Source organism: Nyctereutes procyonoides, unplaced genomic scaffold, assembly GCF_905146905.1.
Source record: "Nyctereutes procyonoides isolate TBG_1078 unplaced genomic scaffold, NYPRO_anot_genome, whole genome shotgun sequence".
NCBI lineage: Eukaryota > Metazoa > Chordata > Mammalia > Carnivora > Canidae > Nyctereutes > Nyctereutes procyonoides.
The window spans coordinates 33,459,678-33,581,573 of NW_026575140.1; the positions used below are offsets into that span (position 1 = coordinate 33,459,678).

At 40.7% G+C, this 121,896-nt stretch overlaps 2 protein-coding genes and 1 non-coding gene across 5 annotated transcripts; 1 reads left to right on the plus strand and 2 right to left on the minus strand.

Annotated features, from left to right (window-relative positions):
• The first annotated feature begins 22,430 nt into the window (after positions 1-22,430).
• ZYG11A (zyg-11 family member A, cell cycle regulator) lies at positions 22,431-100,613 on the plus strand. Its single transcript, XM_055306144.1, has 14 exons — positions 22,431-22,634; positions 33,071-33,236; positions 51,060-51,808; positions 68,335-68,475; positions 70,320-70,496; positions 73,076-73,140; positions 85,322-85,421; positions 85,518-85,571; positions 89,897-90,058; positions 90,134-90,178; positions 93,480-93,674; positions 96,005-96,066; positions 96,469-96,566; positions 98,999-100,613. The coding sequence occupies exons 1-14, from the start codon at positions 22,545-22,547 to the stop codon at positions 99,160-99,162; spliced, it is 2,268 nt and encodes a 755-aa protein (XP_055162119.1). The 5' UTR covers positions 22,431-22,544; the 3' UTR covers positions 99,163-100,613.
• On the minus strand, positions 52,871-52,977 carry LOC129498034 (U6 spliceosomal RNA). The gene has a single exon (XR_008662066.1). It is a non-coding gene; the product is annotated as a U6 spliceosomal RNA (small nuclear RNA).
• A 1,001-nt stretch (positions 100,614-101,614) lies between the features above and the next one.
• ECHDC2 (enoyl-CoA hydratase domain containing 2) lies at positions 101,615-121,616 on the minus strand. 3 transcript variants are annotated; one of them, XM_055306453.1, is made up of 10 exons: positions 121,095-121,616; positions 114,022-114,089; positions 113,852-113,939; positions 110,942-111,028; positions 110,080-110,172; positions 108,571-108,630; positions 108,177-108,364; positions 104,738-104,788; positions 103,105-103,152; positions 101,615-102,231 (listed from the first exon to the last, which is right to left on the minus strand). In XM_055306453.1, exons 1-10 carry the CDS (start codon positions 121,225-121,227, stop codon positions 102,154-102,156), a joined length of 894 nt encoding a protein of 297 aa, XP_055162428.1. In that variant the 5' UTR covers positions 121,228-121,616; the 3' UTR covers positions 101,615-102,153. The 3 variants fall into 3 exon arrangements, with proteins under 3 accessions (XP_055162428.1, XP_055162429.1, XP_055162430.1); XM_055306454.1 differs by having other exon boundaries at positions 108,571-108,627; positions 121,095-121,613; XM_055306455.1 differs by lacking the exon at positions 121,095-121,616 and adding an exon at positions 120,900-121,009.
• Positions 121,617-121,896: the final 280 nt, after the last annotated feature.

Consider the following 121,896-nt stretch of genomic DNA (forward strand, 5'->3'; position numbering starts at 1 on the left):
ACTGTTGGCAGCGCTCCTGGCCACAGCAGGACCCCTAGCCGCTGCCCCTGGGAGGCACCCTAGGGTGGGGCCCTTCTGGGTCTGACTTACACTCATTGCCCAGAACGCCTCCTGGAGCTGCCCCTGGAATGTCTTCAGGAGTTTCTGCAGGACTCGCTGGCCCAGCGCTGGGCCCTGGAGGATGAGGTGGTGCTCAGACACCTTTGGGCCTCCATGGCCCAGCTCTGAAGGATGAAGTGTGATCTGTACCCCCCACACACACACCGCTAGGTGGGTTCAGGCCCCAGTCCCCTCCTGATTCAACCTCCTGGGGTAGCCCATTGTAGACAGAGCCCCTGGGGCCTTCCTTCTCTTCTCTGTCCCTCTCCTCTTTTGCTCCAACCTTGGGGAAACTAGGCCAGGGCTGGGCTTGTGAGCACTCACTGAAGGGTCTGGGATCAGCAGTGTGGAGAGCTGTGGTCACGGTCAGGCCAGGGTGGCCACACAGGGAGCCTGGAGGACCCCTGGGGCCCTACCAGCTGGGGACATACAGCCTGCTGGAGATGCTAACCTAGTCTGCCTCTTTCCAGTGGGACCCGAAGAGTTCCCCATGATGCCCCTGGGCCTGGAGTAAGTGTCCCTGGTGCCCAGTCCTCTCCTCCTTTCTCCTAGCATTGAGACGCTGCCCAGAGTGGACAAGCTGCCTCCCCAGGCCCAGCCACCTAACCTGAGCAGCCTGGACCCCCTCCAGGCCAGGCCAGCCTCAAGACTGAGATGCTGCTGCAGGAGGGAAGCTCCCCTGAGCCCACGGCTGTGCACCTGTGTTCAGGAACCCCAGGGGCTCCAGTTCTGAACCTCCTACCACCAGCTCAGGACCCCTCACTGGCCCGACTGTACCCACAGCATTGGAATTCCCACCCCATCCTCCCGGTGAACCAGGAGGGTGCAGGCAGATGGCCCCCGGACATGGACTTGAAACCAGAACACTGGGTCCCATTCTGTTAGCACCTGCCTGCCACCCCAGAGGCCACAAAATAGCCCAGGCCCTGGAGTCCCCCTGGGACTCCTATCATGGGGTCTATCCAGCTCACTAAAGATGACGCTGTAGGGCCCAGGACACCATTCCCTGGGCTCCATTCACTGCAGCTCATGCCCCTCGCTGGGCAGTGACTGGCACAGCCAGGACAGAGCCAGGGCAGCACGGAGTCAGCTGCCCCAAGGCCCTGCACATGCCTGGGATCCTCTGACCTCTGTGTCCACAGGGAAGCTGAATGCTCACAGGCCTCTGGAGCAGAGTGTGCTGGTGAGTGTAGGAGCCCTGAGGCTCTGGCCAGCAGGCACCATGCCCTGCCCCCTCACCCTGTCCTTCTTGGAGGCGCACCCCACGCACCCCCCACACAGGACACAAGTCCCTGACCCAGAGGAACCTGGGCTGGCCTGGCCCTGGGCTCTGTGGGAGCAGAGATGACTTGAGCCCCACAAGGGCCAGAATGAAGACTGATGGGATTGAGCTCCCCATGGCCCTGACCAGTCCTGGATTCTACGCCAAGGTTGGGTGAGCCCTCTCAGAGCAATGTGTGGCCACGTGGGACCTGGGCATACCCTACAGATCCAGGTCTCTGACCTAGGGCAGCGCTGGGAATAACAGGACATCCCCAGCTAAGGGGTAGCAGGGGCAGGCTGGTGGGCCCCACCCTCACTTACACTAGGCAACAGGCTCCTCCACATGCTGGATCTCGAGCAGTCACCTGGCACCAATGGGCCAGAGGCTGGGGTCCAGCAGACATGCTGGGACCCACTCTGGGAACCCAAAAGCTGCAGGTCCAGGTCAGGTGTGCTGTCCTCAAAATTGCATCTCATGGCCCAACCTCAGAAAATGTGCCCCCACCCGGAGTCAGCACAGGCTCCAAGGTGGGGGACTCTAGCACCCGCACCCCCATGTGATTTTGACTTTCCCCTAAAGGATAGGAAGGTCTCCCTCCCCAGGGGAAGTCACGCAGCCTCGGCTCTGAGCCCCTTTTTGCTGTTGAAAGTCCAATAAACTGCTGTTGTGTTAAAATGCATGGCCAGCCTGTTTCTGCAGCTCCCAGAGCTCTGTGCAAGCAGTGCCAGACAGACCCCAGAAAGGAAGATGGTGGCACAGTCCTGGCCCCCTAACCAGCCTCTGCAGGGGGGCCACCAGGCAGACAAAGCTGACGTTCCCACGTGCCTTCCAATGTCGGCCAGACATCAGGGTCAGGACTGTCAAAGAATTTACTGTGACTCAGCCTGTGTCCCACGGGCCAGCATGAGTGTGGGAGGAGAGTGATAGCCAGGTGGCCGGTGGCATCAGTTCACAACAGTCTGTGCAAAGCATCCTGGGAGGTCTGTGGTCCCTCTGTCCAGGGAGGCTGGGCTGGCAGGGCTCCTGGCGCTTCCTTCCTTCCTCACTCCATGTTTGTGCTCCTCGGCACAGAGGGTCAGTGGGGCTGTCAGAGTGGCCCTGGAAGGGACGTCAGGACAGCAGGCACCTGCAGCTCATGCAAGCCTGGGCCACCCTCTTCGGGCAGGCTCAGCTTTCACACCTTGTGCTACCAGATCTCTCACACCAGTGTGTGGAAGGCATCCTCCACGCCCTGGAAAGTAGGGGCTGTGTGAGAGTGGGGCTCAGCCTGGGGGCCTGGCCATGGAGGGGATCAAGGGACCCCAGCCCCTTCCGCACTCCCTCCCTTCCCCGACTCCCACACTCAGGTGGCCCCAGGGCTACCCCCATCAGGCAGCTTGCTCCTCAGGAGCTCCCCCACGTGGCGGCCCGAGGTCTGGATCCCAGCTTGAGAGGCACTGAGGAAAAGAGAAGCAGCTGATGCTCAGCTGGGACCAACTGCCAGACACTTGAATGTGGCCAAGCTGGACCTTCAAACTCAGCTGACTGTCCAGTGGAAAGTCACTGCTTGAGCGAGCCCAGGCTCGACCAGTAGAACCCAACTAGCTACCCAATGCCAGCCCCAGAAATGATAAATGTTGGTTTCAAGCCATTTCAGGGCTGTCATCAATAGGATGAGGATCAGATAGCTGCACGGCAATAGATACACACACCCCAAAACGAACAAACGTTGGAATCTCCCTGCATGTTGTCAAACAGCAGCAGAATGGTTAAACACACAATGCTCTAGTCACACAATAGAATAGATTGACGATACTATAAACCATGACTGCAGAGAGGTGTTGGAGGAGGCATGGAAATGTGCTTGCTGGGTTCCGACAATTAGTGAGGAGCAGTAGGAAACATTTTACAGAGGGTGGGCTCTCTCTTAGGAAAGGACACTAGATCCTTTCAAAGGCTGCAGATGGTGAAATCTGTCCTTCTCTCTTTCAACTTCTGTTTTTCCCCTACTTTGTTCTTCATAATTCTATTTCAGCCCCCTCCCTTCATCCAAGCCAATGACCATACAGGCTTTTTTATGACTTTGGGTCTTAAAAGGAGGCAGAGCTTTGGCTACGGGTTTCAGGAATGATTATTGCCTAGATTTATGCTGATCTACCTAACTCATGCCTTCACAACTCTTCTCTCCTTGCAGAACAAGGTGGAACACAGGTCTTACAATGAAAGAAGCCCACTCCCAAGCGGACAGGACCAATCACTTGTAGACAACGTCATCTGGGCAAAGTAGTGAAAGCAGGCTGGATAAAGAATAGGTTGTAGGTTAGACATATTCCAGTTTGATTTTTTTTTCTGAAGCAAACACTTATCTTTGATGCCATGTTTTGTTTCTTTATCCATTTATTATTTTTTAAATATTTTATTTTTATGTAATCTCTATACCCAGTGTGGGGCTCAAACTTACAACTCTGAGATCAAAAGTTGCATGCTTCGCTGGCCGAGCCAGCCACGTGCCCCAATGCCATGTTTTATATATCTTTGCTTGCTTGCCTATCTCTGCATCCAACTGGAATATTAAATCCATGAGAGGAGAGCTTTAGCTACCTCCAAATCATAGAACATTCTTGCTATATCCCAATCCTAGAACAATGTTTGCCATTGAATAGCACTTTAAATAAATCATCAGTTAAATGAATACCAGTAAAGGAAATTGTCAGCTTTTAACATGTGGGGGCTCTGCTCTCTGGGCTCCTAGGGAAGCGATGCTTTCTTTAATAGTTATTAAGGTCCAAACAACTCTACAAAACCTCAAAGTGTGGGCTCAATTTCTGCCCTAAACACATGCTGCATGTTTGGTTTAATTAATGTAAATGTATCAAAGGGAGCCTGGCCAGCTCAGTGTGGTTGGTAAGAACATGCAACTCTTGATCTTGGGGTAGTGATTACAGAATAATAAAGTCTTCAAAAAAAGAGCAATCTTTTTTGTCTCCCTGTGGGAGACATAGCCCCGAATCCCACAGGGGCCAGGGAGCCAGTTTATGGGTCTACACACAGTATCATAAGCAACAGAGCACAAAATTGGAACTTTTAGAAGTCTGCTAGAGTGGGGGACATCCTGGGCTTAACGGTGCTCAGGTGGCAAAGTGGGGGGCAGCCCCAAGAGTGACAGGGTGGACTCAGGTGGGCTCATCACAAGGATGGTGGTGCCAACCGTTCCTAGGCATGGGAGCAGGGAAACTGGCTGAGAGCTGCGGGTCTAGGGACCAGCTTTCTGTTCTCATGACTGCAAACCCCAGCACAGTCATGAGACTGCTTTCCTGGGATGGGCCAGCAAAGGGCAAAAGTGGGAGGAGACCCTCCCTAGGAAGAAGAGCACAGATCTCCACCATGGGAGTCTCTAAAATTTGGAGTTTTGAAACTCAGTCACTTGCCTGAGATAAAAAAGCTCGGACACAGGCAGGGTGAACGCAGGGCAGAAACTGCGGAGAAAGGAGTGCTTGATGGCTCTTCTGTGAAGGCTCACTGCAGACTGGGGAGCGGAATATTCAGCTCCAGGGCCAGGGAACCCAGTGGGCCCATATTCATCCTGCCCATCAGTGCTGAAAATCTTCAGGGAGAGAAGGAGTGCTGCCTGACAATCAGCGCAACAGGCCCCTCACCCAGAAGACTGGCACAAACAACTCCCTCCCACCAAGTTTACAAATCACAGAGGGCTGCAAAGATTCAGCTCTAGGGAGAAAGTTGAATCAGGCTTCCTTTGTACATTGTTCTTTATTATTTTTTCATTTATTTTCTTCAGTTCATTTTTCTTAATTTTTAAATTTTAATTTATATATATACTTTATATATTTTTATTTTTGTTTACTTTCATTGTACTTTACTTTTTTCTTTCTTATTTCAGGATCTAGATTCTTTTATTTTCTATTTTGGGATCTAGATTATTTTATTTTCTATTTATTTGTTATTTATTTGTTTATTTATTTATTTATAGATTTTATTTATTTATTCATGAGAGACACACACACACACAGAGGCACAGACACAAGCAGAGGGAGAAGGAGGCTCCATGCAGGGAGTCCCATGTGGGACTGGATCCCGGGATTCCAGGATCACGCCCTGGGCTGAAGGCAGGTGCTAAACTGCTGAGCCACCCAAGCATCCCTGGGATCTAGATTCTTTTAAAAAGCAGGCCAAAACACACCCAGGATCTAGTTTGTTTGTTTGTTTGTTTGTTTTTGGGGGCTTGTTATTGTTATTGTAGTTTTTCTTATTTTTTCTTTTTCTTTCTTCTTTCTTTTCTCGACAAAATAATGAGATGGAGAAATTCATCCCCCCAAAAGAACATGAGACAATACTCACAGCTAGGGAGTTAATCAATACAGATATAAGTAAGATGTCTGAACTAGAATTTAAAACAATGATTATAAGGATAGTAGCTGGGCTGGAAAAAAGCACAGAAGACACTAGAGAATCCCTTACTGTAGAGATAAAAGAACTAAAATTTAGTCAGGCCAACATTAAAAGTGTTATAACTGAGATGTAGTCCCAAGTGGAAGCCATAAAAACAAGAAAGGTAATGGACCAGAGAGGCAGACTTAGGGAAATTGGTGACTTATTAAAGCAATAACACTCTTATCAAAGGAGTCCTAGAAGATGAAGAATGAGAAAAAGGGACAGAAGATTTATTTGAACAAATTTTGAAACTTCTCTAACCTGAGGAAGGACAGAGACACTGAAACCAAGAGCACAGAGAACTCCCACTAAATTCAACAAAAGCCAACCATCGCCAAGACACATCACAGTCAAATTCACAAATACAAAGAGTCCTGAAAATGGGGGTGGGGGGCAGGGGGGAAGTCCTTAACTATAAAGGAAGATGGATCCCGCTCACAGCAGATCTGTCCACAGAAGCTTGCAGGCCACAAAGGAGTGGAAAAAAATATTCAATATGCTGAATGGGAAAAATATGCAGCCAAGAATTCTTTATCCAGTAAGATAGTCATTCAGAATAGAAGGAGAGATAAAGAGTTTCCAGACAGAAAGAAATTAAAAAGTTCATGACCACTAAACCAATCTGGCAAGAAATGTTAAGGGCATTCTTAGTGGAGAAAAAAAGAGACCAAATGCAACAAAGACTAGAAAGGACCAGAGAATATCACCAGAAACACCTACTAGTAACACAAAGGCACTAAATTCATATCTTTCAATAATCACTATGAATGTAGATGGACTAAGTGCTCCAATCAAAAGATATAGAGTATGGGATCCCTGGGTGGCGCAGCGGTTTGGTGCCTGCATTTGGCCTAGGGCGCGATCCTGGAGACCCGGAATTGAATCCCACATCGGGCTCCCGGTGCATGGAGCCTGCTTCTCCCTCTGCCTGTTTCTCTGCCTCTCTCTCTCTCTCTGTGACTATCATAAGTAAATAAAAAAAAAATAAAATAAAAAAAAGATATAGAGTATCAAAATTGATTAAAAAACAAGATCCATCTATATGCTGCCTACTTAGACTCATTTTAGACCTACAGACACCTGCAGATTTAAAGTCAGGGGATGGAAAATCATATATCATGCCAACAGACATCAAAAGAAAGCTGGAGGAGTCATGTTTATATCAGACAAACTAGATTTGAAACCGAAGACTATAACAAGAGATGAATAAGGGCATTATTTCATAATTAAGAAGACTATCCATCAAGAAGATCAAACAATTGTAAATATTTATACCCCCAACATGAGAGTATCTAAATATATGAACCAATTAACAACAAACATATAGAAATTCATTGATAATAATGCAATGATAGGGGATTTTAACATCCACTTACAGCAATGGACAGATCATCTAAGCAGAAATTCAACAGGGGAACAATGGCTTTGACATACTGGACCAGAGGGACTCAACAGATATATTCAGAACATTTCATCCTAAAGCAACAGAATACATATTCCTTTCAAGTGCACATGGGATATTCTTCAGAAAAGATCACATAATGGGCCACAAATCAGCCCTCAACAGGTACAAGAAGATTGAATTCATATCATGTGCATTTTCAGACCATGACACTATGAAACTTAAAGTCAACCACAAGAAAAAAAATTTGGAAAGACCACAAATACATGAAGATTAAAGAACATCCTACTAGAGAATGAATTGGACAAACAGGAAATTAAAGAAGAAATTTTAAAAATATATGGAAACAAATGAAAATGAAAGCATATTTATCCAAACTTCTGGGATGCAGCAAAGGCAGTCCTAAGAGGGAAGTACATAGTGATACAAGCATACTTCAAGAAACAAGGAAAGTCTCAAATACACAACCTAATATTACATTTAAAGGAGCTAGAAAAGGAACAGCAAATAAAGCCTAAAGTCTGCAGAAGACAGGAAAATAAAGACTAGAGCAGAGATAGACAATACAGAAACACAACAAAACAGTAGAATGGAATAATGAAACTAAGAGCTGGTTCTTCAAAATAATTAATAAAATTGATCACCCCGCAGCCAGGCTTATCAAAAAGAAAAGAAAAAGGACCTAAATAAATAAAATCACAAATGAAAGAGGAGAAATCACGATCAATATCACAAAAATAAAACAATTATAAGAGAATACTATGCAAAATTGTATGCCAACAAATCAGGAGACATGAAAGAAATAGATGAATCCCTAGAAATGTACAAACTACCAAAACTGAAACGGGAAGAAATAGAAAATATGAACAGATCCATAACTAGCAAAGGAATTGAATCAGCAGGGGCAGCCCAGGTGGCTCAGTGGTTTAGCACCACCTTTGGCCCAGGGTGTGATCCTGAAGGCCCCGGGATCGAGTCCCATATTGGGCTCCCTGCTTGGAGCCTGCTTCTCTCTCTGCCTGTGTCTCTGCCTCTCTCTCTCTGTGTGTCTCTCATGAATAAATAAATAAAATCGTTTTTAAAAATTGAATCAGCAATCAAAACTCTCCCAACAGGGATGCCTGGGTGGCTCAGTAGTTGAACATCTATCTGCCTTTGGCTCAGGTCAAGATCCTAGAGTCCTGGGATCAAGTCCCACATCAGGCTCCCTACAGGGAGCCTACCTCTACCTCTCCTTATATATCTGCCTCTCTCTGTGTGTCTCTCATGAATAAACAAATAAAAAATCTCTAAAACAGGGATCCCTGGGTGGCGCAGCGGTTTGGCGCCTGCCTTTGGCCCAGGGCGCGATCCTGGGGACCTGGGATCGAATCCCACATCGGGCTCCCGGTGCATGGAGCCTGCTTCTCCCTCTGCCTGTGTCTCTGCGCCTCTCTCTCTCTCTCTGTGACTATCATAAAAAAAAAATCTCTAAAACAAAACAAAGCACAAACTCTCCCAACAAATAAAAGTCCAGGGCCAGAAGGCTTCCCAGGGAAATTCTACCAAACATTTAAAGAAGAGTTAGTAGCTACTCTTCTCAAATCTTTCCAAAAAAACTTCCAGACTAGTACTATAAGGCCAGCGTTACCTTGATCCCAAAACTGGACAGAGACCCTAGTAAGAAGGCGAATTACAGACCAATACTCCTGGTGAAAATAGATGCAAAAATTCTCAGTGAAATACTACCAAGTCAAATTCAGAAGTACGTTGAAAGAATTATTGACTACATCAAGTGGGATTTATTCCTGGGCTGCAAGGATGGTTCAACATTCACAAATCAATCAAAGTGATATACCACGTTAATAAAAGAAAGGATAAGAACCATATGATATCAATAGATGCAGAAAAGGTATTTGACAAAATACAGCATCCTTTCTTGATTAAAAAAAAAAAAACCAAAACCTCTCATCAAGGCAGGGATAGAAGGAACATACCTTAGCATCATAAAGTCCATATACCAAAGACCTACAGCTAATATGCTCAGTGGGGGAAAACTGAGAGTCTTTCCCATATAGTTAGGAACAAGACAAGGATGTCTACTCTCACCATTCCTATTTAACATAGTACTGGAAGTCTCGGCCTCAGTAATCAGACAACACAAAGAAATAAAAGGGATCCTAATCATCAAAGGAAGAAGTCAAACTTTCACTATTTGCAGACAACATGATACTCTCTATATAAAACCCAAAAGACTCCACCAAAAATTGCTAGAAGTCAAAGATGAATTTGGAAAAGGCAGGATATAAAATCATTGTGCAGAAATCTATTGCATTTCTATATACCAATAACAAAGCAGCAGAAAAAGAAATAAAGGAATCAATCCCATTTGCAATCACACCAAAAACTGGAAGGTACCTAGAAATAATCCTAACTATAGAGATAAAATATTTGTACTCTGAAAACTACATAACACTTACAAAAAAAAATGTGCAAAGAACACAAAGAAGTGGAAAAGCATTCCACGCTCATTGATTGGAAGAACAAACATTGTTAAAATATCTATACTATCCAAAAAAATCTATACATTTAATAAAATCCCTACCAAAATACCACTGGCATTTTTCACACAGCTGGAACAAATGACCCTAAAGTTTATACAGAACAACAGCAACAGCAACAGCAACAGCAACAAAAACCCTAAAGAGCCAAAGGAATGTTGAAAAAGAAAACCAAAGCTGGAGGCATAACAATTCTGGACTTCTGGTTATATTACAAAGCTGTAGTCATCAAGACAGTAAGGTACTGGCACAAAAAATTGACACATAGATCAATGGTAAAGAATAGAGAACCCAGAAGCTCAACTCTATGATTAACTAATCTTCAACATAGCAGAAAGAATATGCAATGGAAAAAATAGAGTCTCTGCAGCAAATGATGTTGGGAAAATCAGGCAGGCACATGCAGAAGAATGAAACTTGACCCCTCTTTTATACCACACACACAAATAAATTTAAAATGTATGAAAGATCTAAATGTGATACAAGAACACATCAAAATCATAGAGGAGAACACAGGCTAATACCCCTTGACTTTGGTCATAGCAACTTCTTATTAGACACACTGCTGGAGCCAAGGGAAACAAAATAAAAAATGAACTACTGGAACTTCATCAAGTTAAAAATCTTCTGCATACTGATGGAAACAATCACCAAAACTAAAAGGCAGCCTATGAAATCTGAGAAGATATTTGCAAATGAGTATCTGATAAAGGGTTAGTATCCAAAGTCTATAAAGGCCTTATCAAACTCAACACCCCCAAAAATATGGGGTGTTCAAGAAGCAAGAAAAATCTCAAATAAACACCCTAACCTTACACCTAAAGGATCTAGAAAAATAACAAATGAAGTCTAAAGCCAGCAGAAGGAAGGAAATATTAAAGACTAGAGCAGAAACAAATCATGTAGAAATTAAAAAAAAAAACAGTAGAACAGATCAGTGAAACAAGGAGCAGGTTCTTTAAAAATTTTAACAAAATTCATAAACCAATAGAAGAGTTTTCAGAAAGAAAAGAGAAAGGACCCAAATAAAATCACAAATGAGGGCAGTCCCAGTGGCTCAGAGGTTTGGCGTCGCCGACAGCCAGGGGTGTGATCCTGGAGACCCGGGATCGAGTTCCACATTGGGCTCCCTGAATGGAGCCTGCTTCTCCTTCTGCCTGTGCCTTCTGCCTCTCTCTCTCTCTCTCTCTCTCTCTGTATCTCTCATGAATGAATAAATAAAATCTTAAAAAGGAAAAAGAAAAAAATCACAAATGAGAGAAGAGAAATAACAACCAACGCCACAGAAATACAATTATCAGAGAACATTATGAAAAATTATATGCCAACAGCTTGGAAAAGCTGGAAGAAATGGATACATTCCTAGAAATATATAACATAGCGAAAATTAAAAAGGAAGAAATAGAAAACTTGAACAGACAGATAACCAGCAGAGAAACTGAATCAGCAATCAAAAATCTCCCAACAAAGTCCAGGACCAGATGACTTCCCAGGCAATTCTGCCAGACATTTAAAGAAGGGTTAATATCTGTTCTCAAACTATTCCAAAAAATAGAAAAGGAAATAAAACTTCCCAATTCATTCTATGAGGCCAGAATTACCCTAATACCAAAACCAGATAAAGACCCCATTACAAAAGAGAGAGAGAGAACTAAAGGCCAATATCCTTGATTAACAGAGATTAAAAAACTCTCAATAAAAACTAACAAAGTGAATCCAACAATACAATTAAGTAAATCATTCACCATGATCAAGTGGGAGTTATTCCTGGGTTGCCAAGATGGTTCAATATTAATAAATCAATCAGCATGACGCACCACATTATTAAAAGAAAGGATAAAAACCACATGATCATTTCAATAGATGCAGAAAAAGCTTTGACAAAATACAACCATTCATGATGAAAACCCTCAACAAAGTAAGTTTAGAGGGAATGTACCTCAACATAATAAAAACCATAGATGAAAAACCCAGAATATCATCCTCAATAGGGAAAAACCAAGAACTTTTCCTTTACAGTGAGGAGAAAGACAGGGATGCCCACTCTCATCACTCTTATTCAACACAGTACCGAAAATCATAGCCACAGCAATAAGACAAGAAAAAGAAATAAAAGGCATCCAAATCAGCTAGGAAGATGTCAAACCTTCACTGTTTGATGATGACATGATTTTCTGCATAGAAAACCCCAAAATCTCTGTCAAAAAATTGCTAAAACTGATAAATTCAGTAAAATCGACAGGATATAAAATCAACTTGCAGAAATCTGTTGCATTTCTATGCCACAATAATGAGGCAGCAGAAAGAGAAATTAAGAAATCAATCTCATTTATAGTGTCACCAAAAACAAGATACATAGGCTTAAGCCTAACCAAAGAGTTGAATGACTTGTACTGAAATACTATAAAGCATTGATGAGAGAAATTAAAGATGCCACAAACAAAATGGAAAAACATTTCGTGCTTATGTATTGGGAAAACAAATATTGTTAAAAAGGCTATACTACTCAAAGCAATCTATACATCTAATGCAATCCCCATCAACATAGCAATAGCATTTTTCACAGAGCTGGAACAAATAATCCTAAAATTTGTATGGAACCACAAAAGACTGAAAATAGCCAAAGCAATGTTGAAAAAGAAAACCAAAGCTGGGTGCATCACAATTTCAGACTTCGAGTTATATTACAGAGCTCTAGTGATCAAAAGAGTATGGTGTAGGCAAAGAAGTAGGCACATGGATCAATAGAACAGAATAGAAAACCAAGATGAGATATGAACTGATAACTCTATGCTCAATTATTCTTCAATAAAGTAGGAAAGAATATCCAATGGGCAAAAGATGGTCTCTTCAACAAATGATGTTGGGAAAACTGGACAGCCATATGCAGAAGTATGAAACAGGACCATTTTTTTACACCATATATAAAAAATTTTTCAAAATAGATTAAAGACCTAAATGTGAGACCTGAAACCATAAAAAGAAGAAAAGATAGGCAGTAATGTCTTTGACATCAGCCATAGGATCTTCTTTCTAGATATGCCTCTGAGGCAAGGGAAACAAAAGCAAAAATAAACTATTGGGACTTCATCAGGATAAAAACGTTCTGCACAGTAAAGGAAACAACCAAAACTAAAAGGCAACATACAAAATGAGAGAAGATATCTGTAAACGACATGTCCAACAAAGAGTTAGTATCCAAAATATGTAAAGCAAATATAAATCTCAATATCCCAAGCATGAATTATCCAATTGAAAATGGGCATGAATGGATATTGTCTCTAAGAAGACATCCAGATGGCCAACAGACATGTGGAACGATACTCAATATCATTCATCATCAAGGAAATGCAAATTGAAACCACAATGAGATGTCACCTCATACCTGTCATAATGGCTAAAATTAACAACATATTGGTGAGGATGTGAAAAAAGGGGAGCCCTTTTGCACTGTTAGTAGGAATGTAAAGAGGTGTAGTCACTGTGGGAAACAGTAAGGAGATTCCTCAAAAAGGTAAAAATAGAACTACCGTATAATCCAGAAATTGCACAACTAGGTATTTACCCAAAGGATACAAAAATAGAGATTTGAGGGGGTACATGCATCCCAATGTTTATAGCAGTGCTATCAACAATAACCAAACTCTGAAAATAGCTCAGATGTTCATTGGCAGATAAAGATGTTGTGGAAAATATACACACTGGAATATTACTCAGTCATCAGAAAGGATGAAATGATGCCATTTACAAAGACATGGAAGTTAAAAGGAATTCTACTAACTGAAATAAGTCAGCCAGAGAAAGACAAATACCATACAATTTCATTCATATGTGGATTTTACGAAACAAAACAAACTGGCAGGGATGCCTGGGTGGCTCAGTGGTTGGGCATCTGCCTTCCACTCAGGGCGTGATCCAGGGATCCAGAATCAAGTCCCACACTGGGCTCCCTGCATGGAGCCTGCTTCTCCCTCTGCCTGTGTCTCTGCCTCTCTCTCTCTCTCTCTCTCTCACTGTGTCTGTCATGAATAAATAAATAAATCTTAAAAAAAAACTGGCAAAGTGTGGTGGGGAGGGAATGAGAGAAGCAAACCAGGAAAAACACTCTTAACTATAGAGAATAAACTAATAAATGCTTAGAGGACGGTGAGGGGAGGATGGAGAAACAGGGGATGGGGATGAAGGAGGGCACCCAGTGATGAGTACCAGGAGTTATATCCAAGTGTTGAATCACTATATTATACACCTGAAACTAGTATTATACTGTGTTAACAAACAGGAATTTAAATAAAAGTTTTAAAATAACAATTGTTAGTATTCACAGGTGCACACACAGAGACAGAAAGGAAATTGAATACCCATATAAAGAGTGTTTAAAGCCACAAATCCCCTTCTTATCTCAGCTCAAGAAATGGCTGCCATGACTATTCTCACCCCAGCAGAAGCCTGGAGCTTGTTTCTCTGGAAAGAACTCTGAAGTGATGGATGCCAGGCACATAACCTAATCCAAAACATAACTATAATGCTTAAAACTAACCTGGTGAAGATACTGGGAGACCAGGGGCCAGACCCAACCTCCAACTATACACAGAAATAACCCTAACCTTAATCTTAATCCAAACCTTAACCTAAGCCTAAAACTAGACCTATTACTAACCAAAAACCTAACACTAACCCCTAGTCCCCAATCCTTAAAACCTAACCCTAACTCCAATCCTAACCCTGACCCCAACCCTAACCTTAACCCCAACCCCAAGCCCAACCCCATCCCTAACACTAACCCACCATTTGCTTTGATGTGGATATAACAGAAGGTATTATGCTGAGTGAAATAAGTCAATCAGAGAAGGATAATCATTGTGTGGTTTCACTTATACGTGGAATATAAGAAATAGTGAAAGGGATTATAAGGTAAAGGAAGGGAACTGAGTGGGGAAAAATTAGAGAGGGAGATAAACCATGAGGGACTCCTAACTCTGAGAAACAAAGGGTTGCGGAAGGGGAGGTAGGTGGGGGGATGGGGTAACTGGGTGACAGGCACTGAGGAGGGCACTTGATGGGATGAATGCTGGGTGTTATACTATATGTTGGCCTGTTGAATTTAAATTTAAAAAAATGGGGATGAGCACTGGGTGTTATTCTGTATGTTGGTAAATTGAACACCAATAAAAAATTAATTTATTAAAAAATAAATTTAAAAAAATGTAAAAAAGTAATTAATTAATTAAAAAAACAAAGTGGCATTTGTTTAGTGTCCCATTTAAAAAATAAAAAATAAAAAATAAAATAAAATAAAATAAATAAAATAAAATAAAATGCATTACCACCTTAGAACAATGTGCAGTAGCAGTACCAAGTGTTGAAGAGGTCATGAGTAATAGGGAAAACAGTTTTATGTTGAAACCCACCCCTCTCCTGCCCTCTACTGGTATGTTTAGACTATTAAGTCATTGTTCAACTTTTATTTTCAAATAAGCAGTATTATTAAACTGAAGTTGTAAGTTTTTTTTTTAAGGATTTTATTTATTGATTCATGAAAGACGCAGAGAGAGGGGGTGGGGGGCAGAGACATAGGCAGAGGGAGAAGCAGGCTCCATGCGCGGGAGTCCGATGTAGGACTCGATTCCGGAACTCCAGGATCATGCCCTGGGCCAAAGGCGGTGCTAAACTGCTGAACCACCCAGGCATCCCTGAAGTTGTAAGTTAAAGGCAGTATCATAATATCTGCTGATGTGGACAGTTTTATCTGTGTGTTACTTATTTGGGAACTTTATATGGGTAAGGCTTCAGAGTAGTGTTCCAAGACAGCTTACAGAGAAATTTGCAAACTTATGGTTGCCCTCTCAAATCCATTGTAGCAGTTGCAAGTGGTTGTGTGGATACTGGATGTTTAATCTTTACCATTTGCTTTGTATTGACAATATTTTTCATTTTTAGTGTTAACTCATGCACTATTTTAGGAATAATGCAAATCAAGCCTTCATTCAGTGATGAGAATAGCAGTATAATAGGAATTTGCTGAATGTGCTTTAAAGGATTAATTGCTTTTTTCTTTTTTAGCATCTCATAGACTTTGCATGACACGGTACACTCCTAATTATGCATTCTTTAGTTTCCAAATCCTAACCTAAGACATTCTATATTAATTGATTGGTAGCCTGAGAAAGAGCTTTCTCTGCCTGTTTCTCCCCTCACTCCATTTTTTTTGGGCAAATTATGGGAAAATCAATGCAATTTCTCACTTCTCTGGATGAAGCAAAGTTTGTTTGGAGGGTACAACCAACCTTCAGGGCTATATAGAACGGCTATTAAGAATATTTAGAAAATCCAAATTGATGAAAATTACTCCATGACAAATCATAAATCTCGTTCATTAATAATATGTGCTTAATTTTGAACTTACTTTTGGGAAAACAGTTCAAATAGGTTCTCTTAAGATTATTTTAATCAGCTCAGAAGCAAGAACCTACTTAGCTAATGAAAGTTGAGACACTTTCATAAAAGCAAGAAATTCTTGAGAGCATTTTTTTCTTTAAAAATGGGACAATGTTAATGTCAAGATGTTTATGCAAGAATAAAATTTTTAAATCTTTGACTTTTGTAGAATTCCCACTGTCGAATTCCCATGGACTTGTGACAGAAAAGCTATCCTTTGCTTGAATTTTGATGGCAGAGCTTAACTTTTCAAAGGATATGAAAAATTCATTGGGAAGTGTAATGTGTTCATTTTAAAGGCTCTCAGTTATCTGAACTGAAGGTACTGTTCTCACTCTGGCCAGATGACTGAGAGTGTTCTGTACACGAATCATGCAATATTTTCAATCAGGACATCACTTAGTTACAAGTGTTGTATGTATAGAGTTTTGTTTTGGGAAATTTTTTTTTGCCTAAATAAATGTTATAAATTTAATGGAAAGTGTGTCTTGTTTACTTTATTTCTAGGCATTTGCTTTAAATTTAATGCAAGATTTAGATTCCTTGGTTATTCACTTGTAACAACTGCTTACCAGTGGTTTTACTGCAGAAGTTTCCAATCCTGGAACTCCATTGATTTCATTAAATGCCTGTGGTAGGTACTATTAAAGTGTTGGAATTTATATAATTTATAAGTCCCTCAAGGGGGAGTTTTGTGGAGTTTTATGAAGAAGAAGAAATATTAAGCATATAAATATTAGTTAACATTGTATCACAGGCCAGTCCAAAGTGCTTGTTACAGAGCCACAGAGATCAACTTAATCCAAAGTAGGCACCCATTACACAGCCCAACAAGACTTCCTAGAGAACATAATATCTGGGTTGACATCCATTCACACAACTATTGAGGTAATTAACTGATATTATGTATATTAAGTGCATGTAATGAAGCAGATTACCAAACAACAGAGCATAAGAACCCCATAGCCAGGAAGAATCCTTAGTTATTTTAGTTTTAGAAACTCATTTTTTAGTTGAAGAAACTTATTCTTAGATAAAATGAGCTTGTTTGTCACACAGTAAGTCAGTGACGGACTCTGTGCTATAGTTCTTATTTTCAGACTTCCAATCCAGTGGGCCTCTCTTCCCCACCATATTGTTACATAATACCATGAGATTTCTTAGATCTTAGGCATTATGTAGTTAAGCATCAAATGAATGATTCAGAAAAGATTGTACACCAAATGGTCAGAAAAGTGGAGATTGTCCTGAGAAAGTGTTCTAAGGCAGCATTAGTGTTTAAATTCTATAGAATTCGGGATCCCTGGGTGGCGCAGCGGTTTGGCACCTGCCTTTGGCCCAGGGCGCGATCCTGGAGACCCAGGATCCAATCACATGTCGGGCTCCCGGTGCATGGAGACTGCTTCTCCCTCTGCCTGTGTCTCTGCCTCTCTCTCTCTCTCTCTCTCTCTCTCTGTGACTATCATAAATAAATTTTAAAAAATTAAAAAAAAATATATTCTATAGAATTGTTAATGAATGACCACTACAAATAGTATTGCTTCACTAATACACAGATGTGAGGTTAGCTGTGTTAGGGTGACAGGGTTTGTTTTTAAGTTTTACTATAATTTTCATAATAATTACTAGTTTCATTAACTTGTTATCTGTCCAATAATTCACTCAATAGTGACATGGTATTACTATGAGCCATACATACTGAGGAACATAAATACTTTTGGCTAATACCTAACCAAATAAGTTGATAAGCTGTGTAGTCTATAGCCAACACCAAAAATGTAAAAGCCCTCCTCCATTCTTCCCCCTCCCTCCTTTGTCACAGTTTTTATTATGTAAATTGACCCAATCTCTCTTGACAAAATTTTTCCTTTCTTCCTCATTACCCATCCATCTCCTCTTCTCCATTCTTAATCTGCATTTTAGGAGTCCAGTGAATTGATCTGACTAACTGCATAACTCCTCGAATTGAGAAGAGGGGATAAAGGTAGAAACTGTGAGCACTCACATCAATCATTTTTTCCTCACAATTTTAGATTCCAATGCACTCTCAAAATTCAGCCTCTACACAGGCTCCTGCCTATGAAAGAGCAAGTCATAGAGTAGGAGTACCCACAGCAAGCTCTTAGTTTTCAGAAGTAAGTCTTTTGAACATATTTGGGGAAATGGCACTTGTAGTCAGATGCTGCAAATGAAAGGTTTATTCCCATACATTCAGTAGGACAGCTGTTTAAAATCATCTGTGGGGCGCCTGAGTGGCTCAGCTGGTTGAGTGTCTGACTCTTGGTTTTGGCTCAGGTCATGATCTCACGAGTCATGGGATCCAACTCCACATTGGACTCTGAACTTGGCAAGCCATCTGCTATGGATTTTCTCTCCAGCTCTCTCAAATAAATAAAAAATCTTAAAAAAAAAAATCATGGTGGCACCTGGGTGGCTCAGTGGTTGAGCATTTGCATTTGGCCCAAGTCACACATCAGGCTCCTCACAGGAGCCTGTGTCTCTGCCTCTCTCTGTCACTCATAAATAAATAAATAAACTCTTTAAAAAAATAATAAAGTTCTTGAAGAAATTTGACTATGCTTTAAAGAGATCTTGACTACAGTTTTCTAATTTCATTTCAGAAGTTTAATTTCTTTCAACTTCTTAGTTTTTCTGCATCTGCACTATCTTTCTTCTACCTTTTCTTCAGAGTTGGCAGGAGGAGGGTGGGGTCTGTTAGTGAAAGCTTTCTAGAGGAAGTGACATCTAAGTAAGGATCAATAGGAATTTAGTAGGGAGCAATAGAGTGGACAACAATGAGTGTGCAAAAGTCAAAAGTACATTTCTGGAAGTGAAGCAACTTCAGTAAAAAATGGCCAAATGAAAGGTTATAGTGAGAGTACTCACGATTTAAACTAGAGAGGTAATCAGGAGCCAGCTCATGAAGGGCCATTGAAAGCCATCCTAAGAAGTTTGGGTTCCATTCTGAGGACAATGGTGACATGGAAATGTTTTAAACTGGGAAGAAAGGTGGTCAGATTTGTGTTTTAGGGAGAGCACTCACTGAAGAATTAGAAGGGATGAGTCTAGTAACAGGTCAGTTAGGACCATGGACTGAATCTTCAAAAACTGTCAAACTGAAGTGCAAAACTGAAATAGGTGGGGGATAGCATAGAAGAAATTAAGAGAGAAAGGGATAGTGGAACCAATTATCAAAAACTTCTCCTTCCCTAAATAGATACAACCTTGTCTCTGATTTCAGAGAAACTTTCCTCTAGAGGTACAATTCATTTTTTCCAGGTAGCCACGTATTTTTTCAACAAATATTATTGATCCCTTTGAAAAGTTAGTCATTGTTTTAGGCCTGGGGATACAACAAAATAAAGTCTTTGTCCTCATATAGCTTACTTCTTTTTTTCCTTAGAGAGAAGCAGCCAGAAAATTAAAAGAAAGAAATAAAATAAATAGCATAACAAATAATGGAAGCAGAGGAAGAGAGACAAGCAGTATGAGGTGGCATGGTATGATTATGTGGATTGCTATTTAATGTATCACAGCCAGGGAAGTCCTTATTGATAAGGCAGTATTTGAGCAAAAACCTGAAGGAGGTAAGAGAGCCATCCATGAGAATAACAAGGAGTCCAACAGTGCTGGAGTGGAATAAGCAAAGGGGAGAATGGCAGAAGTTGAAGGGAGAGAAAGGCATGAAGAGAACAGACTATGTAGAATCTTACAGAACACCATCCTTAAGAATTTTGAAATTCTTTTTCTATTTTTAAGATTTTATTTATTTATTCATGAGAGACAGAGGGAGAGAGAGAGAGGCAGAGAGAGAAGCAGGCTCCATGCAGGGAGCCCGATTTGGGTCTCCAGGATCATGCCCTTGGCTGAAGGCGGCACTAAACCGCTGAGCCACCCTGGCTGCCCAGAATTTTTAAATTCTTAGTGAGAGAGAAAGTTATCAGAGAGTTTTGTACAGAAGGGTGACATGGCCATCAGCTTGTTTATTTATTATTTAAATTCAATTTAAAAAATATATATACATTTATTTATATATTTGAGAGAGGGAGCATGAGTGAAGGGAGGGGCAGAGGAAGAGGGAGAAGCAGATTCCCGGCTGAGAAGGGAGCCCAATCCCCAGCTGGGTCCCAGGACCTTGGGATCAGGACGTGAGCCCAAGCCAAACACTTTAACCAACTGAACCACTCATGTGCCCCAATTTTTAAGTTTTTTTTTAAAGCCATCTCTGCATCCAACATAGGGCTGGAACTTAAAACCAAAATCAAGGGTCATACGCTGCACTGACTGAGCCAGCCAGGCCACCCCTCAGCTTGTTTATATGCTGGTGGCAATGATTCAAGAAAGAGGGGGAAAATGCGGGAGAAAGAAAGGATGGTGCTGGATAATACCTTTGAGTAAACAAGAGGGTATGGGATCTGGTGGACAAGCGCAAGTCAAGGAGCTGGCCTTAGGTAAAAGCAAAATTGTTGGTGGTATAGGTAGTAAGGCAAAAACAGCCCATACAGATTGGTGGGTAGATGTGATGGTGAGAGCTTGGGTTTTTTTTTTTTTTATTATTGCTTTTTTTTTTTCTTTTTTTCTTTTTTAGTAAAACAGGCAGCAGAGAATATGGTTGGAGGAGGAGGTGTTGGAAGTTTGAGGATAGAGAAGAAGTTATAGAATAGTCCACTGGGAAAAAACCGAAAACATTGACTGGACTCGGAGTTAGAAAACTGGGTTTTGACTCCCAGGTTTTCCACTCACCAGGTGTATACAATTTAACTTATCTATTCAACCTCTCAGGTGTTCAGTTTCTCTGTGGGTAAAATGGAGATACCTACTGATAAGGATTATTTTATTATTATTATTTGGTATGAGGATTAAAGAATAAATATGTAAGGAAAGCATTTTGCAAAGTATTTGTACTTGAAAAACAACTTTATTTTTAAATCTACTTATCAAGGACTTGTTATGTATCAAGCATTATTGTTTTTTATGTACATTATCTTGCTTAATCTTTACATCAATCTTGTGTGCTTATAATACATTCTTATCCCACTTTACCGATGGGGATGTGGAGTTTCAGAGAAATTAAGAATGTTGCCCAAGTTTGCAATTTAGTAGACAAAGTTGAGCGGATATTCCAATCCAAGATTCGAATCCAAGGTTCATACTCTTTTTTTTTTTTTTTTTTTTTTTAAGATTTATCTATTTATTCAGAGAGAGAGAGGCAGAGACACAGGCAGAGGGAGAAGCAGGCTCCATGCCAGGAGCCCGATGTGGGACTCGATCTGGGGACTCCAGGATCACGCCCTGAACCAAAGGCAGATGCTTAACCGCCGAGCCACCCAGGGATCCCATAAAGGCTCATGCTCTTTAGAATTATGCTATTCAAGGTATATTTTTTCTTAAATTAGCTGAAGTGTACTAATTTCCTGCTCTTTGAGGGCTTTTTCTTGGAGCAAGTTATAAAGATCTTCTTGGTATCTTGTAGGTAGAAGAAAGTAAAGTAGTTGGTTTTGTGGATTAAGGTCAGACGTGGTTTTGGCATTTGATTCCTCCAATGTCAGTAAGATTCGAAACAGAGAAGGCTACTGTAATAGACGTGCCTGCTGCCGGAGTTTTAGGAGAGAGGTCTTTAAGCATATATATCTGAAAGTATTTAAAAAAATATATATATATTCTACAGGTGCCTGGCTGGCTCAGTAGGTACAGCCTGCGACTCTTGATCTTGGGTTGTGAGTTCGAGCCCCACGATAGGTGTAGAGGTTAAGGAAATAAAAACAAGAATATATTCTGTTTCCCAACTTCATTGAGCGTGTTTGTGGGCAGGCTTTAGAGAGGCCACAGGAAAGCAGTATAAGTCACTGAGTTGTGGGTTTGGGAGAAGTGGGTCTCAGGGAGGTGAGAAGAAGGTGGGTGTGCGGGTAGAGCAGGCCTAAGGCGGTTCCTGGAGGAGGACGGTTGGACCCTGATAGGGTGGGGTAGTGGTTGGGGCGGTAGGGGGGAGGGGGGAGGGGGGAGGGGGACGCAAGGGGGAGGGGGAGGGGAGGCGGGAGGGCCCTGATAGCGTGAGGTAGTGGTCGGCGGGGGGGGGGGGGGGGGGGAGGTAGCGGGGGCGGGGCCGGGGGAGGGGGGAGGGCCCATCCCGGGGGCGGGGCGTGCGCCGGTCCGGCCTCCGCGGGAGGGGGCGAGGCTGCGGCGGGCACGTGCGCGCCGTCACGCCGGGCGTTTCAAACTCCTGCGGCGGGGACGGAGCGGCGTGAGCGCTGCGTGCGCTGCCTGGGAGCCGGCGCTGCTCAGCTGCCTCCGGGCGGGAATCGGCTCTTCCTCTCGCGGGATCCGGGTCCCGCCTCGACGCCCGCTCTGTCCTGACGCCCCGCCGACGGGGGTCGCCATGGTTCACTTCTTGCACCCGGGCCTCTCGCCGCGGAACATCGTCCCTCCGGACGCCCAGAAGGATGCGCTGGGTTGGTGCGTGGTGCAGGTGAGCGAGGCGGCGGGGACGCGGGCTTCGGCGGACGCCGCGCTCGTCCGGGAGTCGTCGGGGACGGCGGGGAGGCACCTGTCGGTCGGTTCGTTTGGCCGACGGGGGTAGAGTCCGAGGAGGCCAAGCGGCGGCTGGGCTCCCGTCGTCGCCGGGGACGTGCGCGCTGGAAGGAAGTGTCCTGCCCGGGGCGTCCCAACCTCAGGGCGGAGCGCGCGGACCGGGCGCCACAGCGTGGAGGCGCGGCGAGGGCGAGTCCGGCCCCCGGGTGACCTTGGGGCGGGGGTGGCGGTCGCCTCAGGGCTGGGACTCTTGACCCAGGTCCGCCCGAGGCAGCCGGCGTTTTGCCTGGTGGTGTAAGTTCGCAGGTGCGCTCTGGTCCTGCGGCAGGCGTCACCGGCACTCCGCGGCGGCGCTTATGACTGTCAAAATGAAGCCGGATGCCCCAGACCTCGACCGTAGTGCCGCGTGCGGGGCGGACGTGGCACCCCACAGAGGCCGTGACCCGGCAGCCCCTAGCGCCCGAGGCTTTGGGTCCGGGAGCTCGTCCTGGGAGGTCCTCCTGAGCCCGGAGGGAGGGGTCCGGAGCCCTAAGGCCGAAATTCCTTCAGTTCACGTGTTCTCCCCCCACGGGATTCCTATCAGACGAAACTTCTCAAAATGCAAAGCGGAGGAGCCTATTTGCTGCTTACTGTCTGTTATTTCGTTTCTACAGTAATTCGGTTATCTCCCTTTCTTTAGGCATTGAGAGTCTCCATTTTAGCGGTGCGTAGTAGAGAGGTTGAGAACTCTGAAATCAGTTAGTTGATTTGCTCAAGAACCTGAACTTGACATCAGGTGTTCTGAGGTCAGACTCCACATTCTACAGCGCCCCAAGGACCGCCCTCTTAGAACTCAAAAATCTAGTAAAGGCTCAACGTAAAATACCGAGGGAAGGAAAGATGCATTGAGGTTGTACTTTACATACAACGCCTTGTTGGAAGGCTTGTGCCCTGCAAAGATCTGGCTTGTGCTAGGGTGCTCTTGGACTCTTTATTTTATTTTTTATTTTTTTTAATTTATTTAATTTATTATTTTATTTTTGGACTCACTTTTAAACACCACTATATAATTTGTAAATTTGTAGCTAATGGAAAAGCTGGGTTTTTAAGCATGTACTAGCACTGTCTCCAGCACATTTTTGTTGCCGCTGACTGGAATTATAATGAACTTCCTTAGAAAAGTGATCAACTCTTTTTCTGTCTGGTTCCATAGTGTACTGTATACAGTCGCTTTCTTTATAAGATTTTATTTTTAATTAAATTAATACAGTTCATGAGTACATTTTCATTTATGACACGTTTCTCCATTTGTTTATGTTGTCTAATTTTATTTAGTAATGTGTTGTAGGTTTTTTTTTTTTTAAGATTTTATTTATTCATGACAGAGGGAGAGAGAGAGGCAGAGACACAGGCAGAGGGAGAAGCAGGCTCCGTGTAGGGAGCCGGATGTGGGACTCGATCCTTGGACTCCAGGATCATGCCCTGGGCTGAAGGCAGACGCTCAACTGCTGAGCCACCGGCGCGCGTCCCATAACTTGTAGTTTTTATATAAAGGTCTTTCGCATATTTGTTAAATTGATTTCTATCTTCGATACTGTAAATATTTTTAAAAACAATACAAGCTTTTTTTTATTGGTATATTGACCTTGTGTTCTACAACCTTGCTAGATTCCCTTTTCTCCAGTTTTTTTTTTAGATTTTTAATTTTAAAAAGATTTTCTTCACAATCATGTCATCTGCAAATAAAGACAAACTTTATTCCCTTTTAATTCGGCTTTTTTTTTTTCTTTTAAGTCTATGCTTCTTATTTACCTCTTTCTAAATTGCATTTTCTAGGACTTTTGTAGAATGTTGAAGTGGTAAGAGTGGACCTCTTGGTATTCTAGATCTTTCACCTTTAAGTGTGATACTGGCTATAGGTTTTTCCATTGATGCCCTTTATCAAATTAAGAAAGTTTTTCTTTTATTCCTAGTTTGCCAGCATTTTTTGTTTCTGTTTTTGTTTTTTATTTGCCAACATGTAGTATAACACCCAGTGGTCATCACATCATGTGCCCTCCTTAATGCCTGCCACCCACTTATTCTGTTAATGGTGGTGGATTTTGATTGTGAATTTAACTTTACATTCTAGGAATAATCCCCAGCTGGTCATGATGTATTGTTATTTTTTATATATCACAGGATTCTATTTGCTGATATTTTGTTAAGTATTTTTGTGTCCATGTTTATGAAGGAAATTGCTCTTCAGAAATATTTTATCTAGTTTTAGTATTAGGATAATGCTGACCTCAAAAAATGAATTGGGAAATATTCCCTATTAAGGTTTTTTTTTTTCATATTCCGGGCACCTGGGTGGCTCAGCGGTTAAGCGTCTGTCTTCGGCCCAGGTCATGTTCCCAGCACAACTGGGCCAACGCATGCTTTCATTTTATGTCTATAAAAGGATCGTAACATTCCTTTTTTTTATTTTATTTTTTATTTTTTTTATTTTTTGGATCATAACATTCCTAAATGTATGCGCACTTACCAACAGATTGTTAGTTTTTGTAGTTTTTCTAGTAATTCGCCTATTTCATCTGAGTTATCAAATTTATTGGCAAAATTGTCCATACAGTTCCTTTATTGTCCTTTTAATGCTTATAGAATCTATAACTGTCTTCAGTCTTGTTCCTGGTATTGTTTTCTCTTTTTTCTTTCTCTTAGTCTTTGTACTTAGGGAGTTAGTAATATTATTAGTCTTTTTGAAGAACTAACTTTTGGCTTTGATTTATATCCATTGCACATCTGTTTCCTTTTTTTGTGTTTTTTTAAATTTTATTTATTCATGAGAGACACAAGAGAGAGGCAGAGATGTAGGCAAAGGGAGAAGCAGGCTCCTCACAGGGAGCCTGATGTGGGACTTAATCCCTGAGCTGGGATCATGCCCTGAGCCAAAGGCAGACAGACGCCCAACCGCTGAGCCACCCAGGAGTCCCCCCCCCCCCGCCTTTTTTTTTTTTTTTTTAATTTTATGTATGTAAGTAATCTCCATAACCAAAGTGGGACTCGATCTAGAACCCCAAGATCAAGAGTCACACGCTCTTCCCACTGAGCCAGCCAGGTGCCCCACATGTCTGTTTTCTCTTATTTCTGTTCATATCTTTATAATTTCTTATGTTTACTTTGGGTTTAACTTTCTCTCTTTTTTTAATCTTTTCATTTATTTTTAAATATTTTATTTATTCATGAGGGACACACAGAGAGAGGCAGAGAAATAGGCAGAGAGAGAAGCAGGCTCCCTTCGGGGAAGCTGATGTGGGACTCGATTCCAGGACCCCAGAATCATGACCTGAACCAGAGGCAGATGCTCAACCACTAAGCAACCCAGGCGCCCCTTTTTTCTTGTTAAAGTGGAAACTTAGGTCATTAATCTTATATCCTTCTTGTTTATAATATTAACATTTAGAGCTATATATTTTCTCTAACACAGCTTTGGTTAATACCCATAAATTTTGATATATTCAAAATGTTTTCTGATTTCCATTATGAGATTTTATTTGAGCCATGGGATATTTAGAAATGTATTGCTTCCAATACCAAATAGTTGGGGATATTTCACATTTTTTATTTTTTTATTTTAAAAATATTTTATTTATTTATTCATGAGAGAGAGAGAAAGAGAGGGAGAGACACAGGCAGAGGGAGAAGCAGGCTCCATGCAGGGAGCCCGATGCGGGACTCAATCCCAGGTACCCAGGATCACATCCTGGGCCTAATGCAGGCGCTAAACCGCTGAGCCACCCAGGGATCCCCCTATTTCACATTTTTAAAAAATTGACCTCTAATGTAATTGTTGTCAGATCATATTCTATGATTTTAATTCATTTATATTTATTGATATTTGTTTATAGCTCAGATACGTTCGATCTTGGCGCAGGCTCTTATGCACTTGAGTATATATTGTACATTTGGGTGTGATAGTCTATGAATGTCAGATCAATTTGGTTGATAATGTTAATTTTCTATATTCTTACTCATTTTCCAACTAGTTTTTTTAATCGCTGAAGATGAGTGTTCATTTCCAACTGTAATTGTGGATTTGTCTTTTTATTTCAGTTTTTGCTTCATGAATTTTAAAACTGTTAGTAAGGGCATATATGTTTAGGAATTATGTCTTCTTGATGAATTAACCCTTTTATCTTTATGATTTCTGGTAATATTCTTGCCCTGAAGCCTTCATTTTCTGACACTAGTATAGTTAACTCCATTTTCCTTATAATCAGTGTTTACCAATCCTGTATTGTTTATGTTTAAAGCATATCTCTTGTAAACAAAGATCTTTTTTATCCAGTCTGACAATGTGCACCTTTTGAATGAGAGCAAATGAGAGTAATTCTCAAAATAGTTGGATTTAAGTCTACTATGTTCCTATTTGTGTTCTATTTGTCTTGTTTTGTTTCTTCCTTCTCTGACTTCAGAATTGAACTTTTTTAAAGTTCCATTTTGTCTCTTCTATTGATTTAATCTTTCTGTTTCTCCTTTTCTTTCTCTCAATCTTTTTTTCTCCTTCCCTCAGTCTTTAATGGTCACTCAAAGGTAACAGTTCTTTGTGTGTTTTTTTATTTTTAATTTTATTTATTATTATTATTTTTAAAGGTTTTATTTACTCATGAGAGAGAGAGGCAGAAACACAGGCAGAGGGAGAAGCAGGCCCCAGGCAGGCATCCCAACGTGGAACTCGATCCGGGGTCTCCAGGATCATGCCCTGGGCTGAAGGCGGCAATAAACCGCTGAGCCACCAGGGCTGCCCTGTTTTTTTTTTTTTTTTTTTTAAAGGTAGCAGTTTTTAAAGTGTGGACTCAGGACCTCTGTGGTCTCTAAGACGCCATTTTCTTTTTTTACTTCCTTTTTTTTTCTTATTTATTTATTTGAGCACAAGTGGCAAGAAGGAGGGGGGCAGAGGGAGATGGGAAAGTAGACTCACCACTGAGCAGGGAGCCCCATGGGAGGCTTAATCTCAGGACCCTGGGATCATGACCTGAGCCGAAGGTGGAGTCTTCTCTGACTGAGCCACCCCATGTGCCCCTAAGACTCCTATTTTCTTAAGCTACACACTAATGAAATTTGCAAAATGTAAAACAGTGCTGCTGTTGTCGCTGACCTTTAAAAAAAATTTCTTTTGAAAATTTTTAAAAAAATTATTCTTGGGGATCCCTGGGTGGCTCAGGGGTTTAGCAACTGCCTTTGGCCCAGGGTGTGATCCTTGAGTCCCAGGATCAAGTCCCGCATCTGGCTCCCTTCATGGAGCCTGTTTCTCCCTCTGCCTGTGTCTCTGCTTCTCTTTCTGTGTCTCACATGAATAAATAAATAAAATCTTTAAAAAACCGTTCTTAACAAAAAAGACAGGGGGCACCTGGGTGAATCAATCGGTTAAGTATCTGACTCAAAATATGTCCAACTAGATACAAAACATAAGCCCACTGGGATGCCTGGGTGGCTCAGTGGTTGAGCATCTGCCTTTGGCACCGGTCGTTATCTCAGGGTCATGGGATTGAGCCCCTCATCAGGCTCTGCTCTGCAAGGAGTCTGCTTGAGATTCTCTTTCTTCCTCTGCCCCTCCCCTCCTTTGAGTGCATGCATGTGCTCTCTTCTCTCTTTCTTCAAGATAAATAAATAAAAATTTAAAAAGATTTCATTAATCGATTTACAAAAGACACAGAGAGGCAGAGATATAGATAGAGAGAGAAGAAGCAGGCTCCATGCTGGGAGTCTGATGAGGAACTTGATCCTGGGACTCCGGGATCTTGCCCTGAGCTGAAGGCAGACGCTCAACCACTGAGCCACCCAGGCATCCCTTATTTATCTATTTGAGAGAGAGAGAGAGACATGAGAGAGAGCTCCAGCATGAGCGGTTTGTGTGAGGGGTGTGTGTGTGGCGGGGGGGGGGGGGGGGGCAGAGAAGAAGGGGAGAAGCAGGCTCACCCTGCCAAGCGGGGAGCTCTACGTGTATTTTGATCCCAGGATCCTGAGATCATGACCTGAGTAGAAGGCAGACATTCAACCAACTGAGCCACCCAGGTGTCCCTAAATAAATAAATCTTTAAAAAAATGATATTTCATTGGGGCACCTGGGTGGCTTAGTTAAGTATTTAACATGTGATCTCAGCTCAGGTTTCTGTCAGGGTTATGGGTTCAAGCCCCATGTTGGGCTCTATTGTGGGGGTGGTGCCTACCTCATAAAGGTATTTCATTGGCTTCTGGCTAGTCTTGCATCTGATGAAAATTCAGTTGTCATATTTTTATTTTTTATTTTTTTATATTTATTTTTTAAAAAAAAATTATTTTTATTTATTTTTATTTATTTATGATAGTCACAGAGAGAGAGAGGCAGAGACACAGGCAGAGGGAGAAGCAGGCTCCATGCACCGGGAGCCCGATGTGGGATTTGATCCCGGGTCTCCAGGATCGCGCCCTGGGCCAAAGGCAGGCGCCAAACCGCTGCGCCACCCAGGGATCCCCTAGTTGTCATATTTTTAGAAAAATAACTGCCACAGTCCCCCCCCAACCTTCCATGTTAGGATTTTTTTTTTAATCATTGGTTTTTAGACATTTGTCACATTGTGGTGTCTTTTGTTTATTTCATTTTGGGTCCATTTCGCTCCTGGGATCAGTGGTTTTATGTTTTGTGTTTTTTTGCTTTTTAAATATTTTTTTATTCATGAGAAACACAGAGAGGCAGAGGGAGAAGCAGGCTTCCCAGGGGGAGCCCAATGTGGGACTCATCCCAGGACCCCAGGATCATGACCTGAATCAAAGGCAGATGCTCAACCACTGAGCCACCCAGGCATCCCAGCAGGCTTATGTTTTGTATCTAATTAGACCTATTTTCACTTTTTAAAGAAAGCCATCAAATTTGTTTAAATTTTTCTTTGTACCCAGTGAATTAACTGTATGCTTCAATAAATATTTAATAAAAACAATTTCAGGGGAAGCCTGGGTGGCTCAGCAGTTGAGTGTCTGCCTTGGCTCCAGGGTGTAACCCCAGAGTCCTGGAATCAAGTCCCACATCGGGCTCCCTGTGTGGAGCCTGCTTCTCTCTCTGCCTGTGTCGTGCCTCTCTCTGTATGTGTCTCTCATAAATAAATAAAATCTTAAAAAAATAAAAAATAAAAATAAAAACAATTTCATAGGGGTCACCTGGGTGGCTCAGTGGTTGAGCATCTGCCTTTGGCTCAGGACGTGATCCGCAATGGGTTTTGATAGGTTGATACTGCCTGTTCTCCCTAATTCTGTCCATATGTTCTACTCTTTATCAAATTATGTTATTAATCCTAGAAATGCTCTTTCAGTGCTATTCCATTCCCCAATGTGTTTATATGAAGGAGTGATTAAGAATAATTATTTGAAGCTACAGGTACTTCATTTTTTAGTTACTTGTATTTATCCTCTTCATACTTCCAAAACGAATTTAAGATATCTTCATATTCTGCTTTTAGAAAGAAGGAAACAGCAACAAATCCAGTATCATCAGAGTTACAAAATAGATAAATTAGGAAATTATTCACATTCTAATAAAAAGCCACCAAACTTTTCTTTATAGGATGCAGTAATGCAGAGTCATCCAGATAGCAAGGTATAGTGGAAATGAAATAATTTATAAAGATCCATATTTGTAATTTTTTTGCAGTTTGATCTATTGCCAAAAGTAAAGTGTCTGAATATTTCTTACTTTTTGGTTCACATTGTAAACTTTTGAACCTTGACATTATCTTTATTCTTTTAACATATGCTTGTTGAGCCTTTGCTTTGTTTCCCAGGTTGTACTGATGTGGGGAACTGTCACAAAGACACAGCTGCTTTTTATTCTAATTTCAGGATTGGGAAAATTTAATATCTAAGTGAAAGGTTGTTGACGGCCTATTGGCAGGTCAGAATTTGTTCTCGTGTTCTGATTTTCAAAAGATGGTACTTGAGCACAGCACCTAGTTCTGGTACATGTTTTAAGACCACTGATAAATAGAGTTAACCACAATAGACAATTTTTTTTTAAGATTTAATTTATTTATTCATGAGAGACACAGATTGAGAGAGAGAGAGAGGCAGAGACAGAAGCAGAGGGAGAAGCAGGCTCCATGCAGGGAGTCTGACGTGGACTCGATCCCAGGTCTCCAGGATCAGGCCCTGGGCCGAAGGCGGCGCTAAACTGCTGAGCCATCCAGGCTGCCCACAATAGACAATTTTTATCTTAAATTGGTATATCTTACAGAAAACTGTTAGAATTTTTCTACTATCTGTATTTCAGGGAATTAAAGTGTTTTTGAGTGCAAATTTTTTTATTAGTTTATATCCATCTAAGACAGTAGAAGGAATACAATTAGTCATTATGTTAGCTTATTTGAAAACATACCATTTTTAGCACACTAATTTCTAGAAAAAGGGGAAATCTAATTAAAGCTAGATTGATCGAGATGGCAATGTGAACTTATTTGATTTTCTTAACTTGGAAGATTTAGAATTGATGGTAAGAAAGTTTGGCAAATGATGCTTTTTAAAAGAAATGGTCTTGTTTCCTGTGTACTTTCAACGCATTGTGGAGATCAAAACTCTAATGTCATACATAATTGAAATGCCAAGGTAGAGCTGCAGCATGATGGCCTGACAACTTGGTTATTATTTGATTCAGCATTTTAATGGATTTTCTTTCTTTTTTTTAATGTATTTTCTATATTACCAGCCATGGCAACAGTGTAAAAGATTCTCTTGTTTTAAGTAAGCTCCATGCCTAGTGTGGAGCCCAACTCAAGGCTTGACTCAGAACCTTAAAATCAAGACCTGAGTTGAGACCGAGAATCAGACGCTTGACTGAGCAAGCCACCCAGCTGCTCCTAAGAGGTTCTTTATATGAAATTACAGAGGATGTTGACAAGTAAATATCTGCTGCTGTTGATCAAAAATTAAAGCCTAAGCAAGGGATAAAAGTATCAGTAAAAATTAAGCAACTAAATAGATGTGATGCCATTTTACTGAGCAGTAAAAGACTGGGGAAGTTCAGTTTTCTTCATGGTGGATTTGGAGTATTTGTGACAGTTAAGTAGACATGTCAGGGAGGCAGCTGGGTATCCAGGACTAGCTTAATGAGATATGCCCTGGAAATTATCTGGAGTTCATTGGGTTTATAGATTAGTATCTGTTTAAGTAATGCTTACCCCAACATGAAGCTCTAATTCCGAGGTCAAGAGTCCCATGTTCCACTGACTGAGCCAACAAGGTGCCCCTGTAGATTAGTATTTAGAGTCATGCTATTAGTAGTCAAATAATACAAAGAGGCATTAGTCATTAGTGGTCTTGGTGAGGGATGGAAACCTGATAGAGTGATTTGAAGAATGAATGGCATAGGATATTTCTCTAAGACATCTACTGACTTCTAAAACAAAAACCAGTAGCAGAATACTATTGTATGATTCTATTTACATAAAGTTCATACAAAGAGAACTAAACAGTATTCAAGATCATGATTACCACTGGATGAGGGGATGGGAAATAGCATCAGGGAGGGACACAGTAAGGGACTCTAAATATTGGTATATTCAGTTTAAGGTACGGGGTAAATACAAGCGTATTTATTTCTTTTAAGATTTCATTTGTTTGAGAGAGAGAGGGAGAGCGTGTGCATACACACCAGGGTGGGGTAGGAGGGTGGGGGCAGAGGGAAAGGAACAAGCAGACTCCCCGCTGAACAGGGAGCCTGGTGCAGTGCAATCCCAGGATCCTGGGATCAGGATCTGAGCCAAAGGCAATTGCTTAACCAACTGAGCCACCCAGGCACCCCAGTACAAGACTATTTAAAAAGATGGGATGCCTGGGTAGCTCAGTAGTTGTTTTTATTTATTTATTCATGAGAGACACAGAGAGAGAGAGGCAGAGACATAGGCAGAGGGAGAAGCAGGCTCCATGCAGGGAGCCCGATGTGGGACTCGATCTCAGGACTTCAGGATCATGCCCTGGACCAAAGGCAGGCGTGCTCAACCACTGAGCCACCCAGGGATCCCTGTCCCTTGTGTTGTATTGAAATTGTCAGATTTCTTGGTTGTATTCTCCACTGATCTGTTAGCTCCAAAAGGATTAGAACTATATTTTGCTCTTCTGTGTATTTTTAGTGGCTGGTAAGAGAACAGGTGATGAATGAAGTATTGAGAGAACTTAATTTTTTTTTTCCAAGGTAGAATAGAAAATAAAATCTTCCATTCAGTTACCAGTTGGAATAAGGTGGTTTCATTACCTATAAATCATAGAAATCACTATTAGGGTAAAGAGAATGTATCTTCAGATATCCTCATCAAGTAGTTTGAGTTTTTTGCATGACTACTTTCATGTTGAATTTTTGTAGATGTATTTTAACAAAGTTTTATTTTCTAGGAGGAGGCATCTCCCTACTCTTTGGTTAACATCTGCCTGAACATCCTCATTGCTAACCTAGAGAAATTGTGTTCTGAAAGATCTGATGGAACCTTGTGCCTTCCAGAGCATTGGAGCTTCCCTCAAGAAGTAGCTGATCGATTCCTTGGGGTAATGACATGGCAAGGTAAAGATAAAGCTCCTTTAATTTTTATTTTATTTAATTTTTAAAAATAAAGATCCTTTATATTGTATCCTAATAGCACGTTACTATTTGAAAAGCATTTTCATAAACAATTTCTGTTTTGCTCCTTACAACAAGTGGATGGGAAATATGGAAATGATTCCCATTTTATTTATGTAGACATTTGAATCTCTGAGTCTTTTTGGGAACCCTTGACGGAAATTGATCCTGGTTCTTGCTATTGGCTTAGCAGAGTGAAGACAGTGGAGAACTAAACCAAGTTCCCACTCCTCCATCTCTCTGCTCTCTAGCTTCTTAATTGCTGTTGCTGTAGTCTTGTCTCCTACTCTTTTTTTTTCCTAAGTTTTACTTATTTAAGTAATCTTCATAGCACTCAACATGGGGCTCAAACTAATTACCCCAAGATCAAGAGTCCTGTACTTTTCTGACTGAGCCAACCAGGTACCCCTCCTACTCTTTTCACTGTGAATATGAGACTTAAAACATTTTTTCCAGGGCATGTGGGTGGCCCAGTTGGTTAAGCAACTGACTCTTGATTTAGGCTCAGGTCATGATCTCAGGGTCCTGGGATCAAGTCCTGCATCTGGCTCTGAGCTTGACGAGGAGTCTGCTTGAGATTCTCTTCCTCTGCCCCTCCCACTCGTGCTTGCACACATGTTCTCTTTCTCAAATCTAAAACAAAAAAACCTTTAAAAATGTTTTTCCTTTACCTACCATTGTAGTGGGGCTTTCAAAGGGCTATGTTTAATTTACCATATTACAGTTTTTTTCTTTTTTCTTTTCTCTTTTGTGTTTTTAAAGATTTTGTTTATTCATGAGAGAGAGAGAGGGAGAGACATAGGCAGAGGGAGAAGCAGGCTCCCTGCAGAGGAGGGAACTTGACTTTGGACTCGATCCCAGGACTCTGGGATTGTAAGCCAAGCCAAAGGCAGATGCTTAACCACTTGAGCCACCCAGGTGCCCCCCCCCACTTTTTTTTTTTTTTTTTTTTTAGATTTTATTTATTTGTTAGAGAGAGTGAGCAAGCATGAGCCAGGGAATGGTCTGAGTGGGGAGCCCAATACAGGGCTTTAATCTTAACATGGACCGTGAGATCATAAGCCAAAGGCAGATGCTTAATCAACTGAGCCATTCAGGAGCCCTACAGTTTTTTTTTTTTTTTTTTAATAATGAAAAGGTTTTTTTGGGGGATGCCTGGGTGGCTCAGTGATTGAGCATCTGCCTTTGGCTCGGGTCAGGATCCCAGGGTCCTGGGATTAAGTGCCACATCGGCTCCCCAGAGGAGCCTGCTTCTGCCTCTGCCTGTGTCTCTGCCTCTCTCTCTCTGTCTTTCATGAATAAATAAATAAAATCTTAAAAAAAATGGGGGGGTTTGGTAATCAATTATTGAGATATATTTTCACATACCATATAATTCGCCCATTTAAAGTATACAGTTCAGTGGGTTTGTGTGTGTGTGTGTGTGTGTGTGTGTGTGTGTTTAAATCACAGATTTGGGCCAGCCATCTTCACAGTCAACTTCAGAACATTTTCATCATCTCAAAAAGAAACTCCTAACCCGTCCACCAACCCTAAACAACTACTCTTCTACTTTCTATGAGTTTATCTTTCCTAAACAACTGATATAAATCAAATCATGCAGTATGTGCCCATTTATATCTGACTTCATTTACTCAGCATAATAGTTATGATTAATCCATATAGCATTAGTCACAACTTCATTTTTGCAGCTGTATAATATTCAGTTGTGTGGATTATGGCTATTCATTCAATGAATAATGCTACTTACAAACATTCGTGTACACATTTCTGTGTGGACATACATTTTCATTTCTCTTGGGTGTATACCTGGGAGTAGAATTGCTTGGTCAAATAGCAACTCTATATTTAACTTTTTGAAGAATTTCCAAATTATTTCCCAAAGTGATATCATTTTATTTTCCTATCAGCAGCATGCAAGAGATCTAATTTCTTCATAACCTCACCAAGAGTCCTTACTTGACTTTTTGATTATAGCTGTTCTGGTGGATGTGAAATAATTATTGTGGTTTTGATTTGCATTTCCCTAATGAGTAATGATGTTGAGCATATTTTTATGTGCTTTTTGGCCATTTGTATATCTTCTTTATTATTATTATTATTATTTTATAATTTTTATTTATTTATGATAGTCACAGAGAGAGAGAGAGAGGCAGAGACATAGGCAGAGGGAGAAGCAGGCTCCATGCACCGGGACCCCAATGTGGGATTCGATCCCGGGTCTCCAGGATTGCGCCCTGGGCCAAAGGCAGGCGCTAAACCGCTGTGCCACCCAGGGATCCCTCTTCTTTATTATTTTTTTAAAAGATTATATTTATTTGAGAGAGAAAGAGAGAGAGCAAGAGAGCACAAGCAGGGGGAGTGGCAGAGGGAGAGGAAGAAGCAGGCTCTCCACTGAGCAGGGAGCCTGATGTGGGGCTTGATCCCAGGACCCTGGGATCATGACCTGAGCCAAAGGCAGACACTTAACTGACTGAGCCACCCAGGTGCCCCTGTATATTTTCTTTTCTTTTCTTTTCTTTTCTTTTCTTTTCTTTTCTTTTCTTTTCTTTCTTTTCTTTTCTTTTCTTTTCTTTCTTTCTTTCTTTCTTTCTTTCTTTCTTTCTTTCTTTCTTTCTTTCTTTCTTTCTTTCTTTCTTCTTTCTCTTTCTTTCTTTCTTTTCTCTTTCTTCCTCTCCTCTCCTCTCCTCTCCTCTCCTCTCCTCTCCTCTCCTCTCCTCTCCTCTCCTCTCCTCTTCCTTTTTCTTTTCTTCATGAGAGACACAGGCAGAGGGAGAAGCAGGCTCTATGTAGGGAGCCCAACCGATGTGGGACTCGATCCCGGGACTCTAGGATCACCCCCTAGGCCAAAGGCAGGTGCTAAACTGCTGAGCCACCCAAGTGTCCCAACCCCTGTATATTTTCTTTAGAGAAATGTCTATCAGATCCTTTGCCCATTTCTTAATTAGATTGTCTTTTTTTTAAAGATTTTATTTTATTTGTTTAGAGTGTGAGCAGGGGAAGGGGCACAAGAAGAGAGAAGCTTAAACAGATTCCATGCTGAGTGTGGAACCCGTTGCTGGGATCCATCCCATGACTCCGAGATCATGACCTGAGCCGAAATCGAGTCAGTTACTTAACTGAGCCACTCAAGTGCCCTAAAAGTTGTTTCTGTTTTTTTTTTAAATTGAGGTATAATTGACATCATTAGGTGTACAAGACAGTGATTCAATGCATATGTTACAAAATGATGATCATGGTAAACCTAGTTACCATCTGTCAGCATACAAAGTTGTTACAGTATTACAATATTCCCTAAGCTATACGTTCTATGTCTGTATTCTTTAAATATTCTAGATACAAGTCCTTAATCAATTACATGGCTTGCAGTATTTTCTTGCATTCTAGGAATTCTTTTTTCACTTTGCTGATAGCATCCTTTGATTCAGAAGTTGATTTTGATGAAACCCAATTATCTGTTTCTTTTATGACTTATGTTTTTGCTATCCTATCTAAACATCCATTGCCAAATCCGAAGTCATAGTATTTGCATCTGTATTTTATTCTAAGAGTGTTGGTTTCTTTACTCTTACACTTTTAGGTTTTTAGTCCATTTTGAATAAATAAAATCTTTCAAATTTCTCTTTTAGTTTATGCACATAAATTTTATACTTCCTTTGTTAAATTTATTTTTTATTTTTTAATTTTTTAATTTTTTTAAAATTTATTTATGATAGTCACACAGAAAGAGAGAGAGAGAGAGAGAGAGAGGCAGAGACACAGGCAGAGGGAGAAGCAGGCTCCATGCACCGGGAGCCCGACGTGGGATTCGATCCCGGGTCTCCAGGATCGCGCCCTGGGCCAAAGGCAGGCGATAAACCGCTGCGCCACCCAGGGATCCCTGTTAAATTTATTTTTAAATATTTTGTTTGTTTTTAGAGAGAGACTGCGCACATGCATGTGACTGAGGGGTTGGGGAGTGGTGAGCAGGAGAGAGAATCCCAAGCAGAGATATAATGCAGGGCTTGATCTCTTGACCTTGAGATCATGACCTAAGCTGAAATCAAGAGTTGGATGCTTAACTGACTGTGCCACCCAGGCACCCCAGTATTTTATTCTTTTGATGCTATTTTACATGGAATTGCTTTCTTAATTTCATTTTTTTAATAATAAATTTATTTTTTATTGGTGTTCAATTTGCCAACATACAGAATAACACCCAGTGCTCATCCCGTCATGTGCCCCCCTCAGTGCCCGTCACCCATTCACCCCCAACCCCCGCCCTCCTCCCCTTAATTTCATTTTTGGATTGGTCATTTTTAGTGTACAGAAATGGTTTTTTAAAATTTTAATTTCAGTTTTTTTTGAGATTTTATGTATTCATGAGAGAGAGAGAGGCAGAGACATAGGCAGAGGGAGAAGCAGGCTCCCTGTGGGGAGACTGATATGTGGGACTTGATCCTAGGACCCCGGGATCATGATCTGAGCCAAAGGCAGATGCTTAACTGACTGAGCTACCCAGGTGTCCCTATTTTTTTAATTTTTAAAGATTTTATTTTAGTTTAGTTTAAAGATTTATTTACTAGGGGCAGAGGGAGAGAAGCAGACTCCCCGCTGAGTGAGTTGATAGAGGGCTTGATTCTCATGACTCAGATTACGACCTGAGCCAAAAACAATTTTGGATGCTTAACCAGCTGAGCCACCCAGGCACCCCAAGATTTTATTTTTAAGTAATTGCTACATCCAGTGGGGGATGAACTTAGAACCCTGAGGTCAGGAGTCATGTGCTCTTCTTACTGAGCCAGCCAGGCACTCCCATATTCTATTTCTTCTTGAGTAGTTTTACTAGTTTGTGTTATTCTTTGAACTTATCCATTTTGTTTAAATTATCTAATTAGTTGGCATACAGTTCTTAGTATTCTTTCATAATATTTTATTTCTGTAGTGTAAGTGGTTCTGTCCCTTTTCATTTCTCATTTTAGTAATTTGAGTTCTTTTTCTTTGTTAGTCAAGCTACAGGTTTATCAATTTTGTTGATCTCAGGGAACTAGCTTTTGATTTTTTTTTTCTTCTGTATCTTTTCCATCCTCTATTTCATTAATTTCCACTCCAATCTTTATTATTTCCTTCCTCTTGCTTACATTGCTTAGTTTGCTTTTTATTTCCCATGTGTATTAAGACTTTTAAAAAATTTATTTATTCATGAGAGACAGAGGAGGGACATAGGCAGAGGGAATAGCAGACTCCTGATGCAGGACTCGATCCCAGAACCCCAGGATCATGCCCTGAGCTAAAGGCAGAGACGCTCAACCACTGAGCCCCCCAGGCGTCCGGATCTAGTCTTTTATAAAGTTGTTCTAACATTTGTGTTTTTTTTTTTTTTAACCTTTGTTTTTTTGTTGGATCTTCTGCCTACATTGAAAAGGTTTTTGAATCCATTTTGTAATTCATGCTAATGGGATATACCTGTACCCTTAGGAAATTTAACAAGAAAAAAAAGGGATGGGTAATTTTTTGAGGGTGAGGGTGGGGGAAAGGATAGCCCAGATCTGTTGTATACAAAAAGGGAAAAGCCAGTGAAGACTGAAACATTAAAAATATATAAGAGCTAAAAATTGATGACACAAGGTCCTGTGGTGGCTGAAGGATAAGAATCATGAGCCTAGGTCAGTAAGGTTTGCCTGGGAAGGAAGAAATGATGAATAACTAAAAGGAAAATAGGGTGGGGGTAAGAGCTGTGTTTGATGTTGGTGGGGAGGAAAGCCATTCTGAAAAGATTCTAGGTTATTTGTTGGCTGAGGATAGGTTCTGAAGAGAAGGAAATAGAGATTTATTTTTCCAGGTTGAGGTTGGAGATAACCAATTTGTAAAGTCAGTGTTCATTGACTCACTCAGTTTATGTCAGAGACAAAGAATACTTTTGGTGTTCAAGAGTCCATAAGATAACTTCACAAGGGTACAGTTGCTAGAGATGTGGTGGCTGAAGCTGAAGATTAAGAACTTTTGTTCTGTGGTTTAGTTAGGAACAACCCCCTCCTTCTCCCACATCAGTTTTTCCCAGTAGAGATAAGGAATATATCAACCATGTTATTAAGCTTTGTATATACTGTTATCTCTTTTTATAGATGAAGAAACTGAGGATCAGAGAGATAAATAACTTTTGGTCCAAGGTTGTATAGCTTAGAAGTGGCAGTCAGAATTTGAACCAAGACACTCTGGATCCAAACACAGTGGTTTTTTGTTTTTTGTTTTTTTAACCACTATGCTATGCTTATTTGATAACCTTTTCATGAGACTTGTGGCAGATTTCTTGCAAATAACTATGTGCTTACAGCAATTTTCACTTCTTAATTCATCAAGTCCCCACTACTCAGCAGATACTGTGCTAGGAGCTAAAGCTTCAAACCCTGAGCTGTATTCCCCTTAAGGAGTCCCTGAAAGTGCTACTTTGTATTCATTCTCTCTGCCCCCCCTAGATTTTACATGTTCAATTTTATGTATTTATTGTATTTTTTTTCTTTTTTATATTTATTGTATTTTAAGCAGGTTCCAGGAACCTAATGTGGGGCTTGAACTCATGACCCCTGAGATCTAGAGTTGCATATTCTACTGACTGAGCCAGCTAGGCACCCCTCATATTTAGTTTTAATATAAAGATGCTATATGTCACCAGTTAAATAAATTTGCAGAAAAATTAAGCAAAAGAAAATGCATTCTATCCTGTGGCTTTTACCCTCTGAGGCCCATATATTCCTCAAAGTGAAGGCATATAGTTTGGCAAGAAAAGATAAATTTTATATCTTCTAATCTCTGTAGATTTGATTTTTAAAAAACGTATGTAAATATTTTGAAATGTACAAAACTAGAGAAACTAAACCTCAGTATATTCAACTTAGATAATTATTAGCTCATGGCCAATCTTGTATCATTTATACCTCTACCCACCCTTGTCCTACCCCCAGATATTTTGTAGATATTCTATCATTTCAACTGTAACTGTAGTTGAGGAGTGGGGACTTGTGTGTATGTTTGTGTATATGTATGTGTGTGTGAATATGTACATATATAACACCATAATTTTAATTTCACACTTAAAATTTTAGTATTTATTTTTTTATTTTTTATTTTTTTTTAAGATTTTATTTATTTATTCATGGGAGACACAGGGGAGAGAGGCAGAGACACAGGCAGAGGGAGAAGCAGGCTCCATGCAGGGAGCCCCATGTGGGACTAGATTCTGGGTCTCCAGGATCACGCCCTGGGCTGAAGGCAGCGCTAAACCACTGAGCCATCCGGGCTGCCCAGTATTTATTTTTAATATCAAATATATAGTGAGTGTTCATTTGGACTGTCTTAGAACTTTTTAATTTTTAAAAAAGATTTTATTTAAGAATGATTTATTTTAGAGGGGTGGGGAAGGGACAGAGGGAGAGAGATAATCCTACAGCAGATTCTCCACTGAATGTGGATCCCACAGGGCTGGATCTTAGGACCTCAAGGTCATGACTTGAGCTGAAATTAAGAGTTGGCTGCTTAGCCAACTGAGCCACTCAGCCCCTGTCTTAAAACTTTTAAAAACCTTTGTTTTAGTTAGTTTCCAGGTGAGGTCCACATATTTTGATTGCTTAATGGGGGTTTTTAGGCCTCTTTTATTCTACAGATTTTCCGCCTGTCTCTAGTATTATTTTGCAATATGTATGTTATGTGTGTGGGTATCTGTGTGTGTATGCATATTTTTAAGTCTTTATTTTTTAAAGTAGTTTTAGGTTTACAACCAAATAGAGGAGGTACAGAGATTTCTTATTAATTCTGCCCCCACACATGTGTAGCTTTCCCTATTATCAATATCACTCATGAGAATGGTATTTTTTTCCATATTTGACACATTATAATCACTTAGAGTCCTTGTTTTTTTTTAATATTTTATTTATTCATGAGAGACACAGAAAGAGGGAGAGACAGAGACATAGGCAGAGGGAGAAGCAGGCTCCATTCAGGAATCCCAATGTGGGACTTGATCCCTGGGCTCCAGTATCATGCCCTGGGCTGAAGGCAGGTGCCAAACTGCTAAGGCACCCAGGTGTCCCTCAGAGTCCTTGTTTTACCTTAAGGTTCACTTTTGGTGTTATGTATTCTATGGGTTTGGACAAAAGTATAATGACATAGTCATCATTATATCAAAGTATTTTCACTGTGCCAAAAATCCTCTGTCCTCTATTCATATCTTCTTCCCATTCCTGGCAATCAATTATGTTTATACTGTTTCCATAGTTTTGCACATTTGTAATCATTCACTATATAGCCTTTTCAGGTTGGCTCTTTCACTCAATATGTGTTTTGCCATGTCTTTTATAGCTTAATTGCTCATGCCTTTTTTCTTTTTTTTCTTTTTTTTAAGATTTATTTATTTGAGAGAGAGAGCACACACACATAGCAGGGGGAGGGTAGAGGGAGAGAATCTCAGGTAGACTCCCTGCTGAGCACAGAGCCCAAATTGGGGCTGAATCTCATGACCCTGAGATCACAACCTGAGCCAAATTAAGAGTTGGCCACTTAACTGACTGAGCTACCCAGGCATCCCTAGTTCATATCTTTTTAGTGGTGAATAGTCCATTGTCTGGATGTGTAACAGTTTGTTCATTTACTTGCTTCCAAGTTTTGGTGATTAAGAATAAAGCTGCCATAAACATCTTTATGCAGGTTTTTGTGTGGGCATGTTTTCACTTCCTTTGGGAATGCGATTGCTAGATCATATGGTAAGAATATATTTAGTTTTGTAAAAAACTGACAAACTGTCTTTTGTACCATTTTGCATTCCCACCAACAGTATATGAGTTCCTATTGCCTCACATCTTGCCCAGTTTTGGGTGTTATCAGTGTTCTGAATTTGAACCATTCTTATAGGTATATAGTAGTGTCTTGTTGTTGTCTTGGTTTGCATTTCCCTAATCACATATGATGTGGAGCATCTTTATGCTTATTTGCCATCTATATATTGTCTTTGATGAGGTGTTTGTTAAGGTCTCTGGCCCATTATTTAATTGGGATGTTTATTTTCTTACTATTTTTGTTTTCTTATTGTTAGGAGTTCTTTGTATATTTTGGATTAGTTTACCAGATAAGTCTTTTATAATGATTTTCTCCCAGTCTGGCTTGTCTTTTAATTTTTTAATATACTCTTTAATAGGGTGTAAGATTTTAATTTTTTAAAATTAACTAATTAATTTGAGAGTGAATGAGTATATGAATGAGAGGAAGAGGGAGTAAGGACCTGAAGTAGACTCTGCACTGAGCACAGAGCCCAACATGGGACTCTATCACATAACTGCAAGATCATAACCTGAGCTGAAACCAAGAGTTGGATGCCCAAACAGCTGAGCCCCAGGTACCCCAAGATTTTAATTATAATAAAATCCAGCTTATCAATTATCATTATTTTAAGTTTTATTAATTTAAGTAATCCATAACTCTGTGTGTGGCTTTAACCCATGACCCTGAGGTCAAGAGTCACATGGTCTTCTAACTGAGCCAGCTAGGTGCCCCTCAATTATTTCTTTCATGGATTGTGTTTTTAGTATTGTGTCTAAAAAGGCATCACTATACCCATTGGTTTTCTCCTATGTTATCTTCTAGGAGTTTTATAATTTTGTGTTTTACATTTACATATATGATCTATTTTGAGTTGATTTTTATGAAGGGTTTTAGGTCTGTGTCTAGATTCACGTTTGGTTTTTGTTTTTTCATATGGATGTCCATTTGTTCCAACATCATTTGCTGTAGTATTGTATTTGAGGCATTGAATCACCTTTACTCCTTTGGATCTATTTCTGGGCTCTTTCTTCCTTTCCATTGATCTCTTTCTCTATTCTTCCACCAGTACCACACTGTCTTGATTACTGTAGCTTTTATAGGAAGTCTTGAAGTTAGGTAGTGTCCGCTTTCCAAGTTGTTCTTTTTCAAGGTTATGTTGGATGTTCTGGGTCTTTTGCCTTCCATGTAAACTTTATTGATACTCACAAAAATAACCTGCTGGGATTTTTCTTAGGATTGCATTACATTGGTAGATGAAGTTGGGAAAAACTGATAACTTTAAAAAAAATTTTAATTCCCATATAATTAACAGTGTTATATTAATTTCAGGTATACAAATTAGTGATTTAGCAGTTTTGTATATCACCCAGCGCTCATCACAAGTGTACTCCTTAATCCCCATCACCTGTTACACCCATTCCCTTGATCCTCCCCCAGCCATCAGTTTGTTCTCAATAGTTCAGAGTCTGTTTCTTGGTTTCTCTCTCTCTCTCTCTCTCTCTCTCTCTCTTCTTTCCCTTTCCCTTTCCTCATTGTTTTGTTTCTTAAATTCCACACAAGTGAAGTCATACAGCATTTGTCTTTCTCCAACTGACTTATTTCAGTGAGCATTATACTTTTTAGTTCCATCCATGTTGTTGCAAATGAACAGATTTCATTCTTTTTTATGACTGAACAATCCAACTGATATTTTGATAATATTGAGTCTTCTTATTTGTGAACATGGAATATCTCCATATCCATGATATCCAGTATCTCTCCATTTATTTAGTTCTTCTTGGATTTTATCAGTTTTTAGTTTTCTCATATAGATCTTGTACATATTAGATTTATACTTAAATATTTCCTTGTTTTGGGGTGCTGATGTAAATGATATTGTATTTATGGAAAGGAGTGGTGAGAGGGGACATCCTTGCCTTTTACCTGATCTTAGTGAGAAAGTTTTGTTTCTCACCACTAAGTATGTTACTTGTAGATTTTTTGTACTAAGGCTTTTCAAATTGAGGAAGTTCCCCTCTGTTTATGGTTGAAAGTTGTTACTAGGAATGAACGTTGGATTTTGTCAGATGCTTTTTTTTTTCATCTAGTGATATAATCATGTGATTTTTCTTTTTTCAGTCTGTTGATGTGATAGATTACATTGATTGATTTTTAAATGTTGAGCCAGCCTTCCATACCTGGAATAAATTTGTTTGCTTGTGGTGTGGAATTCTTTTTATACATTGTTGGATTTGGTTTGCCAATATTCTGTTGAGGATTTTTGCATCTGTGTTCATGAGGTTTGTCAGTAGTTTTCTTTTCTTTTTATTTTTTTAAATTTTTTATTTATTCATGATAGACATAGAGAGAGAGAGAGAGGCAGAGACACAGGCAGAGGGGGAGAAGCAGGCTCCATGCAGGGAGTCCGATGTGGGACTTCCAGGATCATGCCCTGGGCTGAAGGTGATGCTAAACCGCTGAGCCGCCCAGGCTGCCCGAGGCTAATTTATTTTTAGTTAGGCTGATTTTTATTGATCTTTTCAAAGAACCGGCTTTTGGCTTTGTTGATTTTTCTCTGTTGATTTCACATTTTCAGTTTCATTGATTTCTGTTCTAATTTTTATTATTCCTTTTCTTCTGCTTGCTTTGCATTTAATTTGTTCTTTTTCTAGTTTCCTAAGGTGGAAACTTAGATGATTGGTTTTGGCTCTTTCTTTTCTAATATATGTATTCAGAGCTATAACTTTACCTTTAAGCACTGCTTTCGCTTTATTTACTTTTTTTTTTTTAATTTTTTTTTTTTAATTTTTATTTATTTTATGATAGTCACAGAGAGAGAGAGAGGCAGAGACACAGGCAGAGGGAGAAGCAGGCTCCATGCACCAGGAGCCCGACGTGGGATTCGATCCCGGGTCTCCAGGATCACACCCCGGGCCAAAGGCAGGCGCCAAACCGCTGCGCCACCCAGGGATCCCTGCTTTCGCTTTATCTCATAAATTTTGATAAGTTGTGTCTTCATGTAGATCAAAATTTAAAATTTCTCTTGAGATTTCTTCCTTGATCCACATTTTAATTACAGGTGTGTTGTTTAATCTCTGTGTGTTTGGGGGCTTTCCAGTTATTTATTTTTTTTTTCAAAGAAACTGTGGTAGTTTGTTATGTAGAGTTTTTCCACAGTCTGGATTTTGCCATTGTTTGACAGTGCTATAATTTTTTGCTGTTTCAATTTTTTTTTTTTTTTTTTTTTTTTTTTTTTTGCTGTTCCTCTGATAGCTGTAATTCCTTTAAGTTGGAAGTTAGAGGTAGATGCTTGCTTAGATTTAGATTTGATGTTTTTGATAGGGCCTTGTACTTCCTTAAGGGAGTTAATTAAGTCTGGTTGTCTGGTTGGTTTTGTATTTTGGTGGCCATAAATGATCATTGCCTAGATTCATTAAATCATCAGAGTTTATTGTACTTTTGACTTTTAGTATTAATTACTCTTGACCTTTCTGACTTAGAGTATTTCATTTCTCTGTTTTGTTTTTTTTTTTCTTGTATTCTTGGTTACTCTTCCACAATTTCCTTTGTATGCTGTTGTTTTTCTGTATGTACCTTAAATATTTTATGTTCCTTGAGATTCTGACTTGGGTACCCAATAGTACTTTGTACATTCTGTAGGTCTGTAGGTCTTTTTGTTTTGTTTTAGAAGCTACCACTTCGGGGGATCCCTGGGTGGCGCAGCGGTTTGGCGCCTGCCTTTGGCCCAGGGCGCGATCCTGGAGACCCGGGATCGAATCCCACATCGGGCTCCCGGTGCATGGAGCCTGCTTCTCCCTCTGCCTATGTCTCTGCCTCTCTCTCTCTCTGTATCATAAATAAATAAAAATTAAAAATTAAAAAAAAAAGAAGCTACCACTTCTACTCTGATTCCTTAGAGTTCTCAGCATAGTACTTTTATTCTAAGCTTCAGAACCATATATCCAGGATGTGTCCTAGGTCTACTGTGTTTCTTCTCTGGGCTTCTCAGTCATCATTCTTCTGGTTTTCCTCTTACTTCAGTGGCTGCTGCTGATCTGTCTCCTTATCCAACTCTCCTTGAAAGGCAGTACAAATTAAGATTTAAGAGTTCTGGTTCTGGTGTCAGACTATTTGGGTTTATACACTGTCCTGACTATTAGATGTTTCCTTGGGCCAGTTACTTAACTTTCCTATGTTTCAACTCCTCTGTAAAAGGTGACTAATAGGCATCCCTTCCTCATTGGGTTTTATGAAGACTTAAAGAATTAATATATCTAAAATATTTAGAACATCAGCAGCTATTATTTGCTATTATGACTATTATTCCTCATTCTACTGACCTCAGATGTAGTTATTTTCCGTATTTTGTTCTTGCTTTTCCTCCTCTTACATTCCCATGTCATCCATTCCCAGTTTTTTTTTAATGAAGCAGCTTTTATTTATTTATTTTTTAATATTTTATTTATTTGAGAGAAAGCACAAGCATGAGGAAGGGCAAAGGGAGAGGGAGAAGCAGGCTCCCCACTGAGCAGGGAGCCTGATGTGGAGATTGATCTCAGGACCCCAAGATCATGGACTGAGCCACCCAGATGTCCCAATTCCCTCGTTTTTTTTTTTTAAATTAATTAATTAATTCTTTTTTTTAAAAGATTTATTTATTTATTTATTCAGAGAGAGCGAAAGAGAGAGACATAGGCAAAGAGAGAAGCAGGCTCCATGCAGGGATCCCGATGTGGGACTCGATCCCGGGTCTCCAGGATCACACCCCGGGCTGCAGGCAGCACTAAACCGCTGCGCCACCGGGGCTGCCCTAATTAATTCTTTCATTCATTCATGTGAGACACAGAGAGAGAGAGAGAGGCAGGGACATGGGCAGAGGGAGAAGCAGGCTCCATGCAGGAAGCCTGATGTGGGATTTGATCCCAGGATCACGACCTGAGCCACCCAGGTGTCCCTCCCACAGTTTTATTAAATACTGTCTCTATGCCAGTTAATTCCAAGTGTTTGTCCTTTAGTCTCATAGGTTTAAACTCTATGGAATCTAGAAAACCTCAGCTGATCATTTGGGGAATCCTGAAGGTGAAACAATGACTCAGATCTGTGCTGAGTTGAGATTTGAGATGTGAGGGCTGGAACTTTATACCAGGGTTGGACCTTTATGCCATCCAGATCAGTTTCGGATATGGGTCTGCATGGGAAATGGTCTGACCTTGGGTAGAGCAGCTCTTTTCAGTTGATGTCCCATAGATGAGGGCTGACTGTACTCCCAGCAGCTCTAATAGTAAGTTCTTTGTTCCTATTAAGGATCCAGGTGTCATATTACAACATCCACTACACTGCCATTTCCCCCATCTCCAGAATGACTTGGTCATCTACCTTGTTGTTCAGTGACTTAGGAGGAGTAGTTTTTCATTTCTTCTTCCTCTCTCCTTGATTCTTTTTTTTTTTTTTAAATTCATGCTAGACATAGAGAGAGAGAGAGAGAGAGGGAGAGGCAGAGACACAGGAGGAGGGAGAAGCAGGCTCCATGCCGGGAGCCCGACGCGGGACTCGATCCCAGGACTCCAGGTCCCGGGACTCCAGGATCGCGCTCTGGGCCAAAGGCAGGCGTTAAACCGCTGAGCCACCCAGGGATCCCTCTCTCTTTGATTCTATTGAAACATTTTCTGCCTTCAAAATATCTATCTCAAACATTCTTTTCTTCTTAAAAAAAAAGTCTTATCAATAACACCTTTCTCTTTCCTCTTCCCTGACCTCACAAGTGCTCTCTTTACCTCCACTTTTGCCCCTTGGCAAGCTCTGCCACATAGCAAACAGTCCTCATGACAGATCTGGCCACTCTTATGTCACACTTGAAAGGCTTCTCCTTATACTTAGGATAAAATGTCAATTCTTTGCCCTGGTCTGACAGATCTGACTCTTGCCTCTGTCTCTAACCTGTCTCTAACCTTCATCAGCTGTGCTTCAGTCACATTGGTTTCCTCTCATCTCATAGAAAAAGCCAACCTGTTTCCCATCTCAGGACTTTAGCTCTTCCTTCAATCTAGAGTGACAGTAATCTTTATCTTTCACGTCCTTAGGTCTTAGCTTAAATATCACCTCCTCAAACTCCAGAGAGACAAAGAAGATTCTTGACATTCTTCTTCCTTTCCTTACCCCGTTTTATGTTCTTGTTTGTTTCCTTTAGAACACTTACTACATTTCTTAAAAGTTTTAATTTAAATTCCAGTTATATAACATACAGTGTAATATTAGTTTCAGGTATACAATTTAGTGACTCAGCACTTCCTGTATCAGCTGATGCTCATCACAAGTACCTTCCTTAATCACCATTACCTATTTGTAATCTGTCTGTCCCACTTCCTCCCTCCTAACCATCATTTTGTTTTCTATAGTTAGGAGTTTGTTTCTTTTTTCTTTTCTCCTTTCTTTTCTACTGAGAGGGAGAGAAAAGAGAGAGAGAGACTATACTCTTGGGTCTTGGGGTGGGGTGGGACACAGAAGGAAGAAGAGAATCCCAAGTATGTTCCCCACTCAGGGTGGAGCCTGCCTTGGGGATTGATCTCATGCCTGAGATCACCATTTGAGCCGAAATCAAGAGCTGAGCACTCAACCAGCTGAGCTTCCCATATGTCCCAAGAGTCTGTTTCTTGGTTTACCTCTTTCTTTTCCCCCCACTTTGTTCCTTTCTTTTGTTTCTTAAATTCCACCTATGAGTGAAATCATATGGTACTTGTCTCTCTCATAACTTATTTTGCTTGGCATAATACAATATTCTGTAGCTCCATCTGTGTTGTTGCAAATAGTAAGATTTTATTCTTTTTTATGGCTGAATAATATTCTCTGTCTCTCATATATACACACACACACATATATACATTTACATATGTACGTGTGTGTGTGTGTGTGTGTTTACATGTACCATCTCTCCTTCATCCATTCAGTCGATGGGCTCTTTCCCATAATTTGGCTGTTGTTGGTGATGTTGTTATAAACATCAAGGTAGGGACGGCTGGGTGGCTCAGTGGTTGAGTGTCTGTCTGCCTTTGGCTCAGGGCATAGTCCTGGAGTCCTGGGATCAAGTCCTGCTTTGGGCTCCCTGCATGGATCCTGCTTCTCCTTCCTCTGTTCCTCTGCCTACATCTCTGCCTCTCTCTCTGTCTCCGGTGAATAAATAAATAAAACCTATATAAAAAAATAAACATCAGGGTACATGTGTCCCTTTGAATTAGTATTTTTTTTATTCTTTGGGTAAATACCCAGTAGTGTGATTGCTGGATCATAGAGTAGTTCTATTTTTCACTCACTATTTTTTTTTTCACTATATTTTTAATGTTAGTAGTTTTCTGTTTGTTCAGTGTTCTCCCTCTAGGGTGTAAGTAAGCTCCATGTTGGCAGGAGCCATGTTTATTTCCTTCACCATTCTTAGCATCTAGCATAGCTGACATTTCACATACAGTGAACTCTCGGTATTTGTTGGATAAATGTATGAATGAAAATACTGAATTCTTCCTCAAAGTCTGAGGTATAGGGACTTCCTTCTTCTTGTCTTGGTAGTGCAACTTAACACAAACTGGGAAGCTGGGAATCAGCTTAATATACTTTTTTTTTTTTTTCCCCTTAGTTCTTTGCCCCGGTCTGTTCAGCCACCATGTTCTGTCAGTCTTAGTTTAAACTTTTATCTTTCATTTTGAAAAAACATTAATAATACCTTGCCGTATCTCACTCCCACCAAACACCATTGTAATTATTTTAGTCACATAATTGGTCTTTTTAAAAATGTAGTTATGACCATTCCTTTTTCTGCTTCAAAATTTAATTGTTCTTTATTGTCCATAGGATAAAAGTCTGGGTTTCCTAGCTTTGTGTACAGACCCCATCTGCCTTTTACCTTCCTTCCACTTTCCTTTTTAGCTTTTACACCACTGTGTTCCAATAGTGTTGGTCTACTTAGGATCTTTCCAAGTAAATCTGCTCATCTGTGCCTCCTTGTCTTTGATATGTTCTTCCACCCTTCACTGTCTCCCTTCACTCCCCCAAACTGATATTTAGTCTTCAAAACTTTTCCCAAAGTTAATCTTATGTGCACCAGCTCAGGAGTGGTACAAATCAGTACTGCATGTCAGTACACTATTATTAATCCTTTATTTACCTGACATGCCTTTCTAAACTGAACTCCTTGTCACAGGGGTCAAATTACCTTGTGTGCCCATTTCTTTTTTTTTTTTAATTTTTTTTAAGATTTTATTTATTTATTCATAGAGACAGAGAGAGGGAGAGGCAGAGACACAGGCAGAGGAAGAAGCAGGCATCATACAGAGAGCCTGACGTGGGACTCGATCCAGGGTCTCCAGGATCACGCCCTGGTCTGCAGGCGGCGCTAAACCGCTGCGCCACTGGGGCTGCCCTGTGTGCCCATTTCTTAACACAGGATCTCACATATAGGAGATGCGTAGTAAATCTTTTCTAAATAAAATCTAGTATAACCCATTCATTTTATAGATGAGGAAAATGAGGCCTACAGAGGTAAGTGACTTGTCAGAGGCTGTCCATTAATTTGGTTAAAAGTAATCATTGGTAGTGTTATTTTTATTTTATATATCCTCTACTTATTTATCTGTTTTGTCTTTTGTTGTTGTTTTGTTGAGTGTATGAACAAAGTTACTATGGATAAAACTATGGGCTCTGGAGTTGAACTAGTTTTGATTCCTGGTTCTGCCACATATTTTGACTTTGAACAAGTTACTGGAGGTAACTGGAGCTCTTTAAGCTCCAGTTTCCTCAGTTATAATAGTAATAGTATTATGGTATTGTTATAGTATTATAAAGAATAAGTGAAGTAATCTGAGTAAAGGGTTTAGAACAATGCTTCGCAGGGTGTAAGCAGTAAATGTAGTCATTGTTATTATTAGCATCTGTCATTGTTCATTGGCCACAATGCTTCCTGGAAAAGGCATGAGATTTAGTTATTACAAGCTGGTTTTGGTTCTCTTATAGGGAAGCTGACTGATAGAACAGCAAGCATTTTCCAAGGCAACCAAATGAAACTGAAGCTGGTCAATATTCAAAAAGCTAAAATCTCGACAGCTGCATTCACAAAAGCCTTCTGCCATCACAAAGTCATTGAGCTAGATGCTACTGCAGTGCACACTGACCTCCCAATTTCAGACATCCTAAGCGGACTCTGCAGCAATAGTTGGATCCAGCAAAACCTTCAGTGTCTCCTCTTGGACTCGACAAGTATCCCTCAAGATTCAAGACTCCTATTTGGTCAGCTCACTGGTCTTCGCGTTTTAAGTGTTTTCAATGTTTGTTTTCATAGTGAAGACCTGGCTAATGTTTCTCAGTTACCAAAACTGGAAAGCTTGGATATCTCCAATACTCTGGTCACTAACATTTCTTCACTCCTTACCTGTAAGGATCGACTCAAATCTCTGACTATGCACTATCTGAAATGCCTGACTATGACCAAACCACAAATTCTTGCAGTTATTAGAGAACTTAAATGTCTGCTTCACCTTGATATTTCTGATCACAGGCAACTCAAATCAGATCTAGCTTTTCATTTGCTGCAGCAAAAGGATATTCTGCCTAATATTGTGTCACTGGATATTTCAGGGGGCAATTACATCACTGATGGAGCTGTAGAACTGTTTATACAACAACGACCTGCAATGCAGTTTGTGGGACTATTGGCTACGGATGCTGGTTATTCTGACTTCTTTACTGCAAAGCAAGGCTTGAGGGTTTGTTTTTTATTTGAAATAAGTTTGTTTCCTTTGTTCAGAATGTTGTTAGGCTTTTGTTGTATATCAGAATATATGCTAGGTATTAGAGTTACAGAGACAGATAAAATTCCTTAAGGAGCTTAACAGTAATTTTTATGTAGCTACCATGTGGTAGGTTCTGGAATTATGACCTTAAACAAGATATGGTCCAGGCCTCCAGGGTCTTCTAGGCTAGTTTGGTATGATAAATGTAGCCATTTATACATTCCCTCCTATGTACCAGATGCCACATTGTGCGTGTTGTTTTCCTCTTTAATCCTCCCATTTTATAGATGAGGAGATGGAAACTCAGAGGTTAAACTGATTATTCATTATCATATAACTACCTATTAAATGGTAGAGCTAGGATTTATTTATTTATTATTTTTTAAAAATTTTTTGATCTAGGACTTGTATCCAGGTCTTTGTAACTCTAAAACTTATGCTGCTCACTTCTATATAATTAGTTAGGCAGGTGATCAACATTTTTGGTGAAGGTATGAGAGAAAACAATTTTGAAAAGAATCTTTTTTTTTAATTTTTATTTATTTATGATAGTCACACACACACACAGAGAGAGAGAGAGAGAGAGAGAGAGAGAGAGGCAGAGACACAGGCAGAGGGAGAAGCAGGCTCCATGCACCGGGAGCCCGACGTGGGATTCGATCCCGGGTCTCCAGGATCACACCCTGGGCCAAAGGCAGGTGCCAAACCGCTGCGCCACCCAGGGATCCCCTTGAAAAGAATCTTTAAAAAAAGTTTTAACAGGGCACCTGGGTGGCTCAGTCGGTTAGGTGTCTGACTCTTGATTTTGGCTCAGGTCATGATCTCCGGGTTGTGAGATCGAGCCCTGTGTGGGTTCCACATTCACTGGAGAGTCTGCTTGGGATTCTCCCTCTCTTGCCCCTCCCCCTGCTGGTATGTTCAAGTGCTCTCTCTCTCTCTAGCCCTCTCAAATAAATAAATCTTAAAAATACGAAAGAAAAAAGTTTTGAACATTGCCAGAATAAATTTATAGCCAATCATGCTATATATATATTTTTAAATATGGAACACCTTACAAATTTGCATCTTATCCTCGCTTAGGGGCCATGCTGATCTTTTCTGTATTGTTTCAGTTTTAGTATATGTACTACTGAAGTGAGCACTCTTGGTGCTGTTTTTAAAACAGCATATATTTAAGCATTTGTGTTCCAGAATATATTTTTTTAAGATTTTATTTATTTATTCATGAGAGACACAGGGAGAGAGAGAGAAGCAGGCTCCATGCAGGGAGCCCGACGACGTGGGACGAGGACATGGGACTCGGACTCGATCCCAGGTCTCCAGGACCACGCCCTGGGTTGACCATGCCCCGAGATGAAGGCAGTGCCAAACCGCTAAGCCACTGGGGCTGTCTCAGAATATTTCTTATTTAAAATAGTGCAGTGCTTGGGTGGCTCAGTCGGTTAAGTGTCTGCCTTTGGCTTAGGTCACGATCACAGAGTCCTTGGATGAAGCCCCTTGTCAGGCTCCCTGCTCATTGGGGAGCCTGCCTTTGCTTGCTGCTCTCCCTGCTTGTGCTTTCTCTCTGTCAAATAAAATCTTTAAAAACAAAACAAAACAGTGGTTCCCTACCTTGGTTGTACATTGTAATTATTTTGGAAGCTTTGAAATGTACTGATGCCTGTGTTTGATCTCCCACAGATTCTGATTTAACTGGTCTGGGAGTTGGTGTGGGCATCAAAATTTTGAAAGTTCCCATGTAATTCTAATTTGCAGCCAAGGTTCAGAACCACTGCTTTAAAATGATTTATAATTATGCAATAAGTAATTCTTTTTAGAATGAGAGAATAAAGTTATTTGCAATTATTAGTTGTTTTTATTTATTTATTTACTTACTTATTTAAGTAGGCCGTATGCCTAGCATGGGGTTTGAACTCACACCCCAAAGATCTAGAGTTGCATGCTCCACCGACTGAGCCATCCAGGCACCCCTGTACTGGGTTTTATTACCAATTTTCATCCGAATCCACTGGGAAATTGGATGCTTCTGCTTTTGTTTCTTGGCCAGGAATCACTTGATCCTGAAACTTTTGTGTGAAGACATGATGGACAGTCAACCACACACACCATGATGGTGGAACAAAAGAGAGAGCTGTTTTCACATTTTTGTTCTTTTGATTTGAAAATAGCAATTGTATTTTGAAGTCCTTTTATATTTTTAAAAAAGATTTATTTTAGAAAGAGAGCATGTGAATGAGGGAAGGAACAGAGGGAGAGAATATCCAAGCACACTTCCACTGAGCATGGAGCCTTAGCGTGGCTAGATCTCATGACACTTGAGATCAAGACCTGAGCTGAAATCAGGAATGTGACTCAGCCAACTGAGCCACCCAGACGCCCCTGAAGTCCTTTTAAATTTCTGGCATGTCTAATGAAGGTGGAAGCCATATCATATCATTAGGCTTGTAATAGAGATAATGTGAACTTTCAGATGTTGAGAATTATTTACCAGGAATGTATACCTAGGCCTGTTTCAGATGAATAGCATTTAGTGTCACAATAATCAAAAGACTGCAGGAATTGGGGAAAAATTGTTTTTAGCATGTTAGAGCTCTTGGTATATGCAATAATATGGGACAAATGCTGGAATATTTTATTGATGGATTATGCATATAGTTGAGATACTATCAAAGTGGGTATGCTAAAAGAAAATGGGAAGCTATGTTTCGGTGACCTTATCTGGTATACGTGTAAATTTAGTTTACTTTGAAAATTTTAAATTATGCATTATATACAGTGTTTGATATTATTGGGATGGAGAGGAGAGACCACAATCTATCCAGTACTAAGAAACTCTAAAATATCTTAAGCCAGCCTTATGTAGACTGTAAGGTATGGCAAATTTAAAAGGTATGTTTCAGGAAACCTTTTATTTAGTGGAAATATATGTTTCATATCAGATGCAGAGTATACCAAGTATCTTAGTTGTTTGATCAAAAATTTGCTCACATTTAATATGGATAAAATTAAATGTCAGCAAATACCCTTAAATACAACAAATGTTATTTATTGCACCCCAAATTAGAATGGGTAACATGTACCTAATTCCTTGAAAGTAGGTATAAGGGGGAGGTGCCTGGCTGACTTAGTCGGTAGAGCATACAACTCTTGATCTTAGGATCATGAGTTCAAGCCCCATGTTGAGTGTGGAGCCTACTTAAAAAAATAAAAAACAGGCAAAAAGGGCACCCAGCATTAGTATCAAAAGCCATGCAATATCTTCATTAGGTAGGAAATCCTTGTTGATCCACTGGTGGGGTGTGGAAAGAATCCTTTTTGAAGATTGTTTTGTAGTGGCATCTGCAGGAAGCCAAAGAGAAGAGAGGGTGAGGCAACAGCTATTTGGTCTTCTGCTTGGTTTTGTTGTGGCTTATTCATTGTTCCTTTTCAGCTCTTACATCTGATTGTAAGACTTTTTTAAAAAATTTTTTATTTTGTTTTGAGAGTGAGAGAGGAGAAAGAGAACACAAGTGAGCATGCACAAGTAGGGGGAAGGGCAGAGGGAGCTCCCTGCTCAGCAGGGAGTCTGCAGGACTTGATCCCAGTACCTTGGGATCATCACCTGAGTTGAAGGGACTTAACCAACTGCACCACCTAGGCACCATGATCATAAAACTAAAAAATTTTAGAATATATTCTTTAGATTATTATGTGTAGGTCCTTGGGCCATTAATCTATTTTTAGTACTTAAAATTTGTTTTGAAAAAACTTTTAACTTGGTGGGTCGCTAATTTTAAACATTTTGACCACATTTATTTTATCGTATCCTTTTTTTTAAAAAAAGATTTTATTTATTCATGAGAGACAGAGAGAGAGAGAGAGAGAGAGAGAGAGGCAGAGACACAGGTAGAGGGAAGCAGGCTCCATGCAGGGAGCCTGACGTGGGACTTGATCCCGGGTCTCCAGGATCACGCCTGGGCTGAAGGCGGTGCTAAACCGCTGAGCCACCAGGGCTGCCCTAGCGTATCCTTTTTTTTTTTTTTTTTTAAGATTATTTATTTATTTATTCATAGAGACACACAGAGAGAGAGGCAGAGACAGGCAGAGGGACAAGCAGGCTCCATGCAGAGAGCCCGACGTGGGACTTGATCCAGGGTCTCCAGGATCACGCCCTGAGCTGCAGGTGGCGCCAAACCGCTGTGCCACCGGGGCTGCCCCTATCGCATCCCTTTTATACACAGAATTTTTTTCTGAACCATTCGAGAGTAGGTGGCATACATCATGTCCCTTTAGCCCTTAATGCTTGAGTTTTGTATTCCTAAGAGCAATGATATTCTCCTTAATGGCCAAGTTACAATGGTAACTTGTAGTTACCAAGTTTCAGGAAGTTTAACATTGATGTAGTGCTTTAAACAATTTTTTTTAAAAGATTCTATTTATTTATTCATGAGAGACAGAGAGAGAGAGGGAGAGGGGCAGAGACACAGGCAGAGGCAGAAGCAGGCTCCATGCAGGGAGCCCAGTGCGGGACCAATCCTGGGTCTCTGGGATCACACCCTGGGGATCACACTCTGGGCTGAAGGCGGTGCTAAACCACTGAGCCACCCAGGCTACCTGATGCAGTGCTTTAAATAATCTTACTATGCACATTTACAATGTTGATTAATCCCAGTAATGCCCTCTGTAAAATATTTTTCCTTTTAGTCCAGGGTCATTTTTGCATTTATTTTTCATGCCCCTCTGTAATTTAATCTGGGAGAGTTACCTAGTCCATCCTGTTCTTTGTGACACTGATATTTTTTAAGATTATAGACTAGCTTTGTTTTGTTGACTTTTTTTTTTTTTTTTTAAGATTTTATTTATCAGGGATCCCTGGGTGGCGCAGCGGTTTGGCGCCTGCCTTTGGCCCAGGGCGCGATCCTGGAGACCCGGGATCGAATCCCGCGTCGGGCTCCCGGTGCATGGAGCCTGCTTCTCCCTCTGCCTATGTCTCTGCCTCTCTCTCTCATTCTGTGTGACTATCATAAATAAATAAAAAAATAAAAAAAAAGATTTTATTTATCATTTGAGACAGAGAAAGTGAGAGAGAGCACAAGCAGGGGCAGAGGCAGATGGAGAGGGAGAAGCAGGCTCCCAGCTGAGCAGGGAGCCTGATGTGGGGCTCTGATCCTAGTACCTTGGAGTCCCGCATCGGTCTTCCTGCATCGAGCCTGCTTCTCCCTCTGCCTTTGTCTCTGCCTCTCTCTCTCTCTCTCTCTCTGTGTGTGTGTGTCTGTCATGAATAAATAAAATCTTTAAAAAATAAATAAAAAATAAATAAACTAATACTTCCGGGTGTTCATCCTCACACCATTCTCCTTCGCCTTTCCCCATTCTGTTTTTTTTTTTATCACTTTTCCACAGTGAGAACTTGATTTTTAGCAGCATCAGCACATTTGCTTAATCCTACAGTATATATAAAAGAGTTTTCAGAATTGCTATACCTAACTACAGTGAAACACAGACCTGCTAAAAAAGAGTTGAAGATTCATTTGCTGTTCTTTTTTCTTTTTTCTTCCTAGACTGAGGGTATAATCAAGGTACTAAGCAGATGGATGTATTTAGGTTCTCTTATTTCCTCTTCTTATACAATAGGTAGTAGGTACTTTGCATTTATTACCTAACAATATGTCTTGAAAATCACCCCATGTCAGTTCATATTTCCATCCTTTTTTTTTTAAAGATTTTTTTCTTAAGATTTTATTTATTTATTCATAAGAGAGAGAGGCAGAAACACAGGCAGAGGGAGAAGCAGGCTCCATTCAGGGAGCCTGATGTGGGACTCAATCCCGGGTCTCCAGGATCAGGCCCTGGGCTGAAGGCGGTGCTAAACCGCTGAGTCACCCGGGTTGCCCCCATTCTTTTTTTTTTAAGTAATCGCTACTCCTATCATGGGGCTCAAAATCAGGACCTGGAGATCAAGAGTCACATGTTCTACCAACTGAGCCAGCCTGGAGTCTTAATATTTCCATTCTTTTAAAAACTTTTTGAATGGCAAACTATATAATATAAAATTTACCATCGTAATATAAAATTAAGATGGTAAGTATACAGTTCAGTGATATTAAGTACCTTCATAATGTTGTGCAACCATCACCACCATCCATCTCCATAGCTCTTTTCATCTTGTAAAACTGAAATTATATATACGCATTAAACACTAACTCCTCATTCCCCTCTCTCTACAGACCCTGGCAAACGCCATTCTACTTTCTGTTTCTATGATTTTGGCTAAGTACTTCATATGAATGGAATCATAGAGTATTTGTCTTTTTGTGATTGGCTTATTTCACTTAGCATAATGTCCTCAAGGTTCATCCATGTTGTAACATATTGCAGAATTTCCTTCTCTTTTAAGATTGAATAATATGTGTGTGTGTGTGTGTGTGTGTGTGTGTGTGTGCGCGCGCGTGCGCACATTTTTCCTTATCCAGTTATTGTCTTTGGACACTTGAGTTGCTTCCATGTTGCTTTCAACTATTGTGAATAATGCTGCTATGAACCGGGTATTCAGATACCATTTTGAGACTCTGTTTTCAGTTCTTTTGGTATATACCGAGACTTAAAGTTGCTGGATCATATGGTAATTCCATTTTTAATTTTTTTTTAAATTTTTATTTATTTATGATAGTCACAGAGAGAGAGAGAGAGAGGCAGAGACACAGGCAGAGGGAGAAGCAGGCTCCATGCAGGGAGCCCGACGTGGGATTCGATCCCGGGTCTCCAGGATCGCGCCCCGGGCCAAAGGCAGGCGCCAAACCGCTGCGCCACCCAGGGATCCCCTCATTTTTAATTTGTTGAAGAACTGCCACACTGTTTTCCACAGCAGCTGTACAATTATATATTCCCACAGTGCATAAATATTCCAATTTCTCCACATCCTTGTCAACACTTGTTTGTTTGTTTGTTTGTTTTTTTAAGATTTTATATATTTATTGCCCGTGGCTCGTGGTTTGGCTCTGCCTTTGGCCCAGGGTGTGATCCTGGAGACCCGGGATTAAATCTCATGTTGGGCTCCCTGCCTGGAGCCTGCTTCTCCCTCTGCCTCTCTTTCTCTCTGTGTCTCTCTCACAAATAAATAGATAAAATCTTAAAAAAAAAAAAAAAAAAAAGATTTTATCTGTTTATTTGACAGAGCACAAGCAGGGGGGAGTGGCAGGCAGAGGGAGAAAGAGAAGCAGCCCTCCTGGCTAAACAAGGAGCCCAATGTGGGGCTTAAACCCAGGACCCTGGGATCATGACCTGAGCCAAAGGCAGACGCTTCACTGACTGAGCCATGCATGTGCCCCAACACTTGTTACTTTCTGTTTTTGTTTTTAAATGGTAATAATCCTAGTGAGGGTGAGGTGGTATCTCATTGAAGTTTTGATTTGCATTTCCCTACTGTCAGTGATTACTAAGCATGGTTTCATGAGCTTATTGGCTATTTGTTTCTTTGGAGAAGGTCTTACTCAACTCCTTTGCCCATTTTTGAATAGGGTTGCTTGTTTTTTGTCGTTGTGTATAGGAGTTTTCTCTATATTGTGAATATAGATACCTATTCATGTATCCATCCCTTACCAGATATATGATTTGCTGATACTTTCCCCTTTCTGTTGGTTTCTTTTTTACTCTGTTGATGCACAAAATTAAAAATTTTTGGTCTGAGGTGCCTGGCTGGATCAGTTGGTAGAGCATATGACTCTTGATCTCAGGGTTGTGAGTTCAAGCCCCACGTTGAGTGTAGAGATTACTTTAAAAAAACTTTTTTTTTTAAGTCCAATATATAGATTTTTTTTCTTTTGTTGCTTTGGTATCCTATCCAATAAATCATTGCCATGCCATTGTCATGAAGTTTTGTGTTTCCTTCTAAGAGTTAAATAGTTTTAGGTTTTATGTTAAGGTCTTTGATCCATTTGGAGTTAATTTTTTACATGGTGTAAAGTAAGGGCCCACAACTTTATTCTGCATGTGCATATCCAGTTTACTTAGCACAATTTTTTTTATTTTTTTTAAGATTTTTTATTTATTCATAGAGATGCAGAGAGAGAGGGGCAGAGACACAGGCAGAGGGAGAAGCAGGCTCCATGCAGAGAGCCTGACGTGGGACTCGATCCAGGGTCTCCAGGATCACGCCCTGGGCTGCAGGTGGCCCTAAACTGCTGCGCCACCGGGGCTGCCCACTTAGCACAATTTCTTAAAACAAACAAACAAACAAACAAAAAAAAAACTGTACTTTCCTTGTTACTTTCCTTGTTGAATGGTTATGGAACCCTTGTCAAAAATCATTTGACCACATATATGATCATATATGCAAGTGATTGTTTTGGGAGCTTTTTATTCTATTCTATTTCTCTATATGTCTATCTTTATGCCAGTACCACACTGTTTTGATTACTGTAGCTTTATAGTTAAGTTTTGAAATTAGGAAGGTAAGTTATCCAGTTTTGTTCTTTTTCAAGATGGCTTTGTCTAGTTGGGGTTCCTTGGAACTCCGTATGAATTTAGGATGGGCTTTTCTGTTTCTGTAAAAAAAAAAAAAAATCTCTTTACGGGAGTTTGGTAGGGATTACCTTGAATATGTAGATCATTTTGGGTAATATTGATATCTTAAGTCTTTGATCCACAAACATGTCTTTCCATTTATTTATGACTTTAATTTCTTTTTTTTAAAGATTTATTTATTCATGAAAGACACAGAGAAAGAGGCAGAGATGTAGGTAGAGGGAGAAGCAGGCTCCATGCAGGAAGCCCGATGTGGGACTTGATCTCAGGACTCCAGGATCTCGTCCTGAGCCAACAGGAGAAGCTCAACCGCTGAGCCACCCACGCGTCCCTGTGTCTTTCATTTCTTAATTAACTTTTTATCAGTGGTTTATAGTTTTCATTGTGTCTTTCACCTTCTGAGTTAATTTCTAAGCACTTTGTTATATTATTATAAATGGAATTGTTTTAATAATTTCCTTTGTAGATTATTCATTGTTATAGAAATATTGCTGATTTTTAAAAAAGATTTGAGAGAGAATGAGAGTGAATGGGGGGAGGGGCAGAGAGAGGTAATCCACAAGCAGACTTCCTGTTGAGTATAGAACCAGATGTAGGACTTGATTTCACAGCCTTGAGATCATGACCTGAGCTGAAACCAAGAGTTGCATACTCAGCCTACTGAGCCACCTAGATACGCCAAGATGTAGCTGATTTTTGTATGTTGGCTTTGTTTCCTGCAATTCTTAGTTCATTTATTAGTGCTCATGGTTTTTTTGTGTGTGCGTGGAATCTTTAGGCTTTTCTGCATATGAGAGGATATTATCTACGAACAGATAATTTTACTTTTTCCTTTGCAATTTGGATGTCTTTTATTTCATTATCTTGCCTAATTGCTCTAGCTAGGACTTCCAGTACCCACTAAAAGCGGTGCTAAGGGGGAAATTTATAGCTTTAAATGCTTAAATTAAGAAAACAAGAAAAATCTCACATCAACAACTATCTTTACAACTTAAGAAACAAGATAAAGAACAAATTAAACCCAAAACTAGCAGAATGAAGGAAATCATAATGATTATAAGCAAAGATACATGAAATTGAGAATAACAAAATTAGTAAAACCAAAAGTTGGTTCTTTGAATAAAACATAAAAACCATTAGCTACCAGATGGACTAAGAAAAAAAGAGAGGATTCAAAATACTAAAATCTGAAATCAATGTGGGGATATTCCTACCAATTCCTACCCAAAAGTCGTAAGAGTATTATGAACAATTATGCTGCAATAAATTGAATGACCTAGATGAAGTGGACAAATTTCTAGAAACATAAGACTTAATAAGACTAAATCCAGAAAAAATAGAAAATTTCAAGAGACCTATAACTTAGGAGATTTTTCTTGTTTTCTTAATTTAAGCATTTATAGCTATAAATTTCCCCCTTAGGGATCCCTGAGTGGCGCAGCGGTTTGGCGCCTGCCTTTGGCTCAGGGCGTGATCCTGGAGACCCGGGATCGGGTCCCATATCGGGCTCCCGGTGCATGGAGCCTGCTTCTCCCTCTGCCTGTGTCTCTGCCTCTCTCTCTCTCTCTGTGTGACTATCATAAATAAATAAATTAAAAAAAAATAAATTTCCCCCTTAGCACCGCTTTCAGTGTGTCCTATAAGGTTTAGTATGTTGTATTTTTGTTTTCATTGTCTCTAAATATTTTCCAATTTCTCTGTGATTTTCTTCTTTGAGCTATTGGTTGTTTAAGAGTATATTACTTGGAGAACTGGGTGACAGGCACTATAGAGGGTACTTGATGGGATGAGCACAGGGTGTTATGCTGTATGCTGGCAAATTGAATTTAAATTTTAAAAAAGTATATTACCTAATTTCCATAAATTTATAAATTTTCTGGTTTTACCTCTATTCTAACTTCATCCTGTTTTCAGAAAAGACAACTTTGTATAGGTCTCTTTTAAAAAAAAATCTATTGAATCCTAATTTGTGGTCTGACCTATGGTCTATCCTGGAAAAGTCCCATGTGCACTTCAAAGAGTGTGGATGCTAGTGTTGTTGGTAGAGTGTTTTCATATGTCTGTTAGACCTAGTTGGTTTATTGTGTTAGGGCCTGTTTCTTTACTTCTGTCTGGTTGTTCTATCCATTATTGACTGGGTTGTTAAAGTCTCCATTATTGTAGAAATATCTATTTTTTCCATTTAATTCTGTCAGTTTTTGTGTCATGTTTTAGTGGTCTGTCATTAGGTAGATAGATGTTTGGGCTTATCATATCTTCTTGCTGTTGTACTGAACCTTTTATTAATATATAATGTCAGTTTGCTTCTTATAACCTCTTTTGATTTAAAGTCTACTTTGTGTAAAGTACTATAGTCAGCCCTACTCTCTTTTGGTTATATTTGCATGGAATATCTTTTTCCATCCTTTCATTTTTCATGTTGCTGTGTCTTTGGTTCTAAAGTGGGTCTCTTATAGACAGTGTATAGTTGGATCATGTGTTTTTTTTTATTAATTCTTCCAATCTTTGTCTTTTGATTGTAGCATTTAATCCATCTACATTTCAAGCAATTAGTGATAAGGAAGGACATGTCATTTTGCTCTGTGGTTTCTATATGTTCTGTAGCTTTTTTGTTCCTCATTTCCTGTTTTTTTTTTTGTTTGTTTAGCTGATTTTTTTTATAACAAAATGTTTAACCTTCTTTCTCTTTTCCTTTTGTGTATATTCTGTAACTATTTTCTTTTGGTTATCATGGAGTTACATTTAATATCCTAAAGTTAATTTGAATTTATACCAGCTTCACCTCAATAACATAAAAAACTGCTAATTTACATCTTTATCCCCACCCTTTTAATCAATGATGTCCCCAAATTACATCATTATACAGTGTCTGCCCCAGAGTTTAAAATGGTAATTCCTTTTGATCCATTTGCCTATTAAATCATGTAGAAAATGGGGGCACCTTGGTGGCTTAGTCAATTAAGTAGCTATCTTTGGCTCAAGTCATGATGTCTGGGTCCTGCAGTTGAGCCCCATATTGGGCTCCCTGCTCAGCAAGGGAGTCTACTGCTCCCTCTACTTTTCCCCTCCTTCCTGCTCATGCTTTCTCTAAAATAAAAAGATAAAATTTATAAATTATGTGGAAAACAAAATTTGGAGTTACAAACCAAAGTTATAACAGTTTGGAGTAATATTTTTTAGAAAATGTATTAGTTTCTTGAATACTATAGAAAACAGAGTCACAAACAAGTTTTTGGGTTTGTTTTTTGTTTCTTTTTTTGTTTTGTTTTGTTTTTAAGTAATTTGTACACCCAACATGGGGCTTGAACCCACAACCCCACGATCAAGAGTCACATACTCTGCCAACTGAACCAGCCAGGGACTCCTACAAACCAGTTTTAATATATCTCTAGCTTTTTAAGTTGCCCTTTTGTTTACCTTTATTGAGATCTTTATTGCTTCATATGATTTCTTCTTACTGTCTAGTGTTACTTTATTTTACACTGCAGGATTCCTTTGAGCATATCTTACAGGGCAGGTCTAGTGGTAATGAACTTCTTCAGCTTTTGTTTATCTGGGAATATCTTGATTTCTCCCTCACATTTGAAGGGCAGTTTTGCTGGATATAGAATTCTTGATTGACAGGGTTTTTTTTAAATTTATTTATGATAGTCACAGAGAGAGAGAGGGGGGCAGAGACATAGGCAGAGGTAGAAGCGAGCTCCAAGCACCGGGAGCCCGATGTGGGATTCGATCCAGGGTCTCCAGGATCGCGCCCTGGGCCAAAGGCAGGCGCCAAACCGCTGCGTCACCCAGGGATCCCTTGACAGGGTTTTTTTTGTGTATGTTTTGTTTGTTTGTTTGTTTCCTTTTAACAATTTGAACATATTGGCCCACTGTCTTCTGGCCTTCAAAGTTTCTGATGAGAAATCTGGAGATAATCTCATTAAGCACCCCTTGTGTGTGATTTGCTTCTCTCTCACTGCTTCCAAGATTTTGTCTCTCTTTAGCCTTCAAAAATTTGATTATAGTATGTCCTCTGTTGTGAGTCTTCTTGAGTTCATCTTACTTTGGAACTCCTAGGATGCTTATATTCATGTCTTTCATCAAATTTGGAAGTTTTCAGCCATGTTGTTTTTTGAATATTCTTTTTGTCCCTTTTCGCCACCACCTTCTTCTGGGACTCCCACAATGTTTAGTTTGGTCTGCTTGTTGGTATTTCATAAGTTCTTGAAGCTCCGTTCACTTTTTTAGGTCTTTTTGCTTTCTGTTCCTCTGATTCAATAATCTCCATTGTCCTGTCTTCAACTTGGTTGATTCTTCTGCCTGCTCATATGCCTTTGAGTCCCTCTAGTGAGTTTTGTATTTCAGTTATTGTACTTTTCCAGGATTTCTTTTCTTTTTCTGTTTTCTGTCTGTTGGTTTTTCTCTTTTGTTCATACATCATTTCCTTGACTTTATATCTTCTTTTAGTTCTTTGAGTATCTTTAAGAATCATGGTCTAGAAGTCTTTCCTAAAAGATCTTCCATCAGGTTTTTTTTATAGGAACAGTCTCTGTGGATTTCTTTTTCTCTTAAATGAGCCATACCTCCCTATTGTTTAGCATGTCTTGTGATTTTTTTTTTTCTTGTTGAAAACTGGATATTGGAACTAACAATATGGTAACTCTGGAAATCACATTGTTTCCTTTCTCTAATCTCTTTGTTGTTTGTTACTGTTTTTGTTTTGTTTGGATCTGTGCCAAGTATCAGCCTGAGATATAAATTATAAGGTCTTTTTAGCTCTTTTCTGAGCCTTTTCTTGGGTATATACAGTCACTTCGGAATTTTCTCTGTATATGCATTTGTGCGTTTTGGAGGGTTTTGTTAAGATTTTTATTTCAGAGAAAGGTGAAGCACAAATGGGGAGGGGTAGAGGGAGAGGGACAAGCAGACTCCCCACTGAGCACAGAGCCTGGCTCAGGCTTGAACCCAGGACTCTGAGATCATGACCTGAGCTGAAGTCAGACACTTAACTAAGTTACCCAGGTACCCCTATGCATTTGTTTTGGATGTCTTAGTCTTTAATGTCTGGCTCCCCAAATTGGAAAAAGAATTAAATGAAGACAAGGGAGATATAAAGGATACTAACCCTTTACCTTCCCTGGAAATCACTTTGGTTGGAGGGAGGGAGACATTGAACAGTTGGGGAGGTGCAATAGCAGTGACTGCTCACTTGTTTGTACCTATTAGAAGCAGCAATCTGTGATCAGAAAACAGATCCCTGATAAATGGAGGATATGGTCCTTTTCCCCATTCTGGCTCCCACAAACTAAGTGCATGCTGCTCTGGGTGTACTGGCTGGGGAATGGACAGCTGCTATTGTGCTAAGAGCTGAAATTAATGGAAACAAGTCACAACTTACTGTCAAAGGCTTCTTCTGGAAATTGTAAGCCTTTAATAAACTCCAGAGTTCCTGGGTAGCTCTGTTGTTACATGTCTACTTTTGGCTCAGGTCATGATCCTACTAGGGTCCTGGGATTGAGACCCAGGTCTCCCTCACCTTCTGTCCCTCTTCCTGCTCGTGTGCATGTGCTCTCTCCCTCTCTTTCTCTCTCAGATAAATAAATAAAATAAACTCCAGAGTTCCAACATAGTTATGTTAGACAAAGTTTCCCAATGTGCTTGTTCACTCTGTGGGGAAACTGATCTATAATTAAATACATTAAATGGTCACCATCTGTCCTTTTGCCACAGTTTTACTCAGTCATCTCTTGGTTGTATGAAACTTATCCTCTAGTAGATTTTTCAGGAAGGAGATTTATGTCCTACTCTCTTGAGTTCTTGTTATTCATGTTCAGTCTTTTATAGCCTTGCTATTTGAAGTATAGCTTGGCTGGGTATAAAATCCTTGTTTACCTTTTTCTTCCTGGTTCCTTGAAACAATTTCTTCACTGGTGACTTGGTTTGTATGTTGCTTGTTAAGTCTGATGACAGTCTAATTCTCTGTGTAATTTGATCTTTTTATAAGCCCTGAAGATTTTTTTTCTTTGTTTTTTAAATTTAGTCCTTGTACTGTGATATGTCTCAGATGATCTAGGTTAGTTGTTCCCAGAACTTGGTGGATTCTTTCAGTGTATTGATTTAGGTCTTCTTTTTTTAAAATTATTTTTATTTCTGGAAAGCTTTCCTAGATAATAGTTTTAAATACTAGTTAGTTTCCCCCTCAGGAACTTCAAATATACGTATCATGGATCTTTGTCTTTCTTCCATATCAACACTCAGTCTTAGATCAATTTTGTTCTTCTTTTTAAAAAATTTTGTTTTCTTGAATTTCTTCCCCTTACTAAATTTTGATTCAAATTCATCCTTCTTTGAGTACCTTGTAAGTTAGTTTTTTTATATTTGATATAATTTTATCTCTTTCCATTTTAATGAGTTGTTTCATCTTTTTGTTGAAGTTATTTTTTTCACATTCCAAAATGCTTATGGTAATTCGGTTTAAAGTGCCATGTTAAAATTTTCTTGTGATTTGTTGTTGGGTCTTTTTTTGTTTTTGTTTTTCAAATAAGCTCCACACCCAGTGTGGAGTCTAACACAGGACTTGAACTCATGACCTTGAGACCAAGACCTGAGCTGAGATGAGGAGTTAGACACTTAACTGAGACACCCAGGTACTCCTGTTGTTGGTTTATAGAAAAGAATTTTGCTTAGCTGAAACGTGTAGATTTCCTGCTTACATATTTCTTACAATAATAGCTTTATATGGAATTGGTTTGAATTTTATATTTTTTGTTACTTAATTGACATAGTTCCTCATGTCCATTAGTGATGTCAGTTAGCAATATGAGGTTTTTTTCAGTGATGTTACTGGTCATGATACAGTAGAGAGGGGAGTGGTTTTTTTTATTTTGTTTTATAAGATACTGAGTTTTCTCCCTTATTTTCTTTTTTTCCCCTTCACTACCCAGGAATGCTGAAAGTTGGGTCATATATAGTTTTATTTGCATCCCTTGTTAATTTTTTGTTTTGGATCTGGGGAGGGGATACTATTATCTTCCAGACCCAGAGTCTATGTATAGATTTTTAATTTTTTTATTTTTTTTATTTATTTATGACAGTCACAGAGAGAGAGAGAGAGAGGCAGAGACACAGGCAGAGGGAGAAGCAGGCTCCATGCACCGGGAGCCCGACGTGGGATTCGATCCCGGGTCTCCAGGATCGCGCCCCGGGCCAAAGACAGGCGCCAAACCACTGCGCCACCCAGGGATCCCCCCCCTTTTTTTTAATTGCGTGTGTAGGTTATATCACTTATGAACTTATTTCAAATAGTAAAAGGGGTGTTATTTTTATTTTTTTTAATTTTTATTTATTTATGAGAGAGAGAGAGAGAGAGAGAGAGAGGCAGAGACATAGGCAGAGGGAGAAGCAGGCTCCATGCACCGGGAGCCCGATGTGGGATTCGATCCCGGGTCTCCAGGATCGCGCCCTGGGCCAAAGGCAGGCGCCAAACCGCTGCGCCACCCAGGGATCCCTATAGATTTTTAAAAACTATTACTTAAATGGTAACAAGGAAGAATTATGTTAACATTTAATAAAAAAATATTACTACAAAAGTTAATTCCCTTTTCCATTTTAGTTATTTTATGCGGCCTTTTTTCTTTCTCTTATTGTCTAATTTGTCCTATGTAAATACTTAGAAGACATGCAGTCATGGTTATTGATTGTTTAAAAATTTATGTGCTCCCCATTGTTCAGTTGAGGTCTTAACTGTAATGTGTAGTTATAAGGAGATGGTATTTGAATTTGGCTCCATCACCTAATTGGTTTGTTACATTTAGTGCCTTCCTTCACTTCTCTGGCCCCATCTGGAAAAATGAGGTTGAGGTGAACATTTCCATATTAGACTTAGGATTCAATAGAGCAACTTTGTAAAACATCTGAAACATTTAATTGAGCACTTGTCATTGTTTCAAATACTCAAAGCATCTAAAAAAGCCTGAACTGTGAAACCTATTGGTAACATCTTTCTTTTTCAGGTTGCTGGAGGAGCCAATGTGACTCAGATTTCAGAAGCACTGAGCCGATACAGGAATAGGTCATGTTTTATGAAGGAAGCTCTCTATAGGCTCTTCACAGAGACATTTTCAATGCATGTAACCATGCCTGCTATTTTAAAGGTAACTATACCTCAGAAAGGCTTTTGCTACTACTTTTTACTTAGTTCGGTTAAAGCTATTTACCAAACAGAGTACAACAACTTATGTGCCTTATTCTATAGTGAGCCAAAAAGTACCCTCATGGAAAAAGGAAAACAATGTTTGGCTTAACTGCCAGATCATCTCTCATTTTGAGCATCTAAGTAAGTTAGAATCATCCAGTGTTTTGGTTTAGTCTGAGAAGGGAGTTTAGGACATTTGTACTATTTTGCCTAAAATAGGATATCTTAATCTATAAACATGTATTCACTTTGCCCTAAATGTTTTTTCTTGTTTATTCATTTGTTTACTCTTTAAAATATAATACCTGGTTTTCTAAAAGAAAACAACAATGTCTCCAACAGAATTGGGGCAAAGTATAATATTTGAAGGTGGCCAGATCTACTACTTAACAGTATTTTGTGAGTAAAGTAAAATTACCAGAATTGATAGGGCCAGACTTTACTTTGGTTTACAGAAGAATGAATTTATTTTAAATGTTATTGGAAATACTGAGTGGTTTGAAAGAAAAGAGCAATTATTTAAAGTGAAATGTAAAATGAAGAATTGAAGCCACCTTGTCTTTATTATTATTTGTAATTCTTTATAGTTCCTTTAAAAAATTGGGTGTTTCTGTACTGTGAGAGATTAGATTTATTCGTAACTTAAAAGTATATTATATAAAGTGAAAAAAAAACTCTGGACCTTTGTTTCCCATTAGAAATGAGATTGAATTAGATGTTCTAAAAGTCCTTTTCATATCTAAGATTCTGTGATTTTTGAAAATCAAGTTTTGTGTTTTTTTTATTTCTACATACTTAACTTACAGATGACAATCCAGTGAAATCCTAGGAATAGTTTAGCAATATAGAAAAAAGTCCTCTCCCATACTTGAAATGTGTCTTAGGTCTGTCTCTAGGCTCTGTTACTCAGAGTGAGGGGCTCTGGTCTCTTAAAATCATGGTTCATGCCAATATCAGACTGGTTTCTGAGCTAGAGAGAGACAGAACAGATTGTATTGTTGCTGAATGTTAGTGCAGGTGTGATCTAAGCTTAGTACAACACCTTCATGTTACATCTGTGTTTTAGGTGTTCCACAGTCTGTCCCCTAAAGACCTCTCTAATGTTATGTTTGCAGTTTTCAAATTTGTTCAAAATTCTGTTAAATTCAGATTTTTTCCTCCTCTGTTGGTGAGTTCATCCCATCCTTTTGTCTGTTTTGTGTATTTCTTTATCACATTTCCCTTCCTTAGGAATCTCTTCTTTATTCCATCCCTACTGCCACCTCCTTCTGTCCAAATCTTATCTAAGATCCTTCCTAAATATGCTCTCTAAATGAAGAATACTGAGCCATACCAGAAATGAATGCTCCCTCCACAGCTACCTTAGGCAGCACTTTATATATACTTTTATGGTGCTTTTTTTTTCCAGTTTCATATTTTGATAGCCTTAGCAATGTTATTTGTTTACATGCTATATTTTTTTCCACAAGGCTTTATGCTAAGGAATAGGGTGTGATTCATGTTTCTGTCCCCTGTAGTGCTTATCACAATGCCTTGTATGAAGTGAGGTTCAATAAATGGTTATGAAATCATGGAGGAAATGAAGTCCAGAGAAGGAGAGTGACTTGGCTAAAGTGTCATAGCTAGTTAATGGTTTCACTTGGAAGGGTAGGTATTGCTGGTGTCCTAAAAAAGCAAATGCTGAGGATAGGAAAAAATGTTTCTGTCCCAATGAGCAAATATTTTTGCCAGCTAACACAAAAACAAGATAGTATGAAGAATGCTCATGTTGTCATATGCTACTAAAAACAAGTTCATCTTCAGCTTGTGGCTGTAGGAATGAGGAATCATCCATTGGATTTGCCAGTGCAGTTCACAGCCAGTGCTTGCGCCCTCAACTTAACACGCCAGGGCCTGGCCAGGGGGATGCCTGTTCGTCTGTTATCAGAGGTCACCTGTCTGCTTTTCAAGGCTCTGAAAAATTTCCCCCATTACCAGCAGGTAATTTGAATTGAATACTTGACTGCTTCTTCCTTCAGAACAAATATATGAAAAAAATTATTATTAGCTATTATTAGTATTGTTTTGTTTTTTTTTTTATTTTTCATTACCCTGAAAGAGAGAGAGAATAGATAAGGAATCTTTTTGTTAAAAAAAAAAAAAAAAAGAGGAATCTGTTTGTCACAGAAAAAAAAAATAGCAGATTTGGATAAGCATTTGGGTTTACATTTAAAAAAAGTTTTTTAGAAACCAGTAACCCAGAATCCATGTACTGTTAACACTTCAGCACATCCCTGTAGGCTTAACATCGTATGTGAAAGTTAAATTAAAAAAAAAAAAAGTTAAACTGAATTGAATCATAGATACAAATATAGAGGCTAAAAACTGTAAAACTTCTAGAAGAAAACAGGACAAAATATTTGTGACCTCAAAGTAGGCAAAGTTTTCTTAGGATACAAAAAGCACACATCCTAAAAGAAAAGTAATAAATTAGAATTCATCAAAGTTAAAAGCTTCTCACATGCACACACACCCACAAATTGGAAAGGCTAAATCATGGGCTGGGAAAAATGTTTATTTTGTGTATATGAGAAAGGACTTTTATAGAGAATATAAAGAATTCAGCACAAGATGAATAAAATCAATTTCTTAAGACAAAAGATTTGAGAGCACTTTACTGAAGATATGCAGATGACAAATGAGCATGTGAAAAGATGCTCAGTATTTTTAGTTATCAGGGAAATGCAAATTAAAACCACATTGAAATACCACTGCATACCAAGATACTACTACACACCCTCTAGATTGGTTGAAATTTATTAATAAATATTTTATTTATTCATGAGAGAGAGACAGAGAGGGGCAGAGACACAAGCAGAAGGAGAAGCAGGCTCCTTGCAAGGAGCCCAATTCAAGACCCAATCCTGGATTCCGGGATCACACTCTAAGCTGAAGGCAGACGCTTAACCGATGAGCCACCCAGGTGTCCCAAGATTGGTTGAAATTAAAAGACTGACAAAGTGTTGACAAAGGTGTAGAGCAACTGAAATTCTCATGTATAGATGTTAAGAATTGTAAAATGAGAGATCCCTGGATGGCTCAGCAGTTTAGTGCCTGCCTTCGGTCCAGGGCGTGGTCCTGGGGTCCTGGGATCGAGTCACATCAGGCTCCCTGCATGCAGCCTGCTTCTCCCTCTGCCTGTGCCTGCTTGCTTCTCTCTCTATGTGTCTCTCATGAATAAATAAATAAAATCTTAAAAAAAGAAAAAGAATTGTAAAATGATAAAACTATCAGTTCAGTCTGGTAGTTTCTTTCAAAGTTAGACATATCTTTTTTACTACCTAGTCATTCCACTTCTAGAGAAACGAAATCATATTTTCATGCAAAAACTTATATGTGAATGTTCATAATGTCTTTATTCATAATACATCCCCTAAAGCTGAAAACTTTTCAGTTGTTGAATAGCAGGAGAATAGATAAATTGTGGTTTATTCATATAAGAAACTCCTATTTGGCAATAAAAAGGAATAAAGTACTGATACATGCAACATGGATGAATATCAAAAACATTATATGCTGAGCAAAATAAGCCAGATACAGAAGAGTAGATATTATGATTTTATTTATGTGAAACTTGAGAAAAGATTAATCTGTAATGACAATGTAATTTTCTGGGGTTGGGGTTTGTAAGTTTGGGATTGACTAGAAGGTGGTATGTGCAACTCTTGGGGTGATGGAAATATTTTTTATCTCAGTTATGGTGATGGTGGATGGTAGTGGTTATACAGCTGTATCAATTTGCCAAATCTAATTTAAGTGTATACTTAAAATGGACATTTTTTAAAAATAGGAAGGTGGCCTTTCCTCATTAAAAAAAAATCCACACTTCCACTTTCTGAAACGGAAGCTCCTTCACAGTTTAGCATTAATTCCTTCATGGAAGGCATCAGTTGGAGTAACAACTACCCCTATAAAAGGGCATGAATTCTCCATTTGGCCATAATTTCCACCGCTGCCCTGCTGTGTCACACTCAGCCCTCTTCACTTATTTATGTTACTGCCTAGTTTCTGTTGGCATTTCAGGCTTACTGCCCCTGCTTCATACCCTGTACTTCAGTTAGACTGGCCTACTCATGGCCTTTCAAAGAGATGGTGTATTTTTCTATTCCTACAACTTTCTCAGGCAGCCTCCTCTTTCTTTCCTGTCCATATAGACTCAGTTCAACCTCTACCAGTCTTACGTTGCAAGTATAGCTCTAACACAGAGTTAGTTATGAGATCTGGTAAGGACATTTGTAGATGGCCAGGCTTCAGGTAATTGACTTGGATTGACACATAGGCAGGCCACTAGAGTTCAGAGGAAAGAGACCCCTTCCTTTGCCAGAAAAAAAAAAAAAAGTAGAGGGGGGTTATTCTTTAGGCAGAGGTGAATGATTAAATGAAGAACTTGGAGAGGGCCAGATACACAGTGAGTTCTCAGTAAGAAAAGTTCATTGGTGGCACCTTCCAGGTGCTTAGAATCTTTGTTTAGAAATGAGGTATACCTTTGCTCAAAATTATTTTTCTTTATTTCCTTAAAGTTACAGAAGAATTGTCTTCTCTCCTTAACTAATTCCAGGATTCTTGTGGATGTTCCATTTGACAGGCAAGTATAAAACTTGGTCATCTGATTTTGGGATATTTACCAGCGTTTTTCTGAACATTGTTGACTTTTGGTTATTAGCTTCTTAGCAAGGGTTTGATTAAGGCTGGGCTAAGGTGTTTGAGGAGGATGTTCTGTTGAGCCTCTGCCACAGAGGTGATTGAAAGTCCCCTACAGGGGCAGCCTGGGTGGCTCAGTGGTTTAGCGCCGCCTTCAGCCCAGGGCATGATCCTGGAGACCTGGGATGGAGTCCCATGTCAGGCTCCCTGCATGGAGCCTGCTTCTCCCTCTGCCTGTGTCTCTGCCTGTGTCTCTGCCCCTCTTTCTCTCTCTCTCTCTCTCTCTCTCATGAATAGATAAAATCTTAAAAAAAAAAAGTTCCCGATAGATAACCCTAGAACAATGTGGGGGGTTAGGAACACTGACCTCCCTTATCCCCATCTTGCGAAGTCAAAAATGCACGTATAACTTTTTTTTAAGATTTTATTTATTTATTCATGAAAGACACAGAGAAAGGCAGACACATAGGCAGAGGGAGAAGCAGGCTCCAGGCAGGGAGCCTGACATGGGACTTGATCCCGGGACTCCGGGATCACACCCTGGGCCAAAGGCAGGCGCTAAACTGTTGAGCCACCCAGGGATCCCCACGTATAACTTTTAAGTCACCAAAAACTTTACTCATAGCCTCTTGTTGACTGGAAAGTTTTAGTGATAAACAGTTGATTAACATGTATTTTGTATGTTAAGTGTTATATATTGTATTCTACAATGAAGTAACAGGGAAAAAATGTTACTAAGAAAAATCATAAAGAAGAGCAAGTACAATACATTTTCAGTACTGTATTTATTGATACCAAAGCTTATATTATCTGTTTAGAAGATGAATTATCTGTCAGTACCCACAACCGTATCATCTTATATGATACAAAACACTGTAGATGTTGTATGTGTTACTAAAACTAGATATCAAAAATGAAAAGGTAGGGGTGCCTGGGTGGCTCACTCAGTTAAATGTCCAACTCTTGGTTTTGGCTCAGGTCATGTTCTCAGCTTGGGCTCCACGCTCAGCTGTGAGTCTACTTCTCCCTTCTCTCCCTCTCCCTGTCCTCCTGCGCATGTCCTTTTTCTCTAAATAGATCTTTACAAAAAGAAAGAAAAGGTAATGTGGGGTGCCTGGCTAGCTCAGTTAGTATAGCATATAACTCTTGATCTCGTGGTTGTTAGTTTGAGCTCCATGTTGGGGGTGATGTTTACTTAGAAAAAAAGAAAAGATATTATGAAAAAGAAATACTTGGACAGCCTGGGTGGCTCAGCGGTTTATTTTTTTTTTAATAAATTAATTAATTTATTTTTTTTAAATTAATTTTTATTGGTGTTCAATTTACCAACATACAGAATAACACCCAGTGCTCATCCCGTCAAGTGTCCCTCTCAGTGCCCGTCACCCATTCACCCCCACCCCCCGCCCTCCTCCCCCTCCACCACCCCTAGTTCATTTCCCAGAGTTAGAAGTCTTTATGTTCTGTCTCCCTTTCTGATATTTCTCACACATTTCTTCTCCCTTCCCTTATATTCCCTTTCACTACTATTCATATTCCCCAAATGAATGAGAGCATACACTGTTTGTCCTTCTCCGATTGACTTACTTCACTCAGCATAATACCCTCCAGTTCCATCCACGTTGAAGCAAATGGTGGGTATTTGTCATTTCTAATGGCTGAGTAATATTCCATTGTATACATAAACCACATCTTCTTTATCCATTCATCTTTTGATGGACACCAAGGCTCCTTCCACAGTTTGGCTATTGTGGACATGGCTGCTAGAAACATCGGGGTGCAGGTGTCCCGGCATTTCATTGCATCTGAATCTTTGGGGTAAATCCCTAACAGTGCGATTGCTGGGTCATAGGGCAGGTCTATTTTTAACTCTTTGAGGAACCTCCACACAGTTTTCCAGAGTGGCTGCACCAGTTCACATTCCCACCAACAGTGTAAGAGGGTTCCCTTTTCTCCTCATCCTCTCCAACATTCGTTGTTTCCTGCCTTGTTAATTTTCCCCATTCTCACTGGTGCGAGGTGGTATCTCATTGTGGTTTTGATTTGTATTTCCCTGATGGCAAGTGATGCAGAGCATTTTCTCATGTGCATGTTGGCCATGTCTATGTCTTCCTCTGTGAGATTTCTCTTCATGTCCTTTGCCCATTTCATGATTGGATTGTTTGTTTCTTTGCTGTTGAGTTTAATAAGTTCTTTATAGATTTTGGAAACTAGCCCTTTATCTGATATGTTATTTGCAAATATCTTCTCCCATTCTGTAGGTTGTCTTTTAGTTTTGTTGACTGTATCCTTTGCTGTGCAAAAGCTTCTTATCTTGAGGAAGTCCCAATAGTTCATTTTTGCTTTTGTTTCTTTTGCTTTCGTGGATGTATCTTTCAAGAAGTTACTGTGGCCAAGTTCAAAAAGGGTGTTGCCTGTGTTCTCCTCTAGGATTTTGATGGAATCTTTTCTCACATTTAGATCTTTCATCCATTTTGAGTTTATCTTTGTGTATGGTGCAAGAGAGTGGTCTAGTTTCATTCTTCTGCATGTGGATGTCCAATTTTCCCAGCACCATTTATTGAAGAGACTGTCTTTCTTCCAGTGGATCGTCTTTCCTCCTTTATCGAATATTAGTTGACCATAAAGTTCAGGGTCTACTTCTGGGTTCTCTATTCTGTTCCATTGATCTATGTGTCTGTTTTTGTGCCAGTACCACACTGTCTTGATGACCACAGCTTTGTAGTACAACCTGAAATCTGGCATTGTGATGCCCCCAGATATGGTTTTCTTTTTTAAAATTCCCCTGGCTATTCGGGGTCTTTTCTGATTCCACACAAATCTTAAAATAATTTGTTCTAACTCTCTGAAGAAAGTCCATGGTATTTTGATAGGGATTGCATTAAACGTGTAAATTGCCCTGGGTAACATTGACATTTTCACAATATTAATTCTGCCAATCCAAGAGCATGGAATATTTTTCCATCTCTTTGTGTCTTCCTCAATTTCTTTCAGAAGTGTTCTCTAGTTTTTAGGGTATAGATCCTTTACCTCTTTGGTTAGGTTTATTCCTAGGTATCTTATGCTATTGGGTGCAATTGACAATGGGATTGACTCCTTAATTTCTCTTTCTTCAGTCTCATTGTTAGTGTATAGAAATGCCATTGATTTCTGGACATTGATTTTGTATCCTGCCACGCTACCAAATTGCTGTATGAGTTCTAGCAATCTTGGGGTGGAGGCTTTTGGGTTTTCTATGTAGAGTATCATGTCATCGGCGAAGAGGGAGAGTTTGACTTCTTCTTTGCCAATTTGAATGCCTTTAATGTCTTTTTGTTGTCTGATTGCTGAGGCTAGGACTTCCAATACTATGTTGAATAGCAGTGGTGAGAGTGGACATCCCTGTCTGGTTCCTGATCTGAGGGGAAAGGCTCCCAGTGCTTCCCCATTGAGAATGATATTTGCTGTGGGCTTTTCGTAGATGGCTTTTAAGATGTCGAGGAAAGTTCCCTCTATCCCTACACTCTGAAGAGTTTTGATCAGGAATGGATGCTGTATTTTGTCAAATGCTTTCTCTGCATCTAATGAGAGGATCATATGGTTTTTGGTTTTTCTCTTGCTGATATGATGAATCACATTGATTGTTTTACGAGTGTTGAACCAGCCTTGTGTCCCGGGGATAAATCCTACTTGGTCATGGTGAATAATTTTCTTAATGTGTTGTTGGATCCTATTGGCTAGTATCTTGTTGAGAATTTTTGCATCCATGTTCATCAGGGATATTGGTCTGTAATTCTCCTTTTTGGTGGGGTCTTTGTCTGGTTTTGGAATTAAGGTGATGCTGGCCTCAGAATGAATTTGGAAGTACTCCATCTCTTTCTATCTTTCCAAACAGCTTTAGTAGAATAGGTATGATTTCTTCTTTAAACGTTTGATAGAATTCCCCTGGGAAGCCATCTGGCCCTGGACTCTTGTGTCTTGGGAGGTTTTTGATGACTTCTTCAATTTCCTCCCCGGTTATTGGCCTGTTCAGGTTTTCTATTTCTTCCTGTTCCAGTTTTGGTAGTTTGTGGCTTTCCAGGAATGCGTCCATTTCTTCTAGATTGCCTAATTTATTGGCGTAGAGCTGTTCATAATATGTTTTTAAAATCGTTTGTATTTCCTTGGTGTTGGTAGTGATCTCTCCTTTCTCATTCATGATTTTATTAATTTGAGTCTTCTCTCTCTTCTTTTTAATAAGGTTGGCTAATAAGGTTGGTTTATCTATCTTATTAATTCTTTCAAAGAACCAACTCCTGGTTCTATTGATCTGTTCCACAGTTCTTCTGGTCTCAATTTCGTTGAGTTCTGCTCGAATTTTAGTTAACTCTTCTTCTGCTGGGCGTCGGGTCCATTTCCTGTTTTTTCTCTAGCTCCTTTATGTGTAAGGTTAGCTTTTTGTATTTGAGTTCTTTCCAGTTTTTGAATGGATGCTTGTATTGCAATGTATTTCCCCCTCAGGACTGCTTTTGCTGCATCCCAAAGATTTTGAATAGTTGTATCTTCATTCTCATTAGTTTCCATGAATCTTTTTAATTCTTCCTTAATTTCCTGGTTGACCCTTTTATCTTTTAGCAGGATGGTCCTTAACCTCCACGTGTTTGATGTCCTTCCAAACTTCTTCTTGTGATTGAGTTCTAATTTCAAGGCGTTATGGTCTGAGAATATGCAGGGGACGATCCCAATCTTTTGGTATCGGTTCAGACCCGATTTGTGACCCAGTATGTGGTCTCTTCTGGAGAAAGTTCCATGTGCACTTGAGAAGAATGTGTATTCAGTTGAGTTTGGATGTAAAGTTCTGTAGATATCTGTGAAATCTATCTGGTCCAGTGTATCATTTAAAGCTCTCGTTTCTTTGGAGATGTTGTGCTTAGAAGACCTATCGAGGGTAGAAAGAGCTAGATTGAAGTCACCAAGTATAAGTGTATTATTATCTAAGTATTTCTTCACTTTGGTTAATAATTCGTTTAAGTATTTGGCAGCTCCCACATTCGGGGCATATATATTGAGGATTGTTAAGTCCTCTTGCTGGATAGATCCTTTAAGTATGATATAGTGTCCCTCTTCGTCTCTCACTACAGTCTTCGGGGTAAATTTTAGTTTATCTGATATAAGGATGGCTACCCCTGCTTTCTTTTGAGAACCATTTGAATGGTAAATGGTTCTCCAACCTTTTATTTTCAGGTTGTAGGTGTCCTTCTGTCTAAAATGAGTCTCTTGTAGACAGCAAATAGATGGGTCCTGCTTTTTTATCCAGTCTGAAACCCTGCGCCTTTTGATGGGGTCATTAAGCCCGTTCACGTTCAGAGTTACTATTGACAGATATGAGTTTAGTGTCATCATGATATCTATTTAGTCCTTGTTTTTGTGGATTGTTCCACTGAACTTCTTCTTAAAGGGGAATTTTAAGAGTCCCCCTTAAAATTTCTTGCAGAGCTGGTTTGGAGGTCACATATTCTTTCAGTTCCTGCCTGTCTTGGAAGCTGTTTATCTCTCCTTCCATTTTGAATGAGAGCCTTGCTGGATAAAGTATTCTTGGTTGCATGTTCTTCTCATTTAGGACCCTGAATATATCCTGCCAGCCCTTTCTGGCCTGCCACGTCTCTGTGGAGAGGTCTGCTGTTACCCTAATATTACTCCCCATGAAAGTCAGGGACTTCTTGTCTCTTGCTGCTTTAAAGATCTTCTCTTTATCTTTGGAATTTGCAAGCTTCACTATTAAATGTCGAGGTGTTGAATGGTTTTTATTGATTTTAGGGGGGGATCTCTCTATTTCCTGGATCTGAATGCCTGTTTCCCTTCCCAGATTGGGAAAGTTTTCAGCTAGGATTTGTTCAAATACATATTCTGGCCCTCTGTCCCTTTCGGCGCCCTCGGGAACCCCAATTAAACGTAGGTTTTTCTTCCTTAGGCTGTCATTTATTTCCCTTAATCTGTCTTCATGGTCTTTTAATTGTCTGTCTCTTTTTTCCTCAGTTTCCCTCTTTGCCATTAACTTGTCTTCTATGTCACTCACTCGTTCTTCCACCTCGTTAACCCTCGTTGTTAGGACTTCTAGTTTGGATTGCATCTCATTCAATTGATTTTTAATTTCTGCCTGATTGGATCTAAATTCTGCAGTCATGAAGTCTCGTGAGTCCTTAATGCTTTTTTCTAGAGCCACCAATAGCTGTATAATAGTGCTTCTGAATTGGCTTTCTGACATTGAATTGTAATCCAGATTTTGTAACTCTGTGGGAGAGAGGGCTGTTTCTGATTCTTTGTTTTGAGGTGAGGTTTTCCTTCTAGTCATTTTGCTCAGTGCAGAGTGGCCAAAAACAAGTTGTATTGGGAAAAGGAGAGAAAGAGAGAGAAGGAAAGAAAAGAGAAAAAGAAAAAAGAAAAAGAAGAAAAAAAAGGAAAAAAGAGAAGAAAAAGAGAAAGAGAAAGAAAGGTGAAAAAAAGGGGGGGTGGGGGAAGCAATCAGAAATCAAAAAGAAAAGAAAAAAGAAAAAAGAAAAAACAAAAAACACGGGGGAGTATCTTCTGATTCTGTAGACTTTAAGTCCCTTGACTTCCTCTGGAACTGGTCCGTCTAGCTGGTCTTCTGGGGGAGGGGCCTGCTATGCTGATTTTCAGGTGTTAGCACTTGGGGGAGCTGCTCTGCCCCTGCCTGGTGCAGGGCTCAGTGGGGGTTGCTTACCCCGTGAGGCCCCAGGAGGAACAGCCGCAGTTGTTACGGCAGCTCTGGATGCCTGGATTCAGCCCCCGCAGGAACTACGGGGCTCTCCGTCCGCAGGGCCTGGAGGCCCTGGGGCGGGGCCGCTGATCTGCTCAGCTCGGGGTCGCTGCTCAGCGACCTTGCTGTCCTGGGCCCTCCCGGCCCCTGCCTGTCCCGGGGGGAGGCCGGATCCTGGGCTGTGTCCCGGAGCCCTGTGCCCCGGGGCCTGCGCTGTTGGATTCGCGCTCCCGGTCGCGCAGCCGCCGCTCTGCGGAGCCGCTCGAGCCCCTCGGAGCTGCTCCCGGCCGCGCAACACCCTCCGCAAGGAGCCTCTTCCTCTGCCCGAGCCGCTGCCGCCGCCGCCGAGCTGTTCCCGGAGCCGCGCAGCCCCCTCCGCGGTGGCTCAGCGGTTTAGCACCACCTACAGCTCAGGGCGTGGGCCTGGAGACCTGGGATAGAGTCCCACATCGGGCTCCCTGCATGGAGCCTGCTTCTCCCCCTACCTGTGTGTCTGCCTCTCTGTGGGTGTCTCTCATGAATAAATAAATAAAAGCTTTAAAAAGAAAAAGAAATACTTATTTACAGAGCGCCCGGGTGGCTCACTTGGTTAGGCATCTGACTCTTGATTTGGACTCACGTCATGATCTTGGGGTCATGAGATGGAACCCTCCATCAGAGTGTACCTGTGTATTGCACTCTCTCTCTCTTTCAAAAATTTATATATATATATATATATATATATATATATATATATATATACACACACACACACACACACACATACATACACAGAGGTATATTCATGCATGGGATAATGAAGAAGCAGCAATATGATTGCTTTATGGTAGTGTTGTATATAATCAATAGAGTTGCTTCATGGTAGCCTAGCCTTACACTATTGAATGAATCACTATAAAATTTTTATGGCATATAGTATAGCAGTCATATTTATAATACAATATTGTAAATATTGTTACATTAAAAAAAACTACCTACCTGTAATGATAGACTGATAACGCAGTTTCTACAATTATGTCAGAAAGGCATATTATATGGTAATGTAATTCTTTGAAAGCAAAGTTATAAGCTGTAAGAAAACTAACACATTGCTAATTTTATATTAAATATCACTTACCAGGCAGCCCCGGTGGCGCAGCAGTTTAGCACCGCCTGCAGCCCAGGGTGTGATCCTGGAGACCTGGGATCAAGTCCCATGTCAGGCTCCTTGAATGGAGCCTGCTTCTCCCTCTGCTTGTGTCTCTGCCTCTCTCTCTCTCTCTCTCTCTGTGTCTCTCATGAATAAATAAATAAAATATTTAAAAATAAATAAATAAATATCACTTACCGTATGCATAGGTAGAGGTAGGCTATTCACTTCCATGCAAGTCTTGCATGTGATATTCTGGATCACAAATACTTAAGTGGTGATGATGATGATGACACAGAAACATTTCATAGTTGCTATACGGTTATTAGATGTTCACATGAAAATACACGACAGATCATGCTTATTAACTGTAAGCATGATGATTATTTACTCTTCATTAAGTGTATAACTAGATCATCATAAAGGTCTTTATCCTCATTGTTTTTATGTTGAGTAGGCTGAGGAGGGGTTGGTCTTGCTATCTTGGGGGTGGAAGAGGGGAAGAGGTGGAAGAAGTGGAAGGCGAGGCTGGTAGAGTTGGTGTACCTTGACAGAAATACATCATAACTTCTGTCTGACTTCTTTGCTTTTTCATTTTTCTAAAAATATTTCTATATAGTACCGATCCTTCTTCCACCATTTGCTTTAGTTTCTTTGCTCATATCCTATCATCCATGTCATAAAAGAAGCCAAGAGCAGTCTTGAATAATGAGACCCTTCTGCCAGATAATCTAATGTCAGTTTATTTTCTGGCACTGCTTTTACATCTTCTTCCTCATTGTTGGGCACTGGTTTGGAAGTGCTCATCTCCATCAAATTGACCTCTGTTAATTCCTCCAGTGTGTTATCTCTTAGCTCTTGAATTTCTCCAATATCCATGTCTTAACTCTTTATCCCCCACCTTTTTTTTTGGCCATATCTAAAATCTCTTTCATGATTCCCTTAAAATCATGAATCGACAGATTCACTCTGTTATAATTACTATGAAGTCACGCACAGCATCTGGACACACTTTTCTTCAGAAATTTATTATTTCAGGCTTGATGGCTTTTATGGCTTTTTCTATAACAACAGTGGCGTCTTCAATGGTGTAATCCTCCCAGACTTTCATGATGTTTTCTCTATTGGGATTCTCTTCCATAGTGTTGACAGTCCTCTACATAGAATACTGTGTGTAATGAGCCATAAAGGTCTCTATCACCCTCTGATCTAGAGGCTGAATTAGAGGTGCTGTGTTTGAGGGCAGATAGACTTCTTTAGTGCCTTCAGTGTTGAACACATGGGATTCTGGATGGCTAAGGGTATTATCCAATATCAAAAGAATTTTAAAAGGCAGTTCTAAATCAATACTGCACTATACGTTAATTAGAATTGAAATAAAAATTTAAGAATTTGAAAAAGGCAGTCCTTTACTGACAAGGTACCTCTTGACTTCAGAGACGAAGTATTGATGGAACCAATCAAGAAAAAGGATTCTTGTCTAGGCCTTCTTTGTTGTATAACCAAGAGACTAGCAGCCAGTGTTTCTCTTTTCCCTTCAAGTTGTGGAGATTAATAGCTTTATAGATAAGGGCAGTTCTTATCATAAAGTTGACTGTATTTGCACAAACCAGTATGTCTCTTCCTGCCTTAAATCCTGGTGTTTGCTTCTCTCTCGATAATAAATGTCCTTTGTGGCTTTTTTTTTTTTTTTTTTTTTTTTACATAATGGGGCACTTTCCATCTACATTAGAAACTTGTTCAGGTAGATCTCTTTTCTCTTCTATGATTGTCTTAATGGTGTCTGGAAACTCATCTGCTGCCTCTTGATTGGCATAAGCTTTTTCTCCTATTATCTTGACATTTTAATTTATTCATGAGAGACACACACAGAGAGAGGCAGGGACACAGGCAGAGGGAGAAGCAGGCTCCATGCAGGAAGCCTGATGTGGGACTCAATCCTGGAACTCCAGGATCACACCCTGGGCCAAAGGCAGGTGCTAAACCACTGAGCCACCCAGGGATCCCCTATCTTGACATTTTAAAATTCAAACCTCTTTCTAAAATTATCAAACCATCCTTTGCTGGCATTGAATTTCACAGTTTTAGATTCACAGAATGATGTCACTTTTTGTGGAGTCATATTAGAGTCTGTAATATGCCTTTATAGCAATCCTGTACCCACACAAAAGCTGCATTTTCAATGCCATAAAAAGGTATTGTGCAAAAAGTACAAGATTTTCATACCTGCTGACATAGCTGCAACAACTTCACAAATTTCCTTATCCGCTTTTTTTTTTTTTTTTACCTTGGTCCTTATACTGGATTCATTCATCTTGAAATGATGGGTTTCCATAGCTACTGACCTTAGTCTGCAGTAGGTATCAGGTAGTTGGCTTTTTCTTGTAGTGTCTTGACTTTTCTCTGCTTCTTGGGAGTGCTTCCAACATCACTTGTAGCACTTTATATGGATTCCCCCCATGGTGTTACTCCAAATTTACAATATTTCACTAAACACAAAATACACAGGAACTATAAGAGATTACTTTTTATTGCTGTATGCAATTTACTGGAAAGACAGACTGCTCATATGGAGTGATTAGTTTTACATGACATTTTAAGTGGATACTTGTAACACTTGAGCTCACTCCTATATTGACAGGAGGTGGCTGTGAAATAATTACACTAGTATAATATATACTACAGTTAATTTTTGCAGTTATCATTTAATACTGTATCTGTGTTTACATTTCTATTGATTGGTGCCATGTATGGTCAGCGTTTGTGTACATTTCAATAAATTTTAACCTTTTATAGTAGATGTGTGTATATTTTATGGTAATAAAATAGTAAAAGAATCTAGTACCTACTATGTACATATATTTTATGCATTTATAAATACCTTTCTCTTAAATTTTTTGGATGTTTCTAGGCTTGTGGGTTGAGTTTTTTCAAATTGTCACAAATCTCCTAAATTTTCCAATATATTTATTGAAAAAAGTCTGTGTAAGTTGACTAGTACAATTCAAACCTGTGTTGTTCCAGGGTCCACTGGGTTCACACATGTTGTCTCTCAAAGTGTGATTCCATTTTAGGGTAGTGAGTGGTAAGAATGTGGGCTCCAGAGTTAAACATACTTGGTTTCATGTCCTAGCCCGTCCATCATTATCCTCATGCATAAGTTTCCTCATTTGTAAAATGGCGACTGTTATGAGGATTAGACGTGATAATGTTTGCAGAGTACTTACGTCAGTGCCTAGTTTAAGAAGTAGAGGCAGTTCTAAACATTAGTCATTCTTGGTGTTATTATTTTATTGATAATAATTAAGAAAATCATCATCCTAGATTCCAACGGGGCTTCTCTTGAGGCCTTTATAGTCTTCCAGATTCATGAGCCTAAAAACATCACAGTTGCTGGTAATGGCAGAACAACAGGAAGCACAGGCTGACATGAACAGGACCTGTGATACTGGGGTGCAGGGTTGTAGGCTAAGCCATTCTCAAATCCAGTTAAAAGGTGTATATAAAACAGGAGTTGAGGGCAGCCTGAGTGGCTCAGCAGTTTAGTGCCGCCTTCAGCTCAGGGCCTGATCCTGGAGACCCGGGATCGAGTCCCATGTCAGGCTCCCTGCATGGAGCCTGCTTCTCCCTCTGCCTGTGTCTCTGCCTCTCTCTCTCTCTCTCTCTCTCTCTGTCTCTCATGAATAAATAAAATCTTTAAAATAAACAAACAAATAAATGAAACGGGAGTTGGCTTTTAAAATTACAGTAAGGAAGGTAGTCTTCCTCAAAAAAGAATTCTATTTCTACCTTCTCTTGAAAAGTTAGAAGATCTTTCTCAACTGTCTTCATTCCTACAGTTGCAGTCAATAGGAGCTGACTACCAGCTGTCCCTATAATACATGCATAGAAAGGCATGCATTCTCTCTAGCTAAGTGATTTGTTTGCTGTGGCATTTTAGCATTGTGTAGAATTCAGATGATAAATTGCTACCTGTAGGGGAACTTCTTTCCTTTTTTCAGACCCATCATAGTAGAAACTGAATGCTAAAAAATAAGTCTTTTTTAGATCTGCTTCTCTTTCTTTGAATTCTACACATTTTCCTTACATTATTTGCCTGCTCTCTTCCTCTTCTCATCTCTTCCTTAGGCCAAATGCTCTTGATTTTCATAGCTGAGGCTTTAAAAATCTAAGATACAGGATTTGATGGGGAGCCTAAGTGATTTCTTCTCTCCTTGTATACAGTTGAAAACTTTATTGTGAGAAAAATATGCTTTTCAGGTTTGATGCTGCCAAGTTTGTTATGAGATGGCTCTGTAAGCATGAGAACCCGAAGATGCAAACAATGGCAGTGAGCATCACCTCTATCCTAGCCCTGCAGGTATGTGATTGCTAAAGGCAGGATTTCTCTTCCTAGTCTTGATGGAGCTCCGATAGACATCCAGTATTTCACTTTTGGCTTTTTGTTTGCTTATAGCTCTCACCTGAGCAAACTGCACAACTTAAGGAAGAGCTCTTCATGGCAGTTAAGGTAGGTGGATTGCCACTTTCATAGTTTTTCCAATAAAAATAAAATTGTGAACATAATTTTAAAAAGTCAGATAGTTCTTAAATAGCTTATAAAAAAAATCTGTAAGACCTCTTCCCAGAAGATACTACTTCCTACTCTTAGAGCTACTTCTGATATCTACCTCCACATCTCTAAATAAAATGCTTTTAACTTGACTTAGCAGTTTTAAATGTTTTGTAGTAATTCTACTGCTATGGTAAATAAGAAATTAGCTCTTCCATATGTAACTTTACAAATTACCTCCCTTCCCAACTTACAATTTTTAAAATTAAAATTCAGGTTAATTAGCATATACTGTATTATTTGTTTCAGAGAATTCAGTGATTCATCAGTTGCATACAACACATAGTGCTCTTGCTTAAATATATCATAATTTGTAATCATTATTTACACTATGATTATGCTAACATTGCTCACTAAAAAAAAAAAACATGTACCGTTGTTTTATTTTGCACTTATTTTGAGATGAGGCTTGTGATACCTAGCCCCTCAACTCCAAATCATTTTTGTTTCCTGTGAACTATTCACTCTTAGCCTTGAAATGTTTTCCTTTGGGTTGCTAGCTTTCTTCTGATTTATAAGATTTCTTCGTATATTAAGGAATTGAACCTTTGTGATATTAGATATTAGACCTAGATATTAGATATATTTTCTGCAATTGGCTGTTTGACTGTTTTTACTTTATTTATGGCATGTTTCACCATGTGGTAATTTTAAAATGTTTATAGGATTGAATTTATTATTTTATTCCTCTGGCATAGATGGCATATTTAGAAAGTATTTCCAAAAGTTTTTCATTATTTTTAACATGTAAACACTTGATTTACTTGAAGCTTTTCTTTCTTTTCTTTTCTTTTCTTTTCTTTTCTTTTCTTTTCTTTTCTTTTCTTTAAGACGTAAGGGTTTTTCTTCTCAGTACTGCCTCTCTACCTTTTATTGAATACATTATTTTTTCTCCACTGTTATACAATGCTGCCTCTCTCATATATTAAATTCCCGTATCTGTTTGCATCTATTTCTGACTTGCTGAGTTAATTTGTATATTTATATACTGATATCATACTTCTTATTAATTGTCTTTATAAATTCCTTAACAGTTAAGATCTTTCCTTGGGTTTCTTTTAATTATCTGTATCCTGTTTGTTTTTTTATTTTAAAGATTTTGTTTATTTATTCATGAGAGACACAGAAAGAGAGAGAGAGGCAGAGACACAGGCAGAGGGAGAAGCCGACTCCATGCAGGGAGCCCGATGTGGGACTCAATCTTGGGTCTCCAGGATCAGGCCCTGGGCTGAAGGTGGCGCTAAACCGCTGAGCCACCTGGGCTGCCCCTGTTTGTTGTTTTAATGTGAACATCAGAATTGGCTTGTTCTTTTTTTTTTTTTTTAAGATTTTATTTATTTTAGAAAGAGAAAGAGCAGGTGTGCAGCTGAGAGGAGGGGAAGGGGCAGAGGGAGAGGGGAGAGGGAATCTCAAGCAGATTCTCCCACTGAGTGTGGAACCCAATATGGGACTCGATCTCACAACCCTGAGATCATAACCCAAGCCAAAACCAAGAATTGGATGCTTAATCAACCGAGCTACTCAGGTGTCCCTTGGCTTGTCTAGTTCTAAAAAGCTTTGTTTTCTTTGGGATTTGTTAAATGTATAGATTGACGTAGAAGAATTGACATTTCCAACACTGATTTTTCCTTTTGAGAACACTGTATGTTTTTCCATTTATTCAGTCTTTCATGTCCCCCAGAAGTATGTGGATGTATTCTTCATGTTGATATTCTATATTTCTTAAATTTATTCCTAAGGTCTTTATCTTTTGCATTCCTGTTACAAGTGGAATCATACGAGTATTTGGATCTAGTCAGTAGGTTTGGGGGATAAAAATCGAGTGATTTTAGACATGTTAAGTTCTAAGATGCTTGAGATGTCAAGGAGGCAGTTTGGTAGGGGGTATAGCTCAGAGGATTGGGTGGACAGGACTAGAGAATAATTTGAGTCATCAGTTCTGATGTGGAATGCAAGTACCTAAAGAGTGTGGAGGTTGTATAGAGAGAAAAGAAAAGGACTTAAATGAGTATGTTTGAAGAGAAAGAGGTGCCAGGGAAGAAGAAGAGGATGAGTTAGTTAGAATGAGTTAGTAGAAAACTAGGAAAGAGTGATGTCTTAGAATCCAAGAAAATTATTTCAAGAAAAGTTGAACAGTTATATCAGATGCTGTTGAGTAGTTCAGATGAGAGCAGAGTTGCCAGTTGGATTTGGAAGTCGTTAGTCATCTTGCTTACATTATATTAGTGGAGAAGTGGGACAAAACTTGTGTAGACTACAGTGATGAGCAAATGGGATGTGAGAAATGGAGGCAACTTTTTGATACATTTTAATGAGAAAGAAATAAAAAGGAAGACACTACATGGGAAAATTGATGGCAAAGGAAGATGGAAATAATTTGGTGCCAAATCTTTGTGTGTGTACAGAATTATATATAGAGCAGGAGTAAAGATTTTGGTTTTAGACTAGAGCAGAAGGGAAAGAGGAGTACATTGGTGCAAGTGCAGGTAGATGGAGATTTTGTTAGGAAGAAGAGCAATAGTTTCAGTGACAAACTAGATGAAGGGATCAAATGAGTAAAAAGACAGTGAATAAAATTGGAATAGAGAAAGAATGAGTAGTCTTGGGAGCAAATTTGTTGAGAAATATGGTAGAATTTCCAGGTACAGTTGAATACCCTCTTAAAGTATTTTGACAAATATTGAAAGTGAGCAGTCTTTTTCAGTATTCAGATTCAGATGTTTTTCCATTCAGATGACCTGGAGCATAAAGCAGGATGTTTAAGGCAGCACTTTTGTCAAGATGATATGATAGAGTCGCTGGAAATGGTAACAGGATAGACAGAGATACAGAAATGGAGTGAGATAGAGAACAAGTACTGAAGTAATATGAAGGGAAGAGTAACACTTGGAAAAACAGTTTTAAGTGATGTTACCAAAAATTCACCCAGGCTTTGGGTGAAAACCGGTTGTGTTCAGCCACTAGTCATAAGACCTTAGATAATTTATTTTTTCTGTGCCTCAGAATCTTCATCTGAAAACTGGCATCATCTGAAAAACAGGCATCTGTCCCAGGAATGTCATAGGAGTAGTAGTTTGCAGTTATTTTGAATGTCATTAAGGTGAAATATATAAAGCATCTAACCATGGGCCTGGCCATGGTCGTTAGTTTCAAGGTCAACCTCACTTCCCTTGCTCCGTCCCTTCCCTTGGTGCCACTCACTCTAGATGTTGTCTAGATGATTGCTACCAATTGTGTGTGCCACTCTTACACTTCCCTGTTGGTCCTCATAGCTTTATTTTTATGACAAACTCTTTTGGTACTTTCTTTCCTTATTGGGTAAAATTTTTGAAGTGATCTCATTCCTCTTGAAAATAGACATACTCTGATTTGTTTAGAACTATTATATATTATGTTCCTTTTCATTAGGTGGCTGAGTGAAAACTGCTGTCTTTTCCTTCTCTTATGACAGTTTAATGTGCTTGAAAGAAAGCATGAATACTAGCTTAACTTGTGTCAAAAAATACTCTGATCTGAAATGGTGTTTTGGAATCTCAATTAAAAGTGAACCCATGATTTTTTTAAGCTATTAGGATATATGGTTGTAGTACTAGTATTACTCTCTAGCCATCCTGATCTTGCTCAGTGACCTAGAACAGCATACTTTTTTTTTTTTTTTTTTTTTTTAGAACAGCATACTTTTGCTCTGCCGGCATGTCCATTCCCCCCGCCCCCCCCATCTCCATTTCTTGCTTATTTACCCTCTTGCTCTTCTCGTCTTATTTGTCTCAGTTTACGTATTACCTTTGCATGGAGGCTTCCTTTTTCTACCTTTTCTAAAATAAAATGTGTTTTTAATGTGTTTCCTTCAGAACGTTTACCAAAACCTAAAATCTTTTATTTAGTTGGGAAAAACAGACTTTTTTTTTTTTTTTTAATCTGCCTCACCTGAATAAGTGCTTGATTTCCAGGAGATGTTTACTAAGCAGTCTCAATAAATAATGGAGTAGCTAATATGTACTTGACTATGAGTCTTAATAAGGACCAAGAACTAGATTAAGTGCTCATTAAACTTTAACTTTTTTTTCTCTTTAATCCTCATAAAAACCTTAGGAGTTAGGTGTAACTCATTATATATAGAGAAAATGGATCATAAAGCTATTAAGCGGTAGAAAAACTATTGGCTTTTCTTGTAATCGAATCAGTCACTGGGGCATCTAACTTTTTGTCTCTTTGGTTTTTAGGAACTTCTAGCAATAGTAAAACAAAAGACTACTGAGAATTTAGATGATGTCACCCTCTTGTTTACTTTGAAAGCACTTTGGAATCTTACAGATGAGTCTCCAGCTGCCTGCAATCACTTTATGGAAAATCAGGGATTGGCAATCTTTATCCAAGTCTTGGAGGTGGGAAGACAGGATTGAGTTTGTATGTAAGGTTCTTTTCTTCATGATAAAGTAACCTGTATATTCTTTTGACAGACTTTTTCAGAGTCAGCAATTCAAAGCAAAGTACTTGGTCTTTGGGTAAGGTGAATTGTTTTCAGTTAATTCTAATTACTAAAATAAGTAAATAACACTTATGTAGCACCTACTATATGCTAGGCACTTTTGTAGGCAATTTCTGTATATTAACTCATTTAATCTTCACATGATTCCCTATAAAATAATACCATATTAGTCATCTGTTGCTGTGAACAAACAATAGATAAATCAGTAGCCATTTTATCTACCTTTGAATCTGTGGGTCAACAGTTTGAACCTAGCTGTACAGTTATTCTGGTCTCATGTGGAGTTACTCATGTTGCTGCTGTTACCTGGTGGCTCAACTAGAGCTAGATGCTTTGAGATGGCCTGACTCTTGCTGTGACAGTGGGTGCATGTTGTTGGCTGGGTCTCGTATCTCTGTGGGCTTCTCTATTTGGCATTTTCAGAGTAGCAATAGAAAACAAGTCCCACTGTACAAGTGCTTCTGATGCCTCTGCTTATGTCACGTTTTCTAATGTCTTGTTGGGCAGAGCTCATTCAGGTGTCTGGGGTGTTTCCCAGTAATCACTTCTCCAACTCTTTGGTAGCAACTGGGTATCCTGCAGTTCAGTTCAGTTCTTACACTGACTACCTGGAGTTATCCTCTGATCCCACAAGTTAAATGGCTCAGTCCCATGAGACTGCCCCCACTTCAGTTGCCAGTTAGAAGTTTTGCACCAACTGTACTTCTGACTGACTGGCTATCAAGTAAGGGTTTCCACAACCCCCTCCTCAGGTTGATAATTTGTTAGAATGGCTCACAGAACTCAGGAAGGTACTTTACTTGCTATTATCAGTTTACTATAAGGGATAATAAAGGATACAACTCAGAAACAATGAAATGGAAGAAATGTATAAGGCAAGGAAGGATGGGTACATTCAAAGCTTCCATATTTTCCCTGGATACACCACTCTCCCAGCACCTTGATACGTTCACCAACTCAGTTCTCCAAACCCATCATGTAGGGTTTCATCACATAGGCACAATTGATTATTAATTCAGTCTTCAGGGATCCCTGGGTGGCGCAGCAGTTTGGCGCCTGCCTTTGGCCCAGGGCGTGATCCTGGAGACCCGGGATCGAATCCCACATCGGGCTCCCGGTGCATGGAGCCTGCTTCTCCCTCTGCCTGTGTCTCTGCCTCTCTCTCTCTCTCTGTGACTATCATAAATAAATAAAAATTAAAAAAAAAACAATTCAGTCTTCAGCTCCTCTCCCATGTCCCAGAGGTTAGGAGGTGGGGCTGAAAGTCCCAGGCGTCCTCATCCTGAAGCTGTTTAGTTGCCTGTCAAGAGTTACCTCATTAGAACAAAGGTACTCCTATCACTTGGTAAATTCCAAGGGACTTAAGAGTTGTCTTTCAAGAGCAGGGGACAAAGACCAAATATATATATATATATATATATATATATATATATATATGTTCCTTATTATATGCCCATGGTTAAGCCCAGAGTAAAGGAAGTGGGCATCCCTTGATGGGAGGAGCAGGGAAATCCCATGACTAAGTCAAACAGCATTAGGAAAAATTGTGTTATGTTCTATACCCTACCATACATTCTTAGTTATATTTTATAGACAAGAATCTGAGGCACAGAAGGGCCGTTTACCCTGTGTTACCTAGGTAAAGGAGGCAGAATCGGGCATCCTGGCTCTAGACCCTTTGATAGTAACCACTTTACTTCCTTTTTATCAAGGCAATCAGTTTTTTAGAAATTTCTTTGGGACACCTGGGTGACATAGTTAAGTATCCTGCTCTTCGGTCATGATCTCAGGGGCATGAGATTGAGCCTAGTGTCAGGTTCTGCTCAGCAGGTTTTAGTTACCTGCAATCTGGAAGCAGATGGTCCTCTTGAGGATTGGTCAGAAGGTCAGTAGTAGCTTAATGCTATGTCACATGCCTACGTCATCCACCTCTTTATCTTGTCATATAAGCATTTTATCATCTCATCACAAGCAGAAGAAGGGTGAGTACAGTAGAGTAAGTTATTCTGAGAGGGACCACATTCATATAACTTATTACAACGTATTATCTTTGTTCTTTTATTAGTTATTGTTAATTTCTTACTGTGACTAATTTATAAATTAAACTTTACCATAGGTATGTATGTGTAGAGAAAAACATAGTATATATAGAGAGTTTGGTACTATTTGCAGGTTCAGGCATATCCACTGGGGTTTTAGAACGTGTCCCCCACAGGTAAGAGGGGACTATTGTATTAATCTCTCTTGCAGTAGACATGCTAGAGAGAGATTCTTCTTTACTATCTTTGAAAAAGTAAGCTGCCATGAAATAAGTGGTTGGAGTAGGGAGAAGCTCACATTGAAAGGAACTATGGGCAGTGTCTAGGAGCTAAGGGTGGCCTCCAGCAAGAAACTGAAACCCTCAGTCTTGGAGCTGCAAGGAAATGAATTTTGCTGACAGTTTGAGTGTGCTTGGAAGTAGGTTTCCCTCCAGTGGAACCCCCAGATGAGAATGCAACCCAGTCAGCACTTTGTGAGACCTCAGAGTAGAGGAGCCAACTAAGCCATGAATGAACTCCTAAACCACAGAAACTGTGAGAGAAAAAATGTTGTTTTAAGCCACCAAGTTTGTGGTAGTTTGTTAAACAGCATAGAAAACTAATATATATATAAAATAAAATACCACTTGCCTTTCACTGTTACTATTAAATTTCAAGCTAATGTAACCTATAGTAGGCTCGAGGAACTTTTAAGTATTTGAGTCAGACCTGGATTTTATTCTAGTTCAGCCAGTTATTAGCAATGTGAACCTGACAAGTTCACTGACTGACAAGTTAACTCTTGCTGAGTGACTTACTTATTTGTACAACTATGTTAAAAATTAAATGAGGAGTCCCCAGATGGCACAGTCGAGCATCTGACGCTCAGGTCAGATGAGTGTCTGTTTCGGCTCAGGTAGTGATCTCAGGGTCATGGGATCGAGCTCAGCATGAAGTCTGCTTAAGACTCTCCCTCTGCCTCTCCCCACTGTGCACACTCATATGCTCTCTCTCTCAAATAAATATTTTTTAAAAAGATTAAATGAGATAGGCAGATAAAAAGACTTTTTTGTCTATCTAGTACAGTGCCTGGCACTTAGTAAGTGCTTACTCAGTGATTTGTGATGATCCTCATCATCAGGGGGTGGGATTGTGGGGGTAATAGGCTAAATTGAGAGGGAGGAGGATGGGACTAAGTGTTCTGTATCTGAGCTAAGCAGTAGAAGAGGCAGAGGAGCCAGTGTCTGATTCTCTCTTCCTTCCCTATCCCTGATATTTCCTGCTCCATCTGACCTGCAGAACAACATAGCTGAAGTTAGAGAACTCTCTTCCAAGCTGGTGACCGAAGATGTGGTGAAACATATTAGCAACTTGCTCCACAGCAAAGAAATGGAAGTCAGCTATTTTGCTGCAGGCATCATAGCCCACCTGACATCTGACAAACAGCCCTGGATATCCCATGACCTTCAGAGGAGTGCTCTTCTCCAGGATCTGGTACAAGGATCATTCCTCTTTACAAACTCTGGAGTAATCTCTTCTTGTAGGAAACCTATTTTTCTAGATCATAAGAATTTTAGAAATATATGTTCATTGTAGAAAATGAGAAACAGAAAAGTATAAAAATATATTCTAAATCACTCATACCCTACCATCCAACACTAACCTTGTCAACATTTACGTTCCTTCTGATATTTTTCTTTTATAAAAGTTACACATGCAAACAGTTGTATATGGCTGTACCAGTTCTCTTTCCCATTTTCAGCTCTTTTTCAAGTTATTTCTTTTGGTATTTACCTCCATATCTCTAAATAACAATGGTTGTCACTTCTTGACTTTGGAGTAATAGGCATTATCTGTTCATTCATTTTCCCACTCTGGAAAAATGAAAATTCTTTTTCTCGTCCCTATGCACACCCTTTACTATACTCAAAGTATAAATCTCCTTTCAGTATTTCAAACATATTCTATCCATTTCAGTTTCTCAGAGACTTCTTTCCTAGAACCTTCTTTCTCCTATTTGGTCTGCTTATTTGCGTATCTGCTATGTTGCTCTCATCCCAGGATATTCCTTTACTATCATCCTGGGGATTCTCTTTGCCTCTTTGGTGTTGAAGTCCCAGTTTCTGGATTGCATGCCTTCCTGTTTTTTTTTTTTTTTTTAATTATTATTCCTTATTCTGTTGGATCGTATCTAGTAGTTTCCTAAGAACTGTGTGAAATAGAAAACTTCAGATCTTCTCTGTTTGAAAAGGCCATTATTTTACTTTTACATTTGGTTGGTCACATGGCTAGGTATAGAATTTTTGTTTTGGAATATTTTCCCTTCAGAATTTTTAAGTCATTGCTGCTTTGTCATTTATTTCTCGGTATCATTGTTGAGAAGCTAGATGCCATTTTCCTTTGGAACCTTTAAGATCTTTGTCCTCAGTGTTTGGAAATCTCAGCAGTGTACCTTGATGTAGGTTTATTTTCTTATATTATGTTGGCTACTTATTGTTCTAGAGCTTGTTTTCTTTAGTTCTGGGAAGTTTCTTTCTCCCTCTCTCTCTCTTCCCTCGTCCCTACCTTCCCTCTCCTCCTTTTTCTTTTTTTTCCCCCTGGGATGTCAGCCTTCATGGATTCATTTTTTTCTTAAGCCTATTTCCTTATTTGTCCTTCTTGAAAAAATCTTTTAAAATTTCCACTCCTATTGGATTTTGCACCTACATTTTTCTTTTATGTATTTTATTATAAATTACATATTTTAATATAATTCTGTTACATAATTTATGTAATTTAATATAACTTAATATATTTTTGTATTTATATATATTTAAGTATGTTTATTATATATACTTAATATACTTATTTATATATTTATAAATTTATTTTTATTTATATATTTATAATTTATTTTATATAGTTCTATTTTCATTTATATATTTCTATTTTTAATTTCCAAGAACTCCTTCTTTGTTCTCTGAGTGCTTCTTTTTTATATCCACTCTTTTTCTGTGGTTGCTGTATCTGTTATCTCTTGAAAGGTATTAATTTTTTTTTTTTAAGTTTTTCTCTTCCTTCAAGGTCTGTGTTTCCTATGATTGCTTTATCTTCACTATTTTGTTCCTTTATGTTACAGAGTCTCTTAAAGTATGTGGTGATCCTCAGCTGTCCAGTCATATCTAAGAGTGAGGCTATTTGGAAGCTGTGTGCAGATGGGTAGAACTTGTCAACCATAGGCTTCACCTAGAGTGACTGGATTATTCATTGTCATTGTCATTAGATCTTTTGTCCTGATCTGGTTGGAATTTACCTGAGGAAGAATCTTCTGTTCTCCTGACTGAAAATGACATTCTTGGTTTCCTCTTACTGAAAGCCCAGTAGAAGAAGAGAGTTGAGGACAGGGGACTCTCAGCATTTATTAAAGTCCCTTGGGGGTTCTGTTGAAATTGGTTCATTTTTTAAATCTCTCCCAGTGCTAGATCTGTTAACATTTTCCTTCTGCTTTGTTCTTATGTGTTTGCCTTCTTTTACTTTAAACTGTTTATACTATTCTGTTCATGGGATTTAGGAAAGGAATGGATACATGCTCAATCCTGCATCTTTAAACAGAAGCCCCATTTCATTGCACCTTTTCCCACAAGACTTTGTATTTCAATATATATAATGGTTACCTAATTGATATTTTGGCAGGTAGGGATACCTTAATTTGGGTGATATTCCATATTTTGAAAATTTGTTTTTTCATATACATGTAATTATAAATGACATGAAACAGCCAATTATGACCTTTTACAAATTATGGAATACAATACTTAGAACCTTGGTTTCTCTTTTTTGTATAGTATGCAACCATCCAGAATTGGCCAAGTTCAAGTTGTAAGATGACAGCACTGGTGACCTACAGGTAATCTTGTGATATAATACGTGGTGTAATACTTCTCTTAAAGCTTGTCCTCATTATACTATGTAGAGGCCATGGTACAGTGATAAAATACAGTCAGATGGCCTTGTGTTTCAAATCCAATTTCTGTGATTTTGGGAAAATCACTTTTAGAAGATTTCTGAGATTCAGTTTTCCTCATCTGTAAAGTGAGGCTGATAGTATGCAAGATTATGGATGAAATGGGATATTGAATGTAAAATATGTCTAACACAAATGCTGTTTCTTAAAACGTTAGCTTCTGAGATATGCTCAACAATATGTTTGTCTCAGTGAGGAAATAACCCTATGGGGAAAAGGTTGAAAATAATTATTATATCTCTGATGCTAGCCTGAGTTCTGAATTAACTTCTTTGTGCCTTTTAGATCCTTCAAGGCATTTTTCCCACTCCTTAGCAACTTCTCTCAACCAGCAGTTCAGCTCTGGGCACTATGGGCAATGTATCATGTCTGCAGTAAAAACCGTATGTATTCAAAATGGTAGTTTTTCAGTTATTTTTCTGTATAAAGACTAAGTTCAAATGGAATTTTGGAAATTTTTGTTCACCTGCATACTGAATTTAACTCTTTTATTTTTTAAAGGTTTTATTTATTTATTTTAGAGAGAGAGTGCGAGAGCGGGGAGAGACAGAGAGAGAGAGAATCTCAAGCAGACTCCCCATTGAGCATGGAGCCCAACTCAGGACTCAAAATCATGACCTTGAGATCACGACCTGAGCCAAAATCAAGAGTTGGACACTTAACCAACTGAGCTACCCAGGTGCCCCAGAATTTAAGTTTTTTAAAAAAGAAATTGGAAAAGGTTTTGATTTTAAAAATGCTACAGAATTGGGGGGACGGGCATTAAGGATGGCACTTAAAGTAACGAGCACTGGGTATTATAAGTAATTGATGAATCAATTGATGAGGCACTGTTTCTGCCTCTGAAACTAATAATACGTATATGTTAATTAAATTAAAACATTTTTTTAAATGCTACAGCCAAAGGTAGACACTTAACTGGCTGAGCTACCCAGGCACCCCACAAAAACAAAGTTTAATTGAACTTTTTGATCTTTGCCAATCTCAGGTAAGAGTGATAGTCTCATTTGACATTTAAGTGTGGTTAACCATCTTATATGTAAGAGTTCTTTTCCTTGGATTGTTGATATTCTTTATTCACTTCTTGTCTACTATTCGTTCGTTTCTCTTTTTAATTTGAAGGAACTCTTTGAGGCAAATATTTTTTTCCCAGTTTATCATCTTGACTTTGTTCATTGTGTTTAGTCAGCCTTTTGTTATATGGCCTCTGAATTTCAGGTCACAGTTACACTTTACAAAATGGATGAAAATTCTCAGCTATTTGAAAATACTATTCTTACCCTATACTTTTCTTATGGAATATCTATTAAGAAGTATCTTGTATCTCCTCTTACTTTATCCTTCACATCCTGTAGACTTAAAAAATAATAATTTCAGTGGCACCTAGGTGGCTCAGTTGGCTGAGTGTCCGACTTTTGATTCCTGCTCAGGTCATGATCTCTGGGTCGTGGGATCAAGCCCTACGTGGGGCTCTGTGCTGGGCATGGGCCTGCTTGTTTCCAAACACTCCCTCCCACCAAATAAATTAATAAGTAAAATATTTAAAGAACGTTTTAAAAAAGCAATTTCCATGTCTTTGTTTCTTTGTGCTACATTCTTAGTAATTGCAGTTTTTTAAATCATTATATTTCTCTGTGCCTAATTGGCTTTTGGACTTAAGAGAATCCTTTTTAGACTGTGTTGTAGACATGTTCCTTCAGCTTTGTATTTGCTTCTGTCAGGTGCTCTAGAGGTTTCTCTGGATTGAATTAATTTTTATGTTAACTTCTCAGCTCAGGGGTTCCCAGAACATTTGGGTAGTATAAATTCAAATCCTAAAAAAAGAAAAGTAAAAAAAAAAAAAAAAAAAGTTCCTATACCAACTCAGTACTGTGGTTATGAATTCTTGGGAAAGACTTCTCCAGCCCACTCCTGTATATCAACCTAGAGCCCAGACCAATCTTAAAGATGTTTCATTGTCTTATCCCTTCTGTATAGTCCTTTGAGGGATCAACTTTATGCACTTACATATATTTTATTATATATGTAGTGCTTCTAACTTTGTAAGTTAAAATCTAAATTCTTGGATTACTGAAACTGACAGTCATTTTCTTTTTTTTTTTTTTGACAGTCATTTTCTAAAGCTCTCCTTTCTGCCCCCTTTCTTTCTTTTTTTTTTTATTTTTTTAATTTTTATTTTTTTATGATAGTCACAGAGAGAGAGAGAGAGAGAGAGAGGCAGAGACATAGGCAGAGGGAGAAGCAGGCTCCATGCACCGGGAGCCCGATGTGGGATTCGATCCCGGGTCTCCAGGATCGCGCCCTGGGCCAAAGGCAGGCGCCAAACCGCTGCGCCACCCAGGGATCCCTCTGCCCCCTTTCTGTCCTAGGTAAAGTTACATGAGCTTAGGTGCTCTCAGACTGCTGGACAAATGCTTTACTTTGTACATCACTATGCACTTAAAATGTTTTGTTACATTTTATCCAGCATCAGGTGTTTTCAGGTTATCTAGCTCAACATACTGCCTGAACTTGAAATGTGTATTATATTTATAATATAAAAGAAGTTCTTATTCTTTTAGCTAGGCTTAGAGATTTTGAAGCATAAAGTTGTCTTGAAGTAAACATACAGAAATAATCATTTGTTATACTACACAAGTCAAGCATTATTTGAGTTTTGATATAATTCTTTTAAATTGACTAATTTTATCTGTTAATTCCTGTGTCAAGGGGCTCAAACCTTGGTACCCTTACTTCAAAAAGGTGAATGTGGTGACTTGGAAATATTTAAAATGTCAACTTGTCGGTCAGGTTTTTTTGTTTCATTTTCTTTCAGCCAGCAAATACTGCAAAATGTTAGTTGAAGAAGAAGGATTGCAGCTTTTGTGTGACATCCAGGAGCACAGTGAGGCAGACCCTCAAGCACAGCAGATTGCAGCCTCTATTCTAGAGGACTTCAGAATGCATTTTATGAATTACCAGAGACCGCATCTGTGTTGAATGCCCTTCATAGCCTCTGGGGCTTCAGACATGCTCTCTGATCCTCATGTCAGGACCTCTGCCTTGCCAATTGTCACTGGAGTTTGTGAGTTGGCTGCCTCACTGGCTTTTTATTATTGATTTTCTATAGGCTACAAAAAGGTTGGATTTGAATGATAGCCATAATCCCAAGTAAAGTTGGAATCATTCTGGGAACACCCTTTCAACAGTTTTGAAAAGTCAAGCCTCGGACTGTGTGGGAAGACCTGTGAGCTTGTGTTGCAACAGCCCTGCCAGTTCCTTTTCCTAACCCTGGACAGTTTCTTAACCCTGGGAGTTTGTCAGAGAAAGGAGGAAAGAAAAACGTGCAGGGAGATCTTGAGGTTTATGTTAACTTTTCATGTTTGAAAGAATATCCTGAGTTGTTATTTGTACTTACGTGAGGCTACTAGAAATAGAAATGTACGTGAAAAAGTTCTGGGAAATACATGCTTATAAATATGTCGTTTAGAAGGCAGGATCTCCTTTGGAGGGGAGGAGAAAGAGGTTAAAAAGATTTTTTTTTAAATAAACACCCAAGTATCTTCCACTTGTGGGGTACAGGGAAGAAAAATAACTTTTTTTTTTTTTTTAACATTTTGGATATTCTGCCTTTGGCCCTTCTTCTTTCACCTTTACACATTAGACACATTAGACTGAGTGAACACATTCTGTGTAAGTAGGTATGGTGGTAAAAAAACAGTAGGACTTAGGACTATGAGTAGAATGTTTAGATGAAGATTATCTGGGAACTAAATATTGATCCTGTAAGGTTTTGATTTTAGGAGGATTATGACCAAGAGGAAGAAGAAGCTAGCAAAAAGACTTTGCTGTAGGTTTTAAGAATGCTCTTACTTGGGGCAGCCTGGGTGGCTCAGCGGTTTAGCACTGCCTTTGGTCTAGGGCGTGATCCTGGAGTCCTGGGATCAAGTACCATGTAGGGCTCCCTGCATGGAGCCTGCTTCCCCCTATGCCTGTGTCTCTGCCTCTTTTCTCTCTGTGTCTCTCATGAATAAATAAATAAATAAAATCTTAAAAAGAAAAAAAAAAGAATGCTCTTACTTAGCATGGAGGCAAGAAAAATAGAGGCTTTTGAGAACCAGTTTCAACTGCAGTATAAACTACCAGAAGCTTCTGTTTGTGTCCTCCTCTGTGGGACAGAGTATGAATTCCTTCTTGTTACTGACAGCTAACAAAATGTGTTTCGCCATTCATCTGCTTAAGTTTTCCAAAGAACAAAAGTAAATTCCTTTTTGGTTAGTAGCATATTTTCATATTAGATATTTGTGCTTTTATCTGGCCAGACTCTTAACTAGAGTACTATATAACATCTTTTGGAATCAAATGAGGCTTATCCTTACTCTGAATCATATTCCAAATGCTTGCTCATCAGTGTTCCACTGAATAAAGGGAAATTGTAAACTGTTTCCTTCTTTTTTTTTTTTTTAAGATTTTATCTATTTATTCATGAGAGACACACACATGCACACACACACGCACACAGAAGCAGAGACACAGGCAGAAGGAGAAGCAGGCTCCACGCAGGGAGCCCAATGTGGGACTCGATCCCGGGTCTCCAGGATCAGGCCCTGGGCTGAAGGCAGTGCTAAACTGCTGAGCCACCCGGGCTGCCCAACTGTTTCTATAGTTCTGAAACTGCACTGTATTTTCTGTTATTCACTCTTCTGCATAATTCCAAAGGGTGTCTTCATTTCCTGACCTGGATGCTAGTACTTGATAGATAAGTTGTATTCTCCCCATTTAACAGATGAGAAAAAGGAAGTTCAATACGGTGGTTACTTTCTAGAGTGTTACAGCTAATGCATAGTTCCAGCTAATATGGTTGGTTCTGATTTTATGACCTAGGCTCTTCTGTGTTACTCTTCTTTCCAGGAAAGGAGCATAGCCTTGGGCACACCTGCATTTAGCAGCAAATCAACAATGTTACTGGTATATATCAGTGCCCTTGTCTTAGTGTCTCTAGGCCAAGCCTAGGCTTGGGAAACTCAAATGAATTAAAGAATAACCATAAGGCCACAGCTTAAGATGCAGCCTTCTCTTTTCCTACGTTGGTATAGGAGGAATGCTAGCTAGTGTGCATATGTGTTTATCAGCCCCCATTATTTCTAAGTGTGTCATCCTCTTACTCACCTTCACTCTTGCTGTTCCCCTCAGCCTTCCTCTCCTTGCCATAAATGCTGACTGAACCTTCAGGCTTCACTCCAGTGTTACCTGCCCATTTCCTGACCCTCTGTTCTCTCCCTCAGACTTAACTGCTCCCTTCTCAGTGCTCCTGAAGGTTATGTGCCACAGCCATCAAAGATTGCCTGCCATCCTATATACTTCACAAAAGATTTCCACAGTGATAATTTTATTTGGTTCTCAGAAGAACACTGTACATTAAAAATAACTCACTTATTGAACATGAGGCATAGGCTTTTTTTTTCTTTTAATACAACAGTTTCATTTTGTAGATGAGAAAGCTGAGGCACACAGAGAGGCACTCTCTGGCAGAGAGTTGGGATCTGCAGTGTGATTCCAGATGCCTAGTCAACCACTGCCAGGCTTTCTGTATTTATTGTACAGAGGAAGAAACTGGAGGGTTCTTACAACATTTTGCCATCTCTGGTGAGCACCAGATAACTAAGAGGCAAAGATCAAGCCTGAGAGCCAACAATACAAAGGCCCAGAGTGGTCTGTTTTAATCCTTAGTTTACCATTCGAGCAGGGAGAGAGATTCTCCAAAGCCAACTTGACCCCAGTGATTATCTAGCCAGAATGGGGAATTATGAAGGTAGCTGTAGATGGAATGTACCTTGGTATCAAACAGCATGCCAATGGTTTTATATCTGTCCTTGTCCTTATGAGGAAACTAAAGCTTAGGTGAAACGATGAGACCAGTCACCCTGCAAATTTTCCTTCTGGATCCTGCACTGGAAGGCAGGCATCTCCCATACTTATATTAAATGGGAATCACTTGCCAACAAATCTGGGGGGCCGCTTCTCCCTGAAGGCTGCCATGCCCTCTAACCGGTCCTGGGTGGGAATATTCTGAAACAACAACACAAGAGTATTAATTTGGGGGATAGCTGCAAGGCCAGAGGTCAGTAAAGACTTGCTCAAGCTTGTTCACTCCACGACAAGGTCAGAATCCAAATCTTTCCATTGTTTCTGGACTCTGGTGATGGACTAGGCAAACGTATGGGCCTCAGTGGCTTCCTGGTCTCCTGAGGAAGAGGCCACCTCTCTAGCATCTGCCTATCACATTAGCCTCTTAGCACACTGCTTATATGCCTCCAGAGAGCTGATAATCTGCAGCAGTCTGATAATGCAGCTGCTTAGTTGAAAAAAACAATTAAGTTTTGCAATAAGAAATCTGGCTTTGAGTCCTGGTGTGTAGTTCACACTAGGTTTTCCAAGGCCCAGGACTCCTTGTTTAGGAGCATTATGAATATTTGTTAACCTGGAGATTAGTATTTTTGACTCAACTAGGAGTCCAGGGCTACATAAGTCAGCCCCAGATCAACACTATCCTCATCCCCCACCACCCATTGAACACACAGAACCTGCAGCTATAACCAAGGCCTTGACATCCCAGCTCCAGCCTGGCCTCTATAGCAGCCACTGGTACAGAGATAGTAGAAGCAGTTCTTTGTCAAGTACCTACCTGTGTGCTCTGTGATTCTGTGTGTACCAAGTGGGACAGGATGTACCACTATTAGATGGCTGGAAACCCTCCCAGAGAGAAGCAGTATGGTTTCCTTAGGACCACCCCAAGCTAATTGGGAGAGGGAGAGTGGTCCAGAGTCTAACTCTTCAGGTTGGGAGGAACCTACCAAATGGTCATGTATTGCACAAGGCTCCCCACCTCTGGCCTGGCCTTGCTTGCAAGTGTGTGTAGACTGGCAGCAGTCATGTACGTACCTGGGCATAGCATATCCCTTCAATGGCCATCCCTGATGCAATGTCCACCTATGAGAAAGAAGTGGTACCTGGATCAACCTGATTAGCCACTTCCATCTGTACTGGGTGCCAGCCCACCCTACTGCCTAGATCATTCCCTACTGTTCCATAGATTCCTCCAGCAAGATATTACTGAGGCTTACTATATACAAGTCCATACAGAGATGATTAGCATAAGGAATTTCCTATCTGGAGAGGGAATACCATTCTAATGGTGATAAAACAATACTAGACAAAGGTGGGGGGAGCTTTGAGAACAGTAGAGAGGATCACACTTGGCCTGGAGAGCTGAGGCTATCATATAGCCAGTGTTCCCTTCTTCCCATCTGGCTGCCTCTCCATGCCTCCTGTCACTCCTGGTAAGTGAACTTCCATTCAGGCTTTCCATTGCCCTGAGGAATAAGATCCTCAGATTTTATGGCTGAGCCTCTGGTAACTTTCCAGCCTCTACTGCCCAGTGTTTACTGTCATTTATAAGCACTATTGTAAGAGAAGTACCATGTGTGTTCAAATTAATTTACTTTTTACAGCAAGGGTTATAGCTAAGAAAGGCAAAGATAGTAAACGTCACAACATGGACCTTAGTCCATGGTAATCCTTAGTTTCCCTAAAACTGGGACACAGAGCAAGTCTTTGAACTCAGGCAGGCTAGCACCAGAGCCTGTGCCTCTATCTCTGTGCTGTGCAGTCTCACTCACCCCTAACTCCCACTCAGTCAAATTGCTTAGTTATACAGCTCTGTGCTTTTGCTCATACTTTTCTTTTTCTGAAACCCTCAACCTTCCCAAGGCCCAACTCTACAAATCATTATCTAACCCAGCACTACCCAGTAGTAGTAGCCACTAGCCACGTCGACAGCATAGCTCTCACTCCTCCAGGGTGTCTGCTTCATACCCCCCTTTTTTTCTTTTAACAATCTCTATACCTAACATGGGACTTAAACTCGTAACCCCAAATTAAGAGTTGCATGCTCTAGTGACTGAGCTAGCCAGGCACCCCTGCTTGTTATCTCCCCCCCCCCGCCCCCAGCTTGGTATCTTTAATCTTGTATTGGTGATTGTGTCTGTATCTGTCCTCTCCCACCTTGGGGATAGTAACCATATTTTACTTCTCTCTGTGTACCAGTTATCAGCTCAGGTCTAGATTCGGTATGTAATAGATAGGTTGATGAGGACATTGATGTCTTAGGATGGATTAGCTGCAACCAAGGCACCACCTTGAGCCCTATCCTTTGGCCACTTTACCACCAGCACAAACCAAGAATATGGACTGGGAACCACACAGAGCTGCATTCTTATTATTCACTTGCTTTGTGAGCCTAGACAAGTCATTTATCCTTTCTGAACCTCAATTACCTTCTCTCTAAGGAAGAGAGATGAAGATAAAATGTAATTCAGAAAGTCACCTGATCTAACTTTACATTTCATGGATGGGTAAACTAAGGCACAGAGAGGTCAGACTCAATGTCTGTTAGAAGAGTCCAGTTCTGAATTCTTTCCAGCTGTGCTTTCAATCTGTGTTGGCATAAAAGCACTGTCTCCCACCCACCTCACTGACTTGAGTGGACCCAAGTTCTGACCCAGAACCTGCTCACCTCCATTCCTCTGTCAATGGCTACTTTGCCCAGCCGCACAGCAATGGGTGCCTAGGGAAAATAAAAAGACTTGGTTGAGGGGATTAGTGCTGATAGTTGGTGGAGGAAGGGGGTTTGGAATTAAGAGAGGGACACAGCTTCATGGTAAGGGAAGACTCATGGACAGGGAGACTGGTCTGGATCAAGTTCCAGCTGTTGTACTCACTGTTACATTTCATTAGTGCTAGTACCTACTACTCAGTTGATATTCTTTTCTATAATGAAGAAAGCCTGACTGATCCCTGTCCCTCTCAATTCTGACAGTATGGGGTTCTTGTCATTTAATCCATTCTAATAAATAGGTAGATAGTAAAATGCTAGTAATGCCCACTATTGCTGAGATTCAGAAAATAGGTATTTGCATACATTATTGATAGAGTAAATTGGTACAGTGCTTCTGAAGGCAACTTGGCAAGAACTGGCAAATGTTCTTAGATGGATGAACATACTCTGATGTTGCGATTCCATGTAGGAATTTACCTTACAGATATACCTCTAGAAATACATGAAGATGTTGAGTTATGCAGTGTAGCTATTTGTAGTAGCAAAAAGCAACATAAATGTTCATTATTAGAGTATTGGTTAAGTAATGATGGCATTCTGTACCGTGTTATTTAAAAGAATGAGCTCTAAGTTTGTGAAGTGGGAAATCTTCCAAAATACTGGGTGAAAAAAAATTAAAGTACATATTAATATGTATATCATTATGTCATTTATGTAGAAGATGTTGGCATGACATGCCTTTGGGGAGAAGGGTCAGGAGAATGGAGAACTTCACTTTTTGTTTTATACTTTTCCATACTGTTAATTTCTTTACTGTGCATATTTTAATTCCATGCTTTTAAAATGTCTCTTAGAACTGGATTACCCTCTAAAAGTGTTTTCCCTGTCCCCCAAACCATCTTAAAAGGAATTCAGAGTTATTTAGATATGTGGGTATATGTGCATAATATATATTTTATATACACAATGAAAATTTCTGGAAGATTGTGTAAGTTGTTAATATTGGTGATCTCAAAAAATAAAAATAAAAAACAACCAGGCGTGGTCTCTGGGGAGAGGGACTGGGGACTTGAGAACTGTTTTGGTGATCACCTCTCTTGGTTTGCTAGTGACTGAGTTAATCAGGATGTGGGACTTTTCACTTTTAACTGGAATAGCCTTACGTAGACAAGGTTACCTACTTTTGATTTTTACCTTATGCCCTTATTCTGTTCTATTTGTTTTGTTTGTCATGAATATGCATTATTATTTAGGTAACTACCCTAATAAACTGATTTCTCACCAAAGAAAAGTAAAAACTATATAGATGTGTGTGTATGTGTTGAAAACACATTTTTTTTTTTTCCTGAGTGTGTGGCTTATATATATCATATGGCTCCCTAGTCTTGGCGGCTTATCCACTAGAGCCCAGCCAGTTACCATACCATCCCCAACACTTGCCCCATCCAGGAACCCTCTCATTCTCGGTACCTCATAATTTACCTAGAAATCCAAGACTGGGATTAGTGAATGTAGAACTAGGTTTTGGTCAGATGGTGTATTGGTATATAAAGCTACTTTTAAGTACTGATATACTAATAATTATATTCATAGAATACCATTGACCATTGTTTCAGTATATTCAAAAATCTGAAATCTGAATCCTCTTGCATTCAGTTTATGCAAAAAGACAAACCCTACAGTTGACAGGTCTTTGCTAGATAGCACCCCCTGTGGAAGTGCAGTCAGCTACACACTACCTTGAGTCAGAGTTTTGTGTTGGTTCAGAGACTTTTTGCTCAGGTGTAATAGAAATCTGGCAGCATTAAAATGGTCTAGGTGACAGCATAAGATTCCATTTGTATGGGATGAAGAGAAAAGAAAGAAAAGAAAAACACAAAACAAATGCTTTCTTTTAGACTATACTCGACTATTTTTAAAATTTATAGTCCTTACCCTCAACGAAGACCTCAAAGTTATAACAGAAAGGATTATTTAAATTTAAGGGAGACAAGATTTTTTCTGAAATAAAATACTTATTTTTGTGATTAATTCAAATGCCTCTGTTAATATTAAAATAATATATAGTTAACAGTTTTATAAACAAAATCTTTGTTTTGTAACGCTTGTAAATTTTTGTGTTGGAAATGCATTTGATATTTAGTTTGAGTTTCAAAAATTTTGTATATGTTCTGCACTCTTTAGAATACCAGTTTTTATATTGTATTTTGTATTATGCAAAATAAAATCCCAAATACCAGTATTATCTTTCTTTCTGGTATTGCAATCACTTTTTATGATCTTTATTGAGCAAGTTATTTATCTTTCTGGGTCTGTCATATCACAAATACAACAGGGATAATCAACTCAACTGGATTGTACTAGTAACTGAGAAACATGTAAAGTACCTAGGATTGTTTCTGATGGATAGAAAGTGCTCCATATGGGCTAAGTCAGTATTTATTATAAATTATAAAACCTAGGGCAGCCCAGGTGGCTCAGCGGTTTGGCGCTGCCTTCGGCCCAGGGCGTGATCCTGGAGACCTAGATCGAGTCCCTCTCTCTCTCAGAGAGTCTCTCTCTCTCTCTCTGTGTGTCTCTCATGAATAAATAAAATCTTTTAAAAAGTAAAAAAAAAAATTATAAAACCTAGCTCCATTTCAAGCTGCTTTCATATGGAAACTTGGGACTTTCCTGTCGGTCCTCTTAGAGTAGTGAGAGGCTCTCAGGTCCTTGGAGACCACATCACCCACATCCTGGCCTGTCCTGCTGAAGGCTCTGGACTTGGCATCTGGTAGGATTACACCTAGGCTGGGTCCTAACACATGTCTTACATGATGTATTTCAGGAAATTCTCCACCATGTTGTATGCTTGGAAAGATAAGTTCTTTATCTGCTTTAGAATCTTCTTTTTTTAGTTTTGGGGACATTTTATTGCCATATTATCCAATGTTGGCAGTAGGTACATGTCGCTATTAGCATCTGAAATGGGGAAGTGTAACAGAAACTAAATATTTTAAAGATTTTATTTATTCATGAGACAGAGAGGCAGAGACACAGGCAGAGGGAGAAGCAGGCTCCACGCAGGGAGCCCGATGCGGGACTCGATCCCGGGTCCCCAGGATCATGCCCTTGGCCGAAGGCAGTGCCAAACCACTGAGCCACCCAGGCTGCCCGAAACTAAATTTATTTTAAGTAATCTCTACACTAGTGTGAACTTAACTCAACCCTGAGATCGAGTTGTGTGCTTTACTGAGTCAGTCAGGTGCTCTTGAGAAACTAAATTTTTAATAGAAGTCTGGATAAGTGGATCTTATGTGGCCCCATGGGACAATACCCCCAGCCTCCCCAAAGGTGTGCTCCCCACCCCCTGTCCCATGGCACAGGACCTCCCTCCTGTGCTGGGCTGCAACCACACCTGGGGCAGGATCTCCTGGGCCAGTTCGCGTGCCCGATGGTAGGCAGCATTGCCATCCTCATTTTGCAAAACAGTGTGGTTCACCAGCCCCAGGGCTTGGGCTTGTGCACCATTCAGTCTTCGGCCTGTGAAGATGAGCTCCTTTGCCAGGGCCACCCCTATGCATCGAGGCAGCCTTTGAGTCCCTCCTGCCAGGATGAAGCAGGGGTAGTAAATCCATTTGGGAAGTGGGAGCCCAGAGAAGCCCAGTTTGGGAGTAAACTGAGACTTCTCAGAGGAGCAGATCCTGAGTTAGGATGGAAAGGCAGAGCACAAAGCAAAAGAGGAAAGCAGGGAAGTAACCTGGATAGAGTGGGACTAAGTAGAGAAGGATGGGTACTGTGGGTATAGTTACCTGCTCCTGGGAGGAGCCCTCGGGTGGTCTCGATCAGCCCCATGACAGCTGAGGAAGCTGCTTAAACAGAACAAAGTGAAGCACCCCACTATCCTGCAATGCCATTCCCCAGAGGGAAGAGACACCTGCCTCTAGGCTTTGCTCACCCCTCCAGCCAACCACTTCCCTCGTGAGCTGGCCACAGCAGACCTCTCAAGACTCTGCCCTGGGAAGAGCCCTAGTGTGGAAGTCAGGAGGCTCAGGCCCTCACCTTGCTGCTTTCAGGGGTGGAGGTATGCATCCAGGCTCGTCTCACCCTTTTTGAGCCTCATTCATAGATGAAAAGAAATATAGTTATCCCTCTTCTGCCTTCATCAGAGAGCTTCTAAGGATCAAGTGAGGTAATAGTGCTTGTAACGAGGAAGGGGTCCTTAGAAGTTGCCCAATGTCTATTTGTGTGTTAATGGATTCTCTGTCTCATGGACCCTTAGCTCTGGCCTGACCTCGAGTATCAATGACTCCTGCTCCTACCACAGTTATACCTCCCAGCTTCCATCAGCCTGAAATTTCCCTATGTTCCAGTTCACATCTCCTTCCGAGTTCTATTTCCTCTATGAAGCTTTCCTGGAGTGTCCCGCCCCACAAACTTCTCCTGAATTCCCTCACAGACATCTGAACCATACGGTATGACAGCAGTGAATGGCCATTACTCTTGCGTATAAAGGATTTTGTATTCACACTGCCATCTACCAAAACCCTGCAAGTTAGTTGACCTAAACATGGGGCTCATGAGAAGCGCAGTTGGAGCTTGACCTATTATGATGCCTTCTCTTTGATACATACGCATCATGTAGAAACAAGCTACCTCTGCCCAGAGGTACACATTTCTAAATGTTCTACCTAGAGTGGCAGGAGAAAGCAGTGAAGGGGAGAGAAGAGAGTAGCACCAGATAGCACTTGGACTTTTTCTAACTGCCTCCAAGAAGGGCACACCTAACCATCAAGTCAGTAAGGCTAAAGGAGATCAATTATCTTTATCTCCTCCCTCCACTCTTCAAAGCTCAACTGCTCTGAACAAGTAATGCAAACCTTGGTGGTGGTGCCATTAAACTAGAGGGCAATGTTCCTGCTCAGGCATGTTTGTGAGTAGCTGGGCTGGTGACAAACTGCCACTGTAACTCTCTTTGTGCAAAACATGACAAACAGAATTGGCTTGCATAGAACTGGAAACTTCAACAACTGATCTTTGTCCTCAGTCTCCCCTCTCTGTTCTCTTTTTGTCCTCTAGCAAGTTGCTCTGGAGTTGGTAGAAACATTCCTGAGGTGAGGAAGGCTGGTTCTGAGGTGACAGTACTACAGTTGTGGTTGGGCCAGGAGGCGAACAGCTTATGCCCAAATTCTCTCTGTATCCCTTTAGTTTTGTGGCTGGTTTGGAAAACCCAGAACAGTGGCTAACCTTGCAGAATCCCCACTCTACTCTGTTTTACTTACACTTCTCACCCTCATCCCACCTTTCCTTCTGCCCAGTACCTGCTACTCGGAGGTCACAGGCCAAGGCAAGTTCCAGGCCGCCACCCAAGGCAAACCCATCCATAGCTGCAATAGTGGGCGCAGGAAAGGCTGCTGTAGAGATGAAGAAAGACTTAGCCTGCAAGGTCCTGGCAGGACTCAAGGCTGGGGAGGGGATGGCCCGCTCGTTGGGACAGAGGACCTCACTGGCCCTAGGTTTGGAACCAGCCAGGTTACTGTGGAAGACGGTTTTCCTATTGGGGGAAAGCTGGGGAATCAGCTGGGGTACTGGAGTGGGAAGATGGGCTAGATGATCCCCACTCAGGCCCTTTCCTGCTGGCTTCCTGAACCAGCCTTCCTGCTCTTCCTCTAAGTTCTGTGTGTCAAGCCCCACGCTGGATGTTAGGAATAGACATGGGGAAGGCAGAGCTATCAACAGGCAGTGATGACCTGGGGTGATAAGTGCTCTGAAAAAGCTTAGAGAATAGGTCAGGGAACACTTCCTTTAAGGATGAGTAAAAAGTTCAAGCAGACGAGGAGGGAAATTGTCAAAGCCTTTTGAAAGCACGCTTGGTGAAATTTGACTCCTATGGAGTAGCTGGACTTGAACCCTGAGGGTAGAGGGGTGAGGGATCAGAACTAGCAGGACACAAAGACTGAGGGCCAGAGCTCCCTCTGGGAGAAATGCCCTCTGAGTCTCCTGATCACCTGTCTCCTTGTCGAATTCTTTGTGCCCATTCCCCCTGGGAGAGTCGTCTGTCTTTCCAACAGAGCTTACAACAGAAACTGTCCTTTCTTTATAGGAGAGAATGGCAGGTGAGGTAGGGCTGGGATCAGCAGGGCCCCTGAATGCCCTCCTCCAACCCACTCCCAAGACCCTCACCAATCTCATTCATCAGGCCTCGGAGCCGCTGGACAAAGATCCCCACTTCTGCCTCACTCATCTGTTCTCGCTCCTTCAAGTCTGCACCTGCAGATGGTGAGGGGTTGGTGACAGCCTTTGAGAAATAACCCATTACTGAATCCCAGGCTGTTGAAGGATCCAGCAAAGGAGACTTGAAGAGAAGCAGCCAGAGAGGAAGGCAAAAACATCAAGAAAACATGGTCAAGGAAGCCAAGGAGGAAAGGGGTTGGGAGTGGGTCAAAAGAACAGGTGCAAGATCAACAAAAAGACAAGGTGAACATCATCAGACTTAAAAAACTTTTGTGCATCAAAGGACACTATCGAGAGTGAAAAGGCAACCCACAGATTGGAAGAAAATACTAGCAAATCACATGTCTGATAAGGTAGTAATATCTAGGATACATAAAGAACTCCTAGAACCCAACAAAAGTCACGGGGCACCTGGGTGGCTCAGGGGTTGAGCATCTGCCTCTGGCTCAGATCTTGATCCCGGGGTCCTGGAATCGAGTCCTGCATCAGGCTTCTCATGGGGAACCTGCTTCTCCCTCTGCCTATGTCTCTGCCTCTCTCTTTGTGTCCCTCATGAATAAATAAAATCTTAAAAAAAATCACAAAGGACAAGGGACTTGAATAGACATTTCTGCAAAGGAGATACATACAGATGCCAATAAGCACAAGAAACGATGCTCAACAACATCAATCATTAGGGAAATGCCAATCAAACCCATAATGAGAAACTAACTTCACACCATTTAGGTTGGTTATTACAAACAACAGAAGCAGAAAACAAGGGCTGGCATGGATGTGGAGAACTCTGGGACACTGCTGGTAGGAATGTGAAATGATGCAGCTACTATGGAAAACACTTTGGTGGGTCCTCAAAAAGTTATACATTGAATTACTATATGATCCAGCAATCCACTGCTAAAAGAATTAAAGAGACACATGCTGGCGTTCATAGCAGCATTATTCACAATAGTCAAAAGGCACAGATGACCCAGTGCCCATCAAGAGAGATAAACAAAATGAGGTATATATATAATGGAATATGATTCAGCCATAAAAAGGAATGAAGTTGTGCCATGCTACATTATGGATGAGCCTCGAGGACATTATGCTAAGTAAAAGGAGCCGGACACAAAAGGACAAATGCACGATTGTACTTGTATGAGGTACCTAGCACAGGCAAACTCAGAGCGAGAAAGTACAACAGAGATTATCAGGGGCTGGTGGCGGGAGGAGGGATGAGGAGAGATTGCTTAATGGGTATATAATTTGTTTAGGATGATGAAAAATTTCTGGAACTGGACAGTGGTTGCACAGCCTTGTGAATGTACTGGCACTTAATTTTATACTTAAAAATGATTAAGGGATCCCTGGGTGGCGCAGCGGTTTGGCGCCTGCCTTTGGCCCAGGGCGCGATCCTGGAGACCCGGGATCGAATCCCACGTTGGGCTCCCGGTGCATGGAGTCTGCTTCTCCCTCTGCCTGTGTCTCTGCCTCTCTCTCTCTCTCTGTATGACTATCGTAAATAAAAATAAAAATAAAAAAATAAAAAATAAAAATGATTAAAATGTAAACTCTGTGTGATGTATATATTTACCACAATTTTAAATGTATAAGATAACTTTTAAAATGTATCATTTCTTTCCAGTTTTATTGAGAAATAGGTGACTTAAAAAAAAGAGAGAAATAGGTGACATATTATTTTTTAACAGGCGGGGTCAGTGTAGTCCAAGGAAGCTGAGACGAGAATCACGTAAGATGAGAACTGAGAAGCAAGGGCAGGATAGAGTGGCACGGAGGTAGGTGAGCAAGGACCTTGGTGAGAGAAGTGATCACGGTGGAGTCATCTAAGGCCAGATGGCAGAGGGCTGACACAATAGGGGGTGGTGGTGAATATATTCTCTTCAAGTCTGAGACTAGGAAGTCAGAGCTGAGAGTCCTTGCAAGTCTTTGAGTAGTTCCAACCCCTCAATGAAAGATGGAGAAACTGAGGCCCAGAGAGGAGTAAGGGCTATCCCAGAATTCCAGAGCAAGTCAGGGACAGACCCAGACCTACAGCAGTCACCCCCACTCCCCTGTGCGTAGCTGGGATAGTGGGGCTAAAGGCAACCTTGAAAGAGGATGTCAGACAGAGACAGAGCCAAAGGAAGAGGCCAGGGTGGAGTGAGGGCCTCATCCAGGGCAGCTGGGTCAGGCAGACTGGTCCTGCTAGGCAAGACCCCAAACTGGGCACTGGGATCCCTACTGCTCAGACCTAGGGACTCAGCCACATCCCCTTGAAAGTCTCTGAAAATCATACTCTTCCTATCCTATACGTCCATGGCCTCTTCCGACTTCCCCACTGCCCATTGCTGTCCTTCCCACAGTCACGCCAGAGTTGCGTTCTTAGCTCAGCCCAGCGCATCTCTCACTCACTTACTTCTTGTTGTGGGGATGGGATGTTACTTGTCTTTGACCAGAAGCTCATGGTGCTTGTCCTGTTTTGAGGACCAAATCCTCCAGGGGCAGTGGAGGGCTATGGTGACAGGGACTTACCTCTTGTGGGTGGGCAAAGGGGCACAGAGTCCCATCTTGGCCACAGAGCTTGTGAATGTCACTGGACTCCATTTCCTCAATTCCTCAATGAAGGGTCAGAACAGAGCATGGTGTAGCAGAAAGAATATGGATTTGGGGGTCAGAGGGGCCAAGTTAAAAATCAAATTCTGTTCCACCTCTTACTAGCTGTCTAACACCAGGCAAGAAATTTTACCTCTGAGTATTTGACCTCACTTCTGTGAAATGGGAATAATAAGTCCTATGCTAAAGCTGACCTAAGCCCCTACCCCCTATAGACTGGTGGGAACCCTGCTGAGCCCTGGGGTAGGGGCCGGGGAGGAAACCCACCTGCACAGAACACACCCTTCACTCCACTTCTGAATAGCAGAACACGCACTTGCTGGTCCTCCCGCAGCTGGGCCAGAGCTTCCAGCAGCTGCAGAGGAGACCTTGTCAGACACCTCCCAGCCCAGCCCCAGCCCAGCCCCCCACCCACCCTGGCATCTGCCCTTTCTCACCTGGTTGACCAAGACGTTCCCCAGGGCATTGCAGGCACTCGGTCTATTCATCAGAATCTCAGCGATTCCTGCAGGTGACAGGGCAGCCTTGGGTGAGCCAGCTGGTCTGCTCACTCCTGGGCTGGGGTCTGGAGGCAGCACCCTGGATTTTGGGCAACCTCTACTACCCTTCATGAGCAGCGTGACTTGGGGCACGTCACACACATCCAAGCTTTAGTTTCTTTGACTATAAAGTGGAGAGAATAACCCCTCGTTCTTTCTGCCTCACCAAAGAAATGGAAGGGCTTGTAAAGCCCATGGATCAGTCTTTCTCCTGTACCCTTTGTGAGCAAATGATCTATCAACCCAGAAGTGTGTCCTTTTACTCCCTCTTCCTCACCCATGAAATTTACTCAGTCTTGTCAACCAATTCAACTTCTTAAGTAGATCTCAGATCTCTCAGCTCATATCCCTCCTTGCAGCCAGTAACCTGGTCTGGGTTCATTCCTCTAACTGGCCCTCTTGCCTTTGGTCTTCCTCCTCCTCCCCCCTCCCCATGCATTCCCTTATTTGGGTCAGAATCCTCTTTCTAACCCAAATCCAACCATGTCCCTCCCTTTCCCTTTTCACCAAAATTAGGTCAAATTCCTTAATACCACCTAAAGGATGCCTCCATTCCCTAATCTGGCCATTGCTTTCCACTCTAGCCTCAACTCACCCACAATCTGGGCCAATTGTAGGGAAGAGAGACCAACTCCGGGCAAGGGCTCAAATACTCTTACACCTTCTTGGCTGTTTTCCCTCCTGTGTTTACCAGTCCTTTAGCCTTCAAAGGTCTCTTACTATTTTATCCCAGGATTCTTAGCCTTGTCAGTGGAACAAGCAATATTTATTAAGATAGCATAGACATGGAGAAAAGACAATGGAAGTTTTGGGGCTCTCAAGGAACAGAGTTTCTAGCCAGGAGTTAGAGAACCATGGTTCAGGACAGAAAACTAACATTCAGACTAGGTCGGCTTCCTTAGCCTCCCCAGAAACCTTCAAAAAGTTCTTTGAGCCCAGCAGGCCTGGAGGACCACAGAACTCAGATGTCCCCAAGGTCTTCTTCAGCTCTAGTGCTCCAGGAAAGAAAATACTGCAACTTTGGGGAAAGGAAACTCTGGTAGATACAGAAAAGCCACATCAGAGTCTAGAGGTCCAAGGTCTTTGTGGCAGACTCTAGAATGGGCCCAATCTTCATATCCTCAGTAATCTCCTTCCCTGGAGTGTGGAAAGAGCCTATGAATTGCTTCTAACCAACAGAATGCAGCTAAGGTCATAAAATGTCGCTTCCAAGATGAAGGTTCAGTTATACGGCAGAGGTAATGAGGTGTTAGTTCTGTGATTAGGTTGTAATATATATAAGACTCTGTCTTGCTAGGGCACACTAGACAAACTAGTGGGCCTACAGAGAGGGTCATGTGGCAAGGAACTATACGCAGCTCCGAGGAGTGAAGAATGGCCCCCCAGGCCAGGAGGAAGAAAACAGGACTTCAGACCTACGACCACACATGGTGAGTTCTAGCAACAGGAGCTTAGGAACAGATCTCTCCCCAGGCAAGCCTATGATGAGACCATATTCTTCACCAACTCCTGGATTGCAGCTTAGTAAAACCCTGAAACAGAGAACCCAGCTGAAATGGGCTTGGACTTCTGACCTACAGAAGCTACAAGATAATAAACATGTATTATTTTAAGCAATAAAGTGTGTGGTAATTTGTTATGTGGCAATAGAAAACCAACACAGTCATGTTGTCCTGAGATTGATAGAAACTTTACTCTCTCCTCTTCACTTTCCTGTTCTGTCCCCTTTTTTTTCTGATTGACTGTCTACTGTATTTCATCTGTATCCCTCTCCATCTTTATCTCCTTCTCAAGGATACAAATAGGGTGCTTGGCTCGAGTCACAGCTTGGACAAATACTAGCTCTACTGGCCTTGGGCAAGTTGCTTTACCCTTCTGACCTTCAATGTTCTGATATATAAATAGATATAACAAAAAGATTTTTCTGAAGATTAAAAGAGATAATGTCTTGGGACACCTGGTTGGCTCAGTTGGTAGAGCACGAAACTCTTGATCTTGGGATTGTAAGTTCAAACCCCACTTTGGGTGTAGAGAGTACTTAAAAATAAAATCTAAAAAAAAAAAAGAGGGAGAGAGATAATGGCCATAAGTGCTTAGCCAGAGTTTATGGGTATAGTGAGCAGGAAAAAGGCACAGATGCTAGAGAAAATTATACGATTCAATAGATGGAATGAACTCCAAGCTGGGAGCTGGGAGGAGCCAGACAGGGTGTCTTTGGCTTTCATTTATTTTGTACTACCACATGTCAGATCCTGTAGAAATGGAGAAGACTCAGCCATAGTCCCTAAATTTTTAGTTGAGCCCTAATTATGAGAACACTACCCTTGCTCGATGTCTGCAGTAGGGATAGGTCTGTACCACACTGTCTCCACTCTTCCAAACCCACCACGCTACTGGCTGATAATTTCTTTAGCAGCTGACCTTGGGTCACTTCTATCTGGATGGCCTAGATTACAGGCTAGGTAATGCAGGTGGGAGTTGTAGGGGCCAAGGACAGGCTGCCCCAAGATAGGTCACTTTGGCATGAAGACTATTTGAGTTAAAAAGCAACCAAACTCAGCAGACTCAGGAAAAGCTCTTTACCTCCCCTCACAAACTCTTAAAAGGAATTTGGATAGACGATCTGATCCAGGAAGAGCGCTATCACCATAGATAACTACATTATACTATGAACTAGGTATGGCAAGACTGAGAGGAACCTAGCAAGGCCTGTCTGGTTTATTTTTGTTGTTGTTGTTGTTGTTTTTTAAGATTTATTTATTTGAGAGACAGAGTAGGGGGGAGGGTCAGGGGGAGAGTGAGAGAAAGTCTTAAGCAAACTCCTGGCTGAATGCTGAGCCCAACCTCTCAACCCTGAGATCATAACCTGAGTAGAAACCAACACTTAGATCTTAGATGCTTAAGTACTGTGCCATCCAGGTGTCACATGGCCTATTTGATCAAAGTCCTCTATGTCCCATTGTTTCTGGTGGCCCAGCAAACATTTGTTCACCAAATATTTACTCCTTTTCATCTTCCTGTGAATTATATTCCTTCCCTTTGAAGTCCCAGGCCCCTAGTCTCTTCTCCTTAGCTCAGAATGACATATATATGACATATATATATAATTTTGCCTGTTTGGGGAATTTCCATATCTATGTGAATTCCCTATACATACAAAATTAAATTTTATTTTCTCCCGTTAATCCATCTCATGTTAGTTTGATTCTTAGTCCAGCTAGAAAGACTTTGAAGGGGACAGAAAATTCTGCTCCCCAATGTAGTCCATAGAAAGCACTGTAAGGGGCACCTGGGTGGTTCAGTCACTTAAGGGTATTCTTGGTTTTGGCTCAGTTCATGATCTCAGGGTCCTGGGATCCAGCTCCCACATTGAGCTCCCTGCTCAGTGGGGAACCTACTTGGCTCCCTTCCCCTCTCCCTCTTTCTCTGCCCTCTAATATCTTCTATTCCTCCCCTCAGTCATGCTTTCTCTCAGTCTCTCCCAAATAAATAAATTTTTTTTAAAAAAAGAGAGAAAGCACTGTAAGCTATTAGAGACCAACTGGTTTTTACAACCTCTTATGATACAGAAGGGGAAATTGAGGCCCAGAAAACTAGAGATTGTGCCTAAGTTAACAGCTGGACCCAGCTAGCAATCCTCACTTTCAAAGAGCTAACAACCTATGGAGCAGACACATCCAGATATGGGGAAAGTAAAGGGATGACAGGAGGGGGAGGGGTGTATAATTCCAGAAGGACTTATACAGGCAGAGAGGAAAGAGAACCCAAATGAGCAAAACATAGGTGGGACAGTTTAAAATGAATCCCTGGCTAGAAGAGGTAAGATGGGAAGGTGAGGTTGTGGTTTTCGAGGATAACAGGTAAAATGTGACAATGCTGGGGTGCCATCAGCTCAAGTGGAAGCAGAATCTGTGGCTTTTTTTTTAATATTTTATTTGTTTATTCATGAGAGACACAGGCAGAGACATAGGCAGAGTTCAGGCTCCCTACAGGGAACCCGATGGGGGACTTGATCCAAGGACTCCAAAATTACCACCTGAGCTGAAGGCAGATGCTCAACCACTGAGCCACCCAGGTGCCCAGAACCTGTGGCTTCTAACATGAACATCAAATGACCCTAAATGGTCACTTTGGGGTGGAGAGGTGTTCTCCTTTGTGAGTCTCTTCCTCTTGCTTCCTCCACCTTTTCTCTGTAGTTTGTTTCCTCAGTGACTTTATCCTGCCTTCTATATGCTCTCTGGCAAGGGCAGAGGCTTAACTTGCTGACCCTTGTTTTTTCTGGATAAAACATTCTGTTATTTGGAAGTAAGCCGTAATTTGTTTTTTTTTTTTTAAATTGAAGTACAATCTGTGTTTTGAGTCAGTGATTGCTTAATAGTTGAGAACACAGGTTTTGAAATCAGACCTGGTTCAAACAGTTTAACCTGTGCAGTTCCTTAGTCTGTAAAGTAGGGAGAATAATTATAACAATCTCAAGGCAAGTGCTGTTGAGTTTGGCAATGAACTAAGCATGAGAGAAAGACGCAGGAATCCCAAGTGGCTGGAGAAAGCCCCTCCTGTTCGCGTGGGGGATGCATAGTACGGAACAGTATACAACAGCAGAGAGCAAGGAACCAGACTTATATGGCAAAGTAGCTCTCCAAAACTTCGTATCAACCCGGGAAGGAAGGAAGAAATACGAGATGTGTAGTACAATACCATCTATGTACACTAAAAGTGTGTAAATTAAAACACAAACTATGTTACATCAAACATAGGGAGAGGGGTTTAACCAAGAAAACAGCTTCACCCTAATGGTAACATGCATTGGACTGAGGCATGAGTAACGCCATTGAACCTACTTTGAAGTCCCCTCTCACCAGGGGAAAACAACACAACACAATGGGTGCATTAAAAAATGTGGGACGCCTGGATGGCTCAGCGGTTGAGCATCTGCCTTTGGCTCAGGGCATGATCCAACAGCCCCGGATGAGTACCACATCGGGCTTCCTGCATGGAGCCTGCCTCTCTCTCTGTGTCTCTCATGAATAAACAAATAAAACCTTAAAAGAGAGAGAGAGAGAGAGAGAGAGAGAGAATGTTCTCTGCCGATCAATTTGGGGAGAAGGCATGCTGAGGGCAAAGCACAAGCTGACACCCTGCAACTTCCCACCCCCACAGGTGGAATCTGTGTGACATCCGTGGGGCACTCCCAGCTGCCCTAGAACAAAGGAAAGGGAAAAGCAAGTCCTGCAAGACTTAAGTCTTCATCAGTTTGCAACTGTCTCAATGATTTACAGGAAAAAAAAAGCCCTCTCAGAGAAGCTCTTTCTGTCTATGGGTCCTGTCCCTGTGGTTTATAATAAAACCACCTTTTAGCACCGAGTTAGTATTGATGCCAGGGCTAGCTGAGGACAAGGCGCGAGCCTGGGGCAGCACACTGACAAGTCCTTGAAACAGGCAAAGGGACATTCCTCTACAGACTCCATGGCCTCAATGTTCATACTGTTCATACTTTGCTAAGGGCAAAAGCAATCTTAGTCCGACCCCCAGGGGCCTGTAAGCCTACTTTAACTTATATGTTTTTTATATAAATTCCTTTAGAAATTTCCTTTAGGGAATCCCTGGGTGGCTCAGCGGTTTAGCGCCTGCCTTCGGCCCAGGGCGTGATCCTGGAGTCCCAGGATCGAGTCCCACCTCAGGCTCCCTGCATGGAGCCTGCTTCTCCCTCTGCCTGTGTCTCTGCCTCTTTCTGTGTGTCTCTCATGAATAAATAAATAAAATATTTAAAAAATAGAAATTTCCTTTATCTCTAACCCCCCCAGACACATGCTGACCATCATCCCCCAAGCACATGGCCCACGGATACACATCTAAAGGGTCTCATGAAGAAAAAATAAATAAATAAAGGGTCTCATGACTCAGGTTTTATCAGATGGTAATAAGTGACCTTTTCCCAACAATTAGCCCCCTCAAGGTCCTGGAAACCTTGCTTCCAAAATTCCTTAGAGAGTACAGCTATCCTCAAACCCCTCCCAACTCCCAGGTATATAATCAGCCACCTTGATGGGATGAGCACTGGGTGTTATGCTGTATGTTGATGTTGGCAACTTGAACTCCAATAAAAAGAAATTTTAAAAAAGGTTAAATATATATATTATATATATATATATATATATATATATATATATATAATCAGCCACCCCTCACAGGCCGGGGCGGCAGCTCTTCCCAGGACCCAGGGGTCCTGTCCCTGTGCTTTAAGAAAACCACCACTTTGCACCAAAGACGTCTCAAGAGTTCCTTCTTGGTGGTGGGCTGCGGACCTCACTTATGTCCCAAAACTTAATCAGTAACAAGAATTATTTCTCGGCCATAGGAGCAAACCACACCACCGGGGAGCAGCGTGAACTTTGTCGGTGGGTTCCGAAGCTCGCGGAGTCGGCCCGGGGGCAGGGGCAGGGCCAGCGCGCGGGGAGTCGCGGGGCTCGCTGCGGCCGCCGCTAGTTGTCCTCGCCGCGCTGCTGGGCGCTGCTGGGCGCTGCTGGGCGCTGCTGGGCGCTGCTGGGCGCTGCTGGGCCGGCCTGGCCAGCGCCGCGGGCTCCTGCGCCTGGACCCGGAACCCAGCCGGGACTCCGGGCCCCGTGGTGGTGCTGGCGGTGCCGGTGCCGAGTCGCAGCCCCGAGCGACGCCCGCTCCCCTCCTCCCCGGCCCCGGGCGACTCGACTGCAGGGCCTGGCGTCCACTTGGGTTCCCGCTCACTGAGGGTCGGCGCGGCTGGGAGGGCGGCCACGCACCTCCGCGGCCTGGAGCCGGCCTGGGAAGGGATCGAGTCCCCCAGCGCAGCGAGCGGCCCCGCCTTCCCTTCAACGACCTGTCCTCCGGCGCTTGGTGGCCGTGCGGGCCGTGACTCCCACCCCCGCCGCGGCGCCGGCAGCGCGGCTCGGACCCGGGCGGCCGCCTCCGGGGCGCTCCCCGCGACGCGCGCTCACTGTGGTCGGCGCCCGCCAGGGCGCGCACTTGGATCTCGGGGGGCCCAGCCGGCCCGTGGGAGGCGCAGCTGCGCGCCCGCAGGGCCTTCCAGGGCCGTGCAAGGCGCCGGGCGTGGGTCAGGGCGCGCAGCATCGGGGCGCAGGCTGGGCAGGTGCCAGGGGCCCCCCGCCGTCCCTCCTCTCCCGCCGAAAGCTCGCGGCTGGGCCCCAGGTTTTCGCAACTGCGCCACCTCCCGGCGGAGCGCGCACAGCGGTTCGTCTCCGGGACGCTTGGAGCCCGGGCTAGGCGACCTTGCGGCCTGGGACGCGGGTGGCAGCCTCTTTAAGCGGCGGTGTTTTAATCACCAAAGCGGGGGTAATAATAGTGACCACGGTCAGAGATAAGGGGGGAGGCTAAAGTAGCGAGAACACGTTTCACTCAGCGATGTCCTGCTGCGAAGGGGAAACGTCCGGTGCGAGCCGACCTCGGCTTCCGTCTGTGCGGAGGTGACTGAGAGCTCTAAGGGGGGAGGAGACAGCACGGAGGTGAGTGACCCGGGCTCTAGAAGACAGAGAAGTGAGATTACAAAAGTCGGAAAAGGTATTAGGCCACGTGAAACCCGCCCGGGTCAGCAAGCCAAGGCCTGTCCAACCTCAGGCTGCCACAGAAACTAAGGACAGGGTGGGGGTTGTTGTCTTCAGGTGCTGGCTGCAGCAAGCAGTAAATTCTTTTGGCAGTGGCGACTTTATTTTTTTTTTATTTTTTATTTTTTTTTATTATAAATTAATTTTTATTGGTGTTCAATTTACCAACATACAGAAT

Coding starts and splice junctions, on each gene's coding strand:
- ZYG11A (XM_055306144.1), top strand. CDS start 22,545: ATGGTTCACTTCTTGCACCCGGGCCTCTCGCCGCGGAACATCGTCCCT. Junction 68,476..70,319: donor CCATGCCTGCTATTTTAAAG/GTAACTATACCT, acceptor GTTCATCTTCAG/CTTGTGGCTGTAGGAATGAG. Junction 90,059..90,133: donor TCTTTATCCAAGTCTTGGAG/GTGGGAAGACAG, acceptor TTCTTTTGACAG/ACTTTTTCAGAGTCAGCAAT.
- ECHDC2 (XM_055306453.1), bottom strand. CDS start 121,227: ATGCTGCGCGCCCTGACCCACGCCCGGCGCCTTGCACGGCCCTGGAAG. Junction 114,090..121,094: donor CCTGGCGGGCGCCGACCACA/GTGAGCGCGCGT, acceptor TGTCACCTGCAG/GAATCGCTGAGATTCTGATG. Junction 103,153..104,737: donor CCATTGACAGAGGAATGGAG/GTGAGCAGGTTC, acceptor TCTTTCTCATAG/GTGGACATTGCATCAGGGAT.